Raw genomic sequence first — 144,179 nt, 5'->3', positions numbered from 1 at the left:
CACGCTGATTACGTTTGTGAAAACAAGCCCTCTCATGAATCACATTTATTTTGGGCACAAAGTGGGCACTTAGTTTATTCATAACTATTTCAAAGTCAAATTCTTCCCTTCTTGGAAAGTAAAGGCATTGAACACTGGCTCCATTTCTTTCCCCATAGAGTATAAAAGAGAATTAACTTGTACTTCACCACTCTCCTTGTCCAGCTTGGAAGCAATCCTGAAGCGCTGAAACCGCTGACGCCATGTGGGCCAAGCTGCAGGCTGAGAGAAGTCAAAAGGCTCAGGTGGGGTAAACTTCAACATTGTCATCAATCAGGAAACAGAAGCGCAGGCAAGAACTTCGGACACCATGTCATGAGATGCAGGACACAGCAAAGAGGGTACAACACTATTTTATTACAGAGCATGGAAATATACATCTGGTAGCATTGGTCTCACTTAGTAACTGCCACATAGACAATAACGGACTTCAAACCACGCCCCCATCCGGTGACTTCACTTCCCACTTTCATCACAGATATGAAACCCAAATTTGTTCTTTCATGATTCAAATAGGGCATTTTCCATACAAGTACAGCTCATGTGGGCCGCACATTACCTACATCTCTTGTCATTGCTAAATAAAGCAGTGGCCTTTGCTATAACTGTATACATTTCAAAAGATTGTGTTCTGTAACTCCTAATTAACTTACTCTGGCTTGATGAAACATGCTCTAATGCTTTTAGGAAGGTGACACACGCTCCATCGGGTTGTTCGCCCACATAGTCCGGGCTATTTTTTTCTATAGAAGCCCTGTTCCAAACGCGCTCACAGTTTAGCATGCACATGTGCATAGTATAACATTTCCTCTGCATTATAAATAGTGGATCACAATGCTATCGGCATAGCGACCCACTGTTTATTTAGTAATAGACATATACCTGTTGTATATAATTTAAATTAAATACATATAAAATATATATTTATCAAATATAAAGTATGTGATTTTAGTTAAAGAGAAAATAATGGAAAGAAATTGACAGAAATGATGCGTTAAATAAGTGCTGCCATAGTAATGAACACATATAATGAAGAGCTGCATGTGCGAAATAAATCATTATGCACTTATCTGTGTTTGCGTTGGCCTTTCTCTTTTTAATAACAATGTTACTCGTTAAAGACTGAGGGGTTTTAATGTATGCGCATCCCTAACAGTAAGCCAGTTTGATACCCCTGAGATAGAGCATGCAATTTTAAGCAACTTTCTAATTTTCTCCTACAATTAGCCCCCAATCAGCAAGCGCTACCCAAGTGCTGAACCAAAAATGGGCTGGCTCATTAGCTTACATTCCTGCTTTTTCAAGAGAATGAATTAAATTAGGAAGTTGCTTAAAATTGCACGCTCTGGGGACGATTTACTATGCCGCGAAAGGGGTCAACTCACCCTGTTTCTTAAGACCACTGCTCCTTAACTGGATCCGCCGCCTCTGGTTGATTGACACCCCTTGCTAGCGACCGAAAGGCTGCGAATCTGCAGGGGGCGGCTTTGCACAAGCAGTTCACTAGAACTGCTTGTGCAATGCTAAATGCAGACAGCCTATGCTGTCAGCATTCATCGATGTCTGGCGGACATGATATGTTGCAGGGTATCATGTCCGCCAGACTTTGATAATTCGGCCCCTCTATCTGAATCATGAAAGAAAAAAATTTGGGTTTCATATCCCTTTAAATTTCAGTCTGAACTCCAACCCAGGACTATTAAAATGTTAAAAAAAGAAAAGTAACTGTATTGAGTGAGATTTAAATAAAAAAAATAGCATTGCACACAATTTGATTACTTATCTTATTTGCAGTTTGTTTTTAATTTAACTTTATTATTATATAACAGAGAAGTCAGCTTTTGTATGTTTCAAATAAGAACTATTTAATTATGTAAACCGAAATTTGTTTGTACTAAAATATGCACAAGACAATTAACATCCATTCTTCATTTATTCTTTCTGATTCTAAAACTTATTTGTAAGGTTTTTTTTATGGAATTAAAAATAAACCCTCTGGACTTTATAGTGCAACTAAATCCACATTAATTTGTCATAGCGTGGCTTAATTTAAATATCTCTAGCTTGAGGCCAATTCTCTAAAGCTCTCTTAGCTTGTGAGATTATAAAAAATCTCGCCATTACTTTGAAGCCCCTGTCCTAATTCTAATTTTTTTCCTTGATAACAGTGGGCGAGATTACATATATGGCGTAGGTTTCTCGCCACCCATAAGCTCACCTTGCACATCGGGTGAATCACATATATGGCGCCGGCAGATCATAAACTGCCTTAAAGGGTCAGTAAACATGGAAAATAATGTTATATAATTCTGCACATAGTGCAGAATTATATAACATTATATTAGTGCTAGAGTTATATAACCTAATATTGCCTGCAAAGTTTTTCTGTTTTCCAGACCCGCTCAGTGCAGCTCGCTCCTGCTCTGACAGTGGGAGCGAGCTGCACTGAGTGTAGTGGCGCGGTCGGGCCGGGCTGTGACTAGACAGCTAGCCAGATGAGCCAGATGTGCTCTGTGTAAAAAACAGACCCTCTCAGAAGAGCACAGAGAGCGGGTCTGGAAAACACTATTTTAAAATAAAACTTTTCAGATGTGCAGAATTATATAACATTATTTTCTATGTTTACTGTCCCTTTAAGTCAGATAAACTGGAGAGGTTCAGAAATACACATTTCTCGACTCGCCAGTTACTTACGGAAGTTTATGAACTGCCGAGGCCTAAGTATAAAGCCAAAAAATCTTTAAACACACAAAATCTTTAAACACACAAAATCTAAACCTCCTCCAAAAAATGAACCCGACACGTCAAACCCCGCCATCCCCCCATATCGCAACTAATAATTGCCATCTCCCCACAATGCAATCTACCTATTTAAACTATTAACCCCTAATCCGCCAACCCCCACATCACAAAGTACCTAATAAATGTATTAACTCCTAATCCGCCTGCCCCCCACATCGCAAAGTACCTAATAAATGTATTAACCCCTAAACCGCCAACCCACCACAATGCAAAGTTTCATAATTACACTATTAACCCCTAATCTGCCAACCCCCCACAACACTAACTACCTAATTAACCTATTAACCCCTAATCCGCCAACCCCCCACAACGCAATATACCTAATTAACCTATTAACTCCTAAACCGCCAACCCCCTACAACGCAAAGTATCAATCTAATCACTAAGCCCCCTAACCTAACACCCCCTAAACTAACCCCAATTAACTACAATTGCATAAAATAAAAAAGACATGTCTCTCTAAGTCTAAACATTCATTTTCAAGAATAGACTTCTTTCTTGTCTCAGAAAGCTTGATTAAACAGGTTCAGGATTCCAAGATTGATCAAATTACATTATCGGATCACGCACCCATTAGCATTACTTTTAATGCTAATTTTACAAAACAAATAGGGTCATTCTTTTTCCCAAAATATTTATTGAATAATTCTAAATTTATAAGTTTCTTAAAAGAGAAATGGATAGAATATGAAAGATTTAATAAAAACTATTGGAATAAAACTAATATCTATTGGGACACCGCTAAGGCAGTGCTTAGAGGCGAGATCACTTATTATGTAATTAGGTTGAGAAGGAAATTAAAATATAGGAGACAACAAGTAACTAAAACTCTAACCAATGCATATACAAGATTCTTGAGTAATAGATCCAAGATTAATTGGGAAAAATACACCCTAGCAAAACAAGTCAGGGATAATTTTTTAACCCAAGATGAAATTAAAGAAAACATGAATAGATGCTCCAAATTTTATAGATTTGGTAACAAATATGGAAGGTTCCTGGCCCAAATAGTAAATAATCAGAAGAAAAACAAATATATTTCTAAATTGAAGATGGGGGATAGGGAGGTAATCAATCCTGAAGAGATTCAAGAAGTATTTTATGAATATTTTTCAAAATTATATTCGCCAGTTCTTATAGACGAAGATATAAAGGAACAATTCTGGAAAGAAATAACGGTTCCAAAAATTGACACATCACAATTAAATAAACTCAATGAGCCAATTTTGGAAGTTTCACAAACAATTAAATGCTTAGCTAATAATAAGGCTGCTGGTCCCGATGGTCTTCCCCCAGAATTTTATAAAATACTAATTGAGGAAATTACGCCTACACTAACACATTTGCTTAATAAATCCTGGACAGGGCAACTTACGCCCTCTATAGACTTTAACGAATCAACAATAATTATTATATCAAAACCAGGAAAGGACCCACAGCTACTAGAATCATATAGACCAATCTCTCTCTTAAATACTGATTATAAAATAATCACAAGCATTATAGCAAAAAGATTTCAGCTGATATTAGGGGGGATAGTCCATCGGGACCAAACAGGCTTTATGAAAGGTCGGTCATCCAATATTAACCTAAGGAAATTGTATTTAACAATAGCAGACGCTTGGTATAATAAGAAATATAATAAGGAAATAAATAGGGCAGATCTAGCTATAATCACGCTGGATGCGCATAAAGCTTTTGACTCCATAATATGGGACCATATATTTACAACATTAGGTAAATTTGGATTTTCTGGAAACTGCTATAATATGGTTGAGTTACTATATAAAAAATCCCAAGCTGCATTAATTATAAATAAGTCCAAAACAAATTTTTTTCCACTTATGAGGGGGACCCGACAAGGATGCCCCCTATCCCCCCTAATTTTTAATTTAGCTTTAGAACCACTCCTTAGTACACTCAGACTGAAGATACAGGGAATAAACATACAAGATAAAGAAATTAAAATGGCAGTGTACGCTGATGATTTACTGATTTTTACTAGACAATCTCCCAGAAGTTTTAATTTAATCTGTCAAATAGTGGAAAAGTTTGGAACATTCTCGCGGTACAAAATTAATAAAAATAAATCAGAAGTATTATGGGTCCAAAAAAATAAGGATTCAGACACTCAAACTTTTAAGGAGGTAAAGGATTTTTTAGTCTATTTGGGGTTAAAATTCTCAGCAAATCCAGAAGAAATATATGCATTAAATATAAAAGAAGCAGTCAGGAAATTTGCAGATACTCTTAAAAACTGGGAAACTCTCCCCCTATCGCTATATGGTAGAATAAATCTATTAAAAATGGTAGCATTACCACGCTTACTATATATATTTCAAAATATTCCTTTACTGTTGAAAAACTCAGAGAGGAAGAAAATAAATACTTCCATTAAAACATATCTATTGGGGAAAAAAGAAAGTAAGATTAAATCATGGAAAATTAACACTTCCAAAAAAACTGCTTGGATTGGCTCTTCCAGATATCGGATTGTATAATTTAGTAGCAGTAGGGAAAATTGCCATAGATTGGCTATTAGACATAGGACATTTTACTATGCTAGAGATAGAAGCTCAATTAATTAAGCCTTTATACCTAAGAAATATAGTCCATTTGGAAATTAGCAAGCTGCCTGTTTACATAAAGAGAATAAATTTACTTAAAGATTCAATAATTGCATGGCACAAAATCTGTAATAAACTAAGTGTAAAGTTTGCTGTATCACAATACCTGGCAATTAAAGGAAATCAAGAATTTCAAATAGGATTCGTAACAAATGTGGGCACAAAATGGGAGGAACAAGGCCTAGTTAATGTGTTTCAAATAATAAATAGAGAAAGATATAGCTCAAAGGTCATAGAATTTGAGAAAGCCCAAGAACAATTTCATTTCAAGAAAGAACACTATTTTGCATATTTACAACTAAAACACTATTGCAGGAAACTCATAAGATTACATGGGGAAGTATGGAATCACCCACCTTTGAAACCAATACTGAGTGCATATAAAAATAGTAAATTTTCTATATCATTATTATATAATATTATAAAACATACAGAACACGAAGATCAATTGGAGAAAATTTTATTAAAATGGAAGATCATGCACTTTCCAGAATTGACTATACAGATTGTCTTAAAAAGCATAGGAATGGTAGAAAAGGCCACTATGGCAGCAACACTACACGAACAGCATGTTAAAATCATATGGATGACATATATTACACCTGAAATAATATCTAAATGGGGAACGGTGCACAATGGTTATAAGTGTGAGAAATGTAAAAAAGCTAAAGCTAATTTGATTCATTGCCTATGGACATGTCCGAAACTACAAAGATTTTGGCGAATGGTAACATACTGGGCTAATAAAATCTGCAACGAACAGCTGATACTAAAAGCAGATCATGTTATATTTTTAAACTTTAGAAAAACAGAAGTTACACAATGTAAAACCTTTTTCTCAATGTTAATTATATTAAGCAGAAACTTGATTTTAAAAGGATGGAAGAATGAACGAGCACCATCACTTAAAGCACTAAAAAATGTAGTGCACAAACAGTTTCTGATTGAACAAAATGGTATTTGGTACAATGTAGAGATAAATGTTAGAAGGTTCTTTGAAAAATGGAAATTTTGGATTAAGACACAGGATAGAGATATACAAAATGAATTAATTTCAAGATTTGAAAATACCACATATATAATGGAAAGTAGACTCAGAGAAGAATGGTTATCATTTTAATAAAGGAAGGGGGTAAAGTACAAGTATGGTTGTTCAATTGGGTTTAGTTATTCCTCCTTATCTTTTTTCTTTTTCTTTTTTATTTTTCTCTCTCTAAGGCCTAGATTTGGAGTTCGGCGGTAAAAGGGCTGTTAACGCTCCGCAGGCTTTTTTCTGGCCGCACCATAAATTTAACTCTGGTATCGAGAGTTTAAACAAATGCTGCGTTAGGCTCCAAAAAAGGAGCGTAGAGCATTTTTACCGCAAATGCAACTCTCGATACCAGAGTTGCTTACGGACGCGGCCGGCCTCAAAAACGTGCTCGTGCACGATTCTCCCATAGGAAACAATGGGGCTGTTTGAGCTGAAAAAAAACCTAACACCTGCAAAAAAGCAGCGTTCAGCTCCTAACGCAGCCCCATTGTTTCCTATGGGGAAACACTTCCTACGTCTGCACCTAACACCCTAACATGTACCCCGAGTCTAAACACCCCTAACCTTACACTTATTAACCCCTAATCTGCCGCCCCCGCTATCGCTGACACCTGCATATTTTTTTTAACCCCTAATCTGCCGCTCCGTAAACCGCCGCAACCTACGTTATCCCTATGTACCCCTAATCTGCTGCCCCTAACACCGCCGACCCCTGTATTATATTTATTAACCCCTAACCTGCCCCCCACAACGTCGCCGCCAGCTACCTACACTTATTAACTCCTAATCTGCCGAGCGGACCTGAGCGCTACTGTAATAAAGTTATTAACCCCTAATCCGCCTCACTAACCCTATCATAAATAGTATTAACCCCTAATCTGCCCTCCCTAACATCGCCGACACCTACCTTCAATTATTAACCCCTAATCTGCCGAGCGGACCTCACCGCTACTATAATAAATGTATTAACCCCTAAAGCTAAGTCTAACCCTAACACTAACACCCCCCCTAAATTAAATATAATTTTAATCTAACGAAATAAATTAACTCTTATTAAATAACTTATTCCTATTTAAAGCTAAATACTTACCTGTAAAATAAATCCTAATATAGCTACAATATAAATTATAATTATATTATAGCTATTTTAGGATTAATATTTATTTTACAGGCAACTTTGTAATTATTTTAACCAGGTACAATAGCTATTAAATAGTTAAGAACTATTTAATAGTTACCTAGTTAAAATAATTACAAAATTACCTGTAAAATAAATCCTAACCTAAGATATAATTAAACCTAACACTACCCTATCAATAAATTAATTAAATAAACTACCTACAATTACCTACAATTAACCTAACACTACACTATCAATAAATTAATTAAACACAATTGCTACAAATAAATACAATTAAATAAAATAGCTAAAGTACAAAAAATAAAAAAGAACTAAGTTACAAAAAATAATAAAATATTTACAAACATAAGAAAAATATTACAACAATTTTAAACTAATTACACCTACTCTAAGCCCCCTAATAAAATAACAAAGCCCCCCAAAATAAAAAATTCCCTACCCTATTCTAAATTAAAAAAGTTACAAGCTCTTTTACCTTACCAGCCCTGAACAGGGCCCTTTGCGGGGCATGCCCCAAGGATTTCAGCTCTTTTGCCTGTAAAAAAAAACATACCATACCCCCCCCCAACATTACAACCCACCACCCACATACCCCTAATCTAACCCAAACCCCCCTTAAATAAACCTAACACTAAGCCCCTGAAGATCTTCCTACCTTGTCTTCACCATACCAGGTTCATCGATCCGTCCTGGCTCCAACATCTTCATCCAACCCAAGCGGGGGTTGGCGATCCATCATCCGGTGCTGAAGAGGTCCAGAAGAGGCTCCAAAGTCTTCCTCCTATCCGGCAAGAAGAGGACATCCGGACCGGCAAACATCTTCTCCAAGCGGCATCTTCAATCTTCTTCCATCCGGTGCGGAGCGGGTCCATCTTGAAGCAGGCGACGCGGATCCATCCTCTTCTTCCGTTGTCTCCCGACGAATGACGGTTCCTTTAAGGGACGTCATCCAAGATGGCGTCCCTCGAATTCCGATTGGCTGATAGGATTCTATCAGCCAATCGGAATTAAGGTAGGAATTTTCTGATTGGCTGATGGAATCAGCCAATCAGAATCAAGTTCAATCCGATTGGCTGATCCAATCAGCCAATCAGATTGAGCTCGCATTCTATTGGCTGATCGGAACAGCCAATAGAATGCGAGCTCAATCTGATTGGCTGATTGGATCAGCCAATCGGATTGAACTTGATTCTGATTGGCTGATTCCATCAGCCAATCAGAAAATTCCTACCTTAATTCCGATTGGCTGATAGAATCCTATCAGCCAATCGGAATTCGAGGGACGCCATCTTGGATGACGTCCCTTAAAGGAACCGTCATTCGTCGGGAGACAACGGAAGAAGAGGATGGATCCGCGTCGCCTGCTTCAAGATGGACCCGCTCCGCACCGGATGGAAGAAGATTGAAGATGCCGCTTGGAGAAGATGTTTGCCGGTCCGGATGTCCTCTTCTTGCCGGATAGGAGGAAGACTTTGGAGCCTCTTCTGGACCTCTTCAGCACCGGATGATGGATCGCCAACCCCCGCTTGGGTTGGATGAAGATGTTGGAGCCAGGACGGATCGGTGAACCTGGTATGGTGAAGACAAGGTAGGAAGATCTTCAGGGGCTTAGTGTTAGGTTTATTTAAGGGGGGTTTGGGTTAGATTAGGGGTATGTGGGTGGTGGGTTGTAATGTTGGGGGGGGGGTATGGTATGTTTTTTTTTACAGGCAAAAGAGCTGAAATCTTTGGGGCATGCCCCGCAAAGGGCCCTGTTCAGGGCTGGTAAGGTAAAAGAGCTTGTAACTTTTTTAATTTAGAATAGGGTAGGGAATTTTTTATTTTGGGGGGCTTTGTTATTTTATTAGGGGGCTTAGAGTAGGTGTAATTAGTTTAAAATTGTTGTAATATTTTTCTTATGTTTGTAAATATTTTATTATTTTTTGTAACTTAGTTCTTTTTTATTTTTTGTACTTTAGCTAGTTTATTTAATTGTATTTATTTGTAGCAATTGTGTTTAATTAATTTATTGATAGGGTAGTGTTAGGTTTAATTATATCTTAGGTTAGGATTTATTTTACAGGTAAATTTGTTATTATTTTAACTAGATAACTATTAAATAGTTCTTAACTATTTAATAGCTATTGTACCTAGTTAAAATAAATACCAAGTTGCCTGTAAAATAAATATTAATCCTAAAATAGCTATAATATAATTATAATTTTATTGTAGCTATATTAGGATTTATTTTACAGGTAAGTATTTAGCTTTAAATAGGAATCATTTATTTAATAAGAGTTAATTTATTTCGTTAGATTAAAATTATATTTAAGTTAGGGGGGTGTTAGTGTTAGGGTTAGACTTAGCTTTAGGGGTTAATCAATTTATTAGAATAGCGGTGAGCTCCGGTCGTCAGATTAGGGGTTAATAATTGAAGTTAGGTGTTGGCGATGTTAGGGAGGGCAGATTAGGGGTTAATACTATTTATGATAGGGTTAGTGAGGCGGGTTAGGGGTTAATAACTTTATTATAGTAGCGCTCAGGTCCGCTCGGCAGATTAGGGGTTAATAAGTGTAGGCAGGTGTCGGCGACGTTGAGGGGGGCAGATTAGGGGTTAATAAATATAATATAGGGGTCGGCGGTGTTAGGGGTAGCAGATTAGGGGTACATAGGGATAACGTAGGTGGCGGCGCTTTGCGGTCGGAAGATTAGGGGTTAATTATTTTAAGTAGCTGGCGGCGACGTTGTGGGGGGCAGGTTAGGGGTTAATAAATGTAATACAGGGGTCGGCGGGGTTAGGGGCAGCAGATTAGGGGTACATAAGTATAACGTAGGTGGCGGTCGGCAGATTAGGGGTTAAAAATTTTAATCGAGTGGCGGCGATGTGGGGGGAGCTCGGTTTAGGGGTACATAGGTAGTTTATGGGTGTTAGTGTACTTTAGGGTACAGTAGTTAAGAGCTTTATGAACCGGCGTTAGCCAGAAAGCTCTTAACTCCTGCTATTTTCAGGCGGCTGGAATTTTGTCGTTAGAGCTCTAACGCTCACTTCAGAAACGACTCTAAATACCAGCGTTAGAAAGATCCCATTGAAAAGATAGGATACGCAAATGGCGTAGGGGGATCTGCGGTATGGAAAAGTCGCGGCTGAAAAGTGAGCGTTAGACCCTTTAATCACTGACTCCAAATACCAGCGGGCGGCCAAAACCAGCGTTAGGAGCCTCTAACGCTGGTTTTGACGGCTACCGCCGAACTCCAAATCTAGGCCTAAGTGTCTATACTGTATACATTGATGGAAATGGTGAAAAAATTATGGCAATATTACAAAATTGTTTTCCTTTATGTCAAGAAGTTTTTGTTGAAATATAAGTCTGTATACTTATGCTAAAAAATAATAAATAATAAATTGCAAAAAAATAAAAAAGACTACCTTTAAAAATTACTTTAAAGGAATACTGAACCCATTTTTTTTCTTTTGTGATTCAGACAAAGCATGCAATTTTAAGCAACTTTCTAATTTACTCCTATTATCAATTTTTCTTTGTTTGCTTGCTATCTTTATTTAAAAAAGAAAGTGCAGAACCCTGGACAGCACTTGTTTATTGGTGGATACGTTCACCCACCAATAAACAAGTAAATTAGAAAGTTGCTTAAAATTGAATGCTCTATCTGAATCACAAAAGAAAAAAATTGTGTTCAGTGTCCCTTTAAATTACCAAAAATAAAAAAATCCTATTGTTACATGAAAATTAAAAAAAAACTAAGTTCACATAAAAAAATAAATAAGATTAAATTAAAATAAAAAACCTAAGATTACAAAAAATAAAAAATTCTAAGATTACAGAAAAAAAAAATATCCAAAATAAAGAAATTAAACCTAATCTAATACCCCTATAAAAACAAAAAAGCCACCCGAAATAAAAACACCCCCTAATCTAACACTAAACTACCAATAGCCCTTAAAAGGACCTTTTGTAGCGCATTGCCCTAAGTTTAACAGTAAAACCTCCCACCCACCCAACCCCCAAAATAAAAAAGACCTAGCTCTAAAAAAATATAATCTACCTATTACACCTAAAGGGGCATTTATATGGGCATTGCCCACACAAAAAAAAATTAAAAGCCCTAATCTAAAAAAAAAAAAAACACCCAAATAAAAAAAACTAACACAAACCCCAACATAGGTACTCACCATTCCTGAAGTCCGGCGGTGGAGGTCTTCTTCCAGACGGCTCCATCTTCATCCAGCGTGGGACCATCTTCTTCATCCCGGTGGCATGGAGCAGAGGCGTCACGGAGGAGGAGAGGTGGCGGAGCAGACATCCATCGTGGAGACTCCTCTTCATGCGATCGTCCGCCGCATACTGAAGATTGAATGCAAGGTAGCCATTTTATATTGGGGTACCTTGCACTCCTATTAGCTGAAAATTTCAAATCAGCCAATAGGATGAGACTTTCTTAAATCCTATTGGCTGATTTGAACAGCCAGAAGGATTTAAGCAGCTCTCATCCTACTGGCTGATTTTACATTTCTAGCCAATAGGAATACAAGGTACCCCAATATAAAACAGGTACCTTGCATTCAATCTTCAGTGTGCAGCAGACGACCCCATCAAGAGGAGCCTCCACATTGGATATCCACGCCGCCTCCGCTGATCCTGCTCCACTCTGCACCACCAGGATGAAGAAAGAAGATGGCCCTGCGCTGGATGAAGATGGAGCCATCTGGAAGAAGACCTTCACCGCCTGACTTCAGGAATGGTGAGTACCTATGTCGGGGTTAGTGTTAGTTTTTTCATTACTTTTTGGGTGTTTTTTTTTATTATTAGGTCTTTTTATTTTTTTAGTGGACACTAAAGAGCTGTTTGTGCTTTTAAGGGCAATGCCAATTCAAATGACCCTTTAGGGGCAATGGGTAGATTAGATTTGTTTAGAGTTAGGTCTTTTTTAGTTTGGGGGGGGGTGGGGAGTTTTACTAGTAGGGGGTAATTGGTATTTTTTAAAGTAAAAGAGCTGTTCAACTTAGGACAATGCCCTACAAAAGGCCCTTTTGGGCTATTAGTAGTTTAGAGTTAGATTAGGAGGTGTTTCTATTTTGCGGTGGCTTTTTTGTTTGTATAGGGGTATTAGATTAGGTTTACATTTTTTTTTTTTGGATAATTTTTTTTATTTTTTCTGTAATCTTAGAATTTTTTATTTTTTGTAATCACGTTTTTTCTTTTAATTTAATCTTAGTTTTTATGTAATTTTTTTTATTTTTGGTAATTTTAAGAAATTTTTAAAGGTAGCCTTTTTTATTTTATGTAATTGTAGCTAATTGGGGTTAATGTAGGGGGTGTTAGGTTAGGAGGCTTAGTGATTAGATTGATACTTTGCGTTGTGGGGGGGGTTGGCGGTTTAGGGGTTAATATGTTAATTAGGTAGATTGCATTGTGGGGGGTTGGCGGATTAGGAGTTAAAAGTTTTAATAGGTAGCTTGCGTTGTGGGGGGTTGGCGGATTAGGGGTTAATAGTGTAATTAGATACTTTGCATTGTGGATGGGTGGCGGATTAGGGGTTAATACATTTATTAGATACTTTACGATGTGGGAGTTGACAGATTAGGGTTTAATACATTTATGCGTTAGGTGTTTGTTAGGACTTCTAGGGAGTTACGGTGCTTATGTACTCAGCTCAAGGCTTTGCTGCGTCTGCCTATGTGTGGCGAGGTGAAAATGGAGTAAAATTTCTCCATTTTCGCTGCGTAAGTCCTTGCACTGAATATATGATACCGACTTGCGACGCCGGTTCTATGTTAGTTTATGGGACTAAAAACAGCAGGCGTCAGGTAAAATATATGTGCCGCACTTGTATACGGCACCTTATATGTGATCGCTATATTTGCAAAATAATTGGCAACACCAGCTTTTGTGGGTGACGCCGCATATGTGATCGGGTCAATTGTGTCTGACAAAGGGGTGTTCCCTGCTTTTAAGTATGTGAAGCCTATGCAGACATTACAATAGGCTACAAAATTATAATTTAAAAATTGTATAAAACAAATTCATTGTTTAATACAAATATGCAGCAACAAATTGTATTGTTTAGTTACATTAAAAATCTTAACATATTTGTTCTGCAAAATTTGTATTTATAGAAAAATGTAAATTTGTTTTGTAATTGAGCAGGAAAGTCACAATTTTGTTGCACAATAGAAGCTGCATGTTACACAATAAACAACTACTCCTCCTCCCTCCCCTCCAGCTTTTTTCTTTTTTTTTTTTTTTTTTTTTCATATATGGCAATCATGAATGGAAGATTCCTTTTAATACAGCAACTATTACTTATTAGAGTAACATCAAGCACCTTTTAAATATATATATTAATCTGCAAATTACTACACACTATGATTAGCAGGTCTGTGTGTCTGTCTAATTCCATCTTATTCCTTCCCAATACAAATTAACTTTTGAACAGTGAAAAAAAATGATCTTCCTGCTACAGATTCTAAAACCACTGGGCAGAACTATAGCTTGAGAAAATGATGTGTTAACATTCAAAAAGGAATGGAAACAGACAAAACAAGTGTTTGTGTGTTTATGACAGCGTGCTGGAAGAAGATCGATAGGCTATTGATATTAAAGACGTTGCTAGCTGACTGCTGGAGGGCTAGCACTGCGTAAGGAATTAACTTTAAAAGGTTTATAAATCTGACCAATAAGAAGATCAGAAGAGTTGGAATTAAGTTGAAGGCGTTGTCAGCGAGCCTCAAACTGAGCAGCTGCTAATGTATTATGTAAGATTACCACTAGATGCCCAAGACCACTCTGAGACAGAGGTATTTCTACATGAGAAGCAGCAGCGATCTTTATATCTGTCAAAATCTATGTGCACCCCAGGTCCCAAAGTTCCCAAAGTGTCTGTGCAAAGGAGCTTCATGTAAGCTGTTGCTAGCTTTGTAATCACTGGTTCTGCCCATACCTCTCGTACAGCTGTTCAGGCCAACTAGCTGGGGTACAGATATGGTCTGGTGCCGAGTGAGAGCCTAGATCAGTATACTGTGAGTATTGCATAATAAGGACACATGAAAACTCAGCCCTTCCTTAAGGGATAGTCTAGTCAGAATTACATTTCCATGATTCAGATAGAGCATGCAATTTTAAACAACTTTCTAATTTACTCCTAAAATCATTTTTTATTCGTTCTCTTGGTATATCTATTTGAAAAAAACAAGAATATAAGCTTAGGGACCGGACCATTTTTGGTTCAGCACCTGGGAAGCGTTTGCTGATTGGTGTCTAAATGTAGCCACCAATCAGCAAGCACTACCCAGGTGCTGAACCAAAAATTGGCTACCCCCTAAGCTTATATTCTTGCTTTTTCAAATAAAGATACCAAAAGAAAGAAGAAAATTTGATTTTAGGAGTAAATTAGAAAGTTGCTTAAAATTGCATGCTCTATCTGAATCATGAAAGTTTAATTTTGGCTAGACTATCCCTTTAGAGCAGACAGTTTCTTCCTTCACCATATCTATATCTGGTTCTAGCTTCTATGGGTTTATGAACTGACAGACTTTAAATGTATGGCACTGAATGAGTATTTGGGAAACAGGAATTTGCTTCTCTGGTGGTTCAGTATGTCATATTTTATTATATAATGCAGGTATATATTAAGAAAATAGAATTCTAAAATATGCTGGAAATACGTTTTTTATTTGCAACTGTTTAACTTGAAATGTGTGTAATGTGAAATGAATGCCTTGAAATAAGCTTCATTAAGCAGCAAAACAAACCTATCTTCTGCTAGCGAGAGTTGGTTTCTGCTTGGTTGCACTTACCACATAAGGGGATTCTGAGGTATGAGTGGTCAACAAAAACAGTTAATCTTGAGGTGATTGAATTACGAGCTGAGACGATCGGTCTGCCGGGAGGTCTCTCCATATTCTTATGATTTTTTGGCATTGTATATAATATGGGACATGATGGGAAGTCCAACCTTAGAAATTTAGAGGTATTCTCATCTATCCATCCATATATGTGACCCTTTAACACTGCTCCATCAATAATGGTCTGAAACCTCCTAGTTGGATCATTCTTAAGTGCTAGATAGGTGGTTTGGTCACTCAGTTGTTGTAGTATCTCTTTGCGGTAATACAAGTAGTCAAGGACCACTACCACGCCCCCCCCCTTGTCTGCTGTTCTTATCACTATCTCTGGGTCTGATGCCAGGGATTTAATGGCTTGTTTCTCTTCTTCTGGAAGGTTATTCCAGTGGTTGCCTTGTCTCTTTTCTTTCAAATCCTGTGTCACCATTCCCATGAAGGTCTTAATACTCGGATTCTGACTGCGTGGGTCAAAAAAGCTTTTACTTCTGAATTCCTAAAAAGTTATTTTAGTCTCAAAGATCTTTGAAACTTCTGACAATCAATATATACATCAAATGCATCACTCTTGCGGGGAGAAACAAAGCTTAAACCTTTATTGAGTAAGCTATGTTAAGCAGTTATTAAAGAAGCAGTGTTAAAGGGCCACATATCTGGATGGATAGATGAGAATACCTCTATATTTCTAAGGTTGGACTTCCCTTCATGTCCCATATTATATACACTGCCAAAAATTCATAAGAATATGGAGAGAGCTCCCAGTAGACTGATCGTCTAAGCTCATAATTCAATCACCTTAAGATTAGCTGTTTTTGTTGACCACTATCTACAACTAATGGTCACAAACATGCAATCATATCTAAGGGACTCTTCCCAACTAATCAATGAAATAGTGGATCTACACATTGAGGACACATGGATCCTAGCAACAGCTGATGTCAATAGCTTGTACACTATTATACCACACAAGAGCTGCAAGCAATGCATAATTGAAGCATTAGATAGATATCCATACATCGGTCCTCCTAGAGACTTTCTCATTAAGTTGCTTGACCTAAGCTTAAGGCTAAATTATTTTCGCTTAGAAAATTCCTTCTATCAACCAATCTCTGGCATAGCCATGGGATCTAATGTGGCCCCCTCCTTGGCCAATCTATTTATGGAGCCCTATGAGACCTCTGTGATGGGCATTTATGACAGACTTGAGGTGATGTTTTATCGATGCTACATCAATGAACTCCTTATAATATGGAGGGGCTCTGCTGAAGAACTCAGAAACTGGTTCGAACAGCTCAATGGCATGGACAACCCAGTTAAGTTCAAAATATCTTACGATGAGAGAGCGATCACATTTCTTGATCTTAAGATATTCAAGAAGGAGCATAATCGATTGGGCACATCACTATACTATAAGCCTAGAGACAGGAACTCGCTCCTGCATGCTATGACTCGGAGTAACCATCCTACAACACTGTTGAAGGCCATCCCCAAGGCACAGATGATCCGTGTGGCAAGAAACAACAGTGAACCACATGTAAGACAAGAACAACTATCTGAAATGGCTAACAAATTTGAGCAGAGAGGATATAATCCAAGGTTGATTGACCTACGCAAAAGAACGGTTGAGGATCTACCAACACAAAATTGTGGTACTGATGAAGATAGTTTGCAAAGATTGAACTTCACCACAGTATACATTCCAGCCATGAGTACATTGAATAAAAACCTTGACCAACATTTGCACATCATTAAATTGACCCAAATTTACCATTCAACAAGTGGCGACATCCTAGGGTGGGTTTCAAAAGGAACACTAATTTAAAAGACACTTTAATGATCACAGACTCCACTCATTGCTATACAAATGAGAATTGGCTTAAACAAAACAAGAAAAATGGCTCATTTCGGTGTGCAGGGTGCACAACATGCAGTGATATGATATTTGGATCCACTTTTGGCCACCCACATACAAACAAGAGATACACCATTCAACACTTTACCACCTGCACCACGACTCATGTAGTATATCTGTTGAACTGCAGCTGTGGGAGGTTTTATGTTGGCAAGACCATGGATGATGCTAGAGTGCGGTTTGCCAACCACCGATCGTCTATCAGAAATGCCATCAAAAATAAGAAGAGTGATAAGACAGTGGTGCGGCATTTCCTGGGGGCTGGCCATACAGTCAACGATCTTTGTTTTGTCTTGATTGATAATGTCCCCCCTTGAAATGCGGGGATTACAGCAACAAGATACTCCTGCAAGTAGAAGCAAGGTGGATTCACTGTCTGAACACTCTAAAGCCCAATGGACTAAATACCATTATTGACTGGCATTGTTTTCTATAGGTTTAATGCCTTCACTGTTTAATTTAATGGTGGTCTACAATCCACTGGATGCCACTTCCTTAATCTTTTGGCCATATAATGACAGTATTGGTTCCCACAATACAGGGATTTTGGAGAAATGGTGCTGGTAGTTGGCTCCATATCTTCTGGGATAAAGGCGCCTGTACATAGTTGGCCAATAAGGCAGTTTGAGCTTATGTGTACACACATAGACATTAGTGATGCACCGAAATGGAAATTCTGGACCGAAACCGAATCCGAAAATCCGGGATGCACTTGGCCGAAAACCGAAACTGATACCGAAAATGTATTTTTTCAAATATTTTTTTTTGTGCTTTTTTTTTTTGCATAATTAGAGCCAATAAAAAAGCCCACACTTTATTGAAAGTAACACACTAAAATGGCAAAAATATCTTAAAACAATAATATGCTGCACAATAATTTTACCAAGAAAAAAAAAAACAGGCAAAAAAAGCCATTTTTGGCCAAAATGTTTCTGCGACCAAAATTATGGTGCATCCCTACTTAAAACAATATTAAATATCAATATACTGTATTATTCTTCATTTATTTCTATGTAACAGAATCATATTTAACAGTTTTGTTTTTACCAATTATCCAAATAAAGTGGATAATTTTTGCATTATATGCAGAACAGTAAGTCAAGTAATGAACTTAAACAGCAGCTCTAGGCTAGCATCAAATTTGAAACATGCTACACAATAATTTTACCAAAAAATAACACGCAACAAAAAACAAAAACCGAAATAGCCAAAAATGCCATTTTCGGCTAAAACGTTTCTGCGGCCGAAATTTCGGTGCATCCCTAATAGACATAGTCCTAGTTTGCTCCCTAACGCAACTGGGTCTTTCATCTTAGCACCTGTTTCTATGGCATAAAAAAGGACAAGAACCCCGTGCTCCTAAAATCACAAAAATTTATTGTGGATTTGTTTAAAATTCGCATAGCAATCCAAAAACATCAGTGACAGAGTGGAGACAATAGCGCAGCACACAGGCTTATGCGTTTCGGCAAAAAGCCGTAGTCTTAGCCTAATGGGTACGTTATTCTTTGAGTTTAAAAAGAGTAAAATGAAATTTAATTTGATTGCAGAAAGCGCTAGACCTCCCTCTAGTACCTAATTACAAAGATGCTGAACACATCAGTTTAAATTTAACACGCTAGTAGTAAATTGAAAATAATAACAAAGTATTTACCTTAAAGGGGCACTAAACCCACATTTTTTCTTTCATGATTCAGATAGAGAATACAATTTTAAACAACTTTCCAATTTACTTCTATTATCTAATGTGCTTAATTTGTTAGATATCCTTTGCTGAAGAAAGAGCAATGCACATGGGAGAGCCAATCATATGAGGCATCTATGTTCAGCAACCAATCAGCAGCTACTGAGCATATCTAAATATGCTTTTCCGCAAAGAATATCAAGGGAATAAAACAAATTAGATAATAGAAGTAAATTAGAAAGATGTTTAAAATTGCATTCTCTTTCTAAATCATGAAAGAAAAAATGTGGGTTTAATGTCCCTTTAAGGTCATATATGAAAAAAGTTTTAAATACAAAAGATTATATAAACATATAACTATTTATGCTATGAAGTAAGTCTTATTCACTAAACACTTTATAAAGGAATACAGCAAACCCCTAGTGGGGATATTCTGAATACATTTACAATAAGACTACAATTACCCAAGGCCTGCCTCATATAGAATACATGAAAAAAATAGATTTACGTTATTTTGGAGGTATCCCATAATTTTAAAACCCTAATGAAACTACATATGTTATATGGTTCATTTTGAAGTAATAAGACATATATGTTGATACAGATTGAAGCTATTTGTATTTAGCTTGCTTGTGGATAAAGATCCATACTGGGAGGAAATAATTTAAAACTTGCTCTACAGGGTTCTGGGTGTGAAGGAGAGACAGCTGCATTACAATACAATACAATAAAAAAATAAAAAAAGATTTTGAGTAATTTATCTCCTTCCCAATTAATTTTTGATCATTGGGATCTAGATGTTTAGCTTCAATGTGAGAAATAACAGGTAATTCAACTTCTGATATATATTATTCTATATGTGAATCTGAGCCTATAGCAGATTTAGAAAGTTTTAGCAGCTTTTAAACATGTTGAATGTAAGAGTCAAATTATTTGTGGAAGAAACCTAAAAGTGATTGAAGTATGACTCATACATGTCAAATGTCTATATAGAATACTATTTATATAACTGTCATCCATATTGTATTACTGTGTGTATATACTGTATATCTATCTATCTATCTATCTATCTATCTATCTATATATATATATATATATATATATATATATATATATATATTCACTGTGCCTGAGATTAATGCATATGTTCTGGCTTTTTATATGTGAGATTAAAGTGAATGTAAATTTTGATGCTTAAAGGGACACTAAACCCTAAAATTTTCGTTTATTATTCAGATAGAGGGGGGTAGTTATCAAGCCGTCTACTTTTCTGCCTTCGCCGGCCCAATACGCCCACCTAAGCTCGCCTACCTTCGCCGCCACGGACCTTGAATACGTTCGCCTAAGTTATCAAATAAAGCTGTCATAAAGCCACGGGGCGATGAGCAGCGGACTGTGAGAGTTATCACTCATCCGATCTCGCTGCTCTTCGGCTTTTTCCCAGCTTTATTGCTAGCCTGTCACTAAGCACTCACACTAACTACACTGTTCTATCCCTATACCGGCGCCCCCAGAGCCTCCCGCAACTCAATAAAGTTACTAACCCCTAAACCGCCGCTCCTAGACCCTGCCGCAACTCTGATAAATGTATTAACCCCTAAACCGCCGCTCCTAGACCCTGCCGCAACTCTGATAAATGTATTAACCCCTAAACCGCCGCTCCCGGACACCGCTGCCACCTACAGTATACCTAGTAACCCCTATCCTGCCCCCCCTATACCGTCGCCCTCTATAATAAAATTATTAACCCCTATCCTGCTGATCCCGCACCTCGCCGCAACTAAATAAATAGTTTAACCCCTAAACCGCCGCTCCCTGAACCCGCCGCAACCTATATTAAATTTATTAACCCCTATCCTGCCCCCCCTACACCGTCGTCACCTATAATAAATTTATTAACCCCTATCCTGCCCCCCACTACACCGCCGCCACTGTAATAAAATTATTAACCCCTAAACCTAAGTCTAACCCTAACGCCCCCCTAACTTAAATATTAATTAAATAAATCTAAATAATATTTCTATTATTAACTAAATTAATCCTATTTAAAACTAAATACTTACCTTTAAAATAAACCCTAATATAGCTACAATATAAATAATAATTATATTCTAGCTATCTTAGGATTTATTTTTATTTTACAGGCAACTTTCAATTTATTTTAACTAGGTACAATAGCTATTAAATAGTTATTAACTATTTAATAGCTTACCTAGCTAAAATAAACTGAAATTTACCTGTAAAATAAATCCTAACCTAAGTTATAATTACACCTAACACTACACTATACTTTAATAAATTATTCCTATTTAAAACTAAATACTTACCTGTAAAATAAACCCTAATATAGCTACAATATAAATAATAATTATATTGTAGCTATCTTAGGATTTATATTTATTTTACAGGTAACTTTGTATTTATTTTAGCTAGTTAGAATAGTTATTAAATAGTTATTAACTATTTAATAACTACCTAGCTAAAAGAAATACAAAATTACCTGTAAAATAAATCCTAACCTAAGTTACAATTAAACCTAATACTACACTATCATTAAATTAATTAAATAAACTACCTACAAATAACTACAATTAAAGGGACAGTCAAGTCCAAAAAAAACTTTCATGTTTCAAATAGGGCATGCAATTTTAAACAACTTTCCAATTTACTTTTATCACCAATTTTGCTTTGTTCTTTTGTTATTCTTAGTTGAAAGCTAGACCTAGCAAGGCTCATATTATAATTTCTAAGCCCTTGAAGGCCGCCTCTAAGCACATGCTTTTGTATTTGCTTTTCACAGCAGGGGAGAGCTAGTCCAGGTAATCCCTATAGATAACATTGTGAGCACGCCCGTGGATTGTGGCAGACACTGCACTAATTGGCTAAAATGAAAGTCAAAAGATAATAAATAAAATGTCATGTGATCAGGGGGCTGTCAGAAAAGGTTTAGATACAAGTTAATCACACAGGTAAAAAGTATATTAATATAACTGTGTTGGTTATGCAAAACTGGGGAATGGGTAATAAAGGGATTATCTATCTTTTAAAACAACAAAAATTCTGGTGTTGACTGTCCCTTTAAATACAATTAAATAAACTAACTAAAGTACAAAAAATAAAAAAAGCTAAGTTACAAAAAATAAAAAAATAAGTTACAAACATTTTAAAAATATTACAACAATTTTAAGCTACTTACACCTAATCTAAGACCCCTAATAAAATAACAAACCCCCCAAAATAAAAAAATGCCCTACCCTATTCTAAATTAAATAAAGTTCAAAGCTCTTTTACCTTACCAGCCCTTAAAAGGGCCATTTGTGGGGGCATGCCCCAAAAAGTTCAGCTCTTTTGCCTGTAAAAGAAAAATACAACCCCCCCCAATATTAAAACCCACCACCCACATACCCCTAATCTAACCCAAACCCCCCTTACAAAAACCTAACACTAATCCCCTGAAGATCATCCTACCTTGAGTCGTCTTCACTCAGCCGAGCAGCGATGGAACCGAAGTGGACATCCGGAGCGGAAGAAGTTAATCCTCCAAGCGGCGCTGAAGAAATCTTCCATCCGATGAAGTCATCATCCAGGCGGCGCTGAAGAAGTCTTCCATCCGGGCGATGTCATCTTCCAAGAGGCGCTGAAGAGGTCTTCTATCCGGGGCGATGTCATCTTCCAAGCCGGGTCTTGAATCTTCCTACATTAATTCTGATTGGCTGATAGAATCCTATCAGCCAATCGGAATTGAGGGGAAGCCATCTTGGATGACGTCCCTTAAAGGAGCCTTCATTCGTTGTAGTCCGTAGGTGAAGAAGGAGGTTCCGCGTCGGCGGGAGGAAGATTCAAGACCCGGCTTGGAAGATAACATCGCCCGGATAGAAGACCTCTTCAGCGCCTCTTGGAAGATGACATCGCCCGGATCGAAGACTTCTTCAGCGCCGCCTGGATGATGACTTCATCGGATGGAAGATTTCTTCAGCGCCGCTTGGAGGATTAACTTCTTCCGCTCCGGATGTCCACTTCGGTTCCATCGCTGCTCGGCTGAGTGAAGACGACTCAAGGTAGGATGATCTTCAGGGGATTAGTGTTAGGTTTTTGTAAGGGGGGTTTGGGTTAGATTAGGGGTATGTGGGTGGTGGGTTTTAATGTTGGGGGGGTTGTATTTTTCTTTTACAGGCAAAAGAGCTGAACTTTTTGGGGCATGCCCCCACAAATGGCCCTTTTAAGGGCTGGTAAGGTAAAAGAGCTTTGAACTTTATTTAATTTAGAATAGGGTAGGGCATTTTTTTATTTTGGGGGGGTTGTTATTTTATTAGGGGGCTTAGATTAGGTGTAAATAGCTTAAAATTGTTGTAATATTTTTAAAATGTTTGTAACTTATTTTTTTATTTTTTGTAACTTAGCTTTTTTTATTTTTTGTACTTTAGTTAGTTTATGTAATTGTATTTAATTGTAGTTATTTGTAGGTAGTTTATTTAATTAATTTAATGATAGTGTAGTATTAGGTTTAATTGTAACTTAGGTTAGGATTTATTTTACAGGTAATTTTGTATTTCTTTTAGCTAGGTAGTTATTAAATAGTTAATAACTATTTAATAACTATTCTAACTAGCTAAAATAAATACAAAGTTACCTGTAAAATAAATATAAATCCTAAGATAGCTACAATATAATTATTATTTATATTGTAGCTATATTAGGGTTTATTTTACAGGTAAGTATTTAGTTTTAAATAGGAATAATTTATTAAAGTATAGTGTAGTGTTAGGTGTAATTATAACTTAGGTTAGGATTTATTTTACAAGTAAATTTCAGTTTATTTTAGCTAGGTAAGCTATTAAATAGTTAATAACTATTTAATAGCTATTGTACCTAGTTAAAATAAATTGAAAGTTGCCTGTAAAATAAAAATAAATCCTAAAATAGCTAGAATATAATTATTATTTATATTGTAGCTATATTAGGGTTTATTTTAAAGGTAAGTATTTAGTTTTAAATAGGATTAATTTAGTTAATAATAAAAATATTATTTAGATTTATTTAATTAATATTTAAGTTAGGGGGGCGTTAGGGTTAGTGTTAGACTTAGGTTTAGGGGTTAATAATTTTATTACAGTGGCGGCGGCATAGTGGGGGGCAGGATAGGGTTTAATAAATTTATTATAGGTGGCGACGGTGTAGGGAGGGCAGATTAGGGGTTAATAAATTTATTATAGGTGGCGACGGTGTAGGGGGGGCAGATTAGGGGTTAATAAATTTATTATAGGTGGCGACGGTGTAGGGGGGGCAGATTAGGGGTTAATAAATTTATTATAGGTGGCGACGGTGTAGGGGGGGCAGGATAGGGGTTAATACATTTAATATAGGTTGCGGTGGGCTCCGGGAGCGGCGGTTTAGGGGTTAATATGTATAGAGTAGCTTGCGGTGGGCTCCGGGAGCAGCGGTTTAGGGGGTAATAACTTTATTTAGTTGCGGCGGTGTAGGGGGGGGCAGATTAGTGGTGTTTAGACTCGGGGTACATGTTAGGGTGTTAGGTGCAGACAGCTCCCATAGAAATCAATGGGATGTCTGTCAGCAGCGAACTTGTACTTTTGCTATGGTCAGACTCCCATTGACTCCTATGGGATCCGCCGCCTCCAGGGGTGGCGGTTTGAAAACCAGGTACGCTGGGCCGTAAAAGTTCCGAGCGTACCTGCTAGTCATTTGATAACTAGCAAAAGTAGTGAGATTGTGCCGCACTTGTGTGCGGAACATCTGGAGTGACGTAAGAATCGATCTGTGTCGGACTGAGTCCGGCGGATCGAAGTTTACGTCACAAAATTCTACTTTTGCCGGTCTCGAGCCTTTGATAACTAAGGCAAATCAGCCTCGCCACAAATACGCTGCGGAATTCCAGCGTATTTGAGGTTGACGGCTTGATAACTACCCCCCAGAGATTACAAATTTAAACAACATTACAATTTACTTCTATTATTTATTTTTCTTCATTATTTAGATATTCTTAGTTGAAGAAAAAGCAATGCACATGGGTGAGCCAATCACACAAGGCTTCTATGCGCAGGAACCAATCAGCAGCTACTGAGCCTATCTAGATATGCTTTTCAGCAAAGAATATCAAGAGAATAAAACAAATTAGATAATAGAAATAATCTAGAAAGTGGTTTAAAATTGCATGCTCTTTCTAAATCAAGAAAGAAAAAATGTGCGTTTCATATCCCTTTAAGTGCCCGGTTTTAAAAATTTGATTAAAAACAGGGGCACTTTAATTCATAAAAATTTAGATTTCACTCCTGTTGTGAAAAAAAACTTACCTTTTAATCTTCACAGCAGCTCCAGCTTTCTCCGGTCGTCGCAAGCCATTTCTGATGTCAGTAATGATGGTTAGGTCATCCTTCAATCACAGCTTCCCCCCCGGGGGAATCAGTGTCTGATTCAACGCAGTGATTGGAGGAAGCCGGATTCCTCATTTTAGACCCAGGAAGACGCTTTGCAACGGGTGGAGGATGCTGGAGCTGCTGTGAAGATTAAAAGGTACGTTTTTTTTCACAACAGGAGTGAAATGTAAATTTTGATGAATTAAAGTGCCCCTGTTTTTTATCAAATTTTTAAAAACCGGTCACTTTAGCATCAAAATTTACATTCACTTTAACCCTTTAAGGACACAGCTTTCAGTTTGCTCAATTGTTTTATGACGGAAAAATTCCGTCATATGTCCTTAAGAGGTTAAAGCACAACCTGATTTATTTTCTATTTGAATATATCAACAACATTATGTTGTGAGAGAGTTGTAGGAGGTTGCTTGAGTTGTTGGAGTTCAAATAAGTTATTGCGGTGATATTCACCCTTATCCATTACTGTTGCACCCCAAGCCTCAAGGTCCCTCCTTATCCATGTTTATATTTCTCAATTCTAAAACTGAAAATGCTGGAGGTGGAATTATTTCAGTCCAAAGGCAGAGTTTGGGGATGTCCAGGGCCATGCATCTATAATCTGAGGCAGAATCAGGTGGTCTATGGCCACTATTATGTAGTTATAGAGGAGACAGAATATAGTAGTAGGGAGGGGCAGCTTGAGAAAGGTCTAAAAATGTATATGAAGTTTGGAAACTCCAACACTGCAAGAATGTATTTAGTAGTGGACTTATTCAACTGAGTACCCAGTGCAAAATATTTTTTGCCCCTCCCCCCAAAGTAACTCAGTAGTAAACAATAGTAATAATATACATGGTACTCTGTATAATGATTTTGAGGATAGATAAGATGGACGTGGAGCCTGCACTAATAAAAGGCTTCCCTGCATTAGGATTGTATACATTCTGTATATCTTGGCTACTATAGGGCCCCCAGACACCTGCTGCACCAAAGGTAGTTCCGCTCCTGTATTTATTTGAATTTGTATTTATGAACAGTTATAGCTGTTTTCACCCCAATAATCTGAAATCTAAGAGCAAGGTTTAATCAAAATGAATCACCCTGAAAGGGTCATTCTTATACCTAACAAATCTCTATATTACGAGTTTTGCATTATAGTGAAAAAGCAGCGTTATCAGGTTATAACGCTGCTTTTTCACTACCGCTATTATTACGAGTCTTGCAGATTTAGGGGCACCGCACACTTTTTTGACCTTACCGCAAATCAACTTATGCAAATTGCGTATAGTCTTTTTTCAATGGAACTTCCATAGCGCCGGTATTACAAGCTTGTCCTGGGAGGCCAAAAAGTGAGCGGTACATCCTATCTCGTCAAGATTTGTAACGCATTCTAAAGTCAGTAGTTATGAGTTTTACACTACAAAGCTGTAGCATAAAACTCATAACTAAAGTGCTAAAAAGTACACTAACACCCATAAACTACCTATTAACCCCTAAACCGAGGCCCTCCCGCATCGCAAGCACTAAAATAAAATTATTAACCCCCTAATCTGCTGCTCCAGACATCGCCACCACTAGAATAAACATATTAACCCCTCAACTGCCGTACTCCCACCTTGCAAACACTAGATAAATATTATTAACCCCTAATCTGCCGCCCCCAACGTCGCCGCCACTATACTAAATTTATTAACCCCTAAATCTAAGTCTAACCATAACCCTAACACCCCCTAACATAAATATAATTAAAATAAATCTAAATAAAAATTACTATCATTACCTAAATAATTCCTATTTAAAACTAAATACTTACCTGTAAAATAAACCCTAAGCTAGCTACAATATAACTAATAGTTACATTGTAGCTAGCTTAGGTTTTATTTTTATTTTACAGGCAAGTTTGTATTTATTTTAACTAGGTAGAATAGTTACTAAATAGTTATTAACTATTTAATAACTACCTAGCTAAAATAAATACTAACTGACCTGTAAAATAAAACCTAACCTGAGTTACACTAACACCTAACCTAACCCTACAATTAAATAAATTCCCTAAATTAAATACAATTAACTAAATTCAATACAATTAGCTAAATTACAAAAACAAACAAACACTACATTACAGAAAATAAAAAACAAATTACAAGATCTTTAAACTAATTACACATAATCTAATAGCCCTATCAAAATAAAAAAGGCCACCCAAAATACAAAAAAAACTTGCCTCAACTAAACAACCAATAGCCCTTAAAAGGGCCTTTTGCTGGGCATTGCCCCAAAGAAATCAGCTCTTTTACCTGTCAAAAAAAATACAAACAACCACCCAAACAGTAAAACCCACCACCCACACAACCAACCCCCCAAATAAAACCATAGCTAAAAAAACCTAAGCTCCCCATTGCCCTGAAAAGGGCATTTGGATGGGCATTGCCCTTAAAAGGGCATTTAGCTCTATTGCAGCCCAAACCCCTAATCTAAAAAACCCCCCACCTAATACACCCTTAAAAAATCCTAACACTAACCCCCGAAGATCCACTTACAGTTTTGGAGAGCCGACATCCATCCTCAACGAACCCGGGAGAAGTCTTCATCCAAGCAGCAAGATGTCCTCAACAAAGCTGGCAGAAGTGGTCCTCCAGATGGGCAGAAGTCTTCACCCAGACGGTATCTTCTATCTTCATCCTTCCAACGAGGAGCGGCTCCATCTTCAAGACATCCGGCACGGAGCATCCTCTTCAATCGACGGCTTCTTCTCCAATGAAGGTTTCTTTAACCCCTTAACGACCGAGGACGTGCAGGGTACGTCCTCTAAAAAATGTCAGTTAACGACCAAGGACGTACCCTGCACGTCCTCAGTCTGGAAAGCAGCTGGAAGCGATCCTGCTCGCTTCCAGCTGCTTTCCGGTTATTGCAGTGATGCCTCGACATCGAGGCATCCTGCAATAACACTTTCTGGCCATCCGATGCAGAGAGAGCCACTCTGTGGCCCTCTCTGCACCGGACATCGATGGCCGGTATCATTGGTGGGTGGGAGCCGACTTGGGAGGCGGGTGGGCGGCCATCGGTGAGATCTGGAAGGTGGAGGGGGGCGGGATCGGGGACGGAGCCTTCGGGGGCGCGCACGGGCGCGCGCACGTGCACGGTGGGTGGCGGGCGGGCGCGTGCACGGGGCGGGAGCGGGTGGGAACCGCTACACTACAGAAAAAAAGTAAAGAGTAAAGTGTAATTAAAAAATTAAATAAACATTTTTTAAAAAAAGCATTTAAGCGATCTGGAAGGGGTGGGGGGTTGGTATTGGGGGGGGGGGGAAGCTACACTACAGAAAAGGGAAATTTTTTTAATAAAAAAACATATTTTCACTAAAATGGGTACTGGCAGACAGCTGCCAGTACCCAAGATGGCGCACATTAAGTCAGAGGGGGAGGGTTAGAGAGCTGTTGGGTGGGGGATCAGTGAGGTTGGGGGCCAAGGGGGATCCTACACAGAAGCATATGTAAATATGCTAAAACAAAATGCACAAAAATGCCCAAATATGCTAAAACAAAATGCACAAAAATGCCCAAATTTTCCTTTTATTTTAGTACTGGCAGAGTTTCTGCCAGTACTTAAGATGGCGGGGACATTTGTGGGGTAGGGGAGGGAAGAGAGATGTTTGGGAGGGATCAGGGGGTCTGATGTTTCAGGTGGGAGGCTGATCTCTACACTAAAGCTAAAATTAACCCTGCAAGCTCCCTACAAGCTACCTAATTAACCCCTTCACTGCTAGCCATAATACACGTGTGATGCGCAGCACCATTTAGCAGCATTCTAATTACCAAAAAGCAACGCCAAAGTCATATATGTCTGCTATTTCTGAACAAAGGGGATCCCAGAGAAGCATTTACAACCATGTGTGCCATAATTGCACAAGCTGTTTGTAAATGATTTCAGTGACAAACCTAAAATTGTGAAAAATTTAATGTTTTTTTTAATTTGATCGCATTTGGCGGTGAAATGGTGGCATGAAATATACCAAAATGGGCCTAGATCAATACTTGGGGTTGTCTACTACACTACACTAAAGCTAAAAATACCCCAAAAAGCTCCTTACATGCTCCCTAATTAACCCCTTCACTGCTGGGCATAATACACGTGTGGTGCGCAGTGGCATTTAGCGGCCTTCTAATTACCAAAAAGCAATGCCAAAGCCATATATGTCTGCTATTTCTGAACAAAGGGGATCCCAGAGAAGAATTTACAACCATTTATGCCATAATTGCACAAGCAGTTTGTAAATAATTTCAGTGAGAAACTGAAAGTTTGTGAAAAAATTTGTGAAAAAGTGAACAATTTTTTGTATTTGATCGCATTTGGCGGTGAAATGGTGGCATGAAATATACCAAAATGGGCCTAGATCAATACTTTGGGATGTCTTCTAAAAAAAAATATATATATGTCAATGGATATTCAGGGATTCCTGAAAGATATCAGTGTCCCAATGTAACTAGCGCTAATTTTGAAAAAAAAAATGTTTTGAAAATAGCAAAGTGCTACTTGTATTTATGGCCCTATAAGTTACAAAAAAAGCAAAGAAGATGTAAACATTGGGTATTTCTAAACTCAGGACAAAATTTAGAAACTATTTAGCATGGGTGTTTTTTGGTGGTTGTAGATATGTAACAGATTTTGGGGTTCAAAGTTAGATAAAGTGTGTTTTTTTTTCATTTTTCCTCATATTTTATCATTTTTTTTATAGTAAATGATAAGATATGATGAAAATAATGGTATTTTTAGAAAGTCCATTTAATGGCGAGAAAAACGGTATATAATATGTGTGGGTACAGTAAATGAGTAAGAGGAAAATTTCAGCTAAACACAAACACTGCAGAAATGTAAAAATAGCCTTGGTCCCAAACGGACAGAAAATGGAAAAGTGCTCTGGTCACTAAGGGGTTAAATGACGTCATCCAAGATGGGGTCCCTTAGATTCCGATTGACTGATAGAATTCTATCAGCCAATCGGAATTAAAGTTGAAAACATCCTATTGGCTGATGCAATCAGCCAATAGGATTGAACTTCAATCCTATTGGCTAATCCAATCAGCCAATAGGATTGACCTCGCATTCTATTGGCTGTTCCAATCAGCCAATATAATGTGAGCTCAATCCTATTGGCTGATTGCATCAGCCAATAGGATTTTTTCAACCTTAATTCTTATTGGCTGATAGAATTCTATCAGCCAATCGGAATCTAAGGGACACCATCTTGGATGACGTCATTTAAAGGAACCTTCATTGTAGAAGAAGCCGTCGATTGAAGAGGATGCTCCGCGCCGGATGTCTTGAAGATGGAGCCGCTCCGCGTCGGAAGGATGAAGATAGAAGATGCCGTCTGGGTGAAGACCTCTGCCCATCTGGAGGACCACTTCTGCCGGCTTAGTTGAGGACATCTTGCCGTTTGGATGAAGACTTCTCCCGACTTCATTGAGGATGGATGTCGGCTCTTCAAAACTGTAAGTGGATCTTCGGGGGTTAGTGTTAGGATATTTTAAGGGTGTATTGGGTGGGTTTTATTTTTAGATTAGGGGTTTGGACTGCAATAGAGATAAATGCCCTTTTAAGGGCAATGCCCATCCAAATGCCCTTTTCAGGGCAATGGTGAGCTTAGGTTTTTTTAGCTAGGGTTTTATTTGACAGGTAAAAGAGCTAATTTATTAGATTCCTATTAGCTTATAGAATTCTATCAGCCAATCGGAATCAAGGTTGAAAACATCCTATTGGCTGATACCATCAGGTGCACAGATACAATTTTTATCTACATAATCCAATGTAAATTTAATTTACAATATTTAGGACAAAACAACAGATTATTAAAAACCAGAATCAGAGAACACTTGTTATGTATAGAACATGGTAATGACAACACAGCCCTCTATAAACATTTTAAAGAGCACCATTATAAAGACACGAAAGCATTGAAGTATTGGGGTATCAAGAAAATTTTTAATGACCCCAGAGGAGGAAATATTGAACAAAAGTTACTAAAAGCAGAAGCAGAACTTATTTACAGCTTCAAAACATTGCATCCATATGGCCTAAATTCAGAACTCGATCTGAATCAAATAATATAATAATATAATCATAATCTAAACGAAATAAAACACTACAAATTGTGATCAATGGTATAAAATATCAGGACCTTTAACTAAGTGCGTTTAGAAACAATAGTAAAAAGCTACAATTCACATAAATTTATAGCTCTGAAATAGAAGCATAAGTAAGATAAGAAAACCAAGGTAACAATTTAATATTTCATTTATTTCAACTGAATCATATAAATGTTACTATATATACAAAAAAATCAAATGTAATAAATAAATTATTCAAATTAATTAATCACTAATAGCAAAATCGATGTACTGCTTTATCTATGTATTTATACAGACCATGATGTCTGTTGGCTATTCAGAATTTAAATACAAATTGATTACTTAACTAATTCTGAGCATCAGAACACTGCATCCATACGATCTATCCCCAGAACCCAATCTAAATCATATAACTATGATATAAACAAAATAAATCTTTACCAATGTCATAAAAATATTAGAGCATTATTTAAGTGTGCTTGTAAAAAGGAATTAGACTACACAATAGTAAAAGCTACAATTTACATATATTTACAGTTGTTAAATAGAAGCATGAGTTAGACAACAGAACTAAGGTTGTAATTCATTATATTATTTATACCTATTCTATCGAGTCATACAAATACCAAAAAACTACATGAAATACAGTAACACAATTAAATAACACAACTAATTAATCGCAATTAGAAAATATCTCTGCATTACTTTATCTATATATTTATACAAACTTTTATGTTTTATTTTCTCATCTGAATTAAATTACAAATTGACTACTTATCCAATTGATAAACAAGAAATATTTCACAAAGTGGAAAAGTAACATGTTACAAGTGGAAAGCAATATTTACACAATTGGAAGAGCAAAAAACAGGAAAGAATACAAAGGGTTAAACTTGGAAAGCACTTAAAAGGAGGATTTGAATTCCAGTCAGGTATCTTGACAAAGGCATCCCGCCGAAACGCGTAGATCTCCTGACCTGGACCTTACTGGATCTGTTTGTGTGCACACATCACCGGTATTTGGAAAAGACCAGTAAAGAACGTTTTAAAATAGGAATACCACTATTTTCTCTAACTCACAGTATATTTACTTAAAGGACTCATAAAAGGACATACAAGCAGGACGGAACCCTAGGAACAAAAATCCAGAGAGGTTAGCCGTTGTGGAGCTTGTCACTTACAAAGATCACACATTGCTGCAGAATCGCAAGCAGAACGGAACCTTAGGAACAAAAATCCAGAAAGGTTAGCCATTGTGGAGCTTGTCAACAGGAAAGAAACAATGGCACTACTCAAAAATAGTGATAGATAGTGAACATTTCCCTTTTCCCCGTAACAGTGTGTATATTGTATACTTGTGTATTCAAATATTAACAATCTATTAGGGATTGGTGCTTGTACCGATTTACAATCTGTGTAGAGGATCAGTAAAGAACTGACGACAGGGTACAAATATAGCACTCATGAACGTTGGAAAGTGATAGCAAAAATAAACTAAGCTAAAATATAACTTTTACTAGATCATTTAAAAACAGGGGTTTAACACACATTTTAAAATCAAATTTTAGTCTACTACCATAGAGCCAGAAAGTATTAGTACTGGCCCTTAGGAGACAAAACAACCTTGTTAGGATTGGGATTAAGTCTCATGTTTAAATGACTAGCTAATAGTACAGATGTGAGTACTCCATTGTGGAGCTTGTCACCTACAAGGATCAGACAGTGCTGTAGAACCGCAAATATTACTAAGAAGCAATCCCTGAGTAACATTGTTAATACCAGCTATATGTTATCAAACGTCCCAAGCGAAACGGAGTCCTAAGAATATCTCTCCTGAAGGGCTAGCCGTTGTGGAGCTTGTTCAGCATGGTTTTACTTCAGGGAGATCATGTCAGACTAATCTAATTGACTTCTTTGATTATGTAACAAAAGTATTAGACAAGGGAGGAGCAGTTGATGTAGCATATCTAGATTTCAGTAAAGCATTTGACACCGTCCCACACAATAAACTTATTCACAAACTATATCTCCTTGGTCTAGATTCAAAAATTGTGAACTGGGTGGAATGCTGGCTTAAGGACAGAAAACAAAGTGTCTTAGTAAATGGAGTTCATTCAGCAGAGGGGGCTGTTACTAGTGGTGTTCCTCAGGGGTCAGTTCTGGGGCCTGTTTTGTTTAACATATTTATCTGCGATATCAGCAAAGGGCTACAGGGGAAAGTATGTCTCTTTGCAGATGATACAAAAATTTGCAACAGAGTGGATGTTCCAGGGGGGGTAGACAAAATGAGAAGTGATATACAACAATTGGAGGATTGGACAAACGACTGGGATCTAAAGTTTAACACAGCAAAGTGTAAAATAATGCATTTAGGGAAGAAAAATCCAAATGTTAATTACAGACTCAATGACACTTTACTGACTGTTACAGACGAGGAACAGGACTTGGGAATTATTATTTCAGATGATTTAAAACTTAGTAAACAATGTAGTAATGCAGCGAGTAAGGCTAGCAGAATGCTTGGATGTATTGGTAGAGGTATTTGCAGCAGAAATAGTAAGGTTCTTATGCCACTTTATAGATCATTAGTTAGGCCTCATCTTGAGTATTGTGTGCAGTTCTGGAGGCCATATCTTCAGAAGGATATTAACAAACTTGAATCTGTGCAAAGGAGGGCTACCAAAATGGTACATGGTCTAAAAAATAAAACTTACCAGGATAGGCTCAATGACCTAAATATGTATAGCTTAGAGGAGAGAAGGGAAAGAGGTGATATGATAGCAACTTTCAAGTACATTAAAGGGTTTAGTAAAACTGAGACTGTGGGTATTTTACATAAAATGGAAAATTCAAGAACAAGGGGTCATGAGCTCAAGCTAAAGGGTAGTAGATTCAGGAGTAATTTGAGGAAGCACTTCTTTACAGAAAGAGTGATTGATTTATGGAATAAACTTCCTCAAGAGGTAGTAGCAACAAACACTGTGGGGGACTTTAAAAATGCATGGGACAAGCATAGGGCTATCCTACGAACTAGATAAGTTTATACTGTTAGGTAAGGTCGGGCAGACTTGCTGGGCCTATGGCTCTTATCTGCCGTCAATATCTATGTTCACAAAATCGTAAGTAAAATGGAACTTTACATATTTAACGGTCACAGCTGTATTAAGACCTAAGGAAAATACATGGGAAAGTAATTCTGCAACTTAATAACCCTCCCACCTTCCATATGATACAAACTGTAACAAATACTACGATTCACCAAAATATTGCTACTTCCACCTTAAAGTATCGGATAAAACACTAAAAGACTTGTTACCGCATCAGGTGAAACAGCTGATTTACTGTATCGATCTTCATCTAATATAAGACTCATTCACATCAATTATTGTTCTACACAATATTCATCATCCCAAACTGTATTTGTCATATATTTTTATCATACTTTTGTCATTGATTTCTGCACATAGTATTAACCTGTATAGACTATTGTTCTGACACCGGTGTCTGCATTTTATATTGTTTTAATTATTTGAGATCATATTCAATCTTTTTTATGCTTATCTTATTATGCAATGTCTTTTAAATAATTTATGAATTTATGGATGAATAAATACTTTCTTAATTGCTAAAACATATTCTTCTTAAATTATTACTCAATGGAATTTTTCGTTTCTTAAAGGGACATTATACACTTTGAGATGGTAATATAAAATTATAAATTGTATACATAAAACAACTCTGCAATATACTTTCATTATTTATTTTGTCCTCTTTGCCTGTAATTCCATTCTGAAATTGTGAGCTTTTCAGTACCCGTTAGAAATGGAAGTTCAGAACACTATTAAATCCAGCACAACTATTGGCTGCACACTCTAGTGACCGATTTATAACTGACCCTAATTGGCCACAGCAGAGAAGGTAACACAAGTTACAACATGGCAGCTCCCAGTGTTTTATAGACACATAGGCCTAGATTTAGAGTTTGGCGGTAGCCATGAAAACCAGCGTTAGAGGCTCCTAACGCTGGTTTTAGGCTACCGCCGGTATTTGGAGTCAGTCAAAAAAGGGTCTAACGCTCACTTTTCAGCCTCGACTTTTCCATACCGCAGATCCCCTTACGTCAATTGCGTATCCTATCTTTTCAATGGGATCTCTCTAACTCCGGTATTTAGAGTCGTGTCTGAAGTGAGCGTTAGAATTCTAACGACAAAACTCCAGCCGCAGAAAAAAGTCAGTAGTTAAGAGCTTTCTGGGCTAACGCCGGTTTATAAAGCTCTTAACTACTGTGCTCTAAAGTACACTAACACCCATAAACTACCTATGTACCCCTAAACCGAGGTCCCCCCACATCTCCGACACTCGATTAAATTTTTTTAACCCCTAATCTGCCGACCGCCACCTACGTTATACTTATGTACCCCTAATCTGCTGCCCCTAACACCGCCGACCTCTATATTATATTTATTAACCCCTAATATGCCCTCCCTAACATCGCCGACACCTAACTTCAATTATTAATCCCTAATCTGCCGACCGAATCTCGCCGCTATTCTAATAAATGTATTAACCCCTAAAGCTAAGTCTAACCCTAACACTAACACCCCCCTAACTTAAATATAATTTTAATCTAACGAAATTAATTAACTCTTATTAAATAAATTATTCCTATTTAAAGCTAAATAATTTTTTTATTTTTTGTAACTTGGTTCTTTTTTATTTTTTGTACTTTAGTTAGTTTATTTCATTGTAGTTATTTGTAGGTATTGTATTTAATTAATTTATTGATAGTGTAGTGTTAGGTTTAATTGTAGGTAATTGTAGTTATTTTATTTAATTAATTTATTGATAGTGTAGTGTTAGGTTTAATTGTAACTTAGGTTATGATTTATTTTACAGGTAATTTTGTAATTATTTTAACTATTTTAGCTTTTAAATAGTTCTTAACTATTTAATAGCTATTGTACCTGGTTAAAATAAATACAAAGTTACCTGTAAAATAAATATTAATCCTAAAATAGCTATAATATAATTATAATTTATATTGTAGCTATATTAGGATTTATTTTACAGGTAAGTATTTAGCTTTAAATAGGAATAATTTATTTAATAAGAGTTAATTAATTTAGTTAGATTAAAATTATATTTAAGTTAGGGGGGTGTTAGTGTTAGGGTTAGACTTAGCTTTAGGGGTTAATACATTTATTAGAATAGCGGTGAGCTCCAGTCGGCAGATTAGGGGTTAATGTTTGAAGTTAGGTGTCAGCGATGTTAGGGAGGGCAGATTAGGGGTTAATACTATTTATTATAGGGTTAGTTAGGCGGATTAGGGGTTAATAACTTTATTATAATAGCAGTGCGGTCCGGTCGGAAGATTAGGGGTTAATAAGTGTAGGCAGGTAGAGGCGACGTTGTGGGGGGCAGATTAGGGGTTAATAAATATAATATAAGGGTCGGCGGTGTTAGGGGCAGCAGATTAGGGGTACATAGGGATAATGTAAGTAGCAGCGGTTTACGGAGCGGCAGATTAGGGGTTAAAACTAATATGCAGGGGTCAGCGATAGCAGGGGCGGCAGAATAGGGGTTAATAAGTGTAAGGTTAGGGGTGTTTAGACTCGGGGTACATGTTAGGGCGTTAGGTGCAGACGTAGGAAGTGTTTCCCCATAGACAACAATGGGGCTGCGTTAGGAGCTGAACGCGGCTTTTTTGCAGGTGTTAGTTTTTTTTTCAGCTCAAACAGCCCCATTTTTTCCTATGGGGGAATCGTGCACGAGCACGTTTTTGAGGCTGGCCGCGTCCGTAAGCAACTCTGGTATCGAGAGTTGAAGTTGCGTTAAATATGCTCTACGCTCCTTTTTTGGAGCCTAACGCAGCCATTCTGTGGACTCTCAATACCAGAGTTATTTTAAAGGTGCGGCCAGAAAAAAGCCAGCGTTAACTACGCGGGTCGTTACCGACAAAACTCTAAATCTAGCCGTAAAACTTTACACTTATTTTGTCACTTTTTAAACAACTAATGAAACTTTAAAAAATACATCTACATGTTAGTCATGGACTAATCTTTTCTTTGAATGCATCATTTTATCTAGCATGTATTTAGTATTTAATGTCCTTTAAAATATCCCTGAATGAAATAACAGGTACAAATATTGTCCTATAGCGCCACCTACTTTTTTTTTGTATTTTTTTTTTGACAGGTAAAAGTGCTGATTTCTTTGAGGCAATGCCCAGCAAGGCCCTTTTGGTATATTTTACCTATTGGCAGTTTAGTTTAGGCAAGGTTTTTTTTTATTTTGGGTAGCCTTTTTTTATTTTGATAGGGCTATTAGATTAGGTGTAATTAGTTTAAGGATCTTGTAATTTGGTTTTTATTTTCTGTAATTTAGTGTTTTGTTTTTTTGTAATTTAGCTAATTGTATTGAATTTAGTTAATTGTATTTAATTTAGGTAATTTATTTAATTATAGTGTAGTGTTAGTTGTTAGTGTAACTCAGGTTAGGTTTTATTTTACAGGTAAATTTGTATTTATGTTAACTAGGTAGTTATTAAATAGTTAATAACTATTTAGTAACTATACTACCTAGTTAAAATAAATACAAACTTGCCTTGAAATAAAAATAAAACCTAAGATAGCTACAATGTAACTATTAGTTATATTGTAGCTAGCTTATGGTTTATTTTACAGGTAAGTATTTTGTTTTAAATAGGAATTATTTAGGTAATGATAGTAATTTTTATTTAGATTTATTTTAATTATATTTAAGTTAGGGGGTGTTAGGGTTAGGGTTAGACTTAGATTTAGGGGTTAATAAATTTAGTATAGTGGCTGCGACGTTGGGGACGGCAGATTAGGGGTTAATAAATGTAGGTAGGTGGCGGCAATGTTAGGGGCGGCAGATTAGGGGTTAATAATATTTAACTAGTGTTTGCGAGGTGAGAGTGCAGTGGTTTAGGGGTTAATATATTTATTCTAGTGGCGGCGATGTCCAGCGCGCCAGATTAGGGGGTTAATAATTTTATTTTAGTGTTTGCGATGCGGGAGGGCCTCGGTTTAGGGGTTAATAGGTAGTTTATGGGTGTTACTGTACTTTTTAGCACTTTAGTTCTGAGTTTTATGCTACAGCTTTGTAGTGTAAAACTCATAACTACTGACTTTAGAATGCGGTACGAATCTTGACGGGACAGGGTGTACCGCTCACTTTTTGGCCTCCCAGGACAAGCTTGTAATTCTGGCGCTATGGAAGTCCCATTGAAAAAAGACTATACGCAATTTGCGTAAGTTGATTTGCGGTAAGGCCCAAAAAAGTGTGTGGTGCCCCTAAATCTGCAAGACTCATAATAGCAGCGGTAGTAAAAAAGTAGCGTTATAACCTGATAACGCTGCTTTTTCACTATAACGCAAAACTCATAATCTAGCCGATTGTTTTTCGTTTTAAAGAAAATACACATATTTCTCTTTAATATAATTTTATACATAGGTATTTACACATTGTGTTTGCTTGACAGATATCATCTAAATTAATAAAATGTATATGATTTGAACTGATTACACAATTCTCATCCTCATGGTAATTAAATCTAGGTTATAGGTTCCTGTTTGATTTCAACACACCTGATTCGTGTTATAATCTGATATATTGCAAATAGTATTTTATGTATATAAATATAGTCATTGCTTGGAAAATATCACTATAGTTTACTAGTCAGGGAGTTATTAGACCATACAATATTAAAGGGAAATTATTATGCAAAAATGGCAATCTAATTTATTACAGCATTAAAGTTAGTTGCTATGTGTTGATTATTAATCACCCCAAATCACTGGCCAAATCACTGACTGGCTCACTGGTGGTTTCCACCTTGGCAGATACAATGCTTACGGCTCCCAAACAAAATGTTACTTTTGTGTTTAACTTCTTTGCAGGTTAAATGCATGGTTAGAGTCAGTAATTTAATTACATTTCAATAACGATTCTAACAATGTTTTTACATCAGAATGTCCCATTAAATATAGGGGAAAAAATATTATTTGTCCACTGCAATTTGTTACTAGTTCAGGGCAATTGCACTTCTGATCTGTGATATAGTTAGAAATCTGTGTTATTGTGCGTGCTGCTGCAATACTGTTGCTATCAGATTTAATTATAATAAACAAGAAGTATTTAAGATCAATAATAAATAGCTATATTATGTGAAATTCCCATGAATATGCATTTAATGTTCTGTTGGTGACTTCTAAATCTCCCATTTACAAGTAGTTAAAAAAACATTGTTCTTTGTTTCATCTAGAAGAGAATATTTTGAAATATATTTCACTTTCTTATTTTATGAAAAACTCATGTTGCTGTGTTGAATTAAACAGCATTTCCTTGTCTTATTTACAGATGTGTGTCCCTCTCCAACAATAGAACAGAAGTTATCCTCATCAGCCAATGAGGTGTAGCAGGAAGTAAAAAAAAAAAAAAGACCAATACTGCATATTAGTTTGCTATTAAAATATCCACAGATGCAACTGGACTTTTGATACAGAATTGCTGATTCAGTCACATGAATAAAATAAGAAATCTCCTTTATTTATAGTGCATGACAAATATGAAAAATGAAAAACGTATCAGGTACAAATAAAAGCGGTAATCGTAGCACAGGGAGACCGAAGCTTCAAGCTTTCATGTGCATAGACACTTGATCACTTGAGAAATATAACATATTATATATATATATATATAAATTGTCAATGCTGGTCTTTCATATGCCGGATATACATTTTTTGAGTACAGTGTCCTGTTAAAGGGATATGAAACCAAAAATTTTGTTTTCTTTCTTTTATGATTCAGATAGAGCAGGCAATTTTAAACAATGGTCTCCTTTACTTCTATTATCAAATTTTCTTCATTCTCTTGGTATATTATGTTGAAAAGCAGGGACGGGAGCTCAGCAAAAATATTATTCATATGCAAGAGCACTATATGGCAGCGCTATTTCCTGCCATGTAGTACTCCAGACACCTACCTAGGTATCTCTTCAACAAAGAATACCATAAGAACTAAGCAAATTTGATAATAGAAGTAAAGGAGAAATTTTTTTTTTTAATTTTAAGTTCTGTCTGAATCACAAATAAAAAGTTTTTGGTTTTACATCCCTTTAATTCTTGCCCTTTAATTCCTTTTTTTATTCTTTCTTTATGACTTCTGTTTCAGGCTCCAAATTCATTCTTTCTTCTTAAGTTTCTCCACATCATAATTTTTTAAGAGAAGATATTCCAATAAATCTGGAGCCCAGTCTCTGAGAAGAAGTGGGATTTTGGTAGCTTGATATTGGTAATAAACCTCTTTTTTACGGAGGGCTCCCCCTTTAATTATCTCCAATGCACATTCTTCCTTTGGAGCAGCTGGTTGCTGGATCACTTCCCCTACTGTATTTATAGCGGAGTCTACACAATAAAAATAGAATATTAATACAACTGTAAAATTATTTTCCTTATGATCATTGTTTCAAATTCAACAAATTATACAATGTTGCTGCTATATGATAAGGAGTTAATGTTTACCCACCTGTGTCAATATAACTGATAACGCACAGTGTGATAGAAACGTTGTTTTTCAGCTGTTTAAATTCCATGCGCAAAGAGCTGAAAAAGCCATCCAGTGCAAACTTAGTGGTTGAATATGGCACAGTGAGAGGCAAGCCAACCTTACCTGGAAGGAAAGAAAATACTATTACTATGATTTATATTTAAACTATAGATTATAATAATAGTAAATTATAAGTACAGAACAAAATTAAATCCCCATTAAGGGCTAGATTACAATTGGAGAGCTAAAATAGTACACGCCCAAAAACGGGCAAATTTGCTTGTTTGTGAGCGTACGATAATTAGCCAGCCATTACAAGAGGATGGTTATTGCTACCGCAAGATCAGATCTCTGGTTAATTTTTAAAATGTGCCCCAAATGCCCCCAAAATACAGTGCACTAGGCAGTATTTTCAGGGGGTAAAGTTGGCAGCTGTGGGGTGTTAGAGAAAAAGGCATTGAAGAGTGCCTTTACATTGCAGTCTATGGCTGGGTACTGTGTGCTTATATACATATACATTTATGTGTTAATATGTGTATATATACACATATTAACACATAAATATATATGCATATAATCATATACATATATATTTAATATTTGCGGCCATCGCTGCTCGATTTACCCCATTCTCTGTGCTCCCATTGGAGCCTATGGAAGCGCGCTTTCGTGAGCGCAATGCTTTCTAGGAAGGTGAACGCGAGCATTGCATTTAACTTGTAATACCAGTGCATATTAGTGTGTGCTGGTATTACTTAGTGGAAAGTTAATATCGCTTGCTCGCAAGTGATATTTAGTGCTCCACTTGTATTCTGGCCCTAAAAAGAGACGGTAAAGGTAAACTTTTTTTTATCTACACTATTTAAATTACCGTCATTACTACCGCCATTTAAAGGGACAGTAAAGTCAAAATTATAGCTTTATGGTTCAGAGATAGGACATGCAATTTTAAACAACTTTCCAATTTACTTTTATCAGCAAATTTGCTTTGTTCTCTTGGTATTCGTGGTTAAAGGCTAAGCCTAGGTAGGCTCATGGGCTGATTTCTAAGCCTTTGAAGGCCACTTCTTACCTCAGTGCATTTTATTAGCTTTTCACAGCTAGATAGTGATAGTTTGTGTGTGCCATATACTGTATATAACATTGTGCTCACTCCCGTGGAGTTTTCCATGAGTCAGCACTAATTGGTTGAAATGCAGGTTTGTAAAAAGGCACTGAGACAAGGGGCAGGCTGCAGAGGCTTAGGTACAATGTAATCACAGAGGTAAAAAGTTTTTTTAATATACCAGTATTGGTTATGCAAAACTGGGGCATGGGTAATTAAAGGGACAGTCAACACCAGGATTTTTGTTTTTTTTTAAAGATAGATAATCCCTTTATTACACATTCCCCAGTTTTGCATAACCAATACAGTTATAATAATACACGTTATACCTTTGTAATTACCTTGTATCTATGCTTCTGCAAACTGCCCCCTTATTTCACTTCTTTTGACAGACTTGCATTTTAGCCAATCAGTGCTCACTCCTAGGAGCTTCACGTGCGTGAGCTCAATGTTATCTATATGAAACACATGAACTAACGCCCTCTAGTAGTGAAAATTCTTCAAAATGCTTTCAGATTAGAGGCGGCCTTCAGGGTCTAAGAAATTAGTATATTAATCTCCTAGGTTTAGCTTTCAACTAAGAATACCAGGGAACAAAGCAAAATTAGTGAGTGCAAATGTATATATAACATTAAGAGTCTGAAGCCAAATGGGCTAAATGAGGAAATACATTTTGCACCATTTTTGGGAAATTAAATTCTCAAGTTTTGGATTATGTCTGTGTTTTACCCAATTATGTGAGTTAGATATTGGACACTGAGTAAAGGTATAGGACATGTGCCCTTTTGTCTGACAGTTGATATGGGAACCTTAAATGAGACAATGTAGGATCACCCTAATACGCAAAATACTTCTATCCCCTATCTTTCTGTAAAATCTATCTTTTTTACAGCAATATAGTTTGTAATAATCATTTATATTGAAAAAGAAAAATAATGAGATTGAGCATTCATTTTCATATTGGCTCTTGCATATGTGCCAAACAAAACCTTTTGAGTTCATCCCACATATACATGTATAATGTAGTAGTGAATAATGTATATATTGTATAATAATCATCAAATTAGTATTCAAATTGAACCTCAAATATTTCACCAATGGCTAAACAAATAGGCAGAGCCTCATATATTTAAAAGGTAAAGGGCTGAGGGCCCAATTAGATTCAAGTCGGATGAAGCCTTGATACACAAAGGTGAAACGCGTGTAGCTGTGTGTGTGTCTGCGGTGAGATCAGCTGCTCACCGACGATGGAAATTCTCAGTTCCTTCCTGTCATGGCTGATGGTTCCTTTGAAGGCGTACAAATGTGTCTTCCTTTGAATGCTGTATGGTTCCACTGAAGTCGTGCAACATACAATAAGTGCCTTCCTTCATATGCTGTATGTTCCTGTTTAGTTACCAGAAAAGTGGTCGGATTCCCTTCAATTGCTTGTTTCCCACAATACCTTGAGACGGGCTGACTAGGTGGTCCTGTGAGTATCAAAGACTGGCTGCTATCAGTGCCGTGAGTCTCAGAAGATGTAAAGGTACAAACGTTTTGCTTCGCTACAAGAAAGTTACTTATGGGAATATGGATTACAAATGTTATTGGAATAATGGTTTTATCCTTTAACCTGAGAAGGGACTGACTGAACCTCTGTGGATGGCTGGTATATTCAGGTCCTTAATTAATTTGGAAACAGCATCTTTCTTTTGAAAATATTTATATTTATTTAACAGAATTTGGCTATTTTATCATGTACTGCTGATTTGATCCTGTTTAAGCTATTTAATTGCAGTAAAATACATGTTGCTAGATAAAATAGTGGTCTATTGCTCTTTTCTTTATATAGTATTCATTATACCACTATCTTGCACTGTTTGCAGTGGATGTTTATATAAAACGCTGCTTTCAAATGGTACTGCTATATATATACTTTTGGTGCTGATATAACAATATATATATATATATATATATATATATATATACAGTATATAAATATAAATATATAAATATATATATATATATATATATATATATATATATATTCAGAAGAAAGTAAAATGTGTTCACTCAGTATACTGGGTAGACACAAGTGATACTCTATAGTTGGCGCTAGTCAGTATTGTGTATGGTATAGTGGCAGCTATATAAGACAAGTACTGGTTGAGATGTGAGGTCCCAGTCAGTAAGTGAAAAATGTGTATACAAGAATAGATACAGCGCCTATATATCCATTTAAAATATGAGTGGTGTATGGGAATATGAGTGAAAACTAGAGCTGATTATTAGAAAAATAATAACAATTAAAAGAATATTTAAAAAATATAAATTATTAGAATCAATTATGCTTGAAGAATGATGAATAGATTATGAAACAGTGTTCATGTGAGTCTTTAGACAATATATAGTCCGTAGTAAATCTTCATAAGCAGTTGGTATCAGTAAATAGATGGTATGTAATACCCTTACCAGATAATACCTCAATCTGATGAGGTAAGTATGCCGCACTGGGGGTATATACAGATGGTAGAATCTTCTCCTTGTATTCAGATGTGGTGCCTCTTGTGTTTTCGTGAGCCTCCTGGAGTATGCAGGGATATGTTTCTTGTTGTAGATAAATCCCTTGTACTTCCTTTATGTTGGTAGTTAGCCTCTTGGAGTACCTTTTCTGTCTTGGTATACACTTCATGCGTCTCTAGACCTTCCTAAGATGGCCGTCTGTATTTTATCTCACAGTGCCGACCTTTCCAAGATGGCCGCCAGCAAGTTGAGCTTGCCGCGCTTTTTCAATTTAAATTGAATTGTTATTATTTTTCTAATAATCAGCTCTAGTTTTCACTCATATTCCCATACACCACTCATATTTTAAATGGATATATAGGCGCTGTATCTATTCTTGTATACACATATATATATATATATATATATATACATATATATATATATCTCCTATGTATATCTGCACTCACAATTCAATCAGGTCATCAACCAGTGTGCCTAAGTCAGAATATCCACAGGTTTCTTCAATCAAGGACTGCACTCACTGGATTTAGATACAGTATAAAATTATTTATTATGTGGTGATGTTTCGGGGTTCGCAGACCCCTTCCTCAGACCGTTTGTGTGTGTATGTTGTGAGAGTTAAGGGGATTGTGTTCAATAGAATATATGTTTCCCCACAATTTATGCAATGTTGGTGGTGGTATTGAAAGTAAATTATGTAATTGTATATTTCGGGTTGGTAATCCACTCCACAGTTTGGATGTGGCAGAAAATTTCAAGGGAGAAGTCCAGTTCAGGTTTTCCCCGCAAGTTAAAGGGACAGTATACACTCATTTTCATATAACTGCATGTAATAGGCACTACTATAAAGAATAAAATGCACAGATACTGATATAAAAATCCAGTATAAAACTGTTTAAAAACTTACTTAGAAGCTGTCAGTTTGGCTCTGTTGAAAAGGTAGCTGGAAAGCCCACTGCAAGTGGCAAATAAGACACTCCCCCCCCTCCCCCTTCGTTTACATATGAAAAGACCCCTTACACAAACAGGAGCAAGCTGGAGAAGGTAGCTGACAGTATTCACATAAAACTTTGGGGCTTGGTTAGGAGTCTGAAAATCAGAGCAATGTTATTTAAAAATAAGCAAAACTATACATTTATTTAAAAAAAAAAACTTTATGGGCTATATAAATAGATCATCTACAAAACATTTATGCAAAGAAAAAATGAGTGTATAATGTCCCTTTAAGCTTTTCTCACCTGCTGCTAATTAAGGTCAATTAACTCCTGTTAAATAGTGTTTGCTGAGGCTGCTAGATAGAACTTGTATGTGAAAGACAGAGGATATGGAGTTGTGCTGCTGTCTAGAGGTCCTAGGCCTGTGAGGTTTGAGATCTGTTTTGTAATTTTGCAGTTGTGTGTTTATTCTGTTTAGTAATAACCATTGTCCAAGGATTTATTTTTGTTTTTTGTTAATTTTAAAACGGTAATCCTGCAAATTTTCTGGGAGTATACAGGCCAAGGCTTTTACATCTAATCCAGTGTGTTTTAATCATAATGTGACATTTCAGGGTGGTGTCCCTTCATCAGATGTCTGATGAATGGGCACCATCCCATAACGTCACATGATGATTAAAAGTGTGTGATTATTCAAAACGGAGAGTGCGGGCATAATTATTTGAAGTAGGAACAAGTTAAACCCAGAGCACCCTGGAAGCTGTATTTTGACATTTTGAGTGCTGATCTCCAGCTACAAGGTAAAGACTATATACAGTGGGGGGAAAAAGTATTTAGTCAGCCACCAATTGTGCAAGTTCTCCCACTTAAGAAGATGAGAGAGGCCTGTAATTTTCATCATAGGTATACCTCATCTATGAGAGACAAAATGTGGAAACAAATCCAGACAATCACATTGTCTGATTTGGAAAGAATTTATTTGCAAATTATGGTGGAAAATAAGTATTTGGTCAATATCAAAAGTTTATCTCAATACTTTGTTATATATCCTTTGTTGGCAATGACAGAGGTCAAACATTTTCTATAAGTCTTCACAAGGTTGTCACACACTGTTGCTGGTATGTTGGCCCATTCCTGCATGCAGATCTCCTCTAGAGCAGTGATGTTTTGGGGCTGTCGCTGGGCAACATGGACTTTCAACTCCCTCCAAAGGTTTTCTATGGGGTTGAGATCTGGAGACTGGCTAGGCCACTCCAGGACCTTGAAATGCTTCTTACGAAGCCACTCCTTCGTTGCCCAGGCGGTGTGTTTGGGATCATTGTCATGCTGAAAGACCCAGCCACGTTTCATCTTCAATGCCCTTGCTGATGGAAGTAGGTTTGCACTCAAAATCGCACGATACATGGCCCCATTCATTCTTTCATGTACACGGATCAGTCGTCCTGTTCCCTTTGCAGAGAAACAGCCCCAAAGCATGATGTTGTCACCCCCATGCATCACAGTAGGTATGGTGTTCTCTCTCCTCCAAACACGACAAGCTGTGTTTCTACCAAACAGTTCTACTTTGGTTTCATTTGACCATATGACATTCTCCCAATCCACTTCTGGATCATCCAAATGCTCTCTAGCATACTTCAGACGGGCCCGGACATGTACTGGCTTAAGCAGGGGGACACGTCTGGCACTGCAGGATCTGAGTCCCTGGCGGCATAGTGTGTTACTGATGGTAGCCTTTGTTATGTTGGTCCCAGCTCTCTGCAGGTCATTCACTAGGTCCCCCATGTGGTTCTGGGATGTTTGCTCACCGTTCTTGTGATCATTTTGACCCCACGGGTTGAGATCTTACGTGGAGCCCCAGATCGAGGGAGATTATCAGTGGTCTTGTATGTCTTCCATTTTCTAATTATTGCTCCCACAGTTGATTTCTTTACACCAAGCTGCTTGCCTATTGCAGATTCAGTCTTCCCAGCCTGGTGCAGGTCTACAATTTTGTTTCTGGTGTCCTTCGACAGCTCTTTGGTCTTCACCATAGTGGAGTTTGGAGTGTGACTGTTTGAGGTTGTGGACAGGTGTCTTTTATACTGATTACAAGTTTAAACAGGTGCCATTAATACAGGTAATGAGTGGAGGACAGAGGAGCCTCTTAAAGAAGAAGATACAGGTCTGTGAGAGCCAGAAATCTTGCTTGTTTGTAGGTGACCAAATACTTATTTTGCACCATAATTTGCAAATAAATTCTTTCCAAATCAGACAATGTGATTGTCTGGATTTGTTTCCACATTTTGTCTCTCATAGTTGAGGTATACCTATGATGAAAATTACAGGCCTCTCTCATCTTCTTAAGTGGGAGAACTTGCACGATTGGTGGCTGACTAAATACTTTTTTTCCACACTGTATATATATATATATATATATATATATATATATATATATATATATATATATATATATATATATATATATAGTAAATATTTTATTATATATTTTCATGTGACAACACTGAAGAAATGACACTTTGCTACAATGTAAAGTAGTGAGTGTACAGCCTGCATAACATTGTATACATTTCCTGTCCCCTCAAAATAACTCAACACACAGTCATTAATGTCTAAACCATTGGCAACAAAAGTGAGTACACCCCTAAGTGGAAATGTCCAAATTTGGCCCAAAGTGTCAATATTCTGTGTGGGCACCATTATTTTCCAGCACTGTCTTAACCCTCTTGGGCATGGAGTTCACCAGAGCTTCACAGGTTGCCACTGGAGTCCTCTTCCACTCTCTACACAACGACATCACAGAGCTGGTGGATTTAAGAGACCTTGCGCTCCTCCACCTTCCATTTGAGGATGCCCCACAGATGCTCAATAGGGTGTAGGTCTGGAGACATGCTTGGCCAGTCCATCACATTTACCCTCAACTTCTTTAGCAAGGCAGTGGTCATCTTGGAGGAGTGTTTGGGGTCGTTATCATGTTGGAATATTGCCCTGCGGCCCATTCTCCAAAGGGAGGGGATCATGTTTATCTTCAGTATGTCACAGTACATGTTGGCATTCATGGTTCCCTCAATAAACTGTAGCTCCACAATGCCGGCAGCACTCATGCAGGCCCAGACCATGACACTCCCACCAACATGCTTGACTGTAGGCAAAACACACTTGTCTTTGTACCCTTCACCTGGTTGCTGCCACACACACTTGACACCATCTAAACCAAATAAGTTTATCTTGGTTTCATCGGACTACAGGACATGGTTCCAGTAATCCATGTCCTTAGTCTGCTTGTCTTCAGAAAACTGTTTGCAGGCTTTCTTGTGCATCATCTTTAGAAGAGACTTCCTCCTGGGACGACAGCCATGCAGATCAATTTGATGCAGTGTGTAGCGTATGGTCTGAGCACTGACAGGCTGCTTACTCCCCAGCCCTTTAACCTCTGCATCAATGCTGGCAGCGCTCATACGTCTATTTCCCAAAGACAACCTCTGGGTATGATGCTGAGCATGTGTACTCAACTTCTTTGGTCGACCATGGCGAGGCCTGTTCTGAGTGGAACCTATCCTGTGAAACTACTGTATGGTCTTATCCACCGTGCTGCAGCTCAATTTCAGGGTCTTGGCAATCTTCTTATAGCCTAGGCCATCCTTATGTAGAGCAACAATTCTTTTTTTCAGGTCGTCAGAGAGTTCTTTGCCATGAGATGCCATGTTGAACTTCCAGTGACCAGTATGAGAGAGTGTGAGAGCGATAACACAAAATCTAACACACCTGCTCCCCATTCACACCTGAGACCTTGTTACACTAACGAGTCACATGACATATCTCTCTCTTTCTCTCTCTCTCTCTCATAGAAAATCATAGTTTAAAAGTCAACTCCACTATTTGACCTTCTGTTGAGCTCAACTTCAGCTTAGTGTTTAAGTGATTGCCGACATGGGTTTTTCAGTGTGCCCCCGAAGAAGTCTGTTATATGTGAGGAATTTAGCGTACCCGTGCAACCCAACATCTAGATGTAAATGCACTGTAGATTTCACGCAAGCGCTAATATCATATACAAATAGATTTATTAAATATGAACATTGCATAAATATGTTTTTGCATTCTTTCATCTACTTAACTGCAAAGGGCTACATTGTTTTTATGTCTATATAGGTTTGTAAATATATATATATATTTATATTTATTTATTTAGACATGTATATGTATGTATCTCTATGTTAAAGCCTTTTGCAACACCTCATTTCTTTGAACCCTTAACTTTTGTGTGCAATATTTTTTGGTAATAATTTTTATTATGTATTTTTGATGTTTTGTGACACTTTTTGTTTTGCGAAACAGTTAACCAGAGCTCTGAGGATTAAATACCTTCATTGTTAATGTTTTTGTTGTTAAAGTTTTTCTTTTTTGAATTGTTAAAAATATTCAATTTTATGTCTGACAGGTGTTTATTTTTAGCTTCTTAAATCCTCTTTAATGTTTCTCTTTAGGTTCTCAAATGTTTACTTTACTTTATTTCTAAGCTATCTGAAGGAATAATATAATTTTATGACCCAATGTTCACCTGCAAAGGATGAGACAACAACCACATTCCCATGGCTCTTCTTCAGCATTGGTAGAGCTTCCACAGTCATTGTGGCATAACTCAATACATTGATCTCGAGAAGATTCCTCACATGGTCCACGTCCCCATCAAAGTAACCAAAGTATGTGTAACCAATATGGTTCAAAATGAGCATATCTAGACCACCTGTAAACAAGAGCAAATAAACACTCAATTATCCTGGAGAATAGAGAATATTAAATAACGGTAAAACCTGGCTATAAAAAATGAAATGTTTTTTAATAATTTGATCAGTTATAAATACTATGTATTTGATTTATAACAATATTTTACTTTAAACAAAGAAAAAAACACAACTTATTTTTAATTAAAAAATATATATTATCCAGTTACCTACAGTCAATGGTCTCTGGCAGACAACCCACGGAAGCCTTTTTTCCCTTATAAGCATCATTGTGTGGCATAGCCAAAAATAAGCCATACTGCCCATTCAATAGATAAGGTCGGCTATGCACGCTGTCTCCATTCTTTACTATTTAAACTTGAGCACAGGGTTTTGAGCGTAAACCAGTCTTGTTCTCATTGGCTGTACCTCACAATGAAGTTAGAAGAAGCATTTTGGTTGGGCAGCTAAATGGGACTGAGCATGGCTAATTAAAAGATACCTGAAAATAGCTGAGATCCCAACTGGGGGAGGTATCACACATATCAAAATAAATTATAGTTATTAGCTACAGGTCTCAATTTGTGTTAGATAACATGAATGGCATGCTTGCTGTTAATTCTTTTTCACTCTCAGTATTTATGAACATTGTATTTGATTGATACATCTATTGTCTCAGTTTTAATTAAATAATTTACATCTATTAGCTGCAGAATGTGTGCAGAATATAGAGTATGTCTGGTAAAGTAAAATGAAAGTCAAAATTAAACTTTCATGATGCAGACAGATCATGCAGTTTTAAGACACTTCTTAATTCATTTCACTTGTATCTCTTGGTATCCTTTGGTGTAAAGTATATGTACATATCCTCACACATTTGTCTCTTGCCATTAGCTCACTAGATGTGTTCAGCTAGTAGTGCATTGCTGCTCTGAAGCATATTTTAACTATGTGTTTAAATATATATTAAAATTAAACTTTCATTATTCAGATAGGCCATGCAATTTTAAACTACTTTCCAGTTTACTTCTATTATCAACTTTGCTTTGTTCACTTGTTATCCTTTGTTGAATAGTATGGCCAGGAGCAGCATTGCACTACTAATAGCTATGTGAACAGATCTGGTGAAAACTATAACCCGTTTAACTTTTTATGCAATATTAAAAAAAAAAAAAAAATCATTATATGATAGTGTTATAATGAGTGTAACTGTACTTTCAAATATTATTTTGATGTATTTTGTGCAACTTTGTTGTCTCACATAACAGTTAACCAGATCTCTGAAGTTGCACGTTAAATTTGATTACGCTCAAGCAAACGCATGTACCTTCAACCTGTTATACGTGCACTACTTCTAAGAGCCGTGATAAACTCCTAATTGCTCATGCGCAACAGTTAGAGCACCACTCGTAATCTAGCCGCATATGTATAACACATTTCAAACTATACGCTTTCATATTAAAAATAAAACAATGTGTATAATTCATGTATAAGTTCGCTCACAATACATTTATAGATAATATTCATTGTGATTCACCTTTCCCATAAGATTGTTTTTGATTGTATCATACTTACATAAAAACACTAAAGACCCAATGATCAAAAACGTGCAACCTTGGAGAGAAATTGCAGGCGTTGTATTGTAATGCATGCGCCTTTCCTTCACATACAGAACCATAGTAGTGATATAAACATCTCTCAAGGTAGAATTTGTCTTTCTAAAATTATTTGGGGAATGTTGCTGTACTGACGAGACTTCTTAGATTATCCTTCCTGAGCAGAGAGATTTAGATAATAAATAACATCAGAGTAAGGCCTTTTAAATGATAACTTACCAAATAATCGTTCAGCTTCCTGTACTACGGACTTAGCAAATGTCATGTTATCCATACTTCCTGGGATATAGTAGGCAGAAGCCGCTCCGAGCTGAGTGCACTTTTCAATCACCTAAAAATTGTATACAAATAAACTGGTTAATTTGTAGAGTACAGTCACTAATTGTGTTTAGAAATGCAATGGAATGTTTTTTTCTCTACACTTTTATATATCTCCAAGTTGATTTCAAGCTAGTTTATTTTAACATTTTTATTATGTTGAAATGTTTGTGTTATTATTGGTTTCTTTATAAAAGATTTTCATGTTTTAAAATGATATACTGTATTTTTGGCATATAAGATGCAGTTGTTGTTTTTTTACATAAATAACTCCTTACTTATTTTATGCAAAAAGGGAACAGTAGAAATTAGAAAACAGACACAAAGGGGTGCTTATTTGTTTCTACTACCAGAGATAAGGTGTTCAAAACACTGGAAAGAGGGCAATATGAGGATAGGAGGGATGACTTATAATGGGAGACACTCTGATTGAAGAGAAGACAAAAAATTATGGATATATCTGGGAAGGGGTTAACTGGAATAATAAAATAAATAATAATATTGCTGTAACTGATTGATTTTGGGGAAGAAATAAACTTTATGGGCTAGATGACAAGTAAAGCTTAATCAATAGAGCAGGGTGTGCTATCTTTTGTGCAACCTTGTGCAAAGAATAACACATCATCTGGTATTACAAGTGGATTGTGGTAAAATTACAATCAATGCAATTAAAACTTTTTTTAGTGTGCCCTATACTTTCAATAGATAGCAAAGGGAACAATATTAGCATGCTCATTGCAATCGTATAACAAGTGGTAAATTAAAGGGACAGTAAAGTCCAAATTAAACTTTCATGATTCAGATAGCACATGTAATTTTAAACAACTTTCCAAATTACTTTTATCATCAAATTTGCTTTTTTTCTCTTGGTAGGCCACCTCTTATCTCACAGTCTGGCTGTGAATAGCTAATAACATGTACTGTTTGTTCATGTGTGCCATCAAGATTACATTGTGCTCACCCTAGTAATAGTGTATAATAAAAAAAATGCCAAATGTGTACTCACACAAATGTGAGCTATTAAAGGGACAGTCTACTTCAAAATTTTTAATGTTTAAAAAGATAGATAATGCCTTTATAAACCATTCCCCAGTTTTGTATAACCAACATGGTTATAATAATACACTTTTTACCTCTGTGATTACCTTGTATCTAAGCCTTTTCTGACAGCCCCCTGATCAAATGACTTTATTTATTGACTTACATTTTATCTAATTAGTGCAGTGTCTGCCACAAGCCATGGGCGTTAGCACCATGTACTCTATATGGCTCACATGAACTAACATGAACTAGCTCTCCTCTGTTGCGAAAAGCAAATTAAAAACATGTGATAAGAGTAGGGATGGGCGAATGTGTAAATTTCCGAATTCGAATGTTAGAACAAATGTTATTACCGAAATTCGAATTACAAATCCTAATGTTGATACAAACGAATATGCTTAAAAATTCTATAATCAAATGCTATTTACAGTTTTTGAATGTCACTTTCGAATTTGAATGTTTAAAATTAGATTGAATATCCACATACGAAATTTCGAATTTAACAAATACTATTCAGAAGTTCAATAGTTCATATGGTAGGGAATCTAGTAAATTGATACATAATAGATACAATTATATCAATTTGAATGTTTCTATTGCGATCAAATATTGTATAGTTTGAATATTAAATTTAAAGAAAGCATTAGAAATACTATAACAAACATATAAATTCAATTTTTTTTTATTTGAATATTGCATAATTCGAATATTACATTTAAAGAAAGCATTATAGAAATACTATTACAAATATATAAATTTGAATTTTTCAAAACAAATATTTTCGAATGTAATCGTAAAATTCGAAACTGAACATTCGAAAATCGAATGTTAGAATGTTATGTAAACATTCAAAATTCGATTCGAACAAACAAACTTGTTAAAATTTGTTTCATTTTTTCGAATGTTGAGAAACATTCGCCCATCCCTAGTTAAGAGGCTGTCTTTAGTGGCTCACAAACAGGCAGAAATTTAGAGGTTTAAATGTTATAAAGTCTATTAATATAACAATGTTGGTTGTGCAAAGCTGGGGAATGGGTATTAAAGGCGTTGTCTATCTTTTTAAACAATTCTGGTGTAGTCTGTCCCTTTAAAGCTCAACGAATGGGCAGTCTTGAAAATAAAGCTAAAAGTCACAAGTAGTGTATCTTTCCGGATTCTGTCTTATCCAAACACAGCTTACCTTTAAAACACACATTTTCCCACTGTAATTTGTAATAGATAAAATAGCAAAGTGAAAGGTAGCGCAATTGAAATGCAGCTTTGGATTGCTCCTATTGATATTTCTATATAGAACCAACAACAAAATGTCAAATCACAAATTTAATATAGATTAAATTTCATGCATTAGCAAAATCTCAAAATATGTAAAAATATATTAAATCAAATGTGACACCGGTGTCAATCGATAATAAAATTCACTATGTATTTACTCAACAATCATAGACATTCATACTTCACATTCACTCCTCAAAAACATGTAGCTACAATCTCTTATTTTAATGATCAACTGTTCAAAAGACTGATTTCATGAGAGACAAACAGTTCATAAAGATGATTCGGTGAAAAAAATCAAATAAAGCTTCCTGCCTTATCTGCAGAATATATGGCACAATGTCTGACATGTATGCAACTGAAGGAAGAAATTATAACTTATTGGAAGAACACAGTTTTTCTCCTGCCAACTCCAACATTCCCATTTAATATATAGGTTTTCTCAATCATTGTACATAGGTCCCCTAAGTTTCTGTTTGTGAAATAATTTAGCAAATACATAAATTTAGTTCAATCTCTAAATGGTTCATTCCATAAACCTTATGTCCGATCACTCTATGTGGATGCAACTGTTACATTTTGTGGGGCCACATGACACTGTACATGACGTTTTTTAATGTAATCCGTCCTATACTTTAACTGTGAGATCATTTGGGCTTCACATATATTTTGAAATATTATTTAAAAAAAAAAAAATTTTCATTGTACGTCAGTCACCGCGTACATGCGCACTGAAGGCTACTCGCCTGTATAAATCCTGGACCTTTATTCAGCTGATAGGGTCGCGTGCACATGCGCAGAGTGTGTCTGGAGCACATGCGAAATGAAAGTTTATGCCCATATAACTCCTGGACCCTTTGCTTCTACTACAACAGCTGATTTTGGGAGGTTGTGCCTCTTGCGCATGTGCAGTGAGCGCCACACACCTCCAACAGCTGATGTCACATCACCGGAAGTGACGCAGGTCTTGAATTTTTTAAGTCGAGACAAAATTTATAACACTGGTTTTGCTACGCTGGGCGTCTCTTTGAATTACTTTGCGTCACTCACTATGTGACCTGCATGCTCGCCAGAAACATAAGTTATGAAGCAGCGGTCTTTGATCAGGCGGATAAGGATCGCCGGAAATCAACCCGATCGAGTACGATCGGGTTGATTGACACCCCCTGCTGGTGACAAATTGGCCGCGAGTCTGCAGGGGGCGGCGTTGCACCAGCAGCTCTTGTGAGCTGCTGGTGCAATGCTGAATACGGAGAGCGTATTGCTCTCCGCATTCAGCGATGTCTGTCGGACCTGATCCCACTGTCGGATCAGGTCCGACAGACATTTCTTAAATATGCCTCCTAAGCTGGTTAGGAGGTTTAGATGTTAGTGGGTATTTTGCGGTGGTGGTTGTGGTGGTTTAGGGGTTAATAGAGTAGTGGGGTATTTTGCAGTGAGCTATGTGGCATTTAGGAGTCATTAAAGTAGAGGGGACTTTATGGTGGACTATGTGGTGGTTTAGTTGTATTAGAGTAGGGGGATTATGGCGATTTGGATTAGCATGCAAGTATCGGTAATTACCGCTCCTCTTGAAATCTAGCCCTTAGTGTGATTTGTGTTTCTATATTAATTAAATAACAGTTTTTTGGTCTGTCTCATTTTGATATTTGTTGGGAATGGAGAGTTATGAAAAACAATCAAAATTCTGCATTTAAAACCAGTATTACAACATCTTTTTTTATTGTTCTAAATAAAAGGATTGTATAACTTTTTTTTGTTTATGTATATTCTATAAGCAGAATGTAATTTTGACTTACTTGGTATCCTGAAATGCTACTGCTAGTTCAAGTTTGAAGAAGCACCTAGTAATTACAACACTGCTTGGCAGTCTTTCAATAAATTAACATACTATACCTATCAACTGTGAAGCGCTTTCTGAATATATTAACATGTCTGCTGCAATGGCCAAACACCCCCACCACATACCGTATTTGGAGGAGCCAATGCAGAATTGTTACTGAATTAGAAACTAGTCCTATCCATGGATTGTTTTGTAGTGTCTTATCACATCTTATAAGGTCAATTCGGAAACACATGAGACAGGGTTAGACTTGTGAAGCCTGGTGTGTGCACTTCCAGTTTTCATAATAGGAAAAGGACAAATTTCCTTTTGACAATCACAGGAAAAAAGGTCAAAATAAATAAAGTATTTTATAAAGTTTTATTTACTATGCAGAAGCAAACTTTTTATATTACAATCTCAAAGGGTTTCATTTCCCTTTAAGATGAACAGTGTAGACTGATAATGGTTGGTGTGACTCCTTTAGATAATAAGATATATCAGGATAAACAATGACAAATACATTTGTTGATGAGGTTCAGAAGGTTCTCCCTAGGGTGCATCCTTTAAAAAATCCCTGGCTGTACCCAAACATCCCTGTATCTGAATTAACACCCATATATAACCTTTTCTCTTGTAATGTTAAATAAAATGTTATATCATAAGTTTATACAACATTTATTATTCACATTCTTTAATGTATTGTTTTTTTAAAAAAACTTTATTTCTAGGAGGTACACTTTCAATATTAATTTTCTTCCTTGTATTGTAATGGTAAAATGTTTACTCACTCTATGGGGTCAATTTATTAAGGTGCAGACAGACATGATACGCTGTTCTGGTGCAATGCCGTCCCCTGCAGATTCGCGGCCGCTAGCAGGGGGGGTCAATCAACCCGACCGGAGTGAGTGAATGAACGTTTTACCATTACAATACAAGGAGCAAAATTATTATTGATTAACAGTGATCACTCTACTAGTAAGGGTGTTCTCATTATGCTTTGCAGTGGTTTAACACACAGGAATCAATCAATGTCCTTTAGAAAAACTTTGTCAAATTGTTTATCTACGCACGTCCTTATAGACTTAATAAATTAATTCTGTATAAAAATTATGAAAAACATTTTTAAAGGCTTGTGATCAATCCCTTAGCTAGCAAAGGGCACAAGTGCTAAAATATAATGGTATGATGAGTTAGAGCTTTTTATTTGCCATTACAATATCCCTTTAAGGCCTAGTTTCCATTGCTGTTGTAAGCTAGAGGTAACATAAAACATCTCTATAGACTTTAATGGTGATGCTTTTTACCACCAGTTTACAACAGCAATGGAAGCTAGGCCTACATGTCCTAATCAGATAAATGGTTATTCTTTTGCATTTTTAAAAAACTTTGTATTAGAGCCAGACATTTCATTATACAGCAATTCTTACCTTTTTGAGTTTTGCTTCTGTTCTTGCTGTTATGAGTATGTGTGATCCCATCTGTGCCAAGTGATATGCCATCTGCTCCCCGATGCCTGAGCTGGCTCCTGTCACTATCACCCTCTTGCCCTTCAACATGGCTGCCAAGAGAAACACATTAATAAAGAGTAGTTAGGCATATGCATTTATTTGTTAATATAAGGGCAATGAAAAAAAAAGCACTTTACCTAAAATGGTCAAACTTCAAGACAGAATGACAAAATTTTACCCCAGATAACCAAACTTAAAGGGACACTGTAACCAAAATTTTTCTTTCGTGATTCAGATAGAGCATGAAATTTTAAGCACATTTCTAATTTACTCCTATTATCAAATTTTCTTTATTCTCTTGGTATCTTTATTTGAAATGCAAGAATGTAAGTTTAGATGCTGGCCCATTTTTGGTGAACAACCTGGGTTGTCCTTGCTGATTGGTGGATAAATTCATCCGCCAATAAAAAAGTGCTGTCCAGAGTACTGAACCCCAAAAAAGCTTCAATGCCTTCTTTTTCAAATAAAGATAGCAAGAGAACGAAGAAAAATTGATAATAGGAGTAAATTAGAAAGTTGCTTAAAATTGCATGCTCTTTCAATTACAAAAGAATAATTTTGGGTTCAGTGTCCCTTTAACAAAACAGTAAACACCTTGAAATTGTAATATTAAATAAAAACTTTGCAATATGCTTTCACTATTTTGCTTCTTTTCCCTATAATTTTAAGAGATTTTACGTATATGTTAAATCACTTGAAAGTAATAACAACATAGCTGTAAAAAGCTGACAAGAAAATATCACATGAACATCTCTTAGTAAAAAAAAAAAGTGTCTCAATGTCTTCAGCTCAACAGAGCAAGTGTGCAGTGATCAAGAGCTACTCCTATTATTGTCATCTGCATGGGGAGGAAAAAAAATCAGCTAATCAGTACTGAGGTCAAACTTTTAATTTTTTTTGTGATCTAATGGGATTTACCTGAAGTCTTGCAAGATTTCATAGTAAACGGTCTTAAAGGAACATTGTACACTGTATTTTTCTTTGCATAAATGTGTTGTAGATCAGTGTTTCTCAACCACGTTCCTCAAGTACTCCCAACAGTCCAGGTTTTCATTATAGCTGAACTAGAGCACAGGTGAAATAATCAGCTGATCAGTTACCATAGTAACAAACTTACTCTCACCCATTAGCCGAGTATTTCACCTGTGCTCTAGTTAAGCTATAATGTAAACCTGGACTGTTGGGGGTACTTGAGGACCATGGTTGAGAAACACTGTTTAAGATGCTCCATTTATATAGCCCGTCTGGGAGTGTTTTTGTAAAAATGTATAGTTTTGCTTATTTTTAAATAACATTGTGCTGATTTTCAGACTCCTAAACAAGCCCCAAAGATTTAGATGTATACAGACTTCAGATTGCTTTTGTTTGTTTAATGGGTCTATTCATATGCAGGGGAGGGTCTGCTCTCAACCCCTTTCAGTGGGTGTTCCAGCCTAATCTCATTGACAGTGCTAAATGGGAGTTTCTAAGTAAGTTTTAAAATGTTTTATACTGGATTTTTATATCAGTATCTGTGCATATTATTCTTTATAGTGGTGTCTATTACATGCAGTTAAATTAAAATTGGTGTACACTGTCCCTTGGAAGTAAAGTGACTGTGCCTCCACATGCCAAATGCACGCTTCTTTGCAAGTACCAGGACTAGCATCCTGATTGGGTGTTTAATGTGCCTCTACTGTGGTATGTGGCTACTGAGGAAACTTTTAGGTAAAATATCTTTGTTTTGTAAATAGAAATGTTCATGAGATATTTTCTAGTCAGATTTTAACAGACATGCTGCATCACTCAGGTGGAACAGCAACTTAAACTATTAAATTTATGCTAACAGAGTTCAGTCTATTTTTAAAAATTCAGAGACATGTTCAAAACAGAAATGATAATTGTTAAAAATCTTTCCAAATGGGGGGAGGAGCCAACTCTGCAACTGAACGGCAGCACATTCTCATAGCTCTGCACATACTGTACCAAAATTCAATTAAATGACCGTTTAGCCCAAATATATGGACATCATTCTAGATCAGAATGCCCAGGGGACCTGCATGATCAATTTTAAAGAGAGCCATTAAGAGTTACAGGGATCTCAGGACCCGGGTATATACGCCTATGGCCGATAGCAGACACTAAGAGCTGGAGCAGCCATCTTGCGGCCTGCGCAATATCTGTGCTGGAGTCGGGGATCGATCTAAGCTTATTGTAATACCCTCTGAGTGACTGCTCAATTATGGAAGACCCGGAGCGCATCATGGAAGAGATACGCAACTTTTTGGATAGCTGCCGTGAGGTGTTTGTATACTCAGCTGTGCCGACAGCAAGGCAGATGGAACACGCTGACTACAAGTTTTCCCTTACAGCTGCTCCTAAGATAGAGCCAGCGTGCATGAAAAGGATGGGCACCGTTGGTGCCGAGACTGCTGCTGAGCGCTCGGGCCCCTCCAGTATTGCAGGCGCTGCGTCTGGGATATCAGATACCGCGGACCATGCTACTGCAATGAGATACCAAATGGCCGCAATGCCCTTGAGGAGATCATGTCATAAATCGACAATGGAGCTACTCTACATCCGTCATAGCTGGAAGCAATCCTTAGGTGAGGAGGATCAGGTCTCTGCGACTCTACCTGATAACACGGAGGTGGCGATCCCTTATGGCCTCAGAAAGGGGATCGGATAGTTTAGACATATAATGGGAGACACACTTGCGAGTCTGAGACTCTGTATACGGACTCGTAATATTCGGAGGTATCCAGCTTTTTCCTATGCCTATACCACGCTCCTATGCCTAGACTCCTGGTCTAGGTGCTGAGTTCTTAGACTTGCTTTACCACTCGCATAATATTTGGAATGAGAGACATATCACTCCACAGCACTGTTGATTAAATGCTTTCTTGCTGATAGCTACTGTAGATGTTATACTACTTTTAAGTTTTCAGTGTTCTATGCTCAGCTACCATGGGCCATTTCTTGTGCAGACAATGAGAGTTAATCTTTACAATGTTTGTATTTCAGAGGACCCCTTTCAGTTCAGAAGGAATTGAGCTTATGGGTTATGCAAAAGTTATTGCTTGTCTAACGATATAATAGCAACTCTGTTGACTGCTTTAATGAGCTAAATGTTATACCGAGACCCCCCCTCCATTATATTTTTCCCCTATTGTTGGTTGCCCATGCCCTTACTGCAATATGGTCTCTTATATTTGTATTGCTCATTTTGCCTATTCTGGGTGCTTAATATAGCTCATATGACTGTTTATTAATCTAGGTTTTATACCATGTTTAAAAACTATTTATATCAATAGATATCAATCTAGCTAAATGTTCTATAGTATTGCAAGGTTGACTGTGAACACATGTGTAAATGATGTACTTTTAGTTCTGCGTGCTATTATTTAGGTGGATACTCTGTGTGTTATGCTATTGCCAAATGAGTTGCGCTATACCAAGTATGACTATATTGCATTACCATAGCTATAACTACCCTATCCCTTTGCATAATAGCTGACAGCAGCATGCTGCTGATTAAATGTGTTTCTTCTCTTCCAAACTGATTTTGCACAAGAGGGACATATGTATTCATGTATAAATATAGGAGGGTTACAGTCCTGTACAATTTTACAATATTCTAGCTTGATGGGTTAAAGGTGTTTTAGATGAGCTCTTGTTTCTAAGGTGTTAGACTATAGTATTTACCATGCCTTGTTTATAAATGCATTGGTTTCATATGAAGGCTGTTGGTTGGGATCCAGCTGACCGCCTATGAAACTAATATATATATATATATACACATTTATACTCCCTTACACACCCTTCATAGTTAATTGACATTGAGGTTTGAAATAAAATGTGTCATGCTGTCCCCTGACATTCTGTCTGACCCTAAGGCCTAGGTGTCTGCGGCCAAGACCCCTGAGCCTTCTCATCTGCACCCCTATAGATGACATAGACATCATATATGGAAAAAAAGACTGAATAGTTAGATGGGAAATACTAATATTCTCCATTAGATATATTCACCAATCCTTACAGATAGCTCCAAACTTTTGCCTCTCATCAGAACCTATACACTGCTATATGTAGCCTTTCATCTATGCATTTCACATGTATACTTATGCAGGCTGGTCCTGCATTCTCTATAGTCCACATCCTGATAGTGCCAAAACTGAACCACGAAACCTTTGATAAATTTATTCGCCAAGATTTTTTTAAATTCTGGTGGGTCGGATTTTGCATCAATCTAATGCGCGAGTAGCCCTCTCTATACACATATTAGCAAACCAGGTCCTTAGATGATTCTTCACAGTGCTGTGATGCCCTGTTTCATCACAGCCTGCTTATCTTGAATTATAACATAAAACGCTTCCTCAGTTCCATGCTTCTCACACCATATAACCTACTATATATATATATACACATCTACCTCCTCCCCCCCAACCCACAATGTGTCTCCTTGTTAAGGAGAACTAAACACGCGGCTTCTCTCGCCTATGCCGCAACCTTCACCATGATTTTCACCATTACCTGCAAACTGAATATATTAAATATTTTTTCTCTCCCACCCTGAGTTGATATTTTAGTTAGGTCTAATAGCGGCCTATTAAGTTACAAGAAAAATATTTCAAGTTTATTTGATATGCAAGAAATAAAGTGCTATAAAAATGAGGTTTATCATATGAGATTCATAGGAGGTCTCCTAGGTCAGAATGATGTGTATGCTAGAGGGTCCAAGAGGGCCCTACTGTACTATTTAGAAGATCCCTAGGTGACAGACACTCCAGTAATATAATGTTCACATGGTTTATATATTATTAGCTCTGTGTTTTTCTATAATCTAATTTTCATTGTCAGAACCTCTTGCAACACTGATATCTTATCTCATGTGACATAAGAATTTATTTATGCAATGTTGTATACCTTTAAATGAACCTCAAATAAAAAAAAAAAAATAAAAAAAAAAAAATCTTTCCAAATCATGTAAAATCGATATCACACTGTGGTGAAACTTTAAGGGAAATTTGCTTTAGAAATCAGTCATATTTATGTTGTAAACTGAGCATGGCCTGTTCTTATATACTTCCCACCTTGTTCTCTTTTTACAACCCCTATATTTTGTTCCCTCCCTTTTGATTATTGCCTAGGCTCCCTTTGGGGACAGTACACTTTCATGATTCAGATAGGTCGTGCAATTTTAAACAACTTTCCAATTTACCTTTATCATCAAATTTGCTTTGTTCTCTTGGTATTCTTTGTTTAAAGCAAAACCTATATAGGCTCATAAACTGATTTCTAAACTGTTGAAATCACCTCTTTCTTTTGCGCACCACTTGTAATCTGGCCCAATATCATTAAAAGGCCGTAATCGTAGAAAAATGACATGCTTTAATTTATTACTGTGTAATTTCTAGAAAACTGGAAATTGCTGTAGTGTACATCTCCAGAATTTGACTTTTTATGTTGTAGCTCATTATTCTTAAAAGGAAAAAAACACACAAACAATAAAACATATATATACAATTAAAAAGCCATGCTTTGCAGAGCTCTTCTAATGGTAATGATCAAGTCTAAAAGTCATTACTGATAAATGTTTAAGCCAATCAAGTCAGGTTCAAGGACACCACTTGGATCAGAAATTCAGATGAGTCTGGTCACAGTATATATAAACTCATGATTCCTGGCTTGGCTCTAAATTAAAATGGAAACTCATTGCAGAAGAGAGAATACTTCAACCTGTTAACTAATTAATTTCTGGATTACATCTTGTGTACTGGAACAAACAGCACTTGATATGAATCAGCAAAAATATTGTGGCTGGTTTCAACATGTAATGAAATACAATTTATAATGTTACTCTGTGTGTGTTTAACCTTTCGCTACCGGAAATTTCAAAGAAAACTTGCTCAAAGTACTAGAGAATTTTTAGCATTTTTGCTATCACTCCATTTAAAGGGACAGTCTAGTCAAAAAAACACGTTCATGATTCAGATAGGGTATGTCATTTTAAACAACTTTCCAGGGGGGCGGAGCCTAGCAGCACACGGATGGATGTGTGAGAGCTGAGCTCCGGTATGTGACACAGCAAAATAGGTGAATAATGCCGTATAACTACACACCAAGAGGCTAACAAGGCAATGCGGTTGGTGGTTCAGTTCCCGGCTACAACCCGGAGAGAAATTCTCTAAGAAAAAGTGAGGAAATCCGCCCGATAGCAACTGTGCAAGACACGCATATATGCAGCGGACGCCATCTTGGAGGCCATGCGCAGCTAACTATTATCTCTCTCGAAGTAGAAAAGGGAATGACTGTTGGTGGTTCTGATTCCACTGCTCGATTTGACACCAAGATGCAAAATCCGTACAAGAGGTAACTGGGTTTAAAGGGCACACAAAAAATAATGGTGAAGCATTACAGAAAGAGCGCCAAGATACGCACATAAACATCTCTCAGGCTGGTGAGCTTAGTCTTTGATGAGCATTGAGTCTTATATTCTTGATTTTGCACACCATGGCTAGAATACCTCAATGAAAGGATTACAAACTGTGTAGATGCGATAGTGATGATATATAAAGCAAGCTGTAAGGACCACACACATCTGCAGAAAGTGAACTATCATTGAAATACCTGAACCGGAACACTGCTGGCAGCTATTATAAATCTCACTGGTGTTTATGCAAAGGAGAACTAAGCCACAAATTTACCCACAATAAATGGGACGCTGTCTCTTGGCAGCAGCATCTGAGGGTACAAAAGATATATATATTCATCACTCTGCACAGAAACGAGCAAGGTTGCCTGCACTCCTGGCCTGATTCATAATGTCTACCAGAAGGTTTCAAAAAACTGACAAACTCAATAAGCTTACATCTATGGATACATTTCTTAGATCCAATGCAGCCCATAAACAGCTAGAAACTACCACAATGGAGGCAGAAGAGGATTCTGATTTAGAGTCTGAACAAAGCAAGCCTGCAGACGATCAAACACCGGTAACCAAAGCAGACCTCAGTATGCTGGTGTCAAAACAGGACATTGCATCAAATTTTGAAAAGCTCTGGGATAAAATTGATAGTCTACATACTACAGTGACTTCCAGTCTAACAGAAATCAAGAACGAAATGCTTGAAATGGGAAACAGGGTGGAAGCCCTAGAAAATGACAAGGAGGATATTGAGGAAAATGTAGCTGTTATGTCGCAAACAATCTCCCTCCAACAACAACAAATAGATGACCTCCAAGACAAAATGGAGGACATTGAAAATCGCACTAGGAGGTCGAACCTCCGGATAAAGGGTATACCGGAATCGATTGGACCAGCTGACCTTTTGTCTTATTTGCAAGGCCTCTTTAAAGCTATCACAGTGGCTACAGATGATACAGAATACCATATCGAAAGGGCCCACAGAGCACTCAGGGCCAGACCGCAGAAAGATATGCCACCAAGGGATGTGATCATCAAATTCCTCAGGTTTCTTGATAAAGAAAAAATCTTGAATGCATCTCGGAAGAACCCCACGTTTAAATACCAGGGGAACGTGGTGCAATTCTTTCAGGATCTATGTGTGAAAACACTACAACGACGAAGCACACTTCGACCATTAACCTCATTGCTCAGAAAACGCCAGATCACATATCGCTGGGGTTTTCCATTTGCCCTTAACATACTTAAAGATGGTAAGATAACTTCAATCAAGACAATACAGGAGATTCCTGGGGCTTGTAGGACCCTAGGTATCGAAGCACCGGACATACCACCTGACCCCGATCTCGGGGAGAAGAGAGGGACACAAATCTTAACACATCCTCTCAAGAGATCCAGTTGGATTAAAGTGAATAATAAACGATCCAAGACATGATTCCTTATCTGACTGGAACTTTATTGGTGGCATATCGAATTTAGGAGATTGGTGAGACTCTTTTCTAAAACACTATCAGAGATGTATTTTGAAAATTATATGCAATATACTTAGACTGTCGTGGATGGTGAGCTGAAACCACTAGAACTTATTTTGTATACACAGATTATTTTGTTAACCTAACACTGCTCTTCAATTTTATTATTCTTCATCCACTACCACCTATGGTAAACAAGGGTAATAGTATGAGCTACAAAGTATCACTGGTTATATGTTATATCAATGCAAATTAGGGAAATTTTGTATTGTTATAACTGTTTTTTATTACAGGATTATGTAAGTTTTGTTATGTTATTTAATTGGTTTGTTTTGTGCCAAGTCAACTGCATCTTCGTTAACACCTTTTTGGGGCGCTACACCGAGGTTAAAAATACAGGGACTGTAGGAATAGACGTACAGAATAGCACAGAATCTGACACTTCAGGTTACCTAAATAACGAAAAGAGATGGTTATATACTGATGTATGCATTATTTTACTGAAATATTGTTATGGCTGAAAAACTACACTTTCCTGGAGTAAACTTGATTTCACATAATGTGAGAGGCCTTAATTCAGACATAAAAAGGAGGACTGCACTAACACAATATAGAAAGCTTAAAGCAAATATTTTATTCTTACAGGAAACTCACTTTCTGAAAACACAAATACCCAAATATTGGTCCAAAGAATATTCACAACACTTTCATTCCACCGCTAACACTAAAACTAGGGGAGTCTCTATACTGATTCATTCATCCTTGGGTTTTGAACATAAAGACACAGTGAAAGATAGTGAGGGCCGCTATCTAATAGTGAGGGGGAATGTACAGGGGACTGAAGTACTCCTATGCAATATCTATGCACCCAATGAGCAACAAGAACCATTCTTTAGATGTATAACTAATTTGCTTACCAACTGGTCCAGATCGAGAATCATATTGGCGGGGGATTTCAATATAGACCTTGTAGCACTAGGGAGGGCGACGACAGGGAACATTTCAAAAAAGAAAATAAGACAACAAAGCATAGCTAGGAAGGTTGGTGAACTATTCCGGCCACACGGGTTACAAGATACATGGGTCACACTGTACGGCGATACTACTGACACAACTTATTACTCCTCAGCGCATAAATGCTACACGAAAATTGATTATGTTTTCACAAGTCAAATATTGCAACCTACATTACGTGAGGCACATATACACACTTGTGTTTGGTCGGACCATTCTATTACACAGCTTCTCCTGGGATCCCTTATGGAACCAAACAGAACCAAAACATGGACTTTCGACCCGACCTGCCTGAAACACCCTACCACAAAAGACAGATTACTAAAAGACATGAGTGACTACTGGAGAATCAATACAGACTCCACAACAAACCCTATCTCGGTGTGGGCAGCCCACAAATCAGTTTTCAGAGGACTATTAATAAAAGAAAAAACAAATTACAAAAAACAAGCTAACATTCGCTATCTGCAGCTCCAGCAAGACATTAATCTTTTAGAAAAGGAACATAAACAGACTGGCTCCCAAAATATATTGAACTCCCTAAACCAAAAGAAGGCAGATCTACTATCATTATTAAACGACAATTCTATTAGGGCAGCCCAAAGACTTAAAGCTAATTATTTTATCTATGCAAATAAGCCTGATAGGTATTTAGCTAAAAAAATTAGAGAGGAGTACCAGTCAATGTCCATTCCACATATACAGAACACATCAGGCAATATCACATCTCACCCACAAGAAATTGTGAACACTTTTGCAGATTACTATAAAAAGCTATATGATGGGGAGAAAGTCCAACACAACACCCAAACGCAGACTATTCTCGAGAGGTTTTTGAACTCCGCGAAGCTACCACAATTAACTGAGGAAGATCGAGACCAGTTAAACTCAGCTGTTACACATGCTGAAGTGGTATTGGCCATAAAGGAGCTCAAACCAGGCAAAGCCCCGGGACCGGATGGATTCCCGGGGGAATACTATAGGCTTTTTAAACAGCTATTGACCCCCCACATAGTTAAATTTGCAAACCATGTACTGGAGGGCCAACCTATACCCGCTGACCTCCTACAAGCCAAGATAATTGTAATTCCCAAAAAAGGTAGAAATGCTTCGCTGTGTTCAAACTATAGACCCATATCTTTAATAAACCAGGATATGAAAATCTTGACCAAAATACTTGCCAATCGCCTGAAACACATCTTACCCTCGATCATACATCCAGATCAGGTTGGCTTTGTAAAAAATAGAGAGGCTCCAGATAATATCAGACGAATGATTACGGTTATAGACTACTTACAACGCGAGCGGACGCCTTCTCTGATCCTGTCATTGGATGCGGAGAAGGCGTTCGATAGAGTGGACTGGGTATACATGAACACAGTGCTGATAAAGATGGGATTTACGGGATCTTTCATGAAAGCAATGAAAAGCTTATATTCAACACCAACAGCATATATCAGAGCAATAGGACACCAATCTGCAACTTTTAAAATTCTCAATGGCACAAGACAGGGTTGCCCACTTTCACCCCTCCTTTTTGCGCTCTGCATCGAGCCATTAGCTGCAAACATAAGAAATTCCCCAATCATTACTGGCTTGCAAATACAGCAGTCCCAGCACAAAATTGCACTATTTGCGGACGATGTGCTGCTGACAGTAACAAAACCACTCATTTCTCTCCCTCACATATATGACATCATACAACAATTTTCGGACGTTTCGGGATACAAATTAAATCTAGACAAATGCGAAGCACTCCCATTAAACTTACCAAAGCAGACCATCAAACTGATTGAAACAAATTTTGATTTTGACTGGGTGAAAGGTGATTTGAAATATTTGGGGATAAAACTAACGACACACTCTTCTCACCTATATAAAGCTAACTATATACCCATGTTTAAGTCGATTAGAGCTGATTTGCAGAAATGGAAGAGTTATAACTTCTCCTGGTATGGGAGTCTTTCGTCAATTAAGATGACGGTACTCCCGAGACTCCTGTATTTGTTCCGTACCTTACCCATAAGCATAGATAAATCTGACCTGAAAGCTCTTCAAACAGACCTTCATAAATATCTTAGAGGGTCTAGACACGCAAGGATACCTCATGACACACTCACTAGGCATAGACAGTTGGGGGGAGTGGGACTCCCAAATCTAAGGGACTATTACTCGGCAGCTAGACTGGCCCAAAACTCTCTCTTAGGGAGAAGACAGGAGGACATACTATGGCCTAAATTAGAAGCACTCGTAGGGGGCTATGATGACCCAGGAGATATACTATGGGGTAAAAATACTGTTGAGAGACTTAAGATTTCTCAGAACCTAATTACCAAGACGACAATCAAACAACTAGAAATATATAACAAACAATATGCATTTTTACCGGCTAATTCTTTAATAAGACCCATAAAATATATAGGCCTAGATTTAGAGTTCGGCGGTAGCCGTCAAAACCAGCGTTAGAGGCTCCTAACGCTGGTTTTGGGCGCCCGCTGGTATTTGGAGTCAGTGATTAAAGTGTCTAACGCTCACTTTTCAGCCGCGACTTTTCCATACCGCAGATCCCCCTACGCCATTTGCGTAGCCTATCTTTTCAATGGGATCTTTCTAACGCTGGTATTTAGAGTCGTTTCTGCAGTGAGCGTTAGAGCTCTAACGACAAGATTCCAGCCGCCTGAAAATAGCAGGAGTTAAGAGCTTTCTGGCTAACGCCGGTTTATAAAGCTCTTAACTACTGTACCCTAAAGTACACTAACACCCATAAACTACCTATGTACCCCTAAACCGAGCTCCCCCCACATCGCCGCCACTCGATTAAAATTTTTAACCCCTAATCTGCCGACCGCCACCTACGTTATACTTATGTACCCCTAATCTGCTGCCCCTAACCCCGCCGACCCCTATATTATATTTCTTAACCCCTAACTTGCCCCCCACAACGTCGCCGCAAGCTACTTAAAATAATTAACCCCTAATCTTCCGACCGCAAATCGCCGCCACCTACGTTATCCCTATGTACCCCTAATCTGCTACCCCTAACACCGCCGACCCCTATATTATATTTATTAACCCCTAATCTGCCCCCCTCAACGTCGCCGACACCTGCCTACACTTATTAACCCCTAATCTGCCGAGCGGACCTGAGCGCTACTATAATAAAGTTATTAACCCCTAATCCGCCTCACTAACCCTATCATAAATAGTATTAACCCCTAATCTGCCCTCCCTAACATCGCCGACACCTAACTTCAATTATTAACCCCTAATCTGCCGACCGGAGCTCACCGCTATTCTAATAAATGTATTAACCCCTAAAGCTAAGTCTAACCCTAACACTAACACCCCCCTAAGTTAAATATAATTTTTATCTAACGAAATAAATTAACTCTTATTAAATAAATTATTCCTATTTAAAGCTAAATACTTACCTGTAAAATACATCCTAATATAGCTACAATATAAATTATAATTATATTATAGCTATTTTAGGATTAATATTTATTTTACAGGTAACTTTGTAATTATTTTAACCAGGTACAATAGCTATTAAATAGTTAAGAACTATTTAATAGTTACCTAGTTAAAATAATAACAAATTTACCTGTAAAATAAATCCTAACCTAAGATATAATTAAACCTAACACTACCCTATCAATAAAATAATTAAATAAACTACCTACAATTACCTACAATTAACCTAACACTACACTATCAATAAATTAATTAAACACAATTGCTACAAATAAATACAATTAAATAAACTAGCTAAAGTACAAAAAATAAAAAAGATCTAAGTTACAGAAAATAAAAAAATATTTACAAACATAATAAAAATATTACAACAATTTTAAACTAATTACACCTACTCTAAGCCCCCTAATAAAATAACAAAGCCCCCCAAAATAAAAAATTCCCTACCCTATTCTAAATTAAAAAAGTTACAAGCTCTTTTACCTTACCAGCCCTGAACAGGGCCCTTTGCGGGGCATGCCCCAAGGATTTCAGCTCTTTTGCCTGTAAAAAAAAACATACCATACCCCCCCCAACATTACAACCCACCACCCACATACCCCTAATCTAACCCAAACCCCCCTTAAATAAACCTAACACTAAGCCCCTGAAGATCTTCCTACCTTGTCTTCACCATCCAGGTTCACCGATCCGTCCTGAAGAGCTCCTCCGATGTCCTGATCCAAGCCCAAGCGGGGGCTGAAGAGGTCCATGATCCGGTCAAAGTCTTCATCCAAGCGGGGCAGAAGAGGATCTTCCATCCGATTGAAGTCATCATCCAGGCGGCATCTTCGATCTTCTTCCATCCGGAGCGAAGCGGCAGGATCCTGAAGACATCCAGCGCGGAACATCCATCCGGACCGACGACTGAACGACGAATGACTGTTCCTTTAAGGGACGTCATCCAAGATGGCGTCCCTCGAATTCCGATTGGCTGATAGGATTCTATCAGCCAATCGGAATTAAGGTAGGAATTTTCTGATTGGCTGATGGAATCAGCCAATCAGAATCAAGTTCAATCCGATTGGCTGATCCAATCAGCCAATCAGATTGAGCTCGCATTCTATTGGCTGTTCCGATCAGCCAATAGAATGCGAGCTCAATCTGATTGGCTGATTGGATCGGCCAATCGGATTGAACTAGATTCTGATTGGCTGATTCCATCAGCCAATCAGAAAATTCCTACCTTAATTCCGATTGGCTGATAGAATCCTATCAGCCAATCGGAATTCGAGGGACGCCATCTTGAATGACGTCCCTTAAAGGAACAGTCATTCGTCGTTCAGTCGTCGGTCCGGATGGATGTTCCGCGCTGGATGTCTTCAGGATCCTGCCGCTTCGCTCCGGATGGAAGAAGATCGAAGATGCCGCCTGGATGATGACTTCAATCGGATGGAAGATCCTCTTCTGCCCCGCTTGGATGAAGACTTTGACCGGATCATGGACCTCTTCAGCCCCCGCTTGGGCTTGGATCAGGACATCGGAGGAGCTCTTCAGGACGGATCGGTGAACCTGGATGGTGAAGACAAGGTAGGAAGATCTTCAGGGGCTTAGTGTTAGGTTTATTTAAGGGGGGTTTGGGTTAGATTAGGGGTATGTGGGTGGTGGGTTGTAATGTTGGGGGGGGGTATGGTATGTTTTTTTTTACAGGCAAAAGAGCTGAAATCCTTGGGGCATGCCCCGCAAAGGGCCCTGTTCAGGGCTGGTAAGGTAAAAGAGCTTGTAACTTTTTTAATTTAGAATAGGGTAGGGAATTTTTTATTTTGGGGGGCTTTGTTATTTTATTAGGGGGCTTAGAGTAGGTGTAATTAGTTTAAAATTGTTGTAATATTTTTATTATGTTTGTAAATATTTTTTTATTTTCTGTAACTTAGATCTTTTTTATTTTTTGTACTTTAGCTAGTTTATTTAATTGTATTTATTTGTAGCAATTGTGTTTAATTAATTTATTGATAGTGTAGTGTTAGGTTAATTGTAGGTAATTGTAGGTAGTTTATTTAATTATTTTATTGATAGGGTAGTGTTAGGTTTAATTATATCTTAGGTTAGGATTTATTTTACAGGTAAATTTGTTATTATTTTAACTAGGTAACTATTAAATAGTTCTTAACTATTTAATAGCTATTGTACCTGGTTAAAATAATTACAAAGTTACCTGTAAAATAAATATTAATCCTAAAATAGCTATAATATAATTATAATTTATATTGTAGCTATATTAGGATGTATTTTACAGGTAAGTATTTAGCTTTAAATAGGAATAATTTATTTAATAAGAGTTAATTTATTTCGTTAGATTAAAATTATATTTAACTTAGGGGGGTGTTAGTGTTAGGGTTAGACTTAGCTTTAGGGGTTAATACATTTATTAGAATAGCGGTGAGCTCCGGTCGGCAGATTAGGGGTTAATAATTGAAGTTAGGTGTCGGCGATGTTAGGGAGGGCAGATTAGGGGTTAATACTATTTATGATAGGGTTAGTGAGGCGGATTAGGGGTTAATAACTTTATTATAGTAGCGCTCAGGTCCGCTCGGCAGATTAGGGGTTAATAAGTGTAGGCAGGTGTCGGCGACGTTGAGGGGGGCAGATTAGGGGTTAATAAATATAATATAGGGGTCGGCGATGTTAGGGCAGCAGATTAGGGGTACATAGGGATAACGTAGGTTGCGGCGGTTTACGGAGCGGCAGATTAGGGGTTTAAAAAAATATGCAGGGGTCAGCGATAGCGTGGGCGGCAGATTAGGGGTTAATAAGTGTAAGGCTAGGGGTGTTTAGACTCGGGGTACATGTTAGAGTGTTAGGTGCAGACGTAGGAAGTGTTTCCCCATAGGAAACAATGGGGCTGCGTTAGGAGCTGAACGCTGCTTTTTTGCAGGTGTTAGGTTTTTTTTCAGCTCAAACAGCCCCATTGTTTCCTATGGGAGAATCGTGCACGAGCACGTTTTTGATGCCGGCCGCGTCCGTAAGCAGCTCTGGTATCGAGAGTTGCATTTGCGGTAAAAATGCTCTACGCTCCTTTTTTGGAGCCTAACGCAGCATTTGTTTGAACTCTCGATACCAGAGTTAAATTTATGGTGCGGCCAGAAAAAAACCCGCGGAGCGTTAACAGCCCTTTTACCGCCGAACTCCAAATCTAGGCCATAGTTTCCAGAGAATCTAGTCGCCTCATAGATAAATGGGCACACAAAGATTTATATAGAATAGCAGACTTCTTGGTCAACAAGAAAATTATAACGTATCAACAGCTTCAAGATAAACTTGGAATGATACGCCTTCCCTGGTTTTTATACTTACAGATAGCTTCGGCTGTTACATCATATCTTAGGTTTGGAATAGAGTCCAAAGGCACAACCATCTTTGAGAGGTTGTGCAGTGCGGAGTTTAGACAGAAAAGTGCGGTATCACATTTATATTTACACATCCAAGAATCACACACAACAACAAAATCTCCTGTCATTCTTCGGTGGGAAGCGGACTTAGAGAGAACATTTGACTTAACAACATGGAACCAGATTTTTTTAAACTCAGCTAGAGGCTTATTGGGAGCGGATCTGAGGGAAAACAATATAAAGACAACTTTTCGCTGGTATTTGACCCCTCTAAAAACAGCGCACATGGTTCAGGGAGGCACCACACAGTGTTATAGAGGTTGCACGCAATTAGGTACATATTTTCATATGTGGTGGGAATGCCCAAATGTTCAGAGGGTTTGGCTAGACTTGTCCAAGATGTTAACCACCATATTAGAGGAGCAAGTTATATTGACACCTATGCAGGCACTATTGAACGTCGATGATTTGAGGTTTAACACACCAATAAATAAGTTAATTAGAATCTTATGTACAGTGACCCGCACAGCTATAGCAAAACACTGGAAACTAGGAGTGCCAGAAAGGGGGGAGATACTTGGAAGGATTAGAAACATGTTTGACATGTGTCAGACAGCTGCTTACATACAGGATACAGTTGAAGTCTTCAACCAAGTTTGGTTCTATTGGATTCTAAATGAGAAGCAAATATAAGGACGAGATAACAGGAGAGACAGAAGGAGACAAAGATATGAGTATAGGAGAAGATGGGAGGGATTGGAAGGTGCGCTCTGAGGGTTCTTGAGGTACGATGATTTGTTAAGAAACGTTTATTGTTCATTTATTAATATGATTTATGCAGTTGACTGGCATAGGGGTTACATTAGTTAAATATGTTGATTGTTATATATGTTCAGATACAGAAAATTAAATAAATAATTGTTGGCTTCAATAGGAGCTATGATTGACGACACATGGTAAAGAGTGACTAACAGAACTCATTAAAAAGGAGGAAGCGGTGGACCATTAGAATCTGTTAACTGGCTTACATTTGTTTGAAATTTGTCAACTGTTTTTTTTTTTTCCACCGAACTGACCCATGTATTGTTCACACTGTACAACAATAATAAAAACTATTTCAATCTAAACAACTTTCCAATTTACTTTTATCACCAATTTTGCTTTGTTCTCTTGGTATTCTTAGTTGAAAGCTAAACCTAGGTAAACTCATATGCTAATTTCTTAGACCTTGAAAGCCATATGTTATCTGAATGTGTGCCATACAGATAACATTGAGCTCACGCACGTGGAGTTACCTAGGAGTCAGCACTGATTGGGTAAAATGCAAGTTTTTCAGAAGAACTGAAATAAGGGGCAGTCTGCAGAGGTTTAGATACAAGATAATCACAGAGGTAAAAAGTATATTAATATGACTTTGTTGGTTATGCAAAACTGGGGAATGGGTAATAAAGAGATTATCTATCTTTTTATACAATAAAAATTATGTTGTTAGACTGTCCCTTTACACAGAAATAGAGCCTTTGTTTTTTGATTTACCTATAAAAACTATATATATATATATATATATATATATATATATATATTTGCATAGGAAATTAGCACATCTACGCAAGATTCCCCGATTGCTTTTTCTCAGAAATACTTAATATACAATGTTACCAATGCACAAGAGAATTCTGGGTAAGATATGCAAATTAGATATGCAAATTCTCAGTTTTTTTGCTTCAAAATACTGCTTTAACACAGCAATCCTTTTAACAGGATTATTGCAGCAAACCAGAAATCACTCACTAGACAGCCTGTTTCGTTCTTTTTGGAACTCATCAGTAGGAGATAGATTTCTGGTTGCTGCATTGCTAAAGCTATTTTCATGGTCAAACCAAAATTCATTAAAATTATGGGGGGAGATAAAAAACTGAAATTAAAATCCTCCATGTCTCAAAATTAAATCAATGTAAATATTTGCATAGGAAATTAGCACATCTAGGCAAGATTCCCCACTTGCTTTTTCCCAGAAATACTTAATATACAATGTTACCAATGCACAAGATAATTCTGGGTAAGATATGCAAATTAGATATGCAAATTCGCTGCAAGTTTGCTGCAATAATCCTGTTAAAAGGATCGCTGTGTTAAAACAGTATTTTGAAGCAAAAAAACTGAGAAAAAAAACCCTAAGCTACCCATTGCCCCTAAAGCCGAAAGCCCTAATTTAAAAAAAAAACCCACCCAAAAAAAGTTAAAAACTAACACTAACCCCAGAAGATCTACTCACGGTTTCAGTTTCTGAAGTCTGGACATCCATCTCCATCCAGGCAGCGAGGTCTTCATCCAGGAGGTGAGGTCTTCATCCATCCCGGGGGGTGTCTTTTATCTCCATATGTCTTCTTCATACAGTCGCCACCGTACACTGAAGTTGAATGCAAGGTAGTCGTTTCAAAATCGCGTACCTTGCATTCCTATTGGCTGATTTGATTCTTCAAATTTAAATCAGCCAATAGGATGACAGCTTCTGAAATCCTATTGACTGTTCAAATCAGCCAATAGGATTTCAGTAGGTCTCATCCTAATAGGAATGCAAGGTACACCATTTTGAAATGGCTACCTTGCTTTCAACTTTAGTGTATTGCGGCGACCGTATGAAGAGGACTCTCCGCGCAGGATGTCTTTGGCTTCCAGGATGACTCTGCCCCAGGATGGATGAAGACCTCGCCGCCTGGATGAAGACCTCGCCGCCTGGATAGAGATGGATGTCCGGACTTCAGAAACTGTGAGTAGATCTTCTGGGGTTAGTGTTAGGTTTATTTATTTTTTTGGTTGGGTTTTTTTTTTTTGTTTTAGATTAGGGTTTCGGGCTTTGAAAAAGAGCTAAAGGCAATGCCCATACAAATGCCCCTTTAGGGGCAATGGGTAGCTTAAGTTAGTTTTTTTGGGGGGGTTGTTTGGGTGGTGGGTTTTACTGTTGGGGGCTTTGTATTTTTTTAAAGGTAAAAGAGCTGATTTCTTTAGGGCAATGCCCTACAAAAGGCCCTTTTAAGGGCTATTGGTAGTCTATTGTAGGTTAGGGTTTTTTATTTGGGGGGGGGGTTATTTCTATAGGGCTATTAGATTAGGTGTAATTGTTTTTATTTTTGATACATTTTTTTATTTTTTTGTAATCTTAGTGGGATTTTTTTGTGATTTTTGTTTTTGTTAATTATTTTAGGTAAACAGATATTTTAAATTCTTCGTAGGATTTGTTTGTTTTTTTAGTTATAATTTAGATTTTTACATTTTTTTTTTCTTAGTGTTAGGTTTTTGTAATTTAGATATTTTAATTGGTAGTATTTTTTATTTTATTAGATAAGTTATGTTAGGTTAATTTATAGTTTAATTTTAGGTTTATTTTTATTTCACAGGTAAGATTTTATTTATTTAAATAGAGTTATATTGTAATTTTAAAGTTAGGGGGTGTTAGGTTAAGGGGTTAATAGTTTAATTTAGTGTTGCGATGTGGGGGGCTGGCGGTTTAGGAGTTAATAGGTTTATTTAGTGGTGGAGATGTGGGAGGCCGGAGGTTTAGGTGTTAACTTTATTTAGTGGAGGCGGAATAGGGGTTAAATAACTTTATTATAATGGCGGCGATGTCGGGGTGCGGGGGAATAGGAGTTAATATATTTAAATAGTGTTGGCTATGTGGGTGGGTGGCAGATTAGAGGTTAATAACTATATTTAATAGCTGCGATGTGGGTGGGTGGCAGATTAGGGGTTAATAACCATATTTAATAGCTGCGATGTGGGTGGGTGGCAGATTAGGGGTTAATAAGTTTAAAACTGTATTTACGATGCGGGAGGGTGGCGGGTTAGGGGTTAATAGGTCGTTTATGGGTGTTAGTGTACTTTTTAACAGTTTAGTTATGAGTTTTGTGAAACATTTTTGTTACACAAAATCCATAACTACTGCTCTCAGATGGCGGCATGGATCGTGTCGTTATAGGCTGTAACGGAAGCATTTTAGCCGGAACGCACAACCTGTAATACCGGCGCTATGGAAATCCCACGCAAAAACTTAATTTTTTTGAGTGTGGGATTGATGTTTCGTTACAGGCTAAAATGCTTGCGGTATAGCAATACCGACCCGACTCCCAATAGCGGCGTTACTGCATTTACGCTGAAATTGCCATTTTTAAAAGCCGCAAAGCAAAACTCGTAATCTATCCATTATTTTTTTTAATATTTCTGCATTGTAGATCCCTCCTCCCCATCCTACCTCACTGATACCCCCAACAGCTCTCTATCCCTTCCCCCTCCCTTTGCTCCCTGCCATATTTGTCATTGGCAGAGAGTCTATCAGTAACAAATTATGATTTCTATTATATTAATATCAATTTTATTTATTATTCTGTAGTGTCACTCTAAAAACACCTTTTTCTGTTTTTTAGGGACCCCCTTGTTAAAATTGTTCCATAGTGTAGGGCTCCAACTCTTCTTCTCCCTTCATCTTTTTTTTTAATAGCGTAGGGAAAACCTCCCCCTCCTCTGCTGGGCTGTCCACCCACCCACCTTCCTCCTTCCACCACTCAGCGATCTGGCTTCATGTGGCAAGAGAGCATGATCAGCGCTCCCTTACCATATGAATTCTGATGCCTTCTTCCCCCTGGTTACGGCTCCCACTATCTAAGCTGACAGGGGAGACCATAAAATGTGCTTCTTTGTTGGATGTAGGTACTACATTAACACAGTACGCTTGGCAAAGTACTTTGGGATGTAGTACTTACGTTCAATTGTAGCAAGGGGTTAATTCTGAATGTTTCATGACTAACTTGTCTTTTTAGAGAAAAAGCATTTTTTAATTGAAAAGATAACTTGCCTTTTCCAGTTAAAGGGGCAATAAAGTAGTAAAAGAAAAAGCTCTAATGCTCATTTATAATTGCACTATTGTTTACATATATCCCCTGCAAAAGAGTTAAACATATAGTTACAGGAAGAGTGTTGAAACCCCCACATTTGGGGAGTGGACCACTCAAGTCGAGAGATACTTATCGCTTGAGAGATACAGATTCTTGAGAGACAATAAGATAGAAATACATGAATACATGCTAGATCGCTGGAAACAGGCTTTTGAATCCCCTGGTGCAAACGCATAGAATCGCCCCTGATAACTTACCACTAGGCAACTATCGCCATACACTGGCCGACTGGGAGGCCCTCCCCATCCTCTTCTCCCCTCCTCATCCCCGTCCCTCCTCCTTCCCCCTCCCCCCCCCATCTTCCCTCCTCCTTCGTTCTTACCTCCCCTTTCCCTTTCCCCCCCCCCCCTCCCCTACTCTTCTTTCTCTTCTAAGAGTTCCCAATAGCTGATACGGGAACTCTTATCTCTTACATTTGTTTAATGTGCATTTGTTCAAGATATGTAACATGGAACAGTTGTAAAACTTTTTTTTCTTTTTCTCTACCTATTATTTATCAATGCATGCCCGAGCACGAAGATGGGTTTGTTCCCGCCCTACTTGCCATTCTCATACTACTTATGGACTTTCTGGACTTTATGGTTCTGTGGTACATAATGGGGCGGGGCATATGCTTCTATGTAATGTATTTTACCTTTTTTCTCTCGATGCATGTACTGTTCTTCTTTCTAATCTCCAATAAAGCTTTTAAAAAAAAAAAAAAAAAAAAAAAAAAAAAACATATAGTTACAATTAGCTCCAGAGCAATAATGCTCTACTGGGAGCTAGCTAAACACTTATGGTGAGTCAATGACAAGACTTATGGTGAGTCAATGACAAGAAGCATGTGCCATTTGCGGGCCCATGATAAATAACCAGCCATTACAAGTGGCATCTGTGCAACTACCAATAACCAGCTCACAGTAATATATTGCTGCTCCTAAACCTACTAAGGTATGTTTTTTATTAAGGGATACCAAGAGAACAAAGTAAATTTGATTATAGACGCACAGTAAATTAAAATTGCATTTTCTAATTGAATCATGAAACTTTATTCTTTGATTTTAATGATCTTTTAACAGGTTAAAATTACATTCTACTGTAAAAATACAATACTCATTTACTATGGGCTAGATTACAAGCGCTAATTTATCACGCGCCCGCAAACTGTCAAGATACATAACCAGTGATTACAAACAATTAGCGCTTATAAAATTAACCAGAGATCAGATCTCTTGTTAATTTGTGCCCCAAATGCCCCCAAAATACAGCGTAGTTTATTAAAAAATAAAATTGTAGCATTTTTATTTTGATAAAATAACTGCACTAGGCAGTATTTTGCGGATAAAGTTGGCGTGGGGTGTTAGAAAAAACAAAACAGCACTGAAAATGCATTTACATGGCAAACTATGGGAACTGAGTGTTCCCAGTAAATATATATGTATATGCTTATCTACATATATATTTATACGTGCATATACATAAACACATAAATATATAGTCAAATACATATATATTTACAATTTGCTGCCATTGCTGTGCTACTTACCCCTTTCGCTGCGCGAGGTTCTCATGCTGTGTCTGACGGCATCAGACTGAGGCTCCCATTAGAGTCTATGGAAGAACTTGTAATTCCAGTGCACTTTAGCGTGAGCTGGTATTACTCAATAGAACGCAAATATCGCTTTCAAGAAAGCGATATTTAGCGCTCCACTTGTAATCTGGCCCTAAATGTTTAACACCTGTATGCCTGTGCCCCTCCAATTAAAGATATAGTTGGCGAGCCAACCAGAAGAGGGCATACATATGTATGCTCCAATCACAAGTTTAATTATTATCTGGAACGGCATGCAGGTGAGTGTTCTAGGAACTTTTCTTCCAGGAGTTATCCCATAATAAAATAATGATTTTGCTCCTTAAAGGGTCATAAAACCCAGAATTTTATTTTCATGATTCAGACAGAACATACAGTTACTTCTATTATCAAGTTTTCCTCATTTTCTTTTATTGAAGAGCAGGAAGGTAAGTTCAGGAGTGTGCACGTGTCTGCAGTACTATAGGGCAGCAGTTTTGCAACAATGTTATACATTAGCAAGAGCACTAAATGGCAGCACTGTTTCCTGTTACGTTGTACTCCAGATGTGCACAATACCTATCTCTATATCTCTTCAACAAAGAACAACAAGAAGACAAAGTAAATTTTGATAATAGAAATAAACTGGAAACTTGTTTTCAATGGTTTTCTCTATCTGAATCAATAAAGTAACATTTTGGGTTTCATATCCCTTTAAAAATAAAATGAAGAGAAGAGATTTTGCTTGTTAGTTTTATATACAATGTACCTTTAATGTAAAAAATCTATTTGTGCAAATATGGATTTTACTGTGAAAAACTGTATGCAGTAAAAATAAGCTATTGAAGTTAATCAATAACCAAGTGTGGCATAGATACAATACAAAGTAGTATTATCTGACTTTAGTTTAAAGTGAGCCCAATTAGGTTAAAAGTCTTCTACTCCCTTGTGTGTCATTGTTCAAGGCCAAAAATCTTTATCAGCAAAGCATAGTCGGCGCTTCATTACAAAGCAGATTTTTTTCATGTTATCTGATATTCTAACTACTGGGTTCACAGTTTTCAATGCCATGAGATTAAAAAAATTAACTTTTTTATGATTCAGATAGAGAATACAATTTTAACAAAATAAAATAAAAAAAAAATAACTTTTCAATTTACTTCTGACATCAAATTTAATTTAATCTCTTAGAGCAAAAATGTATCATGTTTGCAGGGGGACAGGTTTGCAAATTGTGAATCTGTCCCCTGCAATCGCGACTTGTGGTGCTGTGCTGTATCATGTGGGGAAATTAACATTGCATAAGATCTTTCTTGTGCAATGCAGCCCCCAGTTGCGCGAGAGCAGGGCATGTCAATTACCCTGAACAAGTGAGTGTTGGTTTGATTGATCTCGCCACTTCTGAGGTGGAGAGGGAAAAAAAGCAGTTTCTGCTTCTTAAATTTGTGACTGCAGGCTTAATGGTGCTCCTGCCCCGCATTATAGCCTCATAACCTGTGAATGCATCGTCATCAATTTACCCCTTATTATCCTTTGTTATATTATACGGCAGAAGAGTTTGAAACTACGGTTATAATTCAATAAACCCCTTTGTCAAACTATCTTGCAAAAAAAAAAACTTGCTGCAATAACTAAATTGCTGATTGCTTAAAGATTGTTACCTGCCTCTTGTCATATCTGTGAGTTGTGATCAATCTCCATTATAATCAACTGTAATTATTCTTTTCTTGGCACATAGAATGAATTCTAAAGTAAAGGATACCAGCATAATTGTGGTTGTAATTATTGTTTTTCTAGGTTGCTCTTGTTTTGCATTTTATGTTGGAGATATGAAGTATTGGACACCTGCAGATACTTTATTCAGGCACCCCCGCTTATGAAACTGTGGATAATATAAGTGATGCAATGTCCAATGAATTTTAAACATGATCTCCCCTTTACAAGGGTGCTTAGTACCCTCAAAAGTGTCTATTAATCTAGCGCAATGTTTGTATCAATGTTATACATTCTTGCAGACACTGCTACGAAAAAAAGTGTTCAGTATGGCCTCATTGAAAGGTTCTTCAACAGGAGCATGGTTCAGAAAGTGATGTGTTTTTGCCTCTAAAGGGAAAATGTATCAATATTGCAGGCAGACAAGTTCTCAAGTAATGAACCTGCCTGCCTGCAATCACCACTTGGGATGCATCAACTAAGATTGCACAAGAATGCTCTTGTGCAATGTTGCTCTCTGGCGTGGTGGAAAGGAAACTGACAAGGAAACTCCCTATATAGTGCTGCAGAATCTGTTGGCCCATTTCAGGTTTTATTATAAAGATGATAATGACAATTAACATTATCATTATGTCACAATGTACATCCAGGGGTGGGTCTAGATCATATTATTGGGGGTTAATAAAGTTGGCTGTAAAGATAAAAAAAATTAAACTTTCATGGTTCGGCTTTGCAGGGGTTAAACACATACTTAAATACAAGCAACCGTGCAACAATATAATGCTTGAACGTTGAACAAATTTATATCATTTCAGTTTTGTACTTTTATGTCTCTTTAAATATCAAGACACCCCGTCTTCTGCTATCTATTTCTACCATTATACTTTTTAAATCCCCTTCTCCCTCCTTTACCCCTCTCCTTGTCTGCACAGAGCACCGGGCAAGTATTAAAGGCAATACCCTGCAAATTACTTGTAGCTGGCACCTTTGATATTTTGGTGCAGTACTGAATGGGTGTGCACACCCTCAAAAACCATTATGTGTACATCACTGTTTCTCAACTCGGGTCCTTAAGTACGCATAACATGCCAGATTCCCATATCTTAACTAGAGCACAGGTGAAATAATCAGCTGATCAGTAACCATGGTTACTAATCTGCTCTAACCCATCAGCTGATTATTTCCCCTGTGCTCTATTTAACATATGACAATATATTCTGTAAGGGATACTTAAAGGGACATGAATCCCAAAAAAAAAATATTTCATGATTTAGGTAGAAAATACAATTTTAAACTACTTTCCAGTTTACTTCTATTATCAAATTTGTTTCCTACTCTTGGTATCATTTGTTGAATGAGCAGCAGTGCACTATTGGTTTCTAACTGAACAGGTGGGTGAGCCAATGACAATCTGTATATGTATGCAGCCACCAATCAGCCGCTAGAACCTAGGCTCTTTGCTGCTCCTGAGTTTACCTAGATAAACCTTTCAGCAAAGGATAACAAGAGAAGAAAGCACATCAAATAATGGAAGTAATTTGGAAAGTTGTTTAAAATTGTATGCTCTGCCTAAATCATGAATTTAAGGACTGGAGTTGAGAAACACTTGCAACATTATGGGACATTAGATGAAAACAGAGTATAGTAGGATTGTTTGCTGTAACATTTTTTATGTGTTTAAGGTGTTGATATAATATCACATACTAGATAAGGCACAAGGTTTGCAAGAACCATAAATGGAGGTTAGAGGGCAAATTGTTTATAAGTAATTTGAAAACATAATTAGCAAAAAGTTCAGTTGGCAAATGGAATAGCCTCTCATTCTGCTGTTTACTCAACGATCACACATGTTACATAAATGTGATTACAAATGTAATAACAAATAGCTCTAATTGGCTACAATTAAAGGTATATGAAACTCAAACATTTTCTTTTGTGATTCAGACAGAGCATACACTTTTAAAAAATTATTTTTAAAAATTTCTAATTTACTTCTATTATCAAATTAGTTTGGTTCCCATGCTAGGAAGTGATGCCTACTACATAGCAGGAAGTTGTGCTGCCATCTAGTGGATAACATGCTTGCAAAACTGCTGCCATATAGTGCTCCAGACAAGTGCACACTCCTGAGCATACAACCCTACTTTACAACAAAGGATACCAAGAGAATGAAGGAAAAATCTGACAATAGAAGTAAATTAGAAATGTATTTAAAATTGCATGCTCTATTTGAATCATGAAAGAAAGATTTTGAGTTTCATGTCTCTTTAAAGTGACTGGAAACCCCACAATTTTCTTTCACAATTTGGATAAAACATACAATTTTAAACAAATTTCCAATTTACTTCTATTTTCAAATTTGCCTCATTATCTTGTTGTTCTTTGCTGAAGGAACAGAATTGCACTACTGGCAGCTAGCTGAACACATCTAGTTAGCCAATCACAAGAGACAAATGTGTGCAGGCACCAATCAGCAACTAGCTCCCACTAGTCTAGGATATGTGCATATTGTTTTTCAACCAGGGATAATAAGAGAACGAAGCACATTTGAAACTAGAAGTGAATTTAAAAGTGCATTTATCTGAATCATGCAAGATTAATTTTGACTTTCCTATCCCTTTAAGGGAGCTAAGAGTTGCAAAGTTCTGCCCGTTGTGCTAACAAATTGACTATTTTTGTAAATGCTTTCAAAATATGTATTTCCTAGATCTGGAGTTTTACAATTTGGTGCTGGCATAAACTATGCATATGTAAAAATACATTTTAAAAAATTGAATTGTGAGCTTGGCAGCAATTGCATAGTGCACACTTTGTACCTGTGGATATAAAAACTATAATACAAACTGTGAGAAAAGGCAAACTAGACTAGCTGTCCCTATTTGTTTGCTTTTATAGATTATTTGTAACATGAGAATTATGTACATAGCTAATACTCAGTAGGATGGTCAAATCAGAAATGTCCAAAGTTACACTCTAATCGACATTTACATTTTGAAATACACAGTGATAAATGTGTTAGCTTCTGGGTATTACTTTTCATGTAATTCTAATACATTTGAAACTTATATTATTAAGCATTTATTATATACTGCATCCAAATATAGACAACTGTCTAATATAAAAATGTATGTTTTTTATCTTTTACTTGTCGTCTGCAGAGTAAATAAACAGTGAGAGGTACTTACCTGGTTCAAATTCATCCTTTCCGGAATAAAAGTAAATTGCCAATAAGATCCCAGTTAAAGCTACTAATATTTTGATTAACAGACCCATGCTGAGGGTTGAGGTGCAGCTACTATTGCGAAAAACAAATCTTTCTGAATGCTTTTATGGTATGAACAAGGTCTAACTTATGTAAATGTTGTGCTTTAGAAGGCTGGGCTACTATACGGCACAATGTATGGGCTTGGTTTCTGACGTGAGAAGACTTGTCTACTGGTGAATTAAGAAATCATAGGTTTATACAAACACAGCATTTTATTTCAGGGCACAATTTATTTTGTCAGACTTAAAAAAGAGTAGCTTGTAGTCTTTTAATGCATATAAACTGCAAAGAGCATAAGAGAGTGCTGAGATTAAACAGCAAATCCTACAGCTTACAATTTCACTTACATCATTTAATTTTTTTAAAGGGACACTAAAGTCAGAATTAAGGTTTTTATGATTCAGATAGAGCATGCAATTTAAAAAAATATATATTTCTGATTCACTTAAATTGTAAAAAATGTGCACTTTTATATGCATGCTTTCTGAGGTACCAGCTCCCACTGAGCAATAATTCATGGTGTTTACATATTTGTGATCTGTGATTGACTGTGAAAACAACTACTCATTTGAAAGTCATACTAAGGGCCTGATGATAAAAGATTTTCTTGCTTGTAGTGCAGACTTCAGAGGGACTGAATTCACTGAATGCTAAAAGAAAAAGGGCAACCCCCCTAAACCCCCCCCCCCCTAATCCTGGCCCCTAACAACTTCCTAGCCGTGCACGTCCATGTATACCTTTCCACAGACTCAGAAAACAAAACTCTGGTAACCTCACTCTAATTCCTTTTGTATCTAAAGCCAATACCCCCTTCACTTGTGCACTCTGTTTGCAACAAGCTCACTTCTATCCATGACCTTTTTATCTCCCACTCCCTCAACCTTCTGGTTCTCACAGAACCTTGGCTCTCTCCTTTAGACACAGCATCCACTGCTGCATTGTCACATGGGGGTCTCCATTTCAGCCAAACTCATAGGTCTTTCAACAAATATAACCCATCTCTTCCCTCACATTTTCCTCATTCAAAACCCACATGATTTGTTTATTCTCTCCCCTCTCTATACGTGTTACAGTAATATACCGCCCTCTGGCTCCTCAACTCAATTTCTAGATCACTTTGCTGCCTGGCTACCTTATTTTCTTTCCTCAGACACTCCTGCCCTCATACTTAGTGACTTCAACATCCCTCTTGACAATTCCACTGCCTCCTCTGCAAAACAACTTCTGCAACTTACTTCCTCTTTCAGTCTGTCACAATGGACTGACTCTCCCACTCACAAAGATGGTCACTCCCTTGATCTTATCTTAAGCTATCGATGCACTATTTCAGGCTTCACAAACTCCCCTTTTCCTCTTTCTGACCTTCTTTTCCTTACTTGCAGCATCTCATCCCTCCCTACAACTCTCCCTCCTTCTACCCCTCACACCAAACTTCACAAAAGCATTATGTCATTAGATCAGCAGCAGCTCGCAAACCTCTCATCCATCTCCTCCTTTTCCTGCCCTGACTATTCTATCTGTCACTATAATTCCCCCCTTACATCGGTCCTTGACAATCTGGCTCCTCCTACCATAGCTCACCCTAAGCCCTGGCATACTCCTCTGACACGGTACCTACGCAGATGTTGCCATACTGCTTAGCGGCACTGGAGAAAACCTTGGAGTTCAGCCAGAGGCATAACTAGAAACCACAGGGCCCAGGGGCAAGAATCTAAGTAGGGCCCCCCTTCAAAACAAAAAAGGTAAATTTGATACATTTAATTTATTTTTATTTTTATACATTTAACACAGACAAAAAATGTGAATCAGATTACATGTCTGCAAAAGGAGGTGGTGCCCTGTGCCCATAGTCTGTGAGATGGTCTGACCCCCTATTACTGTATAAAGTGACACTGTTTAACCCACCAGTACTGTATATAGTGAGTTACACAGTCTGTAATCTACTGGTGAGATGGCTGGCCTGACCCTACCTGCCCCAGTACTTTATAAAGTGACCACAGTAGTCTGTGAGATGGTCTAGGCCCCCCGAACTGTATATAGTGGTACTGTATAATAACACTGTTTACCCGCCGCCCCCCATGCTGTAGTAACAAGGTCTGTAATTTTCTGGTTCCACAAACATACACACACACACACACATACATGCACAAAAAAACACACAGTCACATACTGTACATACATACACACATACACACAAACACATAAACACCAATGGGTAAAACAGAAACACGAACCCCTGTAGACAGAGGCACTAGTGAAGCATCACCGCACACTCAAATGATAACAGTGCAGGCAGTGGCAGGTCAACATTTTTTTTTTTTTTAAGCTGGGCCCCCACCCTCGGGGGCCCGGTTGCAGTTGCTACTTCTGCATTACCTGTAGTTCTGCCCCTGAGTTCAGCTGTCTTTCTTCACTACAAGTTCATCTTGAACTCCTATTACACTGCCCTTAATCTTTATAAGCAACACTACCTCTTTACTCTTATCTCCACTCTTTCTTCAAACCCAAAACGCCTGTTCTCCACTTTCAACACTCTTCTCCACCAACCCCCACCTCCTAATACAACTTTTCTGTCAGCTCAAGATTTTGCAAGCCACTTCAATAACAATTGATTCCATCAGAAACTAAATCAGCTCTCAGCATGCTTCCAGCCTCTCACCCCTTCAAAAGCTTGCAATTAACCAAAACCCACATATCCATATATTTAGCTCTTTTTCCCCTGTTACTGAGGAAGAAGTTTCTGCACTTATACTGCTCTCTCACATCACTACCTGTCCCCTCACACACATTTTCAACCTCTCCATCAGCACTGGTATATTTCCCTCATCTCTAAAACATGCACTGGTCACACCTATCCTCAAAACACCTTCTCTCGATCCAACCTCCCCATCCAAATACCGACATATTTCCCTACTCCCTCTTGCCTCAAAGCTTCTTGAAAAGCTAGTACATGCATGCCTATCCCATTTCCTTACATTACACTCCCTCCTTGACCCACTGCAATCTGGATTTCGCCCCCATCACACACAGAGACAACAATTGTTAAGGTTACCAACGACCTACTCACAGCAAAATCCAAAGGTCAAATCTCTCTGCTTATCCTCCTTGATCTGTCTGCAGCCTCTGATACTGTTGACCACCCTCTTTTGCTCCAAACCCTCCAATTCTTCAGCATTTGTGACACAGCCGTCTCGTGGTTCTCTTCCTACCTGTCTAACCATACCTTTAGTGTAGACTTCTCTGGGACTTCCTCTTCCCCGTTACCACTTTCTGTTGGGGTACTGCATGACTCTGTGCTCTGCCCTTTCTCAATCTACACATCATCATTAGGTTCCCTAATAAAGTCCCATGGGTTTCAATATCATTTGTATGCCGACGACACTCAAATCTACATCTCTGCTCCAGACCTATCTCCTTCCTTGCTAACTCGTGTCAATAACTGTCTTTCTCACATCTCTTCCTGGATGTCCTCTCACTACCTTAAGCTAAATCTCTCAATAACTCAGCTCCTTATTTCCCCCCCTTCTTCTAAAATCTCCACCCCCATCTATCTAATTGTCGACAACTCCATCATTACCCCTACCCGCATGCCCGATGTCTTGGGGTTACACTTGACTCAGATCTTTCTTTCACTCCTCACATTCAGGCCTTAGCTAAATCCTGCCACTTCCACCTTAAAAACATCTCTAAAATTAGACATTTCCTTGCACAAGACACCACTAAGATTTTAATCCACTCTCTCATCCTTTCCCACCTTGACTATTGCAACTCCGTCCTCTCTGGTCTCCCTAGCTGCCATCTAGCTACTTTACAACCCATAATGAATGTCTCTGCCAGGCTCATCTTCCTTACACGTCACTCTTCATGTGCTGCACCTCTCTGCCAATCCCTTCACTGGCTTCCTCTTGCCTCCAGGATTAAACACAAAACTCTGACTCTGACATACAAAGCCCTCAACTGCACTGCTCCACTCTATATCTCCGACATTGTCTCCAGATACTCTCCCTCTTGTCCCCTTCGCTCCGCTCACAACCTCCTACTCTCCTCCTCTTTTGTTACATCCTCACATTCCCGTTTACAGGACTTCTCTGGACTGGCTCCCATCTTGTGGAACCCTCTGCCCTGCTCCACAAGACTCTGCCCTAGTTTTGAAAGCTTCAAGCACTCCCTTAAGACTCTTCTATTCACGGATGCATACAACTTACACTAACCTTTCCTATACCAGTTCCTCTCCTCCATTGCTATCTGCCATGTACCTCCTTAGAATGTAAGCCTAAGAGCCCAACTGATTGCAGATCACCTTCACAAGAGCTGACTACAACAGTGCGACTCTAGGCAGGGCCCTCTTCCCATTTCATCCCAATAATTGCTACCTTGTATACCTTGTATGTGAAAAGCACAACTGGGCTTAAAGAGACTGCTCCTATGTGGTAACTCGCCATATAACAAACTACTGAGCTGTTGTTCGTTCCTGGTAGAGCACTTCTCTCTTTGTATGCAAATTTTTATGACCCTAGGGAGGTCTCCCTAAGGGTGATGGAAGGGAAACCTGACGTGGACTCCTTGCCCAAAGTGCTTAGAGGAATATGGCTGCACCTCACTGACGAGGCCCATAGAAGGCCGAAACGATCATCTGGGGTTGTCATGTTCCTTGTTCAGAGGAGATTTGCCTTTTATTTCAGTGCTGGACTGACCTTACTTGGCGGGATCAAACCGATATGCTTTAGGAAAGTCTTCCTCTCTGATAGCACAACTGGGCTAAAAGAGGCTGCTCCTAGGTTTTAACTCACCATAGAACAAGCTACTGAGTGGTTGTTCATTCCTGGTAGAGCACTTCTCTCTTTGTATACCTTGTACAGCCTATGTTTATGGTGCTGCGGAATCTGTTGGAGCTCTACAAATAACAGATAATAATAATAATAATAATAATAATATAATATAATAATATAATATAATAATATAATATAATAATAAACTAATAATAATAATAATCCAGCAGTGCAAGGTATCTCACAAGATTTTAGACAGGAAACATTTGCTATACTTATCTAAGGGGTGTTCTCTGAATTTCTGTTTGTGAAGAAGAGGCAAGCCCAGGGAAATATAACACGGCATTATATGAGTTCACATGTACACTTTGTATTTTATATTACTTTACACTTCAGATTTTGTCCTTCCAGTATTATTACATTTAATCTTTGCACTTTCTATTTTATATTTTTATACATGTAGATTAATCTTTAGATCCAGCAGTGATTTTACAAATTCTGTTTAAGGTTTGAAAGTTTCTGTGTATCTTTTACAAATTACATTGTACTTTGTATTTTCTCTATTGTAAAATAAAACAGAGCTTCATAAAGTGGGAGGGACAGGGCAGTTCCCTGAGCTTAACAGGGTAGTTCCCAAGGTATGTCTGAATCTCTCACAATTCTAGTGAAATGTTACAAGCATTTTAAACAAGCTTGTTGGACTGAATTATCTCACCAGTTGTATACACTTATTTAACTGACAGAAAAGTAAAAAATACTACACTAATGGCAAATACAATTTAAATGGAAGTGAAAACATTGTAGATTAATTAGTATTCACTGGAAACTGAGATTTTTGGGCCAATTTATTAAAGTGCGAGCAGACATGATACAATGTAGCGTATCATGTCTGCTGCACATCGATAAATGCTGTCAGCATTTATCATTGCACTAGCAGTTCTGGTGAACTGCTGTTGCAATGCTGCCCCCTGCAGATTCACGGCCAATCGGCCGCTAGCAGGGGGTGTCAATTAACCCTATCATATTCAATCGTGTTGATTTCTGTCCACCGCCTCAGAGCAGGCAGACAGGTTATGGAGCAGCCTGAAGGCTCGCCAAAAACTTGGGGCATCAAGCTCCATACGGAGGTGTTTTACAGTTAACTTTTCTCCTGTGAAATTCTGTATAGCAAAGTGCCTCGTTACTTTATATGGAAGACATCTATCATCTCTTTGGTACTTCCAGGTTCCTCCATTTTTCTTATAGATTTCAGTGAGTTTAGCCCCTTTGAAATCTGCACTATAATGTCTCTCCAAACCAGATAATCTCTCTGGGAAACTAAAGCTGTCAGTTTGTATTTTTTCTTTTTAAAAGAAAACAAAGAAAAAAAAAACTAAAACGTGCAATGCAATTTGTAAAAGATACACAGAAATATACAAAGTATACACGAAAACAAAGTTACACAGAAACTGTCAAAGAATAATAAGAATTTATAACATCACTAAATACACTGCTGTATACAAAATAAAATACAAAATAGAAAGTGCAATGTTTAAATGTATTAAAACTGAATCTGAAGTCTAAGGTAATATCCCTCTGTTACGCTACCCATCTATTTTCTTAGAATAATTGTTTCTGAAAAGCTGTGTTTATGAAAACCTATTCTAATATTCTCCAAATGTTCATAAAACCTTATTTTTACCTTTCTTTAGGTCTTTCTTACATAGATTTTATTACAAGAACACATTGGTAGGTAAACAGCATAGTTGGAGTTGCAGGTACCGTACTTCTAATGCCAAATCTCCTAGTTTTGTTTCCGTTATATATGAAATTATTTTTTATATACCATATATATGGTCACACAAATTATTTTTCTACACCTATAGGTGCCTGGTTTTAGTGACACCTATTGTGTTACTGATTTCTGTGTGTTATCTAGAAAAGGACACTAATCCCAAATTTTTTCTTTAATGATTCAGATAGAGCATGCGATTTTAAGCTTTCTAATGTACTCCTATTATCAATGTTTCTTCATTTTCTCGCTATCTTTCTTTAAGAAGCAGATTCAGAATCTCGGTTATGCTTACTTATTGGTTTGCTAAATGTAGCCACCAATAAGCATCCAGGGTGCTGAACCTAAAATGAGCTGGCTCCTAAGCGTTAAATTCCTACTTTTTAAATAAAAATGGCAAAAGAACAAAGAAAAATTGATAGTAGGAGTAAATTAGAAAGTTGCTTAAAATTGCATGCTCTACCTGAATCATGAAAGAAAAAAAATCGGGTTTAGTATCCCTTTAATATTTTTTAATTTCGATGGTGCTAAAATATTTTTAAGATTTTTATATATATATATATATATATATATATATATATATATATATATATATATATTTGTCACTTGTGCATGTGATCCAAAACTTCCTCCAAGTATATCACTGTGGGATGATAAAAAGGAAGATCTCAGGCACAGTTCCCTACTCACAAAGAAAGAAACCTAGTCCCTTGTACAGTCGATAGTTCAATCTGCAAATCTCTAGGCACATACATGACAGTATTATTGCTGTTCAAAAACCTAATCTCCACAGAACAGATTTTTCTTTTCATTTTGTCTGAAATTTATACATTTTGTTTTAGTTCATTTTCATTCATTTTCATTCATTGTCATTTCTAACTAAAATATTCGTTTTTAGCTACAGCGCAGATGTTTGCCATTTTTCTTTATCTGAAGCTGTAATCAGTTACATAAGCTTTGATTTTGCCATTCTATGTAATTCTTAAACTCATTGTTTTATTTATACATCTAATGTTTGTGCACTACATTTTTGGTAAAACTAAAAAGTTTACTTAAAGGTATAGTAACTAGTATATACAATACTTAAACGAACATAAAACACAATTTTTTCATTCATGATACAGATAGAGCATACCTACAGGAAGGTTGAGGCTCAATAGCAGGTGATTGGTAGCTGCACATATATGCCTCTTCTCATTCCCCTAATAATGTGTTCAGCTAGCTCCACCTAGTGCATTGCTGCACCTTCAAAAAAATATACCAAGATAATGAAGCCAAATTGATCATAGAAATAAAATGAAAAGTTACTTACAAATGTATGCTCTGGTTGAATTTATCATGGCCTTCTCCGCCGGGATGGGCATGTTTTAATAATTACTTTATATTTAGGTAACAAATTATTAAAACAAAGAACAAATACAACACAGTATACAGCCATACTGTATATACACACTAATTTTATTACAAGAACAGAGACTCCTATTTTGCATAACCTTTCACTTTACTACTCAGACAGCATTTAAAAGTAAAACATTTGAAGATTAACAGAAAAAATATGATAACAATGAATATATAGCTGAGACCAATGAGAACAGTCCTTTAGTGGTCAGAGATAGCAAGGACCAATCAGATGAATCATACTAGCCATATAGAGACCAGAAAGTAGCAAAACCTCCTCTTTTCTCTTTGCTGCTCAGGAGTTAAGTTCAAATTGTTTATTATATAAAGAATTTGCTTTGTTATATATATTAGTTATGATTTATTATTATTTTATTATTATTGATCTATTATTTCTATTATTACTGTTTATTTGTTTATTTTCAATTATTTCCTGTATTATTATTATTTTTTATTTTCTCTTAGTATTTTCTTTCATTTATATTCTATTCTATTTTATTCTATTCTATTTTATTTTACTTATTGTCCGTTTTTTCTTTATTAACTATCTTGCTCAGGTTTATTATTTTATTATTCTAAACTTGTGACATTTTTTATTTTCATTTTTATTCTCTTTAATTTTTGTCCGTTTTCGTTTCATTTTATTACCCTTGTTTTTCTTTTACCTCTCTTTTAACATCCTTACTTATTTAGTTTATATCACTGTCATAATTTGCCTTTTTTCTTCTAGAGCGTTTAAACTCCATGTTGTTGCGTACTCCATTTTGTTTTCTATCAGCTGTCTGACCACGCCTCCATTTTACGCGGTCACTACGCACTTGTATTTCCCGCCCTACTCACTCGATACTTCGTCTCTGTGCCTAACAGACGAGTATCGTTCCAGTTTACATTTCTATTTGCAACACATTATTGGTTTATATAATTAGTTTATTAATAACAATGTAGTTTTGTTGATATAACCTATTTTGAAACAGTTACCTTCATTGTATTACTTCAGTTAAGTATCAATATATATATATATATATATATATATATATATTATTTGAAAAAACTCTTTGTTGATTTTTTAAGTTATATATTTCAGTTTTCTGAGAGGACTTTTGTTAGAGTTCTGTAACATAGTGGCTAGGTATACTGCTTTCCAACCTAAAGTTGTGAGTTTGAACCTAGTCACAACTGTTTATTTTATATTATCTTCAGTTTATTTAATTACTTGTTTTTTAATCTCATATTTTATTTTAAAATGTCAGAAGATCCTAAATCTCAACTTCCAGAGAAATTTGTTCAGAATTTAATTAATAATTCTTTTGAACCTTTAAAACAACAGATGGATCAGCTCCAATCTGTTATCAGTAATTTTAATGAAATTCAAGGTCATATATATAAAAAGGCTTCTAGCAAATCTAAATATCTAAATACTGAGGGAAAATTTTCATCAGAGAGGAAATCTAATAAAGATCTGTCACGTCAGCTGTGTTCTGACATTTCCATGCCTGCTCATAAATGCAGAAGTGAACACTAGGGATGGGCGAATGTGTACATTTTCGAATTTCGAATATAGAACGAATGTTATTATCGAAATTCGAATTATAAGAACGAATATTCTATAAAATTCTATTTTCAATTTTTTTTCCAGTTTTCTAATGTGACATTCGATTTCGAATGTGACATTCGATTTCGAATGTGATATTCGATTTTGAATGTGCATATTCCATTTCGAATGTAACTTCCTTTTTCGAAATGAACATATCTATTATAGTTAATAGTGGTGTTAAAATTTGAATTTTAATTCGAAATCAACACCTCTATCACTTAATAGTTAGATTAAGTGATGGAGGTGTTGGTTTCAAATTAAAATTCGAATTTTAACACCACTAGTAGCTATAATAGATAAGATGTGTTAATTTCAAATTAAAATTCGAATTAGAATTTTACATCTTTGCTATAGTTTTAAATTCGAAATTAACATAATAATACATACAATTCGAAAACAATAACTATAACAAAGATGTAAAATTCTAATTCGAAATGAACATATCTATTATAGTTAATAGTGGTGTTAAAATTCGAATTTTTATTTGAAATCAACACCTCTATCACTTCAGTCTTCATATAATCATATAAAGTGATAGAGGTGTTGATTTCGATTTAAAATTCGAATTTTAACACCTTTAGTAATTAATAATAGATAAGATGGTTCATTTAGAATTAAAATTAGAATTTTACATCTTTACTAGTTAATAATTCGAAATTAACACAATAATAACTAAAATTCGAAATTAAAATACTTAAACACATCTATCACTTCATATAACTACTTTATAGGCCTTAAATTCGAAATTAACTCCATAATAACTATAACAAAGATATAAAATTCGAAAGTAACACCATAATAACTTTATTAAAGGGACATGAAACCCACATTTTTTCTTTCATGATTCAGAAAGAGCATGTGATTTTAAACAACTTTCTAATTGACTTCTATTATCTAATTTGCTTCATTCTCTTGATATCCTTTGCTGAAAAGCATATCTAGATAGCATCAGTAGCTGCTGATTGGTTGCTGCACATAGATGCTTCGTGTGATTGGTTCACCCATGTGCATTACTATATCTTCAACAAAGGATATCTAAAGAATGAAGCAAATTAGGTAATAGAAGTAAATTGGAATGTTGTTTAAAAATTGGAATTTCCAATAGAAAAAATACAATACAATACAATCTACATAGGTAAAGATAGCACTACAGCATTATCAACTCATCAAAATGCAAAGCCAAAAAAATGCATACAATTTTTTTTTTTTTTTTAAATAGTACAAATGAAAAAATCTAATTAAAAAAAAATTAAATAATTATTAAAATAAGCATTTTAGATTACAGTCCCTAATTATACATATCAGAGTTCACAAATCTAAAATAAAATCTAGTATATATACAATACATATAAATTAGAACCTAGTCAGCATCACTGGCTGCCAATGCCCAATTCCATACCAATACAAGGCAGGACTAGCACAGTAAAAAACAACCAACACTACATTACAACAATTACAACATCTCTATAATGAACATCAGTACTTCTCAACCACAGTCCTCAAGTTAACCTATGCTAGTAGGCTATCTTTATAACGTCTTAAAGGGATAGTCTACTCAAAATTAAACTTTAATGATTCAGACAGAGCATGCAATTTTAAGCAACTTTCGATTTTACTCCTATTATAAATGTTTCTTCATTCTTTTGGTATCTTTATTTGAAAAAGCAAGAATATAAGCTTAGGAGCCGGTCTATTTTTGGTTCAGAATCAGAACATGGGTAGCGTTTGCTGGTTGGTGATGACTACATTTATACTCCAATCAAGCGCTACCCAGGTGCTGAGCTGAACCAAAAATGAGCCAGCTCCTAAGCTTGCATTCTTGCTTTTTCAAATAAAGATACCAAGAGAATGAAGAACAATTATAAAAGGAGTAAATTAGAAAGTTGCTTAAAATTGAAAGATATATCTGAATCATGAAAGAAAAAAATTCTGTTTCATATCCCTTTAACTGGAGCACAGGTAAAATAATCAGTAACCATGTTAACTAACTAAATCACCATAGGTACTGATTATTTTACCAGTGCTCTAGTTAAGGCATGAAAATATGGCATGTATTTTGCCTATAAAAATAAATAGACCGCATATTATCTCTACAAATATTGATGAAATTGATTGAAGATGAAGATAACAAATGAGTCTTCTCACGGCGTGCAGTCCACCCTCCACAGTTGTGTAATGTGTCCACACAAAAATCCAAAAAAGATGCCACAGGAGCAAATAGATAATAGTATATAGAAAAAATTTGTATCCAAATAATCCAACACGAGTACACGACCACAAAACCAGTACGTCCTTCTCCAAAACTAAACCTTTCAAATGAAATGTTAAGAACTACATCTATCTATAACATTTACATATGGGAGGGAATAACTTGATTTAAATATTTAAATTTGAATATTATATAATTTGAATTCGAATATTACATTTAAAAATACAATTTTAGTTAAGAAATACTATTTCGAAATTAAAATCGAATTCGAAAATTTCGAATATTTATAACATAACAGCATTATTATAACTAATTCGAATTCGAATAGTACATTACAAAAGAAAATACTATTTTGAAAATTTAAATCGAATTTGAATATCTCATTACAAATAGTATGTGATATATTCAATCGAATTCAAATATTACATTTCGAAATCGAATATGATATATCCTATCGAATTCGAATATTACATTTCTATATAGAATGTGACATATTGAATCGAATTCGAATATTATATTTCAAATTTGAATGCGAAATATAGATATCGAATTCGAATATAATATAATGCAAAGACAAACATTCTATTATTAGAACGAATATTTTCGAATGTAAGTGAAAAATTCGAAACCGAACATTCGAAAATCGAATGTTAGAATGTTAGTTAAACATTTGAAATTCGATTCGAACAAACGAATGTCTAAAAATTTGTTTTAAAATTCGAATGTATAGAAACATTCACCCATCCCTAGTGAACACTCATCTGTTTCTGAAGCTGAATCAGATATTATTATACCTAAAAGATGTAAAACTTCTCGCAAAAGGAAGTTTAGAGTTGATTCTGATTCTTCAGAGAATAATAATGATGAAAACTTTAAAATGGATATAAAAAACATTGATTCTGATAATGAATCATTAGAGTCATATAAATCGAATAGTACTTTATTAAATATGTCTTCATCTTCCTCTGATGATTCCCCCCAACCTAAGAAAAGGAAGAAAGCCTTAAAAAATAAAAAACCTTTTCTGGTTGATAATTTAGGTCTTCCTTATACAGACCCAAATGACCTACACCATCCTAGGTCTTCACAATGGAGACCTTCCAAAAGAGTCTCTAAGTTTATAGATTTTTACATTAGGAGACCTTTGTCAAAAAAGACGAAAAATACTCTAAAATCTGAGTGTCCCAGATCTGAGTTGCCTCATAACACTCACTTGACTCCAGAAATAGATCAAAATTTTATAAAATTTATTGGAACTAAGAAAGCTAATCTTAGATCGGGTCCTGACAGATTCTTAAAATCCTGTCAAGATAAACTTTTAGATACTTTAGGACCGGTTACTAAGTTGTTTGAATTGTCTGAGAACTCCATTGCAAAAAACTACTATTGGACCCTTTTACTATAAGGGAATGGTTACAGAGAACAGTCTATTTTCTAGGGGATGCTAACACTTCTTTAGCTTCTCAACGTAGAAGGTTAGTTTTGCGTTGTATTAACCATAAGATCACTGATTTCGCCTCCACAGAAATGGGTCCTGAGGCAGATGGCCTTTTATTTGGTGACTCTGGTCTTAAACAATTGATTAATTACATTAATACCTTTAATTCTTTGAATAAGATTAAAAGTAATACACAATTTTTTTTGATCAAAATCAACCTCAAAGAGTTTTTTCAAGGGCTGGAAAAGGCAGAGACCGCTTTTCCAGCCGCTATTCAGCAACATCAAGGTCTCATTTCCACAACTTTGCTACACCCTCAACCTCCAACCAAAATTTCTTTCCATCACGTTCAAGACAGAGATTTTCTAGGGGTTTCAGATCCAGGATCAACAGAAGACCCTTCCAATGTAAGTTTAATCACCTCTCTTTCCATTCCTTTTTTCCAACAAAAAATAGGAGGCAGATTAGCTTTTTTCCTTCCAGAATGGCAAAACAATTCTGCACATCCATGGATTTTACAGACTGTCTCAGGCCTTCATTTAGAATTCATAGAAACTCCTTTTCAAAATTCTTTACCCAATCCAATAAAATTTTGTCAATAAGACCAATTAATTCAAGAAATTCTTTCATAAGCAATATGTTTCTAGTCCAAAAGAAAGAAGGCAGTTATCGTCCTGTTATAAATTTAAGAGATCTAAATTATTTTCTAATCTACAATCATTTCAAGATGGAGGGAATTCATCTTCTCAGAGATTGTCTTTACAACAACAACTGGCTTGTAAGATTAGATCTGATGCTTATCTCACAATTCCCATTCATTTAAATTACAGAAATTATCTCAGATTCCTTTGAAACAACACTTTATGGCAGTTTACCTGTCTTCCTTTTGGTCTTTCTTCTGCCCCATGGGTTTTTACAAAGATATTGAAACCTGTGATAGCTTGGCTTCAGAAAAGAGGAATTCGTCTAATTATTTACTTAAGACAATATCCTTCTTATTCATCAGTCTCCTTCTATCCTGCAAGATCATCTTTCTCTTACCATTTCCTTACTTCAAAATTTAGGCTTTATTATCAATTTGAAGAAATCAGCCTTAATTCCATCTCAGAACCTAATCTTCTTAGGTTTCAACATAGACACTATTTCTGCCTCTCTAAGTCTTCCTTTAGACAAAATAAAAAAGATAAAGAAAGAAATTTCTTATGCTTTTATCATAAAATGCTTTCCACTTCGTCTTCTGGCCAGAATTATTGGCCTCCTTTCCTCTTCTATCCAAGCAATCTTTCCAGTTCCTCTACATTAGAGCCCTGCATAGGTTAAAGATGTATTACCTCAGGAAAGGTTTTTCTTATCAACATCTGATTTGCTTATCAGAGGAAGCTATAGAGGAATTTAATTGGTGGCTTATCAACATGGAAGCATGGAATGGCAAAGCCATTTTTGGAAGCTCACCGGACATAATTATAGTATCAGATGCGAGCAACTCCGGCTGGGGAGCAAGGTGTGGTTCCCAAATTTCAGGAAAATGGTCTGCTATGGAGAAAAATCTTCATATGAATTGTCGGAAACTTTTGGCAGGAGCATTTGTCATCAAAAGCTTTATCAAACATTCTCACCCTATTATGGTTCTTCTTCGTATGGACAACATATCAGCTGTTCGATATATAAATCATTTAGGTGGGACAACTTCAAATATGTTATCTGTTTTAACCAAAGACTTTATTCCTTATTGTCTTTCCCAAAACATATCTATTCAAGCAGAATATCTTCCTGGTCTCAACAATCAAATGGCAGATTAGGGTTCAAGATACCTTACGGAGTTCAGCGATTGGATGTTGAAACCCTCTCTTTTTCAACAAATTCATCAGATGAGAGGTCCATTTGTAATAGATCTATTTGCCTCTCGGTTGAATCATCAAATTATTCTTTTTTTCAGTTGGTAACCAGATCCGGAAGCTCTAGCAATAGATGCTTTTCTCCAACAATGGCCTCTTCAAGAAGCATATGCATTTCCTCCTTTTTCAATGTTTCTTCTGACTCTTATTCGTCAAGAGACATCAGATTTCCCTGCTGATCATGACTCCACTTTGGCCAAATCAAGTTTGGTACCCATATCTTCAGGAAATGTCCTTCCTTCCTCCAATTCTTCTTCCCAATATACAAGACCTTCTTACAGATCCAAACGGAGAATTTCACACTTTAGTGCTTCAAGGCAACCTCCAACTTGTAGCTTGGATGATTTCAGGGGATCCTGGTCTTGCAATGGACTTTCAGAACATGCTAAACTCCTCCTTCAAGACTCTTGGGCCCCTGGAAACAAAAGATGTTATATTTCCGCTTCGATTAAGTAGTCTAGCTGGTGCAGTAACAAACACTTGGATCCTGTTTCAGCACCTTTAAATTAAATAATCAATTATTTATTTTCTCTCTTTATTGATGGTTTATCTTATAGATTCATTAATGTTGCTAGGTCAGCTATTTCAGCTAGTCATAAATATTTTGATAATCTACATATTGGTCAAAATCCTATTATTTGCAGATTATAAAAATCTATTTGTCTTAAAAGATCCCCTACTTCTAAATATTCTTCCTTTTGGGATGTAGATTTAGTAATTTCCCTTTTTCAAAAATGGCCGGAGAATGATAAATTATCATTGTCCTGTAAAAGAGTTTCAGATGTTCGTGCTATTGATTATAACTCAAAAATGTTTTCACCTCAGGGTGTAATTTTTACTTTAACTTGTAGAACTAAAACTCTTTCTTCTACTATTTTTTATCCTTACTTTTTTTGAACAACCAAAATTCTGTATAGTTCTTTGTCTTAAAGAGTATGAATCCAGAACTGCTCCTCTTAGATCTTCTTCTTCTAAACAACTTTTAATTTCTTTTGTTTCTCCTCACTTACCAGTTTCTTCACCCACTATTAGTAGATGGGTCAAAAGTGTTATGTTAGAAGCTGGTGTAGATGATATTTTTTCTTCACATTCCCTTTGAGGAGCTTCAGCTTCTAAAGCTTTTTCTAAATCTGTTTCTTTACAAGATATTTTAAATGCTGCAGATTGGTCTGATGACAAAACTTTCAGACAATTTTATTTTAAACCTATTAATTCTATTCCTCATCAGTTAGTATTATAATTTTATTTGTTATTTTATTCAAGTTATTTTGCTTTAAACTTGCAAAATATGAGTCTCTGTTCTTGTAATTAAATTCCAATTATCCTATTTCATGACAGAATAATCTAGATTTTATTAAAGAGACAGAGACAAGTATTTTTCCTCCACTGTTTAATGTGTTCCCTTTCCTAGGTATATAGTAATAGTTTTATGTTATCCTAATGACTCTTTATTTGTCTTTCAGTACCAAATCCTTCCACTACAGGATTCTAAGAGTTCTTCAAGAATTTTGGATTCTCACAATCTTTTCCTTCAATCAAGTTCTACAGTTTCTTATAGCAAGTTTTCATCATATTTATCCTGGAAGAGTATGATGATTTTCTTCAATCAACTCTTTGGTTCATCAAAGTTTCTAATACTTCTGTGGATCGTTATTTCTGGACTGTTCCTGTTTTTATCCTTTGGAAATGGTTTTTGTTTTCTTCGTCTGAATGAGAAAAGAGGAGGTTTTGCTACTTTCTGGTCTCTATATGGCTACTATGATTCATCTGATTAGTCCTTGCTATCTCTGACCACTAAAGGACTGTTCTCATTGGTCTCAGCTATATATTCATTGTTATCATATTGTTTCTGTTAATATTCAAATGTTTTACATTTAAATGCTGTCTGAGTAGTAAAGTGAAAGGTTATGCAAAATACTCGTCTCTGTCTCTTTAATAAAATCTATATTATTCCATCATGAAATAGGATAATCGGAATTGTCCATACCACACATACTTGTCAGTTGAATTAGCACAATGTGGTGCTACTCATGCACTGTCAGTAAAACCAGGTTATTGCGTCAACCATTTTACTGTGTTCCAACAATCCCACAGCACACATACTTTTCATTGGTTTAATTAGCGCAATGTGGTTTTACTCTTATACCATGGTATTGCGTCTACCAACAACCAATTTTACTCATCTCACACACACGCTCACTCTCACATGCCCACTTTAATTTTAAAAATGTATTAAACCTTTTGTTGCCTAGTTATAAGTGGTTGCTTGCTTTGTATATACGTTTTATTGTACTTTTGTCATAGATATTAACCAGTCTGTTTGTTCTGAAGCTGCACTCAGAATTTTTTATAGTTATATATTTTTTTTTCCATTTTTAACACTTTCCTATCTTAGTACTTTAAAAACCCCTCACTCTTTTTAACCCAAGAAAACTTTATACTCGTTTTTTTTTTCAATAAAAGAAAAAAGGGGAAAAAAAACCCCACCAGGCAAATTTCGCTTCACTACACCGTGACATATAATCTGCCGGTGTTCTGTCGATTTTTTTTTTCTACCCGTTAAATTTTGCTATCCTCTCAGTGACTTATGAAAACCAATCAGGGCACATTGCCGATATCCATGTGCCCTGATTGGTCGCTATAAGTCACATAACTTATTAGAAGCATGAAATGCTGTGTCATGACAAATGTTTTTCCCATTGGACAAAAAGGAAACCTGTGACCCCTTTACCACTACAGACTTATTTGGGAACTATATAGAAAGGAGTGCTTGATTGAGGACTGGTAAATTATAACCGATAATTGGATGTTTCAAATTTTGATTGAGGATGATGATAGGTCAATAACAGAAATGTTTTATTTTCACCCAATGAGAGATCTAAATTTAATCTTAACAAAATATGCTCTCGGATCAGAGTTTCAAAAGGAATTTTAATGATTGTAAATATTTAAAAAAAAGTTTTCTTCAATTGGTTGAAAATAAATAATAATTTAATAATTATTTAATTTTTATCATTGTAATTCCACCCTCCTGCATGAGAGGAACGGGAAGTTGGAACAGGTATGTTGTGTATTTAAACCACTCATGTGAATAGTAACAATATAGCATTTTAAAGATTTTTTTATTGCTCTTGAGAAAGAAAACTAGATTGTTGAAATGCGTTGAGCCAAAATAATAAAAGCTGTTCTTTTAAGAGAAGACTCTACTGGTCTTTTATCACATTGCTGAAACCTGAATTCTATCCCATGTAGCCAGGAGTCCCTTTCCATATTGGAGGAAGTGGAGGTTGTACAGAGGCACTCGTTTCAGCCAAAAGACACCCCTGGACCTGCGCCTTCTATATCGAAATCTTTCTACTAAATGAGCAATGTTTAAAGGGACATGAAACTCACAATTTTTTTTCATGATTCAGATTCAGAGCATGTAATTTTAAATAGCTTTTCAATTAATTCTATGTAGTTTGCTTTGTTCTCTTGGTATCCTTTATTGAAAATAATAACTAGGTAGGCTCAGGAGCTGGGAGCTAGCTGCTGATTGATATGTGCAAATATGTCTCATTTTGTTGGCTTACTGATGTGTACAGCTAGCTACCAGTAGTGCATTGCTGCTCCTTAAAAAAAGAATATAATAAGAATGAAGAAAAATTGATAATATAAGTAAATTGGAAAGTCGCATAAAATGGTATGCTCTATCTGAATCATGAAAGAAAAAATTTGGGTTTAATGTCACTATTATGAAAAACAGCTGAACCTTGTAAGGATCTGTTTCATGACCACAAGCTTTGCTTCCATAATAACTGATATATGGCTAGATTATGAATGGAGTGGTAGTTTGCGCTCCTGTTCACGTGTTAACCCCACTAGACAATGAAGCCTTCTTATCAAGCCGTCAACTGTGCTGCATTCAACGGCACCAATACGTTTGCCTAACATCTCCTAACATCGCGGCTGTGGACCTGAATACGCTCGCCATATTTATCAAAAAAGCTGTCAAAAAGCCTTGCACCAAGTACGGGGCGATGAGCAGAGGACTGTTGTTAACTAACAGTCATCAATCTCGCTGCTATCTTTTTCCCAGCTTTATTTATACCCTGTCACTAAACACCGCCACTATACTAAAATGTTTAACCCCTATCCCTCCGCTCCAGGACCCCGCCGCAACTAAATAAAGTTATTAACCTTCATACCGCCAATCCCGGAGCCCACCGCAACTGTAATAAATTTATTAACCACTATCCCGCTGCTCCCGAGACCCACCGCAACTCTAATAAAGTTATTAACCCCTATCCCGCTGCTCCCAGAGCCCACCGCAACTCAAATAAAGTTATTAACCCCTATCCCGCCGCTCCCGGAGCCCTCCGCAACTAAATAAATGTATTAGCCCCTAAACCCCTTGGCCTCCCACATCACTACCACTTACTAAACCTATTAACCCCTAAGCCGCCAGCCCCCCACATCACCATAAACTAAATTAAGCTATTAACCCCTAAACCTAACAACCCGCTAACTTTACATTAAATATTAACTCATCCCTATCTTATAATAAATTTAAACTTTCCTTTAGAATTAAAATAAACTATATTAAACTATTAATTAACCTACCCTAACTATTATACTACAATTACATTAAACTATATTAAACTATTAATTAATCTACCCTAACTATTATACTACAATTACATTAAAATATATTAAACTATTAATTAATCTACCCTATTATACTAAAAGTACATTAAACTACAAATTAAATTAACTATATTACATATTTAAAAACCCAACCCTACTCAAATTATTTAAATCTTCAATAAAGAATTACTAAGTTACAAAAAACTAACAACTAACTTACACAAAATAAAAAACACTAAATTACACAAAATAAAAAATAAATGTTCAGATATTTAAACTAATTACACCTAATCTAATAGCCCTATGAAAATACCCCCCCCACAATAAAAAAAACCACTAGCCTACAATAAACAACCAATGGCCCTTAAACCCTTAAAAAACCTAGCACTAACCCCCAAAGATCCACTTACAGTTTTGGAAGACCGGACATCCATCCTCAACGAAGCGGCAGAAGTCCTCATCGAAGCCGGCAGAAGTCTTCATCCGAAGCCGGCAGAAGTCTTCATCCAGACGGCATCTTCTATCTTCATCCACCCGGCGAGGAGCGGCTCCATCTTCAAGACATCCGGCACGGAGCATCCTCTTCTTCCGACGTCTTCTCAACAATGAAGTTTCCTTTAAATGACGTCATCCAAGATGGCGTCTCTTAGATTCCGATTGGCTGATAGAATTCTATCAGCCAATAGGAATTAAGGTGGAAAAAATCCTATTGGCTGTTGCAATCAGCCAATAGGATTGAGCTTAAGTCCTATTGGCTGATCCAATCAGCCAATAGGATTGAGCTCGCATTCTAGTGGTTGTTTGGAATAGCCAATAGAATGCAAGCTCAATCCTATTGGCTGTTTGGATCAGCCAATAGGATGAAAGCTTAATCCTATTGGCTGATTGCAACAGCCAATAGGATTTTTTCCACCTTAATTCCTATTGGCTGATAGAATTCTATCAGCCAATCGGAATCTAAGAGACGCCATCTTGGATGATGTCATTTAAAGGAAACTTCATTGTTGAGAAGACGTCGGAAGAAGAGGATGCTCCGTGCTGGATGTCTTGAAGATGGAGCCGCTCCACGTCAGATGGATGAAGATAGAAGATGCCGTCTGGATGAAGACTTCTGCCCGGTTGGATGAAGACTTCAGCCCGCTTGGATGAAGACTTCTGCCGGCTTTGTTGAGGACTTCTGCCGCTTCGTTGAGGATGGATGTCGGGTCTACAAAAACTGTAAGTGGATCTTCGGGGGTTAGTGTTAGGATTTTTTAAGGGTTTATTGGGTGGGTTTTAATTTTAGCTTAGAGATTTTGGGCGGAAAAAGAGCTAAATGCCCTTTTAAGGGCAATGCCCATCCAAATGCCCTTTTCAGGGCAATGGGGATCTTAGATTTTTTAAATAGGGTTTTATTTCGGGGGGTTGGTTTTGTGGGTGGTGGGTTTTACTGTTGGGGGTGTTTGTATTTTTTTTACAGGTAAAAGAGCTGATTTCTTTGGGGCAATGCCCTGCAAAAGGCCCTTTTAAGGGCCATTGGTAATTTATTGTAGGCTAGAGGTTTTTTTATTTTGGGGGGACTTTTTTTATTTTCATAGGGCTATTAGATTAGGTGTAATTAGTTTAAATATTTGATAATTTATTTTTTATTTTGTGTAAGTTGTTAGTTTTTTGCAATTTAGTAATTCTTTATAGTAGATTTAAATAACTTGAGTAGGGTTAGGTTTTTAAATATATAATATAGTTAATTTAATTGTTAGTTTAATGTAATTTTATTATAATAGGGTAGATTAATTAATAGTTTAATATAGTTTAATGTATTTGTAGTATAATAGTTAGGGTAGGTTAATTAGTAGTTTAATATAGTTTAATTTAATTCTAAAGGTATTTTTTATTATAAGATAGGGATGAGTTAATATTTAATGTAAAGTTATCGAGTTGTTAGGTTTAGGGGTTAATATCTGAATTTAGTTTATGGCGATGTAGGGGGCTGGCGGTTTATGGGTTAATAGGTTTAGTAAGTGGTAGTGATGTGGCAGGCCAGAGGTTTAGGGGTTAATACATTTATTTTGTTGCGGCGGGGGTCCGGGAGCGGCGGAATAGGGGTTTATAACTTTATTTAGTTTTTGGTGGGGTCCGGGAGCGGCGGGTTAGGGGTTAATAACTTTATTTATTTGCGGTGGGCTCGGGGAGCGGCAGGATAGGGGTTAATGTATTTATTTAGTTGCAGCATAGTCGGGGAGCGGCAGGATAGGGGTTAATAACATTATGTAGGTTGTGGTGGGGTCCGTGAGCAGAGGTATAGGGGTTAATAACTTTATTTAGGTGCGGCGGGGTCCAGGAGCGACAGAATAGGGGTTAATAACATTATGTAGGTGGCGGTGATGTTGGGGCGGCAGATTAGGGGTGTTTAGACTCGGGGCTTATGTTAGGGTGTTAGGTGTAAACATAACTTTTATTCTACCATAGAAATCAATGGAATATCTGGCAGCATCGAACATGAGCTTTCGCTGCTTTCAGACTCCCATTGATTCCTATGGCATCCGCGGCCTCCAGGGTGGCGGATTGAAAAGCAGGTACATTGGGCCGGAATAGTGGCGAGCGTACCTGTTAGAAGTTTGATAACTTGCAAAAGTAATCAGATAGTGCCGACTTTGTATTCGGAACATCTGTAATTACGTAAGCATCGATATGTGTTGGACTGAGACCGGCGGATCGTATGTTATGTCACAAATTTCAACTTTTGCCGGTCTGTAGGCTTTGATAAATAAGGCAAATCAGGCTCGCCACAATTACGCTGCGGAATTCCAGCGTATTTGCGGTTGACGGCTTGATAAATAGGCCTCTTTGACTTTTTGCGCATGTCGAGTTTAACACATATTACAAGATGAAAGTAAAAGGTTTTTGACGTGCGCAATAAGCCAAACTTCAAATATCGTAACTGTGTTAACATATTCCCCCATAGACTGCAATTGAGCTAAAAAGAGGGGGGAAAACGAACACCCTTACTTGTGGGCAAACCCAATAGTATGAAAATATGAATATTTCACATAGAAGAATATGTTCTATTCATTCATTCGGTTTTTTTTCCCACTTTTTTTTTCCATTGACTTTTATGGGTGAATAGGTTATTTTTGTGCAAAACTCTAATTGCGCTAGAAGTAAGCTGTTTGCTCGTTGGGTTAGCGCGAGCGCGATAACTTTTTACTTTCAACTTATAAAAACCAACGCAACCCCCGATGCACGCAAAAAGTTTACTTCTAGCACAATTAGCGCTCTAGCGGACTCACTATATAGCGCTCCACTTAATCTGGCCCATAATATAGTACATTTTTTAACTATAAGTATTGTTTTGCATACTTTTTTATTTATAGACATGGAGACATATAAAACCCAAATAAAGAAAAATATAAAAAAAGAAACTATAAAGACACAAGTAACCAACAAAAAAAACAGATATAAAAGTGGAAAAGAACGTTGATGATTAATTATAGTCCAAGGATATGAACCAGGTATAAAAGGGCAGACTGGGTGGGTCATATACATTCCTTTTATGTTTTTACCTTATTTATCTGTTTTTTCATTTGCTACAAAATATAGGAAGAGAACAGCCTTTTAAAAGCTTAAAGGGACATTAAACACTAAATACATGCTAGATAGAATGATGCATTCAAAGAAAAGATTAGTCCATGACTAACATGTAGATGTATTTTTTAAAGTTTCATTCGTTTTTTAAAAAGTGACAAAATAAGTGTAAAGTTTTAGTGTCTATAAAACACTGGGAGCTGACATGTTGTAACTTGTGTTACCTTCTCTGCTGTGGCCAATTAGGGACAGTTATAAATAGGGCACTAGAGTGTGCAGCCAATGGTTGTGCTGGATTTAACAGTGTTCTGCACTTTCATTTCTAACAGGAGCTGAAAAGCTCACAATTTCAGAATGGAATTACAGGCAAAGAGGACAAAATAAATAATGAAAGTATATTGCAGAGTTGTTTTATTATATACAATTTATCATTTTATATTACCATCTCAAAGTGTTTAATGTCCCTTTAAAGTAGTCTGTTATTTCTTACTATTTACCATAACAAACCCCAAATCTATTTAATAATACTATTTTAACTATCCAGTTGTCATGTGTTTGAAAAGTTTTTTTATAGTAGCTCATTTCAATTCCTTTGATTAAAGGGACACTACAGGGAGTGCAGAATTATTAGGCAAATGAGTATTTTGACCACATCATCCTCTTTATGCATGTTGTCTTACTCCAAGCTGTATAGGCTCGAAAGCCTACTACCAATTAAGCATATTAGGTGATGTGCATCTCTGTAATGAGAAGGGGTGTGGTCTAATGACATCAACACCCTATATCAGATGTGCATAATTATTAGGCAACTTCCTTTCCTTTGGCAAAATGGGTCAAAAGAAGGACTTGACAGGCTCAGAAAAGTCAAAAATAGTGAGATATCTTGCAGAGGGATGCAGCACTCTTAAAATTGCAAAGCATCTGAAGCGTGATCATCGAACAATCAAGCGTTTCATTCAAAATAGTCAACAGGGTCGCAAGAAGCGTGTGGAAAAACCAAGGCGCAAAATAACTGCCCATGAACTGAGAAAAGTCAAGCGTGCAGCTGCCAAGATGCCACTTGCCACCAGTTTGGCCATATTTCAGAGCTGCAACATCACTGGAGTGCCCAAAAGCACAAGGTGTGCAATACTCAGAGACATGGCCAAGGTAAGAAAGGCTGAAAGACGACCACCACTGAACAAGACACACAAGCTGAAACGTCAAGACTGGGCCAAGAAATATCTCAAGACTGATATTTCTAAGGTTTTATGGACTGATGAAATGAGAGTGAGTCTTGATGGGCCAGATGGATGGGCCCGTGGCTGGATTGGTAAAGGGCAGAGAGCTCCAGTCCGACTCAGATGCCAGCAAGGTGGAGGTGGAGTACTGGTTTGGGCTGGTATCATCAAAGATGAGCTTGTGGGGCCTTTTCGGGTTGAGGATGGAGTCAAGCTCAACTCCCAGTCCTACTGCCAGTTTCTGGAAGACACCTTCTTCAAGCAGTGGTACAGGAAGAAGTCTGCATCCTTCAAGAAAAACATGATTTTCATGCAGGACAATGCTCCATCACACGCGTCCAAGTACTCCACAGCGTGGCTGGCAAGAAAGGGTATAAAAGAAGAAAATCTAATGACATGGCCTCCTTGTTCACCTGATCTGAACCCCATTGAGAACCTGTGGTCCATCATCAAATGTGAGATTTACAAGGAGGGAAAACAGTACACCTCTCTGAACAGTGTCTGGGAGGCTGTGGTTGCTGCTGCACGCAATGTTGATGGTGAACAGATCAAAACACTGACAGAATCCATGGATGGCAGGCTTTTGAGTGTCCTTGCAAAGAAAGGTGGCTATATTGGTCACTGATTTGTTTTTGTTTTGTTTTTGAATGTCAGAAATTTATATTTGTGAATGTTGAGATGTTATATTGGTTTCACTGGTAAAAATAAATAATTGAAATGGGTATATATTTGTTTTTTGTTAAGTTGCCTAATAATTATGCACAGTAATAGTCACCTGCACACACAGATATCCCCCTAAAATAGCTATAACTAAAAACAAACTAAAAACTACTTCCAAAACTATTCAGCTTTGATATTAATGAGTTTTTTGGGTTCATTGAGAACATGGTTGTTGTTCAATAATAAAATTAATCCTCAAAAATACAACTTGCCTAATAATTCTGCACTCCCTGTATAGTCAAAATTAAGGCTTCACATTTCATATAGATCATGCAGTTTTAAAGAGAAATTAACCCCACATTTTTTCTTCCATAATTCAAAAAGAGCAGGCACATTTAAACAGATTTCCAATTTACTTTGATTATCACATTTGCATCATTCTCTTGTTGAAGAAGCAGCAATTTACTACTGGGAGCTACCTGAGCACATTGGGTGAGCCAATGACAAGAGGTATATGTGTGCAATCACTAATCAGCAGCTAGCTGCCAATGGTTCATTGCTGCTGCTGAGCCTAGCTAGGTATGGTTTTCAACAAAGGGTACAAAAAGAACAAAACAAATTAGATAATAGGAGAAAAATGGAACGTTGTTTAAAAATCCCTTGCTCTATCTGAATCATGAAAGTTATATCTGACTTTACTGCCCCTTAAAAAGCAAAACGTTGCAATTTACTTTCATGATCAAACTATGCACAGCCTTTCTATATGGACACTTTCTGATGCACCAGCTCCTACTGAGTATGTTCAAGAGTTCACAGTGTAAACTTATATGAGCATGTGCTTGGCTGTTAGCTGTCACATACACACACCAAAAAAAAAAAAACGTCTGCCCCTTTGATATTCAAAGTAAATACTATTGCATAGATTTTTTTTTTGTTATTGTGCATGTGTTGATTATGCAATCATACTGTATTGAAAGGGACAGTAAACACTTTGAGATGGTTATATAAAATGATATATTGTATAGTTAAAAAAACTCTACAATATATTTCATTATTTATTTTGCCCCCTTTTAGTGTAATTCCATTCTGAAATGGTGAGTTTTTCAGTTCCTGTTAGAAATGGAACTGCAGAACACTGTTATATTCCACACAGCCATTGGCTGCACACTCTAGTGACCTATTTATAACTGTCCCTAATTGGCCACAGCAGAGAAGGTAACCCAAGTTACAACATGGCAGCTTCAACTGTTTTATAGAAGCTAAAACTTTACACTTATTATGTCTCTATTTAAACAACTAATGAAACTTTAAAAAATACATCTACATGTTATTCTCAGACTAATATTTTCTTTGAATGCATCATTTTATATAGCATTTATTTAGTGTTTAATGTCCCTATAATTGTGCTTAAATATACAGTATATTTATAAAATCTGCAGAGGCACATTTTTATTAATATTTTTTTCACAATCTTTTACCTGTTTCCTCTTTCTCAAATTTATCACCAACATTAATACATAATCACAATTACAGTTTAGCCCTCTCAAAGACCAATGTCAGTGCCTCAGTTTCAGTGGTATTGGTGTATATATATATTATATATTGATAACATAATTTACATACGCCTAGATTTAGAGTTTTGTCGGTGCTAACAAGCCTTTTTTTTCCAGCGCACCCTTAAGACAACGCTGGTATTACGAATTGTCTGAATGGCTGCGTTAGCCTCAGAAAAGGGAGCGTTGAGCCAAATTTAGCTCCACTTCAACTCTCAATACCAGCGTTCCTTACGGTAGCGGTAAGCTGGAAAAACCTGCTTGTGCACGATATCCCCATAGGAAACAATGGGGCTGAGCTGGTTGAAAAAAAAACTAACACCTGCAAAAAAGCAGGTAATATAATATACTCTCGGCTTTTCAGTGTTCTGCTCCTTATCTTATCTTCCATGCAGATAAGGTAGTTTTACGCACTAGACTAGGTTTTCTTCCTAAGGTTGTTTCTGATTGTAACATTAATCAGGAAATTGTTGTACCTTCTTTGTGTCCTAATCCTTCTTCTAAGAAGGAACGTCTTTTGCACAACTTAGATGTGGTCCGTGCATTAAAGTTCTATTTACAGGCAACTAAGGACTTTCGTCAGTCCTCTTCGCTGTTTGTTGTTTTCTCAGGAAAACACAAGGGTCAGAAAGCTTTGGCCTCTCCTTTGTCTTTGTGGTTGAGGAGTATCATTCGCTTTGCATATGAGACTGCTGGGAAACAGCCTCCTGAAAGGATCACGGCTCATTCTACTAGGGCTGTCGCTTCTTCATGGGCTTTCAGGAATGAAGCTTCAGTTGAGCAGATTTGCAAGGCTGCTACTTGGTCCTCCCTTCATACTTTTTCTAAATTTTATAAGGTTGACACCTTTATCTCGGCGGAGGCTGCTTTTGGGAGAAAGTTTCTTCAAGCAGTGGTGCCTTCAGTTTAGGTATCCTGTCTTATCCCTCCTGTATCATCTGTGTCCTCTAAGCTTCGGTACTGTATCCCATAAGTAAGGAAGATGATCGTGGACTCGTCATGTCCTTAAGAGGAAAACAAAATTTATGCTTACCTGATAAATTTATTTTCTCTTGGACATGACAAGTCCACGGCCCGCCCTGTCTCTTAGACAGGATGTTTTATTTTTTCTAAACTTCAGACACCTCTAGCTTTTCCTTTCTCTTCCTAACTTCGGTCGAATGACTGGATTGGGAGGGAAGGGAGGAGCTATTTAACAGCTTTGCTGTAGGTGCTCTTTGCCACCTCCTGCAGACCAGGAGGTGAATATCCCATAAGTAAGGAAGATGATCCGTGGACTTGTCATATCCCAGAGGAAATACATTTATCAGGTAAGCATAAATTTTGTTTTAATAATGAATAAATAGAACATATTCCGTAGCGTAAAGAACAGTGGAATATGAAATACCCGGTATTCATATTTTCATGTCGGGTTAGTGCTAATCAAGAAAGCAATATTAGCGCTCCACTTTGCAATACCAGGGCATGCTAATGTGTGCTGGTATTACAAGTTAACAGCAATGCATGCAAGCTTGTGTTCACATTTCTGGGAAGTATTGCGCTCACGAGAACACGCTTTCATAGGTCAGCGACGTCACGCAGCAATGGGCAGAAAATATAAATATATAATATTGATATACATATATATTTATGTGTTAATATATGCATATACATATATATTTACTGGGAACACACAGTTCCCATAGAACACAATGTAAAGGAACTTTTCAGTGTTTTTTTTTTTTTTTTCTAACAGCCCACTCCCACTAACTCTAGACCCCAAACACTGCCTAGTGCAGTTTTTATTTTATTTAAAAAAAATATACTTTTTTTTTTTTTAAATGAAAAACTACAATTCCCTCTATTTTGAGGGCATTTGGGGCACTTTTAGAAAATTAACCAGAGATCGGATATCTGGTTAATTTTATGAGCGCTAATTGCTACGGCGAGCTAGCGATAGCAAATAACCAGCTACTTGTAATGACTGTTTAAGTATCGAGTGCCTGTAAAAGGGCAAAGTTGCACGTTTGGGAGTGTGCAATAATTTAGTGCTCCAGTTGTAATCTAGCCCTAAATTGGTTACCGTACTTTAGTAAACATTAATAAATTTACTATGTGCAGGGATTGGATTGAAGAGGAATGGACAAGAATCATTGGTGTTTTGTGGGGTAAACGACAATATGTGCTATCTAGGGATAAAGGTTTAACGTTATTTCCTTTGTTACAGGAGCAGATATCCTATGCCAACTCCTAAACTCCAAAACACCAAGCTCTATACCACCTTTACCCTGCCCATCTATGTCAACTCCACCTGGCACAGAAGCTCCAAAACACTGAGCTTTATACCACCTTCACCCTCCCCATCTATGCCAACTCCATCTGGCACAGAAGCTCCAAAACACTGAGCTCTATACCACCTTCACCCTCCTCATCTATGTCAACTCTACCTACCCTCCCCATCTATGCAAACTCTACCTGGCGCAGAGGTTCCAAACCATCAAGCTCTTTACCACCTTCATCCTCCTCATCTATGCCAACTCTAACTGGCACAGAAGCTCCAAAACACTGAGCTCTATACCACCTTCATCCTCCTCATCTATGCCAACTCCAATGGCACAGAAGCTCCAAAATACCAAGCACTATACCACCTTCAACCTCCTCATCTATGTCAACTCTATTTAGCCCAGAAGCGCCAAGAAATTGAGTTTATTAAAGTAATTTTTACATATCCATCAGAAATTAATTGTTGCAGTAATTCTAAATTCAAAATAAATATTTTAAAACCAATTAAAACTGTTATTTTGTTGCACATTAAGCATTGATTACCACTCCAGACACATTGTTTGAAAAGCCTCTAGAGTTATAATCATCTTATTTTTTTTATTGTGACAAATTAGAGACAAATTACAAAAAAAGCGGTTGTTGAACTATGGACAGTTAAATAATTATGGGGAATTTCCCACTTTCAAGGACTTGAACCATTGTTTGCTGCAGTACCATATCTAGATCCAGTGGTTAATGCAATGTTCTATTACAGAGTGACATACAAACTAGAAAAGGGTATAAATCTCACCTCATCCAAACGATAAATGGTAGCAACCATAATAAAAAAAACTTTAAAAAAAATGAAGGAAAAACATGATCATATACATTACACATACATTAGGCTAGATTACAAGTGGTTTGAATGGAAAGGGCTATATTGTATGTATGTATGTATGTATGTGTGTATATATATATATATATATATATATATATATATACAGTATCTCACAAAAGTGAGTGCACCCCTCACATTTTTGTAAATATTGTATTATATCTTTTCATGTGACAACACTGAAGAAATGACATTTTGCTACAATGTAAAGTAGTGAGTGTACAGTCTGTATAACTGTGTAAATTTGCTGTCCCCTCAAAATAACTTAACACACAGCCATTAATGTCAAAACCGTTGGCAACAAAAGTGAGTACACCCCTAAGTGGAAGTGTCCAAATCGGGCCTAAGTGTCAATATTTTGGCCACCATTATTTTCCAGCACTGCCTTAACCCTCCTGGGCATGGAGTTCACCAGAGTTTCACAGGTTGCCACTGGAGTCCTCTTCCACTCCTCCATGACGACATCACAGAGCTGGTGGATGTTAGAGACCTTGCGCTCCCCCACCTTCCATTTGAGGATGCCCCACATATGCTCAATAGGGGTTAGGTCTGGAGACATTCTTGACCAGTCCATCACCTTTACCCTAAGCCTCTTTAGCAAGGCAGTGGTCGTCTTGGAGGTGTTTTTGGGGTCATTATCATGTTGGAATACTGCCCTGTGGCCCAGTCTCTGAAGGGAGGGGATCATGCTCTGCTTCATTATGTCACAGTACATGTTGGCATTAATGGTTCGCTCAATTAACTGTAGCTCGCCAGTGCCGGCAGCACTCATGCAGGCCCAGACCATGACACTCCCACCACCATGCTTGACTGTAGGCAAGACACACTTGTCTTTATACTCCTCACCTGGTTGCCGCCACACACGCTTGACACCATCTAAACCAAATAATTTTATCTTGGTCTCATCGGACCACAGGACATGGTTCCAGTAATCCATGTCCTTAGTCTGCTTGTCTTCAGCAAACTGTTTGCGGGCTTTCTTCTATTATCTTTAGAAGAGGCTTCCTTCTGGGACGACAGCTATGCAGACCAATTTGATGCAGTTTGCGGCATATGATCTGAGCACTGACAAGCAGACCCCCCCACCCCTTCAACCTCAGCAGCAATGCTGGGAGCACTCATACGTCTATTTCCCAAAGACAACCTCTGGATATGACGCTGAGCATGTGCAATCAACTTCTCTGATCGACCATGGCGATGTCTGTTCTGAGTGGAACCTTTCCTGTGAAACCGCTGTATTGTCTTGCCCACCGTGCTGCAGCTCAGTTTCAGGGTCTTGGCAATCTTCTTATAGTCTAGGCCATCTTTATGTAGAGCAACAATTCTTTTTTTCAGATCCTCAAAAACTTCCAGAGACCAGTATGAGAGAGTGTGAGAGCAATAACACCAAATTTAACACACCTGCTCCCCATTCACACCTGAAACCTTGTAACACTAACAAGTCACATGACACCGTGGAGGGAACATGGCCAATTAGGCCCGATTTGGACATTTCCACTTAGGGGTATTCTCACTTTTGTTGCCAATGGTTTAGACATTAATGGCTGTGTGTTGAGATATTTTGAGGGGACAGCAAAATTACACTGTTATACAGGCTGTACACTCACTACTTTACATTATAGCAAAGTGCAATTTCTTCAGTGTTGTCACATGAAAAGATATAATAAAATATTTACAAAAATGTGAGGGGTGTACTCACTTTTGTGAGATACTGTATATAATACACATATAGAGAAGCTCATTCTCAGGAACTAACAACCAGCTCAATAACGTGTTAGCTTGTTCTATGGCAATTTACCAACTGGGAGCAACTTCTTTTAGCCCAGTAATGCTTTTCAAAAAGTAGAACTTTACTGTAGTGTATCAGTCTGATCCCACCTATTACGGTCAGTCCAGCGCCAAAATACCAGGCAATTCCTCTCTGAACGAGGAATACGGCAACCCCAGACAATATATATCATTTTTTTGTTATTATTATAAAATACAAAAAAAAATATATACAACAAAATAATTAAGTGGTGCTCTAACAGTTGCACACAAGTGTTATCTGATTTATCAGGTTTATCACTTGAGTGCATATTAAGTTAACGCTAGTGCGACCTCAGAGCTCTGATTAACTGTTATGCTTGAATAAAAAGTAGCAGAAAATACATTAAAAATACATGTAAAAGTACAGTTATACTCATAATAACACTATCTAGTAAAAGTTCATTGGAACCCTTTGCTGTCAAGTAGATGGCAACATGTAAAAACATATTTATGCAATATTCATATATAATAAAGGTTTTCACTATGAATTTACTGTAAATATTTCACATTCAAATATTCTGCATATAGCAGAATATTTTGTATGTATTTGTAAATGGATATCCCTATATACAGTGGGGCAAAAAAGTATTTAGTCAGCCACCAATTGTGCAAGTTCTCCCACTTAAGAAGATGAGAGAGGCCTGTAATTTTCATCACAGGTATACCTCAACTATGAGAGACAAAATGTGGAAACAAATCCAGACAATTACATTGTCTGATTTGGAAATAATTTATTTGCAAATTATGGAGGAAAATAAGTATTTGGTCAATATCAAAAGTTCATCTCAATACTTTGTTATATATCCTTTGTTGGCAATGACAGAGGTCAAACGTTTTCTGTAAGTCTTCACAAGGTTGTCACACACTGTTGCTGGTATGTTGGCCTATTCCTGCATGCAGATCTCCTCTAGAGCAGTGATTTTTGGGGCTGTCGCTGGGCAACATGGACTTTCAACTCCCTCCAAAGGTTTTCTATGGGGTTGAGATCTGGAGACTGGCTAGGCCACTCCAGGACCTTGAAATGCTTCTTACGAAGCCACTCCTTCATTGCCCGGGCGGTGTGTTTGGGATAATTGTCATGCTGAAAGACCCAGCCACGTTTCATCTTCAATGCCCTTGCTGATGGAAGGAGGTTTGCACTCAAAATCTCACGATACATGGCCCATTCATTCTTTCATGTACACGGATCAGTCATCCTGTTCCCTTTGCAGAGAAACAGCCCTAAAGCATGATGTTGCCACCCCATGCTTCACAGTAGGTATGGTGTTCTTTGGTTGCAACTCAGCATTCTCTCTCCTCCAAACACGACGAGTACCAAACAGTTCTACTTTGGTTTCATCTGACCATATGACATTCTCCCAATCCACTTCTGGATCATCCAAATGCTCTCTAGCATACTTCAGATGGGCCCGGACATATACTGGCTTAAGCAAGGGGACACATCTGGCACTGCAGGATCTGAGTCCCTGGTGGCGTAGTGTGTTACTGATGGTAGCCTTTGTTACCTTGGTCCCAGCTCTCTGCATGTCATTCACTAGGTCCCCCCGTGTGGTTCTGGGATGTTTGCTCACCGTTCTTGTGATCATTTTGACCCCACGGGGTGAGATCTTGCGTGGAGCCCCAGATCGAGGGAGATTATCAGTGGCCTTGTTTGTCTTCCATTTTCTAATTATTGCTCCCACAGTTGATTTCTTCACACAAAGCTGCTTGCCTATTGCAGATTCAGTCTTCCCAGCCTGGTGCAGGTCTAGAATTGTGTTTCTGGTGTCCTTTGACAGGTCTTTGGTCTTCACCATAGTGGAGTTTGGAGTGTGACTGTTTGAGGTTGTGGACAGGTGTCTTTTTTTTTTTTTTTTTTTTCAAAAGAGCTTTATTAATGAAATTTGTAACTTAACAATGATCATATACATACATACATATCAATACAGAAACATCTGATTGCTGCAAAAGTCTATGTATACAACACTTCAGGGCTCTCAATTTTTTGATAAGGCTATGTTATAAGTTTTTACCGTGTGATCAAGGTCGCAACTTCTCCACCTACAAGGGTGGGGTAAATTAACAATGAAAGCCATGACAACTGAGCGTTAGTCTCAAAACATCTAGTAATCTAATAACCTTTGAGGATAGAGGTATAAGGTTGGCGAGTTAAATAGTGTGGGAAGGGGAAAGGGGATTATTAGTTGAGGGTAGGAAGGAGGAAAGAAAAAAAAAAAAGGGGGGGGGGAAATAAGAACAAAAATCTCTTACTGTATGGTGCCATTCCATACAGCCAAAATCGTTTCGTGTGTGTCTAATCTGTCTATTTTAAGGTAATGGTATCTTTCCAACGCAAGTAGATCTGAAACCTCTCTTCTCCATTCCGTTACAGTAGGGACTACTTGGGATTTCCATTTTTTTGGGATAAGTTTTTTAGCTCCTGTGATCATAATCAGCAGGAGTGCTAATTTGGCCGGATCTTTGACTAAGGGCAGGGAGCAAAACAGGATGCTCTCGAAGGAGCAATTTAATTGTATATTCAGTATACTTGACGCTATCAAGAAGATATCGGCCCAGTAGGCGTTGAGTTTTGGGCATGGCCACCAAATATGGGAGAGGGAGCCTTCACCGCCACAACCCCTCCAACAAGTACTGCTCAAACTGGGAAACATCTTGTGTAGCCTAGTAGGGGTAAGATACCACCTACTGATGAGCTTGAAATGTGTCTCCTGTATGGACGAGGACACAGAAAATCTTTTTGCTAGTGTGAAAGCTTTCAGCCAAGAATCTATATCGACCTCCCGGGACAGTTCCCTGTTCCAGGTGGAGACATACGAGGGAAGGGACGTTTTATCCTCAGAGAAGGTGATTCTGTATAGGAGAGATATGAGGTGTCTGGGTATTTTGGATAGAACACATAGCTCCTCAAAGGGCGTGAGGGTTCGCCCCAATTCGGACCTGTTTTTATGGTGAGAGACGTAATGGAGAAGTTGATGGAAGTTGAGCCAAGGGGAGAAAATCTCCCCATGTATCTCCGCCAACTGGGCTTGTGATTTGAAGGAATTGTTTTCTTTGAGAAAGTGCATGGATCCCACTCTAATACCGTAAGGTTGGGAAACACGGAATCCCAATCTCCAGTATGGGAGCCCCGGGTTTTCAATTATTGGTGTAAGGGGTGAGTGTTTAGATGAAATATGTGAGCTAGTTGCCAGGATCTTATCCCATTCTGTAAGCGTCTCTGAGGTTATAATGTATTTGTGTATATATTTCGGCCTAAGTGAGGGGGAGATCCATGCCAATGTACCCACATTATTTAGTGAAAATATTTGTCTGTCTAGGTGCAACCATGCTTTGTCTGGGTTGTTGTGAGACCATTCCATGATTCTCTGTAAGAGAATCGCTCTTCTATAGGCAGATACATTTGGTAAACCAAGGCCCCACCTATCCCTTGGCAGGTACATGGTTTTCTTTGGAACCCTAGGTCTGACGTTAGCCCATATACAATTCTCTATTATGGATTGTAGTTGCTTAATATAGCCATCGTTTAGAGGGATAGGTAATGCCTGCAAAACATAAAGAACTCTAGGGAGAATATTCATTTTACATACCCCTATCCTCCCCAGCCAGGAAATGGGTTTATTCTTCCATCTGGATAGATCCTTGGTTATCTCGCTTTTCAGGGGGATGAAGTTGTGCTTAAATAGATCATGTACACATGGTGTTAGATAAATCCCTAGGTATTTAAGTTTTTGCTGCGCTAGCGGTATATGGTATTGGGCATGTAATGCGGTTAAGTGTTGGGAAGGGGTATTTATGTTTAGGAGCTCCAATTTATTTAAGTTAAGGCGGAAGTTGGATACATCTCCATAGGCGTTTAATTCTTTCAGCAATTCCGGGACTGAGGTTTCGGCTTTAGTTAATGTAAAGAGCGCATCGTCTGCGTATAGAGCTTGTTTACATTCCATATCTCCCACCCCTACACCTGTAATTTTATCGTTTGATCTTACTTTCTGTGCCAGGACCTCCATTGATATGGCGAACAGTAAGGGTGAGAGAGGGCAGCCCTGCCTAGTCCCGTTATTAATGAAGAGTGTGTTGGATAAAGTCCCATTAACTCGGACCCTCGCATTCGGAGCAGAGTATAGTGCAGTAGCCATATTTAGGAAGGCCTGTGGGAGACCCATCTCCCCCATAGCCTTCCACAAGAAGGGCCAGCCTACCCTATTGAAGGCCTTTTCCGCGTCTGTTGCGAACAGGACCATAGGGGTGCCCGTCACCTTTGCGTGGTTGATTAATTGAATCACCTTGGTTATATTGTCTCTCGCCTCTCTCCCGGGGATGAAGCCAACTTGATCTCTATCTATTAATTCTGGTAGGAACTTATTCAATCTATTTGCTAAGATCTTGGCAAGGATCTTCATATCGGTGTTAATTAGAGATATTGGCCTAAAATTACTTGGATTTGTGGCCTGTCTACCTGTTTTGGGCAGGACAGTTATGTGTGCTTCTAACATGGATCTTGTTAGTACTGGGTTCTCTTTAAGATTGTTAAATAAGTGCAACATATGAGGGGCTAATACCCCCATACATCTTTTAAAGTAGGCCGGGGTGAGACCGTCTGGTCCGGGGCTTTTTCCCGAAGGGATGTCTTTTATGGCTAATTGGAGCTCCTCTAGTGTTATATCAGCAGATAGGGAGTCAGCTGATTGCTTGTCAAGTGAGGGGAGCTGGACATGTCTAAAGTATCGATCTAGTTTATCTTCGGTGTCATGTATGTCTCGGGCCTCTCGACTCTCTAGATTATATAATTTGTCATAGTAGTCACGGAAGGTGTCGGCTATTCCCACACTGTCTTTTATTGTTTTGCTGTCTGGGGTGACTAAGGAGTGGACGTAGGTGTTTATTTGCTTCCTCTTTATGTTTCTGGCTAATATTTTACCTGGTTTATTTCCCCCTTCATAATAGTATTGTTTAAGATATAACGCCTTACGTTGATATGATTCTGTCAAGTGGTGTTTAAGCGCCAGTCTGTTGTCTGTGAGGTCGAAAAGGATAGAGTCGTTGGAAGGGTCCTTTTTGTGGGCTTTCTCTAGTGAACTAATCTTTTGTAGGAGTTTGGAGTGTTTGTCTCTGGATATTCGATTTAATTTAGATTTTTGTTTTATTAGTATACCCCTGAGTACGGATTTATGTGCTTCCCATTCTATTTGTCGGGAGGAAGATGAGTGGGAGTTAGAAGCGAAGTAGTCGGTGGTTTCATTCTGAACTAAGTCCAGGAATGGTGAGTCATTTAAAAGAGAATCCTCCATTCTCCACACTTTTTGTGAGACCGGGATGTCGGGCCACTGGGGCATGGTCCGACCAGGTTATGGAGCCTATAGAGCAGTCCCCGGAGATTGAGAGGCCCTGCGAGTCTGTGAGTATGTGATCTATGCGGGTGTAACAGTTGTGGGGATTGGAGTAAAAGGTGTAGTCCTTGTCTGAGGGGTGCAGGGTCCTCCACACGTCATGGAGTGTAAGATTGTGGAATATGTTCTTAATGACTTTTAGTTTCTTAGCTGTTATACAGGAGGGCCCTCTTGAAGAGTCTAGGTGTGGGTCAAAGGCTGTGTTGAAATCTCCGGCTAGAAAGACTATCCCCTGTGAATGATCTAAAATCAAGTTAGCTATTTTTCTGAAAAAGACGGTTTGTGCCTGATTAGGGGCGTAGATATTGACGATTGTGATTGGATGGCCATATAGAAGGCCTCTTAATAAAATGTATCTGCCTGCAGAATCTTTTTCAGTGTGTGAGATTTGGATGGGTAAGGATCTGTGAAACAGAACTCCTACTCCAGCTTTTTTATTTGGGCCTGAGGCAAAGTGTGCTGTCGGATAGTGTCTATTGTACCATTTTGGTTCTTTTCCCTTTTGAAAATCGGTTTCCTGTACCATGAGTATCTGACTGTTCAGTTTATTAAGTTCCCTGAAGGCTATAGACCTTTTCCCTGGATTATTTAATCCCTTAGCGTTAATGGTGGTGATTTGTAGGGTATGATCCTGAAATTTACTAATCCTGGGCTGCAGTGGCGTATTTAGGTTTTGTGCTGCCCTAGGCACTAAAAATTCTGCTGCCCCCAACCCCCCCCCCCCCCCCCCACCAGTTTTAGGCCTATTTTCCAAATTAAATGTTCACCAGGATATTACTTTGCTGCCAGTGCACAGTCCAAAAACAGGCTGGAACTAGGTAAAGGGGCAGTGAACAAAATTTAGACTTGCATTGTACTGTGGTACCATGGTATAGTAAAATATGGTACTAAACAAGCAGATTGAGTTATTGAGTTTTAATGTATATAAAATATTATATTGTTGTTTAATAGATCAGTCAAGCAGTAAATATGTATTGCTGCTCACTGCTCACACACACAGGGTCATACACACTCACCAAATGTCAGTCAAATGTTTGGGCACACGCCTGGTCACAAACACCCTCAGTGTCACACACAAAGGGTTACACTTACTTGCAAGGACAAGCACAGAGTCTTACATACACAGTCACAAAACACGCATTTACAAGAACACATACAACTGCTTAATAGAACACCAGAATACCCAGTTACACATACACACAGTTTTAAAATCCCCACTTAAAGGAAACACATGGTCACTTATCCACATGCTTAAAGGAACACAGTGTCACATATACACCCACTTAAAGGAGCACAGGCACATGGTCACACATACACACACACTTAAAGGAGCACACACCCACTTAAAGGAGCATACACACTCTTAAAGAAACACACAATCACACTTAACACACACAGTCCTATATATACCCACTTCCATTGAGACACACACACACATAATTATATTCATACATAGAAATACTCAAGCTGGCACACACTCACATACATGTGTCATGGTCAATTCAGCACAATTTTAATAAACTAAAAATATAAATATATGTTAGAGTGACTAAAAACAACATAACATTTTAATGAAAAGAAAAAAAAATTAAATGCAAACTTTAAAATAATTCACAGATATTGTGTGACTGTTATGCAGGTTATGATACAATTAGTCAATGAATACAGCGTTAGTTCCACGTATCTGACAGATGGCAAGAGTTATCAGAGAAGTAAAGTAAAAAGATGGGCTGTTTGACTATTCTATCTGCAGGAACGTTACGTGCCCCCTCTCTAGTACAGCCCAATGTGTGTAAAATCTGACCTTCTGACACTCAGTGAAAGGTCCTGACTTGCAGTAAAAAGGATAATTTAGAGGCTGACAGGCTGTGAAAACGTACTCTGCCTTCTCTCCCAAACCGCAAGCTTCCCTGTGCAACAGATGTCACATGATCACACACAAATGTGCAGCAGGGAGAGAAGAATCTCAGCTGTTACCTCTACAATAGGAGTCGTAGTAGAACTGTTTTAACCAATTTAGTGCCCTGCTTCAGACCAAGTGTATGAAGCAGGGCACTAATTCAGACCGTGTCTGAAGCAGGATGCTAATAAGAATCTCCCTACACTTCAGGAACGCTTTTTTTCCACCTCCATCTGCCCATGCAGGATTCAAAGAATTACACATTAACAGGGCTGTCAGGCTTACTGCAGTAAATAAGGGACTGACTCTGGACAGGGAAATAAGCAGTGTTTGCTTCCCTGTGCTCTTTCTACATTGCAATGGAATCGGATTGTAAACAAGCAAAACGTAATGCTGTAATGGAGGGCGGGGATTATACACTTACCACTGGCTCGGATTTACCTCTATACTGTCAGCCTGGGGGTCCACGGTCAGCCCTGATTTCTAAGGTTTCTCATAGCTTTATCACTACCAGAATCACTGATTATGTGCTGCATTATGCTGTGGGCAGAGACTGTAGATGTGATATACACTGAAGACTGTGTGCTGACAACAGAATGGGAATGCAATGCATAGAGGAGAACGGATCTCAATCGGCAGATAAATAACATTTAAAAACTGTGTGACAAGCTTGCGTGTTAGCACTAACACTTACAATTTCAGCAGTCGGATGTTCATTCTGTCACTGACACCGCACCTACCTAGTCCTGCATGTGTTTTCTCTGGGGCTGGGCAGTGGCACTTTAACACAAATTTAACTGCAGCTCCACCTTCTCTCTAAGAAGCCCGCTCATAGTATTTATTTCAGCTTGCGCTTCACTGTTACTGCCTGGGAGATCACGTGCATGACTCCCTCAATTTATGTCTGTGAAAACCGCTCGGCGGTAAACCGCCAAAATCATTTTTTTTGTAGACTGCCACATAGTGCAGTGGCTGGGGGCAAGTGCCGCCCCCCAAAATTTGCCGCCCTAGGCACGGGCCTTGTTGGCCTATGCCTTAACACGCCCCTGCTGGGCTGCATGATTATGGCGATAATAGGAGAAGAAGAAAAAAAAAAAAAAAAGGAGGGACGAGAGAAGTTAGTAAAGGAGTTGGGTAAAAAGAGAGTAGCGGGGTAAGTGTAGTAAAGCAGAACCTTTTTGGGTCCGGCCAATAGATAGTATTTTTCTATCTATTGGTTCTAGTAGGCTATCAACCAATGTGCCAACCTGTAACAAGAACAAGAACAAAAACTATAGCAAGTAGGGGTAGTACACCAATGCTATGCAAACAATAAACATTAACATTTTTTGTATTACAAGGCAGGAGCCTCCATTTTGAAAGGATCTAAGGGGTAGACCAAGGCAGGGTAAGAGTAGCGGTTATGACGGAGGGACATTAGACCAGGGTTTGAAAAGAGGCTAGGAGGTAGGTGAGTATGAGGAAAAGGGGAGAGGGGAGGGGTGAGAGGGGAGGGGGAAAGTGTAGGGCGTTTGCAATTCCGAGGAAGTGTTTCGATCCCATGAGAGGAAGTGCGGTCGGGGGGTGAAGTGGGTAGGGAGGGCACATAGCGAGTGTCTAAGAAGGGACTGGGGGGAGTGGGGAGAGGAGAGGGGGGAGAGACTGAGGGAGAATGGAAAGGAGGGAAGGTATAACATAAGTGAAGCAGATAGGTGAGAGACGTCAGAAAAAGTAACCCCTAGAGGGGAGAGAGGAGAGTGGTTGGAGGGTGCGCAGGGACAGGAGGGGGATAAGAGCGAGAAAAGTGGGGTTAGGATGAAAGGAGAAAATGGGGGGGGGGAGAAGGGAGGGAGGGGGAGGAAGGTGAGGGGAGGGAGGGGATGGGGGGGAAGGGGAGGGGAGAGGATGGGGGGAGGAGGGGAGAGGAAGGGATGTGGTGGGGGGGCGGGAAGGGGGGGGGGAAGGGGGAAAAGTAGAGAACAGGGCTTGGAAAGGTGAGGGTAGGGAGACAGAGGGAAAGGGGAGTAGAAGGGAGGGGGGAGTTTCTGGTGCTGAAGGGTGGTGGAGGAGGGAGGGTCAGAGGGGCAACACTATGTGTAACATTGTACAGTTTTAAAAATTATACATCAACAGCAATACACATGTATAGATAAAGGAGCAATTGCAATTGCAAAGTGGGGTGATTGGTAGGGGAGGATGTTCTCTGACATAGAATACAATACATAGTTTTAAACGTTCTTACCTATGGGAGACAAGATAACAGTGTCAGGCGAACTAAAACACTAAAGAAATAAGTGTTACAAATATTGTGAGCCTCAGCTGCTGAGATATTTATACTATATGGTTTGTGGCTAGATTGTGTGGGATGAGCAAATGAATCACCTGAAAGGTGATTGCAAACCCCATTAACAAATAGCAGTTGTTGTAATTGGAATGATGGTAAATAGAACTCTATTCCTGCATCTTGTATCACAGTGTGAAATATGTGCAGCAGGGAGCTATTCTGCAAACCAATATGAAAAACATAATATGCAAAAGAAAAATAGGCAAAAATATATTTAGGCAGTAAATGTATTCTTAACCGGCATTAGTAGTAACAAATCTTTCTTAAAGCAAAAATAAGAGAATATGGTATGTCACTAGATATATACACACACAGGTCGTTGGTGGAGTAGCGATATTTATGACAACAGTAAAGCTAGCGATTACTTGAGAGTTTGTTCCGGTACTCAGGAAGGCAAGAGGACTGACCTGCGTGTAAAAAATCTGGAGCGGTAGAAGCAGTGAGGAGCTGGTGAGTTCCGTGCAGCTGGCGTGTGACGTCACCGCGGAGGAATCCCAGTACTGCTGGCTGTAGAAGGAGATCCGGAAGGAACGTAGTAATGTTGCTACGAATAGCGGTAATAGCGAAGCCTGAGTGTGGTAAGCAGGCGAGTGAGAACAATAACTTTAGAACTTGACTAAAGTTGAATTACACAAAGTTCAAGGAGGTTTTAAAGTAATAACAACTGTGAGTTGTTCAGTAGCTAGATCAGGAGAAAATCCAATACCAAGCAATGAAGTAAAGGATACTGGGAAATTTATAGGGTGAAATGGAAAAGATAATTGAAATTTAAAGAAACAGTATAACAACACAAAAAAAATAGGTTGTCAGCTAGGAGGATCCTGACAGGACCCCCCCCCCCTCAAGGAGCAACTCCGGTGCTCAGGGTCGAGGACGATCTGGGTTCCTACGATGGAACAAGGCAACAAGTCTGGGAGCAGATATGTTGCAGGCAGGCTCCCAGGAATCATCCTCTGGAGAATAGCCCTTCCAGCGAACCAGATATTGGAGAATTCCACGGGAAAGTCTTGAGTCCTGGATGGAGTGTACCTCATATTCGGTATTTGGATCCACTACCAAGGGAACAGCCAATGAAGAAGGAAGAGAATCCCTGAGAGCTCTGTATGGTTTTATCAATGAAACGTGAAAAGTTGAGTGAACCTTGAAGGAATCTGGAAGTCGAAGACGAACAGCATTCTGGTTAACGATATGTGATATAGGATAAGGCCCAATGAACAGAGGAGAGAGTTTTTTAGAAGGAGTGTTCATGTTGAGGTTTTTCGTGGATAACCACACCAAGTCACCTACAGAATAAACCGGTGGTGGAGTCCGTTTCTTATCGTAGTAATACTTTTGGATTCTCTTAGCCTCATCGATACGGGCCTTTATGGTAGTGAAATTAGAAGAGATTACATCTGCTAGTTCTGAAACAATCAATGAAGGAGTCTGAAGATTGGGTAGAATTTGAAACCTCGGATGGAACCCATAATTCACGAAGAAAGGGGTTTCTTTTGTAGTGGAATGGACAGTATTATTATAACAGAACTCAGCGTATGGTAGATGAGTGGACCAATTTTGAGGTTGAGATGAGCAGTAAGTCCTGAGAAATTGCTCTAGCCACTGGTTTGACCTTTCAGTTTGGCCATTTGACTGAGGATGATATGCCGTGCTTAATCTTTTATTTATTCCAAAGGTTTTACAAAACTCAGACCACAATTTACTAGAGAATTGAGTTCCTCTGTTACTGGTGATGCTATCAGGTATTCCGTGATATCTGAAGACATTAGAGATGAGAAGTTGAACGGATTCGGATGCTGTGGGAGGTTTGTGATATGGAACAAAATGACACATTTTGCTGAATAAGTCAACAATAACCAGGATGGTTGTGTTATTGAATGATTTAGGTAAGTCAACGATAAAGTCAACGGCAATATCTAGCCAAGGCCTACTGGGTGTAGGAAGAGGAAGTAATAATCCATAGGGAGAATGTTTTGACCTTTTTGATATGGTACATTTTCTACAGGAGAGTATATGGGTCCTCACGTCTCGCGACATACCTGGCCACCAGTAATTCCTTCCTAAAAGTTCTTGAGTCTTCCTAACACCAGGGTGACCTGCGAGTACAGAGTCATGTGAGGATTCAAGAACCATCTGACGGAGAGTGGGTGGAATGTACAATTTGTCCTGAAAATAGTAGAGACCGTTATGTCTTTTCTGTAGTAGCTGTAAAGGTTTGTTTGTATCATGTATTTGTTCTCCTTTTAGGTAGGATTCAGAGTCAATAACGAAGGAAATAAAATTTTCAGGAGGTATAATGCTTTCTTCTGAGGACTTTGAGCGGATATAATTTGGAAGCCTTGAAAGTGCATCTGCCTTATGATTTTTGTTTGCGGGACGGTAAACAATTTGATAATTGAATCTAGAAAAAAAAAGGTTCCATCGTACTTGCCTAGCTGAAAGAGTCTTTGTAGATTTGAGATATTGCAGATTACGGTGGTCCGTATAAATTAAAGTTGGTATCTTGGTACCCTCCAAGAGATGTCGCCAGTGTTCGAGTGCCATCTTAATGGCCAGAAGCTCTTTATCCCCAATAGGATAGTTTTGTTCAGGAGGGGACAACCCGTGAGAATAGAAAGCCACTGGATGTAGAGGTTGATCTAGGGCTTGGCGTTGAGACAGCACGGCTCCCACGGCGACATCAGAAGCGTCTACCTCGAGAACAAAAGGCAAATCAGGATTTGGAAATTTGAGGATAGGGGCTGTTGTGAACCTGGTTTTTAAATGATCAAAAACCTCTTGAGTAAGATGATCCCAATGGAAAGGTATATTTTGTTTGGTAAGATTTGTTAAGGGTTTAACAATATTAGAGAAGTTTTTGATAAATTTGCGATAGAAGTTCGCGAAACCGAGAAAACTCTGAACCTCTTTTCTGCATTTGGGGATAGGCCAATCAATAATCGCCTGAATCTTAGCTTCCTCCATACGTATACCCATAGAACTGATTTCGTAGCCTAAAAAGGTTATTTTATTCGAATTGAATATGCATTTCTCAGGTTTTGCATACAGGTAGTTAGTTCTTAATCTTGAGAGTACCTGTCTGACATGTGATATATGCTGAGTTAGAGTTTTTGAATAGATCAGAATGTCATCCAAATAAATGACTAGGAAAACGTCAAGAAAATCTCTGAATAAGTCATTTATTAGGTGCTGGAAAGTGGCTGGGGCGTTACATAGCCCAAACGGCATTACGGTATATTCGTACAGACCGTAGCGAGTACGAAAAGCCGTCAGCCACTCATCACCACTTCTTACTCGGATTAGATTGTACGCTCCCCTTAGATCTAATTTTGTAAAAAATGTAGCCCCTTCCAATCTCTCTATTAACTCTGGGATAAGCGGTAAGGGGTACCGATTTTTTATTGTAACCTTATTAAGCTGTCGGTAGTCAACTATAGGGCGTAAACTGCCGTCTTTATTTTTTACAAAAAACATACCGGCACCTGCTGGTGAGGTAGATGGCCGTATGTATCCCTTCCTTAAGTTATCCTCAAGATAACTTTTAAGGTGTGTAAGTTCAGGTTTAGATAGAGGGAAAATGTGGCCATAAGGAATCTGTGCTCCAGGGACTAGCTCTATGGGGCAGTCGTATTTCCTGTGGGGTGGAAGTGTTTCTGACTCAGTTTTGGAGAAAACATCAGCAAGATCCCTATACTCATTAGGTAGGTGGAAATCTAAGTCAGTGGTGGAAGTATGCATAATACTGATAGGGAAACAAGTTGTTAAACAAAATTTTGAGTCAAAAGTTACAGAGAGAGTGTCCCAGGAGATACTAGGATTATGTAAAGTTAGCCAATTTAAACCAAGTATAACCGGTGATACAGGAGAGGAGATTACATCAAATGTAAGGTATTCTCTGTGATGATCTGTGGAACTAACTAAGAGAGGGATAGTTTGATAAGCTACTGGACCTGATGAAATAGGGTTACCATCAATTCCTCTTAATAAAACAGGAGACTTTTTCTGCATAAGTGGAATTTTATTTCTAAGGGTATATTCTTTATCAATATAGCAAGCAGTAGCTCCTGAGTCAATAATTGCGGGGACGTGGAGACGATGGAGATCCCACTGGAAAAGAAGTGAAAGTTTACAGTAGGCACTTCTATTATCATAAGTATTGCAACAGGTGGAAAAAGATAGGGACTTACCCCTGTTAGATTTCTGGAGAACTGGGCACTCTTTTATTGTATGCTCATCTGATGCACAGTAGAGACAAAGATTATTTTCTCTCCTTCTGGTCTTTTCTTGTGCAGTTAAAGGGGCTTTGAGAAACCCAATATCCATTGGTTCAGAGTGTGTCTTAGCAGTGGAGATAGAGGGTGTAACACTAGTGGTTTTCTTTGTGTAAGAATCAGGATATGATCTTTCATGTTGTCTTTCTCGTAAGCGTCTATCTATTGTGATGCTTAGATTTATCAAACCCTCTAGAGTGGGGGGCATGTCAGTTCGGGACAATTCATCCTTAACCGCATCTGAAAGACCCAGGCGAAACTGATTCCTTAAGGATAAGTTGTTCCACTCTGAGTCTTTTGCCCACCTCTTAAAGTCAGCTATATAATCTTCCACCATTCTCTTTTTCTGTTTAAGTGCCCTAAGGGCAGTTTCTGCAGTTTGTTGTTTGAATGGATCTTCGTATAATTGACCCATTGCAGAGAAGAAATTCTCCAAAGAGTCTAATATGGTGTCATTAGATTCAAAAAAACTGTTTGCCCAACTACGTGGTTCCCCCCTTAGGAATGATATAGTGGTTAGAACTCTGATTCTGTCAGTGGGGTAAGATTGAGTTTTCAATCTAAATAGAAGTAAGCATGAATTCTTAAAGTCCCTATAGTGTGCCCTATCACCATAGAATTTTTCAGGTAAACTGACTTGTGGTTCAGGAGTATGTAATTTTGTCTCAATATAATCCTTAATGTAAGCTTTAAGTGCAGTGTTTTCAGCTCTAAGTGTATTTAAACCTTCAGTCAAAGAATCTACTCTTTGAGTTAGAGTCTGTAGAAGTGTAGTCATCTCAGCTGGGTTCATTTTGTTAAATGGCTTGGTATTCTGTCAGGCGAACTAAAACACTAAGGCCTAGATTTAGAGTTCGGCGGTAGCCGTCAAAACCAGCGTTAGAGGCTCCTAACGCTGGTTTTGGCCGCCCGCTGGTATTTGGAGTCAGTGATTAAAGGGTCTAACGCTCACTTTACAGCCGCGACTTTTCCATACCGCAGATCCCCCTACGCCATTTGCGTAGCCTATCTTTTCAATGGGATCTTCCTAACGCCGGTATTTAGAGTCGTTTCTGCAGTGAGCGTTAGAGCTCTAACGACAAGATTCCAGCCGCCTGAAAATAGCAGGAGTTAAGAGCTTTCTGGCTAACGCCGGTTTATAAAGCTCTTAACTACTGTACCCTAAAGTACACTAACACCCATAAACTACCTATGTACCCCTAAACCGAGGTCCCCCCACATCGCCGCCACTCGATTAAAATTTTTAACCCCTAATCTGCCGACCGCCACCTACGTTATACTTATGTACCCCTAATCTGCTGCCCCTAACACCGCCGACCCCTGTATTATATCTATTAACCCCTAACTTGCCCCCCACAACGTCGCCGCAAGCTACTTAAAATAATTAACCCCTAATCTTCCGACCGCAAATCGCCGCCACCTACGTTATCCCTATGTACCCCTAATCTGCTACCCCTAACATCGCCGACCCCTATGTTATATTTATTAACCCCTAATCTGCCCCCCTCAACGTCGCCGACACCTACCTACACTTATTAACCCCTAATCTGCCGAGCGGACCTGAGCGCTACTATAATAAAGTTATTAACCCCTAATCCGCCTCACTAACCCTATCATAAATAGTATTAACCCCTAATCTGCCCTCCCTAACATCGCCGACACCTACCTTCAATTATTAACCCCTAATCTGCCGACCGGAGCTCACCGCTATTCTAATAAATGTATTAACCCCTAAAGCTAAGTCTAACCCTAACACTAACACCCCCCTAAGTAAAATATAATTTTTATCTAACGAAATAAATTAACTCTTATTAAATAAATAATTCCTATTTAAAGCTAAATACTTACCTGTAAAATACATCCTAATATAGCTACAATATAAATTATAATTATATTATAGCTATTTTAGGATTAATATTTATTTTACAGGCAACTTTGTAATTATTTTAACCAGGTACAATAGCTATTAAATAGTTAAGAACTATTTAATAGTTACCTAGTTAAAATAATAACAAATTTACCTGTAAAATAAATCCTAACCTAAGATATAATTAAACCTAACACTACCCTATCAATAAAATAATTAAATAAACTACCTACAATTACCTAAAATTAACCTAACACTACACTATCAATAAATTAATTAAACACAATTGCTACAAATAAATAAAATTAAATAAACTATCTAAAGTACAAAAAATAAAAAAGAACTAAGTTACAGAAAATAATAAAATATTTACAAACATAAGAAAAATATTACAACAATTTTAAACTAATTACACCTACTCTAAGCCCCCTAATAAAATAACAAATCCCCCCAAAATAAAAAATTCCCTACCCTATTCTAAAATACAAATATTACAAGCTCTTTTACCTTACCAGCCCTGAACAGGGCCCTTTGCGGGGCATGCCCCAAGAATTTCAGCTCTTTTGCCTGTAAAAAAAAACATACAATACCCCCCCCCCAACATTACAACCCACCACCCACATACCCCTAATCTAACCCAAACCCCCCTTAAATAAACCTAACACTACCCCCCTGATGATCTTCCTACCTTGTCTTCACCATGCCAGGTTCACCGATCCGTCCTGGCTCCAAGATCTTCATCCAACCCAAGCGGGGGCTAGACATCCACTGAAGAAGTCCAGAAGAGGGTCCAAAGTCTTCCTCCTATCCGGCAAGAAGAGGACATCCGGACCGGCAAACATCTTCTCCAAGCGGCATCTTCTATCTTCTTCCATCCGATGACGACCGGCTCCATCTTGAAGACCTCCAGCGCGGATCCATCCTCTTCTTCCGACGACTAGACGACGAATGACGGTTCCTTTAAGGGACGTCATCCAAGATGGCGTCCCTCGAATTCCGATTGGCTGATAGGATTCTATCAGCCAATCGGAATTAAGGTAGGAATTTTCTGATTGGCTGATGGAATCAGCCAATCAGAATATAGTTCAATCCGATTGGCTGATCCAATCAGCCAATCAGATTGAGCTCGCATTCTATTGGCTGTTCCGATCAGCCAATAGAATGCGAGCTCAATCTGATTGGCTGATTGGATCAGCCAATCGGATTGAACTATATTCTGATTGGCTGATTCCATCAGCCAATCAGAAAATTCCTACCTTAATTCCGATTGGCTGATAGAATCCTATCAGCCAATCGGAATTCGAGGGACGCCATCTTGGATGACGTCCCTTAAAGGAACCGTCATTCGTCGTCTAGTCGTCGGAAGAAGAGGATGGATCCGCGCTGGAGGTCTTCAAGATGGAGCCGGTCGTCATCGGATGGAAGAAGATAGAAGATGCCGCTTGGAGAAGATGTTTGCCGGTCCGGATGTCCTCTTCTTGCCGGATAGGAGGAAGACTTTGGACCCTCTTCTGGACTTCTTCAGTGGATGTCTAGCCCCCGCTTGGGTTGGATGAAGATCTTGGAGCCAGGACGGATCGGTGAACCTGGCATGGTGAAGACAAGGTAGGAAGATCATCAGGGGGGTAGTGTTAGGTTTATTTAAGGGGGGTTTGGGTTAGATTAGGGGTATGTGGGTGGTGGGTTGTAATGTTGGGGGGGGGGTATTGTATGTTTTTTTTTACAGGCAAAAGAGCTGAAATTCTTGGGGCATGCCCCGCAAAGGGCCCTGTTCAGGGCTGGTAAGGTAAAAGAGCTTGTAATATTTGTATTTTAGAATAGGGTAGGGAATTTTTTATTTTGGGGGGCTTTGTTATTTTATTAGGGGGCTTAGAGTAGGTGTAATTAGTTTAAAATTGTTGTAATATTTTTCTTATGTTTGTAAATATTTTATTATTTTCTGTAACTTAGTTCTTTTTTATTTTTTGTACTTTAGCTAGTTTATTTAATTGTATTTATTTGTAGCAATTGTATTTAATTTATTTATTGATAGTGTAGTGTTAGGTTAATTGTAGGTAGTTTATTTAATTAATTTATTGATAGGGTAGTGTTAGGTTTAATTATATCTTAGGTTAGGATTTATTTTACAGGTAAATTTGTTATTATTTTAACTAGGTAACTATTAAATAGTTCTTAACTATTTAATAGCTATTGTACCTGGTTAAAATAATTACAAAGTTGCCTGTAAAATAAATATTAATCCTAAAATAGCTATAATATAATTATAATTTATATTGTAGCTATATTAGGATTTATTTTACAGGTAAGTATTTAGCTTTAAATAGGAATTATTTATTTAATAAGAGTTAATATATTTCGTTAGATAAAAATTATATTTAACTTAGGGGGGTGTTAGTGTTAGGGTTAGACTTAGCTTTAGGGGTTAATACATTTATTAGAATAGCGGTGAGCTCCGGTCGGCAGATTAGGGGTTAATAATTGAAGGTAGGTGTCGGCGATGTTAGGGAGGGCAGATTAGGGGTTAATACTATTTATGATAGGGTTAGTGAGGCGGATTAGGGGTTAATAACTTTATTATAGTAGCGCTCAGGTCCGCTCGGCAGATTAGGGGTTAATAAGTGTAGGCAGGTGTCGGCGACGTTGTGGGGGGCAGATTAGGGGTTAATAAATATAACATAGGGGTCGGCGATGTTAGGGCAGCAGATTAGGGGTACATAGGGATAACGTAGGTGGCGGCGGTTTACGGAGCGGCAGATTAGGGGTTAAAAGTGTAATGCAGGGGTCAGCGATAGCGGGGGCGGCAGATTAGGGGTTAATAAGTGTAAGGTTAGGGGTGTTTAGACTCGGGGTACATGTTAGAGTGTTAGGTGCAGACGTAGGAAGTGTTTCCCCATAGGAAACAATGGGGCTGCGTTAAGAGCTGAACGCTGCTTTTTTGCAGGTGTTAGGTTTTTTTTCAGCTCAAACAGCCCTATTGTTTCCTATGGGAGAATCGTGCACGAGCACGTTTTTGATGCCGGCCGCGTCCGTAAGCAACTCTGGTATCGAGAGTTGCATTTGCGGTAAATATGCTCTACGCTCCTTTTTTGGAGCCTAACGCAGCATTTGTTTGAACTCTCGATACCAGAGTTAAATTTATGGTGCGGCCAGAAAAAAACCCGCGGAGCGTTAACAGCCCTTTTACCGCCGAACTCCAAATCTAGGCCTAAAGAAATAAGTGTTACAAATATTGTGAGCCTCAGCTGCTGAGATATTTATACTATATGGTTTGTGGCTAGATTGTGTGGGATGAGCAAATGAATCACCTGAAAGGTGATTGCAAACCCCATTAACAAATAGCAGTTGTTGTAATTGGAATGATGGTAAATAGAACTCTATTCCTGCATCTTGTATCACAGTGTGAAATATGTGCAGCAGGGAGCTATTCTGCAAACCAATATGAAAAACATAATATGCAAAAGAAAAATAGGCAAAAATATATTTAGGCAGTAAATGTATTCTTAACCGGCATTAGTAGTAACAAATCTTTGTTAAAGCAAAAATAAGAGAATATGGTATGTCACTAGATATATACACACACAGGTCGTTGGTGGAGTAGCGATATTTATGACAACAGTAAAGCTAGCGATTACTTGAGAGTTTGTTCCGGTACTCAGGAAGGCAAGAGGACTGACCTGCGTGTAAAAAATCTGGAGCGGTAGAAGCAGTGAGGAGCTGGTGAGTTCCGTGCAGCTGGCGTGTGACGTCACCGCGGAGGAATCCCAGTACTGCTGGCTGTAGAAGGAGATCCGGAAGGAACGTAGTAATGTTGCTACGAATAGCGGTAATAGCGAAGCCTGAGTGTGGTAAGCAGGCGAGTGAGAACAATAACTTTAGAACTTGACTAAAGTTGAATTACACAAAGTTCAAGGAGGTTTTAAAGTAATAACAACTGTGAGTTGTTCAGTAGCTAGATCAGGAGAAAATCCAATACCAAGCAATGAAGTAAAGGATACTGGGAAATTTATAGGGTGAAATGGAAAAGATAATTGAAATTTAAAGAAACAGTATAACAACACAAAAAAAATAGGTTGTCAGCTAGGAGGATCCTGACAAACAGTCATCAAACGGGTTACAAAACATTTCTAATGTCCACTTACGTATAAATTGTGTAGATAAAGTCCCCATATGATCAATGAGTGGTTCATGACAACTTTGTTAACGGCAAACTAATCAGGTTCAGATGAGTTGTCAAGTCCCACAAGGGTTTAATAATTAATGTAATTAAGCACAGGTATTAGGTTAGAAAACACCAAAACAGTACTTATCTAGTCTTCCAAAGCATGTTAGTCCCAGAGTGTAGTGGGCCTGGAGGGCTCTCCTCTTGAAGAAGGTTGTGGGACTGTATCGGTGCACCCTGGTAGATCCAGATCCTTGTAGAATAGTTGAGGGTCAGAGCCCGGTCTGTAAATGAAAGTTTTATTGTTGTGCACCACGATGATGGAAACAGGGAAACCCCAGCGATATTGGATTTTATTCCTGCGGAGATGGGATGTTATTTGTGAGAGATCCCTGCGTTTCTGCAGGGTAACCAGAGACAAATCGGTAAAAATCTGGATCTCCTCGCCAGCGTGAAGTATTGTGCGTTTTGATCTTGCACTTTTGAGGACATCCTCCTTGTCCTTGAAGCTCAGAAACTTCACTATAATGTCTCTGGGTGGGGCCTTAGGAGGAGGTTTGGGCCGAAGAGCCCTGTGGGCCCTTTCAAGTGGGATTTCTTTAGCTGTAGGATCATCTTTAATCACCCTAAACAGGGCTTGCAGGTAGCCTTCAATTGCAGGGGGGTGGATGGATTCTGAAACACCCCTGAACCTTAAGTTGTTGCGCCTGCAACGGTTGTCTAAGTCCTCCATTTTATCTGTTAGGTAAAAGATTTGTTCTGACTGGCTGCTCAAATCATCAGAGTTATGTTTGATTTTTTCTGTAATAGAGCTGTGCTGTTCCTCTATCTTCAGGACTCTGTGGTCTAATGCGCCTATGTCCTTCCTCAAATCTCCAAATAGTGACCTCATTTCAGAAAGTACATTTTGAATGTCCTCTTTAGAGGAGAGGTGCATTATGTCAGATCTAGTGATATAGGGAGACTGAGGAGTATCAGTTTGGCTGTCCAGGGCTGACGCAATAACCTGTTTACCAGCCATATTATCTCTGCAGTTGTCTGACCTAGGTTCAATAGGCTTTAGGAATTGGTTAAGGGAGTTCGTGGGCCCAGGTATCCCTGGTTTACTCTCTCTCTTACAAGGCATTACATTAAGCAGAAGTGCTGGAGGAAAAAAGTAAAAGTAGTGTGCTGCTTTATTCTGAGCTCTGTAATGCTGGCAGGGAGGGGATATAGGGGAAAAGGAACTTGATCTCCTATATTGAGTAGTGGAGGATTAATATTTGGGATGTCAGCGATGGTGACTTAGTTATAAAGATATCCCTGCAGGCAGCGGTGAGAATTGAGGGAAGTTGCCACGTGTGCGCTAGGCCTGAGATGCAGATCTCTTTACTATGTAGAGGCCTGGCAGGTACTCCCTTGGGCTGTGCTCGCTGCGATCCCTTGATTTGGGGCTGAAATGGCTGCCCCCACTGTAATTTATGTTTTAGTCCCTCTGAGCGCAACCCACCGGACCTCTCTAGGGGTAAGAATCAGGTTGGGCAGTGGCTTCTATGGGGAGCGGGTATTTCTTAGCGGCCCCCTCTGTGAACGGTGAAGTCACGGGGCAATCCTGTTTGCCTCCGCTCACTCCCCTCACTGAGCTGTGTTGTTGGCGGTTTAGGTGGGGAGCAGACTCAGAGTGTGTGTGATCGCGGAGCGAGCTTACCGGGCCAAGACGGCTCCAAGTGCGTAGCTGGGTCTTACACTGCTCGATCTCCTTGAGCTGCTGCGGGTGAGAGCGGGTTCTTGTATTGCCGATATCGGGTCCTCCTCTCTGCTCCAGCGGGTCTAGGTGTTTCCCTCAGTCTCCCCTCAGCCTTATAGTGCTAAAGATTTGTATTTAGTGCGGCTCCTGCCATGTTGTAGCGTTTTTTGCTAGCAAAGGAGATAGGAGCCCTTTCAGAATGCGGCCATCTCCCAGCGTGGCCTGGCTCCGCCCCCGGACAGGTGTCTTTTATACTGATAACAAGTTCAAACAGGTGCCATTATTACAGGTAATGAATGGAGGACAGAGGAACATCTTAAAGAAGAAGATACAGGTCTGTGAGAGCCAGACATCTTGCTTGTTTGTAGGTGACCAAATACTTATTTTCCACCATAATATGCAAATAAATTCTTCCCAAATCAGACAATGTGATTGTCTGGATTTTTTTCTACATTTTGTCTCTCATAGTTGAGGAATACCTATGATGAAAATTACAGGCTTCTCTCATCTTCTTAAGTGGGAGAACTTGCATAATTGGTGGCTGACTAAATACTTTTTTGCCCCACTGTATATCTGTATATATCTAAACCTATATATAATCATGTACACTCTCCGTATTCAGCATTGCACCAGCAGCTCTTATGAGCTGCTGGTGCAACGCTGTCCCCTGCAGATTCGTGGCCAATCGACTGCCAGCAGGGGGTGTCACTCAACCCGATCGTACTTGATCGGGTTGATTTTCGGCGATGTCTGTCCGCCTGCTCAGAGCAGGCAGACAGGTTATGGAGCAGCGGTCTTTAGACCGCTGCTTCATAACTGCTGTTTCTGGCTAGCGTGCAGGCTTGCCAGAAACATAGGAACTCAAGCTCTATCCGGATCTTGATAAATGGGCCCCTTGGACCTGTCGTGAGCAGTTGCGTAATTACTAGAGGGAAGTTGGCAAGGAACAGTGCCCCTGTGAAATAAGCATAGGTTACTCATAGACCATCATTGAGAATATAACGTAAAGAGAAGGGGCAGAGAAAATAAAAAAACAAAAACTTAAGCTCAGTAGCTGTTAAAAAGAAGAACACATCAGTGTAGGTATATATATATATATATATATATATGCATATAACTGATATAGATTGTATATAAAATATGTGTGTCTGTGTATACAGGGAGTGCAGAATTATTAGGCAAATGAGTATTTTGACCACATTATCCTCTTTATGCATGTTGTCTTACTCCAAGCTGTATAGGCTCGAAAGCCTACTACCAATTAAGCATATTAGGTGATGTGCATCTCTGTAATGAGAAGGGGTGTGGTCTAATGACATCAACACCCTATATCAGGTGTGCATAATTATTAGGCAACTTCCTTTCCTTTGGCAAAATGGGTCAAAAGAAGGACTTGACAGGCTCAGAAAAGTCAAAAATAGTGAGATATTTTGCAGAGGGATGCAGCACTCTTAAAATTGCAAAGCTTCTGAAGCGTGATCATCGAACAATCAAGCGTTTCATTCAAAATAGTCAACAGGGTTGCAAGAAGCGTGTGGAAAAACCAAGGCGCAAAATAACTGCCCATGAACTGAGAAAAGTCAAGCGTGCAGCTGCCAAGATGCCACTTGCCACCAGTTTGGCCATATTTCAGAGCTGCAACATCACTGGAGTGCCCAAAAGCACAAGGTGTGCAATACTCAGAGACATGGCCAAGGTAAGAAAGGCTGAAAGACGACCACCACTGAACAAGACACACAAGCTGAAACGTCAAGACTGGGCCAAGAAATATCTCACGACTGATTTTTCTAAGGTTTTATGGACTGATGAAATGAGAGTGAGTCTTGATGGGCCAGATGGATGGGCCCGTGGCTGGATTGGTAAAGGGCAGAGAGCTCCAGTCCGACTCAGACGCCAGCAAGGTGGAGGTGGAGTACTGGTTTGGGCTGGTATCATCAAAGATGAGCTTGTGGGGCCTTTTCAGGTTGAGGATGGAGTCAAGCTCAACTCCCAGTCCTACTGCCAGTTTCTGGAAGACACCTTCTTCAAGCAGTGGTACAGGAAGAAGTCTGCATCCTTCAAGAAAAACATGATTTTCATGCAGGACAATGCTCCATCACACGCGTCCAAGTACTCCACAGCGTGGCTGGCAAGAAAGGGTATAAAATAAGAAAATCTAATGACATGGCCTCCTTGTTCACCTGATCTGAACCCCATTGAGAACCTGTGGTCCATCATCAAATGTGAGATTTACAAGGAGGGAAAACAGTACACCTCTCTGAACAGTGTCTGGGAGGCTGTGTTTGCTGCTGCACACAATGTTGATGGTGAACAGATCAAAACACTGACAGAATCCATGGATGGCAGGCTTTTGAGTGTCCTTGCAAAGAAAGGTGGCTATATTGGTCACTGATTTGTTTTTGTTTTTGTTTTTGTTTTGTTTTTGAATGTCAGAAATGTATATTTGTGAATGTTGAGATGTTATATTGGTTTCACTGGTTTCACTGGTAAAAATAAATAATTGAAATGGGTATATATTTGTTTTTTGTTAAGTTGCCTAATAATTATGCACAATAATAGTCACCTGCACACACAGATATCCCCCTAAAATAGCTATAACTAAAAACAAACTAAAAACTACTTCCAAAACTATTGATATTAATGAGTTTTTTGGGTTCATTGAGAACATGGTTGTTGTTCAATAATAAAATGAATCCTCGAAAATACAACTTGCCTAATAATTCTGCACTCCCTGTATGTGTAAGAAAGGTCTACATTCAATGTAAGGATGTAATTATTGACACAGGTAGATAAAACTAACAACAAAGAGACAAGGTCTTTACATATGCAAAGTACTTCACCCTTTCCAAGAAAGATCTCAGGATATAAGCAGGACAGCTGGGAGGGATAGGGGGCAGTTGGGATGGAAGGTTGGTAGGTATACACACACTGACACTCTACACACACATGCATTCACATACACAAACACACACATGCAACTGCACAGTCATTCTAGATAGGAAGAAAGGGTTTTGGTAAGTACACACACACACAGAGACACCCACCCTATAATAACTGTTAGATAGGATACATTGTGTGTTTGGGGGTATGACTGAAAACCTCTTTATGTAACTGTCTCTGTAACCTTTCTGTAATTTGGGCAGATTCTAATTAAAGCTTTCTCTCTGGTAAAGAACTGAGTGTCTGAAAATCATTTAGCCTGGAATTACTATGAGTACAGCATAGTGGCTATATTTCTGTAGAACTACATATACAATATTTACCTGGGATTGTTGGTAAAGTTAATAGTGTACAAGTGTGTAGTGAGGTGACACTAGGGGTTATTACAAGTATTACACAGCGCAGAGGATATTATCCAGAGTATATCCAAAGTGGATTTATTGAATGTGATCCTGGTGGATTTGAGGGATAATTGTGCAACAATCATGATAAGGGGTTCCCATTGTAGAGAGCCAGAGAATCCCACAGAATACAAAGGCTCAAATGAAGTCCGCTGCAAAACCTGAAAACAACCAAAGTAAAGCTCCAAGAAGGAGCAACAGGAAAAAAATACAGGCAAACAAACATAGTCTGATCCTGACCTGGACCTGATAAGGACCTTAGATCCTGAAACAGCCAGACGCTAAGGAAAGGTAGAGACTGACCTTTCAACAAAAACTGACAAATTAACCCTTCTCCAGACCCTCCTAGAGAAAATATTAAATAGGGATAAACATATACTAACGATCAGGACAATTTGGCATTTGAGCCCTGGTCTCTCAGTTGCCAGTCCTCCAAGATATCCACTGTGCCATTGGCACTGTATGTATTACAAGCTTGAATCAAGAAGATAATCCTATTCTGAAGATTCTCTCTAGCTAAGATGAGACAAACAACCTTTCTGCAGGCAGCAGAGGAGAATCCAGATATGGGGGAAGAAAAAGACCCCAAAACAAAAGGACGATCCTCAACGAAAAATCCCATGGGGAACAAGAATGACATCCCCACAAATAAAGACTGTGCAACCCAGATCAGGATCTGCATCTAGGAAGCTTGGAATTTTAGACAAGAAGCCATCAATTCCAGAATCCGAATCCCCAGAGGAAAATCTTTAGAAGAAATCCCAGACCCTAGGGAGAAAGTCTGTCTGCCTAAATAAAAGGATGGCAAAAAGGAGAAAGAAAAGAAACTAGACTTCCGAGGGATCCATATCATTGGCAAGGAACTACTAGAACTTTCAAAGTGGTTGCTATAAACCACCGAAGAGATGTAGCCCAATTGAATAAAATTAATGAGACCAAACTCTGATCGATCCAATCTATCAAAAAATAGAAGAGAGCTCACAACACTGAGATATGTTTATGAAGGGTAGACTCCATCTATTAAATGCAAGCCACACATCGGGGACTCCCTTGCTAGGCTCCACCCGGGATTAAGCCAGGGACTCCATGTTCACAGTCCAGATTGTTCTGTCTGTGTCACTGAAGGATGTTCTTGAACTCTTGAGCAACAACCCTGCTCTCTTAGTAGAAGGAACCCTCGGACTGGAGGACCAGAGAGAGCCATAATACAAAACAGCCTCTATACAGGAGGACTAGGACTGTCCTCTGAGGCAAATCCAATAGACCTTTGTTCTATATTCTAAGCAGGCAGCACTGTAAAGCTTTACAGATAAGGTTGAGCCAAGGGAAAATTCCACAAATCCCCTATGAACCAATGACCTCCATAGTCTGCCGCCAGAGAAGGAGACACTGCAAATCCTTAATGACTAGCTACTGCAAAAAGGGGCCTCCAGAACCTACGAACGGCTTCATGTGGCTGACTAGGTCAAAAGGCAGGGCTACAATTGAAAGCGAAAGACATTTCTGATGCACATCAGAGACCCAATTACTTCAAAATGACTTCAAATATTTTAAGGTCTCCAGACTCCTTATTCTAAAAGGTCAACATGGAACAACCCAGACATGTTTGAGCCTTTCCTCCAAGGAAACAAGCATATGCTTGAGGAACCTCAGCTGTGAAACAAACACAGTGTCTAATAAGCTCTTATAATAAACTTATAATAAACCATTCTTAAAATGGAGTCTAAAACAAAATGGATGACAGAATGGTGTCAGTATTGTTATATATTCTAACACCAGGTCTGCCAGATCAAGACATCCTCTGACGGGACCTGAGAAAGGCCAAACAGATTAACAACTCTGAAGAACTAAAGCTTAAAGTATTAAAGGAGAAAACAGGACAGCACTGCTAACCTCCTTCAAGGAAAGAGATCTAAGACCAAAAAACCTTGATATTATAGGGGTAGGCAATACCTGTTGAAAACAGCAACCACTCACAAGGAGTACTAGGACACCTCAATAACACTATCCTTATGAAGGTAAACTATCCAATAAAGGATCAATAAAGGACATATTCAGAACACCCTGATGAGACATCACTACCCCAAATAAACGATGAAGACTCTCCATGCCATTGGAAAGAAAAGGAAAGGGATATGTTTTTTGTAACATACAACATCCCAAAAAGAATTTAGAGATAACGGTAAATACTATACCACTGAAAAATTGGCCTTTGTGCGCAGAATGGCAGGTCTCCCGTATTGCAAGTTACTGCGATACGGCTTTTTCCACTAGTGTTTTAGCCTGTACCGCAACTCTCCATTTCACACTCAAAAAAGGCTTTTGAATGTGGAATTTTAAGGTCTCCCGTAATACAGGTTGTGCGGTTA

General features: G+C 37.9%; 1 protein-coding gene across 3 annotated transcripts; it reads right to left on the bottom strand.

Moving 5' to 3' along the window:
- Window positions 1-40,121: 40,121 nt before the first annotated feature.
- Window positions 40,122-125,005, bottom strand: HSD11B1 (hydroxysteroid 11-beta dehydrogenase 1). Of its 3 annotated transcripts, none has more exons than XM_053704689.1 (6): window positions 124,867-125,005; window positions 57,904-58,034; window positions 52,240-52,351; window positions 50,242-50,427; window positions 41,121-41,264; window positions 40,122-40,999 (listed from the first exon to the last, which is right to left on the bottom strand). In XM_053704689.1, exons 2-6 carry the CDS (start codon window positions 58,030-58,032, stop codon window positions 40,776-40,778), a joined length of 795 nt encoding a protein of 264 aa, XP_053560664.1. In that variant the 5' UTR covers window positions 58,033-58,034; window positions 124,867-125,005; the 3' UTR covers window positions 40,122-40,775. The 3 variants fall into 3 exon arrangements, with proteins under 3 accessions (XP_053560664.1, XP_053560665.1, XP_053560662.1); XM_053704690.1 differs by having other exon boundaries at window positions 124,821-124,870; XM_053704687.1 differs by lacking the exon at window positions 124,867-125,005 and adding an exon at window positions 85,118-85,271.
- Window positions 125,006-144,179: the final 19,174 nt, after the last annotated feature.

The sequence above is a fragment of the Bombina bombina genome, chromosome 3, assembly GCF_027579735.1.
Source record: "Bombina bombina isolate aBomBom1 chromosome 3, aBomBom1.pri, whole genome shotgun sequence".
In the NCBI taxonomy this organism is placed as follows: Eukaryota; Metazoa; Chordata; class Amphibia; order Anura; family Bombinatoridae; genus Bombina; species Bombina bombina.
This window is presented reverse-complemented; position numbering and strand designations above follow the sequence as displayed.

What these genes read in the sequence shown, in the direction of transcription:
- HSD11B1 (XM_053704687.1), bottom strand. Translation starts at nt 85,205, where the DNA reads ATGGGTCTGTTAATCAAAATATTAGTAGCTTTAACTGGGATCTTATTG. An exon ending in CAGAAGCAAAACTCAAAAAG is followed by an intron (nt 52,352 to 57,903) that starts GTAAGAATTGCT and finishes TACAATTTTTAG; the next exon opens with GTGATTGAAAAGTGCACTCA. An exon ending in GGAAGCTGAACGATTATTTG is followed by an intron (nt 50,428 to 52,239) that starts GTAAGTTATCAT and finishes TCTTGTTTACAG; the next exon opens with GTGGTCTAGATATGCTCATT.